This window comes from Carettochelys insculpta, chromosome 14 (assembly GCF_033958435.1).
Source record: "Carettochelys insculpta isolate YL-2023 chromosome 14, ASM3395843v1, whole genome shotgun sequence".
NCBI classification, from domain to species: domain Eukaryota; kingdom Metazoa; phylum Chordata; order Testudines; family Carettochelyidae; genus Carettochelys; species Carettochelys insculpta.
Window position 1 is genome coordinate 7,554,521 of NC_134150.1, and position 144,179 is coordinate 7,698,699.

The 144,179-nt window shown below is 46.6% G+C and overlaps 1 protein-coding gene across 1 annotated transcript; it reads right to left on the reverse strand.

The window, feature by feature from the left end:
- Positions 1-705: 705 nt before the first annotated feature.
- On the reverse strand, positions 706-88,986 carry SMPD3 (sphingomyelin phosphodiesterase 3). The gene is made up of 7 exons (XM_075008829.1): positions 87,643-88,986; positions 45,555-45,630; positions 32,621-32,776; positions 23,514-23,603; positions 21,946-22,009; positions 3,260-3,422; positions 706-1,023 (listed from the first exon to the last, which is right to left on the reverse strand). Exons 1-7 carry the CDS (start codon positions 88,984-88,986, stop codon positions 922-924), a joined length of 1,995 nt encoding a protein of 664 aa, XP_074864930.1. The 3' UTR covers positions 706-921.
- Between the last annotated feature and the right edge of the window lie 55,193 nt (positions 88,987-144,179).

The window sequence follows — 144,179 nt, forward strand, 5'->3', positions numbered from 1 at the left end:
AGGAAGCCCAAGGCATTTAAAAGGAGACCATCTTCTTTCTGAAAGTAAAAATGATATTGTGCTGATAGCAAACTTTAGGCCTTATTCTGGAGCTGTTACTGAGGCAAAAGTCTTGTTGGTTTAAATGGGCGTATAGTTAGAGGAAGGATTGTGGGATGGGTTCTTAAACTGTAATGTCTGATTTTTAATCATAATCCTTAAACAGCGGATTCTAGAAAGATAAGATTCTAACTTGCTAATTGGATACAGATTTTTTTGTTTTAAAGTCCATCAAGTTGATTGTAAAATGTTTAGCCAATCCCAGAATACTTTTCTTGGGTAGTTTCTGATTTTGAATGCCCATTTCTAGTCTTATCTCCCCCATGGCATTTTACTGACTATTTATGTCCAAGTGGCATGCAATGCAGGCGCATGCTACTGAGGCAGGCATGCTACTACAACATTAACAGGCTTGGAAAAAGAAAAGAAAAAAAGCTTTAGCCTAGTTTTACAAAGATATTATGCAAAAATCCATTGAGCAGTACTAACTCACAGACAGATTACAAACTAAATTGTGCTATATATTAGTATAAAAACATATGTTAGTAAGAATGGCACTGGTTCAAAAGGAATAAGGATTTCCATCTTGGTTCCTTTCGGTCCACAGTGAAAGCGATGAGATACAGCCCTGCCCTGTTGACTGACCAATTTGTGACAATGGTTTGTTATTGGTCCCAACCCACACAATTTCTTCCCTTTATATCCTCTGATGCTGGTACATTCTGAGAGGAATTTGAAAGCCAGTTGCATTGTGGCAGGGCAGCCTGGGTCAGGTCTAGTTATCTATCTTAACGTGGCACCGGAAAAGTTCTTTCTTATCCTCTGATATAGGTCATAAATTGAAACTTCCCTCTTCTAATCTTCCGTCTAAGCTGGTCAGTTTTAAGAATCTTCTTCTCCTGTAGATACCATCAGACGCATAGCAACTGGCAGGTGGTCTGTCAAACCTGCTAACTGTGTAATGAAGTTGAACTCTTCCACTTCCTGCAAAGGAGCGAAAGGGGAGAGCAAAAATCAATCAGGTGTATTTGAAATGCAGCAGACTCAGATTTTCTACATCTTCTCCCAGTTTACTTTCTTAAGCCGCATAACCAGTCTCCGCTTCCATAGGTGCAGAGAGCCCAAAAGACAAAAGCTCCACGGTGTGGGGTACTGTGCTGCCACAGAAAGCTCTAAGGGAGAGTGTAATCAATGCTCGGAGGCAGCAGGGGGCTCCGTCTGCTGAAGTGCACAGGTTACACCTGCACTACATACACATATACTGGATAAGGCAGGTATCCTGCCTGGAGGGGACTAGCACATGATCATATAATTAAAGACTGTCCTAATGCATATGCACGAGGAAGCTGAATTTCAGGCTTTAGAGACAATTAATTTTGGTATTCCTAACTCTTAAGTGCTCAGCAACCTCAATGTCCTTCAATGTAATTACATGTCTCCTTAAAAAAAAAAAAAAGCATATTGGAGAAAAACTAATTCCATCACATGGAACCACCCTGATACCAGCAGGGTTAGAACTGCTAATCTATGGGTACATCTCCACTACAGGGAAGACTGACCCTGCTGTGGTTGATCTTCTGGAGTTCGATTTAGTGCGCCTAGTAGGGATGCGCTAAATTGACCTTACAGGGTGCCGGCATCAGCACCGGTACTCCCGCCCCTGTTAGGAGTGCGGGAAGTTGATGGGAGTGCACGCTCCTATCAACCTCCCTTGGCGGAGATGGTGTGGAAGCCCAAATTAAGGTATGTCGGCTCTAGCTATGTAATTAACGCCCTAGAGGGAGATACGCAACATATTTCGCCAACAGTTATCAAAGCTATTTGCTGGTGGAGGAGAAATACCAAGACAGGAATTCTGTTTGCAGTTCTAGGTTTGGAGGGGAGTACACTCCTGTTTATTACACAGCCCTCTGTCCAGGGGCTTTTTTCTGGTAGAATGTGTCAGAAGAGAGTTCTGGCACCGTTTTTCCATTAGAACCCCAGAAAAATTTCCACCACTGGTCCTGCAGCAGTGCAGGAACTGGGGGCATTAAAATGGAACACCCTAGCCCCTATGAGAAATCATCAGAGTTGAGTTCCTGCACCATTTTTTCTAGGAAAAAAGCACTGTGTCTGCCACTTGGCCTCCAATCTGTCCTTGTCCCAGTCCTCATCTCAGGCTCTCCCTCCCATTCTCTCCATCTCCTGACCCCTCTGAATTCAAGTCAAGCAGATTCCCCCTCCTCTTTCATGCTGTCTGGGCCTCAGTAGCAGGAGTAAGGAGTTATTCTATGCATAGGAGATACTGTCTCACAGTTCTGGACCTGTGTCACAATGGTTCCCAGCAACCAGGAAGAACAACAGTAAGGAAAGTCCTGCTCAGGTCTCATAGCCCTTGTGTGGTGCATGCCCAGCGCAGACAGAAACCCTTCAGACATTTTAGCTGGGATGTTTAGGGGCTCATAATTTGGGGATGGCAAAAAGTTCACCACTGACCCTAGGAAAACACTTCTCCTCCCCTCCCTTTTGCTTCAAAGCATGGACGAGCTGGCACTCTTCAACAAAACACTTACGCAAATCTTTAAACCTGGACAAAACAAAGTACTTTAACTGAACTTCAATCTCAGAAAGAGAAGAACCAGTTTTTTCCACCAAAAATTCAATCAGGCTCACATCTAGCACAGAAAATTTCAGCCCAAATTAACAGAAGTTTGGCAAAGTTCTAAGGAACTGAATGACTTTCAATTGATTAATCGGGGCCTTCCATTCGAGCAACGTTAACTGTTGATATCTCCAGGGATGCCCCACTATTTTTTTCCAGGCTATGCTCCATCTATCCCCATGGAGCCAGCTCCAATGCAGCTGCTGATTCCAGTACTTCGTCCGCCCCTGCATGCCACACTCAGCCCCTACCTTGAAGGCCGGCCTGCTTAAATGCAATGTCACTTCCCATCTCTGAGGAGGGACATGGGCTTCTGGAAAAAGGAGGAGGCTCGGCAGGCTCCAGGTGTGGCAGGGAGAGGCGTGAGAAGCATTAGTGCTGTGTAAAATACTGGAATCGAACCCACTTGAACTGAGAGCATTTTTGAGGTCTGGGAGCTTCTGGATGTTTGGAAAACATTCTCTTTGGTTGTTTAAACAAATGAGTAGCTGGCAAACCTCCTCCCTCCACCCCCAGGCCACCTTTCCTCATTGCCACCTGAGCACTTTTCATGCTGAGTTACAGTTCACCCGAACTCACCACTTTCCATTCTAGGTAAATACCCTCTTCTGTGTAGAGCATGTAGTCAATCCTCCTCCCATTGCCTTTTAGCGACGCCTTTCTCCCCTTTTGACTTGAAGAATGGTTCTTGCTGGTGGGGTAAACCAGATATCCTTTCCTCCCTTCTTCATTTTCCAGCACCCTGGTTAACAAACAACACAAGCCAGTTAAATAGCTACCAGCTCTATCCCTACGGATGGAGTAAGTGATCACCAGTTTTTTATTGCAGCAGGACAGGTGCTCTACTAGTACCTACAGACTGTCCTTGTGCAGAGGAGTCTACACCTTAACCAGGAGAGCATTAAATGCATTGTTTTGGGCATGCATTTTACAACATAAGGTTATATTAATCTGCAGCTGGCTAAGGTGACGGTTCCACTTGGAGGTTCTCACAATGGTTCTCAAAATTGGTGTGTGTGTGGGCAGTGGGGGTGGTGGGGGGCAGGGGTGTGTGGCGCTGATGTCAGTAGAGATTTTGCCTTTGGAAGGAAAGAAGAATATTGCCATAAAGATCAACCCTGTGGGTCGGAGTTGTGGATATGGGTCCTGACTTTGTAGTACGTTGGGACTTCCCCTTTTATGATCTCCCCTTTTATTTTCAGAGCTTGTATGCTTGTCAGTGGAGAAAACTAACAGCCTTGTGGGTCACTCTCAAACAGACCTCTGCATTTTGATCACAATGGAAAAATTCATCCCAATGCAGCAACTCTGAGGTCAGGTAAGTTACACCAGGTATGAGTTTGGATTAGAAGTTTTTTCAAGGAAACAGTCTGTGTCTGTGAGGGATGTAAATCATGTTCAGTTAGTTAAGTGGTAAAATGCTCATTTTAATCATTCAGCCAGTTGGGGGTGCAGCTGGGGAGGCCCCTGCACAGACGGGCTGCTCCAGCATGGCTGCAGCCCCCCGTCCATAGTACTGCTACAGGTTGGGGGGAGGCAGTCCAGTGTGGCCAAAGCACTGGTCCTGGTGTGCTGTGACAGGGGGGCTCTGGGCCCCTTTGACATGCCATGGAGCGCCGTGCCACAGCACCACACATGGTGGAGTGGGGCCCAGGGCTGACTGCTGTAGGCCCTACCCCCTTCCACTCCTTGCTGGGACAGGAAGCTAGCCCCCACTTTCCACCTTGCCCCCAGGCCTGTGGTGGCTCTTGGCACCGCTGCCCACCTTTACAGTATAATAATAATTCACCATAACATAGTATGATGGGCTATTAACTATAGGGAAAATAAATTGACTGCATTTGTTTACTTCCCCTAATTAATTTAAACATAAAAATTCTGATAGCTATCTAAGATAGACATTTTTAATAGCCAGAACATACAGGGAGACTTTCTTTAATACATGTAATTAACTGTGCTAAATTAGCTTATTAGAACATTCTGGTCCTTTAACATGGAGAGTCAGACTGTTCACCCTACAGCTTTTTTTCTGACAACTGTGCTCTTTGTGGAAGTCTCATTTAGCTTCAAAAAAAGTGATGTGGCTATAATCAAGCTGACCTCTGATGAAAACCAGCCACCCATGCAGACTTTGTAAGTGCAAATTAAATAACAAAGTTGAGCAAAAGCTGTGCAGAGCTGGACCAATACTGCCCCTCACCCCCATCCCAATTTTCCGCTGTGCAGTCACTTGATTTAAACGATGATTTGATTTACTTGTGCTGCATTGATTACTTGATTCACTTGTGCTGCATTGCACTCCTTTTATATTCACTTCCTGTGACCATTTCAGAGATTGATTCATCTACACAAAAGCTTATGGAAAAGGAATTTTCATCTCAGATATTCTAGGATAATTAACTTTACATTTGCATGCACCTGTATTCTAAATAAAATTCATATCACTTATACCTGAGGGGATGATGTTTGACACAGAAGGTGCAGAAGGATCCTCAATATATGTCACAGCACTGAAGCAGCACATAAAAGACAGTTACTTATCTTCATAACTGGTGTTCTTCAAGATGTATTCTTCATGTTCATTACAACGTAGGTGTGTGCATGCATGCCCAATTGCCAGAAAATATTTCCCCCACCTGGTAGCTGTTGGGTCAGTGCCGCACCCCCTGGAGTGGTGCCAATATAGCATCCAAAACTGGCACTGCCCGCTCCGCCCTCCATTCAGTTCCTTCTCGCTGGCTACTCTGACAGCGGGGAAGGGCAGGATGGTTTTGAAATGGGCATGAACACCACATCTCAAAGAACACCAGTTACAGAGGTAAGTAACCGTCTTTTCTTCAAGTGATTGCTTATGTTAGGAGGTGGGGGTCAGCGCCCCAGAAACACTATAGGTCAGCCCTGCCCACTGCAGAGTCCTCCCCAGCGTGCTGCATGATAGTATAATGGCATAAAAAAGTGTGAATGGAAGGCCAAGTGACTGACCTACAGATTTCGTAAATATGGAGATAAGCTAGGAATGCTATGGAAGAGGCCTGAGCCCTTGTAGAGCGAGCCCTGAGGTGAGGAGGGGAAACCCTACAAGTTTATAGCATTCTTTAATACAAGCCACTAGTCAGAAGGAAATCCCCTGGGACAAAACTGGGAGGCCCTTCATCCTGTTTGCTACAGCCACGAAGAGCCACTGTGAGTTTCTGAACAGGTTGATCCTGTCTATGTAAAAGGCCAAGGCTCTATGGACATCTAGGGTATGTAAACTCTACTCCCTTGGATAAGATTTGGCGGAAAACACGGGTAGTGAAATGTCCTGGTTAACATGGAAAGAGGAGACCACTTTTTGCAGGAAAGCCAGATGTGGTCTCATTCTAACCCAGTCCTGTGGAAAACTGTTAAGGGTGGGTCCATCGTAAGAGCCCGCAACTCAGACTCCCTTCTGGCTGACGTGAATGCCACCAAAAAGGCTGTTTTGTAACTTAGAAGCAGCAGGGAGCAGGAAGCAAAGGGTTCAAAAGGGGTCCCCATGAGCTTGGCCAAAACCAAACTGTGGTCCTAGGAGGGTAAAGTGGTCTAACACTCTCCAAGTCCTCCATGAACCTTTTGACCACAGGATCCAAGAACACTGAGGAAAGGCTTGGACCAAGATGGAAGGCAGAAATAGCTAACAGGAAGACAGCCCCAACTGGCTTTGGTGCCACAGATAATCCAGAATTAAGGGGACTGTGACCTACAAGTGGTTAACCCGTTCTGGGATGCCCAAGTCACAAACCTTTTCCACTTTGCCAAGTTCATGGCCCTCGTGGAACATTTTCTATTATTTAAGATCACCTTCCTCCCAGGGTCTGAGAAGGAAAGTTCCATGGCACTCATCCATGAAGCTTCCATGCTGTGATGTGTAGGGACAGGAGGCTGAGGTGATGAAGCCACCCCTTCCCCTGCATCAACAGGTCCGGGCATAACAGGAGCGTTATCGGATTGCACACCATCAGGTACAACAGAACCAAGTACCAGGCCTGTCTGGCCATCCTGGGGCCACCAAGATTACTGAGGAGAACAAATTTTGAGGAGAACTGTGTGGACAAGGGGTATTGGAGGGAATGCATACAGCAGAGGGGCTGTCCAGGACACGTTGAATACATCTGCCCAGGACTCTGGACTCCGGTTCCAGTAAGAACAAAATGTTTGGCATTTCACATTGCAGCGTGTGGCAAACAGATACCCCTGGGGATAGCCCCAAATGTTGTTTATGATGCTGGCCATAGCCTGAAACCTGCTCTCTGTGAGGGAGGCCCTCGTGAGCACCGAGTCCAGGAGAGCTCCCATGATCTCTACTGCTTAAGTTGGGATAAGTGTCAACTTCGCCTCTGTTACAAGGTGGGGGAGACTGTCAAAGGTTTGGCAAATGAACCTTGTGTTTTGATGAACCTGGCCCTGTGAGCTCCCTTTGACTATCCAATTGTCTAGGTCCAGGAACAACTGAACAGTGAGCCTGCAGAGGAAGACCTCCACCACCACCATGCACAGGAGCTGTTGACAGGCCAAACAGAAGAAAAGTGAACTGATAGTGTCCTCTGTTTACCACAAACCTGAGGTACCTTCTGTGGGGAGGACAGACTGCAATTGGAAAATAGGCGTTCTGGAAGTCAATAGTGGTAAACCAGCCCCCCCAGTCCAGAAACAGGATAATGAGTCCCACAGAGACCATGTGAAACCTGATCCCTTTTACAAACCCTTTCAGGCCTTGCAAGTCCGTGATGGGCTTCATTCCCCCTTTCAATTTTGGGATTAGAAAGTAATGGAAGTAAAACCTCTGGCCCCTGAATTGCAGGAGAACCTCCTCTCTAGTGCCCCAGTTGAGGAGTGACTGAATCTCCTGCCTCAGCAGACTCTTGTGAGAAGGATCCCTGGAGAGGGACAGGGAAGGGGAGTAGAAAGTGGGGTACAAACTGGACTGGATAACATATCTCCTTTCTATCATGCAAAGGACCCACCGGTCTGATGTTATACAGCAACAGGCAGAGCAGAACGGGGATAGGAGGAAGGAAAACATACAGCGTGCTGGATCCATAACGGGGAATAGTGTGGTGCTCCCAACCACACCTTCAAAAATTGGACTTAGCCTCAGTGGGGGCTTCTGTTGCACTTGGCTTTGGCCAGGCTGATGGAAGCGCCTTCTGCTGCTCTGACCTCTATGCCTCTTTTGATCCCTAGGCTGCTGAGGGAACTGCCTAGTGGGAGGGCGGGCTTTAAAATGCCTGCACTGTGTCGCAGGAGTATGGAGACCCAGCTACCTCAGGTTGGCTCTTGAGTCTTTAAAACTGTGCAGCTTCTTATCAGTATATTCTGAAAATAGACTCTGCCCCTCAAAAGGGCAAGTCCTGAATAGTCTGTTGCACTTCGTAGGGGAGACCAGTGGCCTGGAGCCATGAACTCCTTCTCATGGCCACCCACAGTGTCAGGACCCTAGTTGCCACACTGGCAGCATCCAGGTTGGCCTGCAAAGCCACTTGTGAGATCAGCTTGTTCTTCTCCAATACAACTGTAGAGTCAGGTTTGGCATCTGAGGGAATCAGCTCTGTGAATCTGGAGATGGAGGAAGCTGTGTTGTTGAGTTCCTATTCATGAGGGCTTGTTGATTAGCTGTGCACAGCTCTAGCCCTCAAGTCAAACAAGCTTTTTTACCATACAAGTCTCTGTTCTTGGGCAAGGGCTCCTGAAATGCTCGTCTCTCCCTGTGGTTGGCTGCAGCCATGACTAGGGTGTTAGGTGGGGAGGTGGGTGAAGCGGTGCTCATGCCCCATAGTGGGGACAAAGTACCTTCTTTAATTGTTTCTCACTGTGGTCTGGACCAATGCCAGAGTCTGCCACAGGGACTTGGCCATCTGGGTAGTGGTCTCAATGAGAGGCAAGCCATTCTAGTGGGATCCAATGAGGACAAAATATCCATCATCAGGTCGGCCTCATCCTTGACCTCCTCCGCCAGCACCCTCAAGCTCTGGGCCACCCAGTGAAGCAGCTGCTGGAGTACCCTCTAAGACTGGGGAGGCAGAAGAACCATGACCACTTTGTCCGGAGAAGAGGATGAGGAGGCACCCAACTGCAACAGGCAGCCAACGTCCCTGGCTCCCAACGTGTCTAGTGTACCCACCCTCTGACGTGAGGGGAACAGGTCCAATGACTGTCTATTTGATGCTGAACCCACAGAGGGCTCTGCACTGTAAGGAAGTGGAGGAGGAAGAGGAGATATCAATGCTTACATCACCTGGAACCCTCCAGGTCCACAGGTGCCGGCATGGTTGATGCCATGGTAGATGGCACCAATGGGAAAGGCATTGAAACCACTGGAGCCGACAGTGGTAACGGTGCTGAGTGGGTCAGTGCCGAGGAAACTGATGGTGTTGACAAGGGCTGTTCTGTGAGTGGCAGCTGTTCTGGTGAACCATGCCACAGAGGGGCTCCCAGTGAGGCCAATGGTGCTGAATGCAGCACCAGGGACCTCCCGATGCTGACGCCCAGGACAGCAGGCAGATGAACTGCCCCTGGCTCTCATAGAATGCCCACAGGATCCAAAATGGCTATTGTGATGTCAGCTGCCAGTTCAGCAGCCACTGCCCCAGGGCAGAACATCAACTCCAGAGGAAGTCTGAGCACTCCCACATGAAAAAGGAGGAGTCAGACGCTGACTCATATGCCTCTGAAGCCAAAGACCAAGGAGGAGCTGGTCCAAGCAGTGCCTGCATCAGCACTGGTTGGGAGGGTGCCGGCACTGGTGCTGTTGTTGCCACACCATCATGGTGGGCTTGCCCCAGCATAGAGGATGACTTGACACCTGCTTTGGGGGTGTGGTTTTCCTCAGCAGGAAGAAGGGCACCGATATTTGTAGCAGGCGCCGCGCCAACCTGAATGTCCTTGGCATCAATGGTAGCTCCAGGGAGTGGGGACTGGACCTCTGGGCTGGCGTCAACACTCGAGCCTCCGAGTTATGCCCGTGGAACGTCTTCCTGATGCCCAGTGGGAGCTCTCACTGTGTTTCAACACCGTCAGAGAACAGTGCCTGTCATGGCTTTTCTTTTTGTGAGGCTCCAGGGACTGAGATTTATGTCTCCTGGGAGGCTGAGGTGCCAGCCCTTCACCACGGTGCCAGGCTTCCTTCTCCTTTGTTGACGCCATGGCCAAGCTTGTGGCTGGAGCGACTGAGGCTGGAGATGCAGTGCTAAGTGTGCCAGGAGCCGTGGGAGATGGAAGGAGCCAGGTCAGCATGCAGCTCCTCTCCCAGTAGGGACGAATGGGGCAAGAGGTGGGAAGAAAAATGAAGGGCAGAGGACAGGAGAGAAGGCTGGGAAGGTCAGTGCATCATCATATAGTACAACCATTCGGATTTAACGGATTTCAGCATTAATGGACACCCCTCCCCCATTAAAGCAAGGGTTTACTGTATAACTATAAACATTTAAAACTATTTAGACTGTTAACACCGAATTAGAAACTATTTACAGATAAGATCTAAGTGCTACCAGCTAACAGAAGATTGCTTGCATGAGTGAAGGGGAGTCCCAGCAACTGACACCGCGGCAAGAAGGAACTGAGTGCGGGGGCGGATCGGGTGTTGCCTATATTGGGCGCTGTATCAGTGCCACTTCAGGGGGTGCTGCACTGACCCAACGGCTACCAGCAAGAGGAAAAATTTTCCGGCAACTGGGCATGGAGGCTCTCACACCTACATGGAATGCACATGATCATTCAAAGAAGAACTGCTCTATGTGTATATAATAAATTCTTCTTCGAGTGTCCCCGTGGGTGCTCCACAATAGGTGTCGGGCTTGCCCGGCGCCGCAGATCGGATCTTCCAAGCAGTTTCTGCCGGACTGCGCATGCGCCGGCGCACGCCGCTCCCTTGCGCGCTCCTGGCCATGTGCGCGATCCGGTCCCCGCCAGTTCCTCTTAACCGCCGTCGGCTGCAGACGGAATCCGACTAGGCTAAGGCCAAGTAGCGTATTCAATGACTTTAACTGTTTTTCTCTTAAGTTCTTCAAGTACTTAGGCGACTGCAAGTTAGCCGGTTGTTATTTTTAAAAAAAAACAAAAACAAAAACAAAAAAAAAACAAACAAACAAAACTACAAGCGGGACAGCTTCAATCCAGTCCCAGTAACAAGCGCCGGAGGCCAGGAGCATACGGCCATCAGCCCTCCTGCTGAGGCAGGCCATCGGATGGGGAAAACAGCACAGAGAAGGTGCTAAGTACCCGCTTAACAATTGAAAGACTCACCAACAATGTCCTCTTCAGGATTTAAAAAATGTGAGTCCTGCCGAGAGGCGATGCCAGCGTCCGATGGGCACAGTCTATGCATAAGGTGCCTGGGGGAGTCCCATGTGGCACAGAAATGCTCCTTCTGTGCTAAATTAACAACCAGAGCACGGAGAGACAGGGAGATGCGGCTTAAAATGCTGCTTTTTGATAAGGCCCTCCAGCCAGACGTGCCGGAGCAGCCGCAGCAGGAGGGACCCTCCGGGGCCCATAAAAGGAAAGCTGCCTCCCTCACCCCATCAGCGCAAAAACGGAGGAAAGTCTCTCCAGCCCGATCCCTGCCGGCAGCAACAGCGAGCGGGACGGGAGGAGCGAGCAGCCCCCAGCCGCAGCAACAGCTGATCGGCGGCGGCACGGAGAGCCACGTGGAAGCGGCTCAGCCTCCGATAATCAGCCAGCCGCCCCGCACCGCAGGCAGGGCGGCGGCTAAACAAGCGCCGGTACCGGCGGCACCGCAGGCAGCGGCACCGACCCCCGGGGAACCGGCGGTGCAGAGCGTGCAGGCACGTAGCCTGCAGGCGCAGAAGGACACCGCACGTGCGGCACCGCCTTCGAGCGTGCCTAGCATGGTGCCGACGGGGCCGGGATCCCCTGCGCGTCAGGGGGCGGAGTTACCTCCTCCAGGGAGGGGGAAGGCTGCACACAAGAGGAGGCATTGCAGCCCCTCTCCGGACAGGGCTGCGGAGCTGCTTTCTCACAGCCCTCCGCTCATGTTGCAGACTCCAACCAGAAGGCAGGGGTCCCCCCTAGCCTACCCGGAGCCCCCTTCTCCATTTTTACAACCAGCCTCACCCTGGATGGCACCACCTTCACCCTTCCTGGGGTTTGAACCGCTGGACTATTATGCAAAATCGCTCTCTCCAGTGTCTCGACGATCTCCCTCCCCCAGACGCAGAGGGTACGCACCAAGGGAGTGGTCTAGGTCACCTTCCCAAGAACAGTGCCTATGCTGCCATGGTCGCCCCTACCACGCGGGGCATAGACACCATCGGCAATCTACTAGGGAAAGATCCCCGCAGACTATCTCGTACCCCCGAGGGCAATTGCGACCGGGGACAGAGGCTCAAGCATCTCAGGGGGGACTGGTCATGGAACCCTGAGATTTTCCCTCGCAAACCTCTAGTGAGAGGGTGTACCATCACCAGCAGGAACCGGAAGGGTCCAGAGAGACGTACCCCAGCGGTTCCTCGCTCTCCTCCCTGGACGAGGCTACGGCCCCGGGGGACGTCCATCCTACGGACGATCTCAAACAGTTTCAGGAACTGTTTAAGAGGGTGGCCTTCACGCAAGGCATCCAGACAGCAGAGGTGCAAGAGAAACACCATAAGCTCCTCAAAAATTTGAGACCTCCGGCCTCCTCCACAGTAGCAATACCGCTTGATGAAGCAATCTTGGAGTCCGCCACTACGATATGGCAGACCCCTGCAACTATTCCGCCCGTCCAAAAGAGAGCGGATAAGAAATACGTCGTGCCGGCGAAGGGCATGGAGTTCCTGTTTAGCCACCCACAGCCAAATTCCTTGGTGGTGGAGTCCTCGCAACAAAGATCAAAGACATCTCAATTCAAGACAGGGGGAACAGACAAAGATGCCAAGAAGCTAGAGCTGTTCGGCAGAAAGGTCTACTCCTCCTCCACTTTAACGTTGCGAATGGCAAATTACGCAGCGCACTTAGCGAACCATAATTTTGACAACTATTCCAGGTTAACCTCCCTCATGGACTCGCTTCCAGAGGACAAAAAGCCGGTGCTCAAGGCCATAGTGCAAGAAGGCTACGCGGCCGGGAGTTCAGATTGCTCTGGACGTTGCGGACACAGCAGCACGTTCCACAGCAACGGCAGTGGTGATGCGAAGGGAGTCCTGGCTCCAGACTTCGGGTATACCGAGGGATCTGCAGGCGAAGATAGTTGACCTTCCCTTCGACTCGCAGAAGCTGTTTGCTGAATCAACTGACTCGGTCCTTCATTCCAGTAAAGATTCAAGAGCCACACTCAGGACCCTGGGGATTTACACCCCTCCATACACAAAGAAAAGGTACTACCCTCAACAAAGGCGGTACCAGTACCAGCAACAGCGTCCCCAATATCACAGGGGTTACGAGCAAGGGCGACATCAACAGCACCAGCAGTACAGAACTCCCAGGCGACACTCACAACAGAGCCGTGCGTCCTCGGGGCGGGGCCAAAGGCCACAAGTTTGACATACAGATCCAGGGCTGCGCCATCACTACCATCGCACAAGGTCATCCGAAGCGGCTATTCCACCATCGCCTCCGACCATTCTACGACCAGTGGCAAAGGATCACCACAGACAAAAGGGTGTTGGAGATCATACCACGGGGTACGCCATCCCCTTCCAGTCGCTCCCACCGTCGCGACCTCCACCCAAGCCCCACCTCCAGGAGCCCTCCCATGTAGCGAGGCTCAGGCAGGAGGTGGCCCATCTCATGCTCATAGGGGCAGTGGAAAGGGTGCCGGAGCAACTGCAAGGGAAAGGGTTCTACTCCCAGTACTTCCTCACGGAGAAAAAGACAGGAGGCTGGAGGCCCATCTTAGACCTTCGCGGCCCCAACAGGTACCTGCGCAAGCAACGTTTTCGGATGACCACAATCGCCTCCATCCTTACAGCACTGGACGATGGAGACTGGTTCGCAGCCCTCGATTTACAAGACGCGTACTTCCACATAACTATCCATCCGGCTCACCGGCGATTCCTCCGGTTCATGGTAGGCAACGAACACTTCCAATACAAGGTCCTACCGTTTGGCCTCTCCTCGGCCCCCAGAGTCTTCACCAAGACCTTGGCAGTGGTGTCAGCCTACCTGCACAGACGGGGTATTTTTTTCCCGTATCTGGACGACTGCCTGCTTAAAGGGGCCTCGAGAGGGAAGGTTCTGCGCATGATACGCGTCACAGCAAACACGTTCTCTTCACTCGGCCTGGTTATCAATCTGGCAAAATCAAAAATAGACCCCACGCAGGACATAGAGTTCATAGGGGCTCGCATAAACTCAGTTACAGCAAAAGTATATCTACCAGAGGCTCGCTTTCGGGCCATCGGTTCCCTCGTGCAAGTCATCACCTTCAGCCCTACGGTGCCGGTCTTGACGTGCTTGCAGCTGCTGGGCCACATGGCAGCGGCGACGTTCGTAGTACAGAACGCCAGGTTACACATGCGCAGCATGCAGCACTGGCTGGCGAGTGTATACAAACCAGCAGTACACACCGTTCACAGGGTGGTGTCGCCCACAGCCGGGGTGCGCAAATCCCTACAATGGTGGGTAAACCCCAGGAACTTGCTAACAGGGGTACCCTTCCACCAGCCGCAAATATCGGTTTTTCTCACTACAGATGCCTCCCTCATAGGGTGGGGAGCGCACATGGGCAAAAAGGTGACTCAAGGACTGTGGTCACCCACGGAACAGTCACTACACATCAATGTACTGGAGCTCAGAGCAGTGTTCAACGCCTGCAGACACTTTCGAGACCACATACAAGGCAAAGTAGTCGGGATCAGTACAGACAATACCTCCACCATGTTTTATATAAACAGGCAAGGAGGAGCTCGATCCCGTGCCCTATGCGCGGAAGCAATCCGCTTATGGAACTGGTGCATCGCCAACAATATAATCTTGAAAGCCTCATACTTGCCGGGTGCGCACAACGTGAAGGCAGACCAGCTGAGCAGGCGTTTTGCACTCACGCACGAGTGGCAGATCTGTCCCGATCTGCTACGGCTGATTTTCCACGCATGGGGTTTTCCCCAGATAGATCTGTTTGCCACTCAGCACAACAAGAAGTGCCCATGGTTCTGCTCCAGGGCAGGACTGGGATGGGGGTCCCTGGGGGACGCGTTCGCGATCCCGTGGAGGGGCCCCCTGCTTTATGCGTTTCCTCCCACAGTGCTGATCCACAAAGTTTTGCAAAAAGCCAGGAGGGAAAGGGCCCGGATGATCCTGATAGTCCCAACGTGGGATCGACAACAATGGTTCCCCCTACTCCTGCGCATGTCAGACCGTCCACCGATTCCCCTTCCGGTGGCGCCGGATCTGCTCATGCAAGCCCAGGGGTCCATAGTGCATTCGCACCCCCAAAGCCTGCGACTGCAAGCGTGGTTAATCCATGGCTCAGCTCCATAGAGAGCACATGCACAGTGGAAGTACAGCAAGTCCTAGAAAGTAGCAGGAGGACTTCCACCAGGAAGACCTACAAACAAAAGTGGACTCGCTTCACAGCTTGGTGTTCTACCAAACAGCTGGCCCCCCTTTTGGTGCCTATACCTACAATACTAGAGTATTTACTGGACCTCAGGAGAGGAGGACTCTCGCTATCCTCGTTAAAGGTCCACCTTACCGCTATCTCGGCGTTCAGACATGAGGAGGACGGGCACACGGTGTTCGCCCACCCTATGGTTACCAGGTTCCTCAAAGGGTTGGTAAACCTATACCCCCCTCGGAAACCGATTCCACCTTTGTGGAACTTGGACCTGGTGCTTACCACACTAATGGGACCACCGTTCGAGCCCTTGGCCACGGTTCCCCTCCGCCTCCTTACAATAAAGACGACCTTTCTTCTTGCAATTACGTCAGCTCGTAGGGTGAGCGAGCTCGCGGCAGTCATGGCAACGCCACCCTGCACTGTTTTTTCCAAGGAGGCGGTAACCATACGGCTGCATCCAGCCTTTGTTCCCAAAGTTTCTTCCGAGTTTCACATCAATGAACCTATTGTTCTACCCTCGTTTTATCCAAAGCCTCATAATTCCAACGAAGAGGCGCGCCTACACCTCCTGGACGTGAGGAGGGCGCTAGCCTTCTACGTAGACAGGACCAAGTCCTTCCGGAAAACGGATAGACTCCTAGTCTCCCTCGCTCCCAAATCGAAAGGAGAGGGTCTCTCCTCGCAGAGAATCTCAAAGCACATTGTATCCTGCATAAAAATGTGCTACGAGCTCAAAAAGACTCCTTTATCGGCCACTCCCAGGGCTCATTCCACCAGGGCGGTGGCGACATCAACAGCCTTTTTCAAGGGCGTTGCGTTAAAAGACATTTGCAGAGCGGCAACCTGGTCATCCTACGACACCTTCGCCAAACATTACGCCCTTCACAGGGTATTCCAAGAGGATACCTGTCTCTCTGCAGCGGTCCTCTCGGGGACAAGCTGCACATAATCTGATTACCCACCTCCTATCTTGGGTTACTGCTGGGTAGTCACCTATTGTGGAGCACCCACGGGGACACTCAAAGAAGAAAGAGAAGTTACTCACCGTAGTAACAGTGGTTCTTCGAGATGTGTCCCCGTGGGTGCTCCACTACCCGCCCGTCCTCCCCGCTTCGGATCTCTGTTAGTGTTTTACAGGGGCACCCGAGGCGGTTGGTTGAGGAACTGGCGGGGACCGGATCGCGCACATGGCCAGGAGCGCGCAAGGGAGCGGCGCGTGCCAGCGCATGCGTGGTCCGGCAGAAACTGCTTGGAAGATCCGATCTGCGGCGCCGGGCAAGCCCGACACCTATTGTGGAGCACCCACAGGGACACATCTCGAAGAACCACCGTTACTACGGTGAGTAACTTCTCTTTATGCCTGGCCAATGTGATACACCCAATAATCTAAACTTTTTGGGGCTGATGAATCAGATAAAACCCAAGACATAGAAAAGAAAAAGTGTTTCAAACATGCCTTCCTCATCTTTCCCTTTGAAAGATTTAATACTCCCAGGTGGCTTTTTTTAAAGTCTTCCTACTAAAAGTTACGAGTTTTCCAATTACAGCTTGGAAACAATACCATGTGACTACAGTGGCCAATCACAACCAATCAACACAGCTCACTTTTAATACTGACTATCAGATTGTAATGAATCCACACAGTAAAACAACACCTGCAAACAGGCAGGATACATGAGTGAGAGAATGTGCTCTGGAGTCTGACATTCTGGAGTCAGTTTCAATCCACCTGTACAATATCTGGATAAGCCGTACCACAACCCAGGACACAGGGACAGGAAACTATGCAGGCTCCACAGCCCTTCTGCTGTTATCGCAGCAAGTGGAATGGAATGGTGGCCCACACTCTCTCCACACACATTGTTTTGGGGCCACTTCATAACTGTAGGTCAGAATCCCATCTCTTGCCAGGTCCCTAGGGGCACTTCCCATGCTTGACTATGGAGATCTCTTCCCAGTATAGAATCAATGTACTTTTGTACAACCAGTGTACGCTCCATCCCCCATGCTTCCATAAAAAGACATTGGGTGGTACTTAAATTATGCATATGGCCTTCTGCACAAGGGTAAATTTTACCTTCTGTGAGAAGAAATTACTTGCCATGAATTAAAACCTTAGCTTCTCAGATAAGACTCTTTCAGAATGTACTTTTGTTGAGAGGTGGAGTCCATGTTGTGAAAGATCATTATCTACCTTACTAATTTGTCCAAGATTTATAGAAAGATTAGTTAATAAATAGCTTGCTCGCTATTTAAGCTTATTATATTCCGCTAACCACAGGCTGAAGCTTCTTCCACCTCATATAATAGCTCCCATTACTTATGCCTTTAATAACGGACAAGTCCATGCTGTACCTTGACTCTTCTAGGACAATTAATGATATGGACTGTGATTTTATTAATAGATTGCAGGAGACTGGCTTTGACTCTAATTTGCTGAACTATAGCCAGAGTTATCTATGCCAATATAAACAGTTTCTTAAATTGGATGGGCTTATACGGCAACCACATGTTATTCCTGATGGATTTCCACAAGGATATATTTTAAGCCCAATCTGGTTCACCATCTACATGAACAATGTAAGTCTGACATCTGGAAGCTGCTCTCCATCTGTATGCTAATGACACCATTTTAGATCCTCTATGCACTTCATCACTATACCAGTTATGACTGAGCTTTGTAAAAGTTAATTAAAATGCTTTTAAAACCCTAGTAACTCTAAAATCATTAATGTAATGTGGACTCTAAAACTGCAGACAAATGTTATAAATAGTACCTACAAATTGCTTGTCAAGGCTTGAATTCAAGCTCCAGTGCTTCCTTCCTATAAGGGATGGTCTCTCTCTGAAGCCTTAAGTCACTTTCAAAAGAGTTAGAGACGAAAATCCTGTCCTTCTTTAAAGCCTGATTTAAAAGTCCTTTCAAATGAATCAAAAAAGATTCCCAGAGACTTCAGTAAGCTTTGGATCAGGACTTCAGCAAATGAAGGAATTGCCAAGTCTTCCAGAAGAAAAGGAACCATGACGCTGCTCTTGGCAGGCAAGAAGTCTTTCATATAATCTTGTAACAACTTTTTTTAAGTTGTACTTTACATTAGAGTTGCACATAGTCTCTAACAGTTAATAAATAAATAAATGTTTGAATAAAAGGCTAATAAATGAAGAGTTCAATGGGTTGCTTATAACCATCAATACTATTACCTGTCCATGTAGGTAATGTAAGTACAGTAAATCCTTGATTTAACAGACCCCTGACTTAACGGACTTTGGAAATAATGGACGCTGTCCGCCGATCCCCCACTCCCAAATAAATTCCAGCAACTCACCAGTGCCACTGAAGCTGGAGCCTCTGGTGCTGCTAGAGCAGCTGGAGCCAGAGGGGCTGCCAGGGCTGCTGGCGCCCTGGCGTGGCTGGGGCTGCCAGGGCTGGAGGACCACTGGAGAGGCTGAGGCTGAGGCCGCTGGAGCGGCTGTGGTTGCTGGGGATGGAGGAGGCGTTAGGGCCACTGGAGCAGCTGGGGCTGCCAGGGCTGGAGGACCTGCCAGGACCACTACAGTGGTTGTTGCTGTCACAGTCAAAGGAGATGCCATGGCTGGAGGAGCTGCCATGGCTGGAAAAGCCACCATGGCCACTGCTGCTGGAGCCACCATTCACTCCTCCCACCTTGCAAGGCGCCTCCAGTCCTGCAGATTTTGATTTAATGGATTTTCGGCATTAATGGACACCCATTCCCCACCATTAGTCCATTAAATCGAGGGTGTGCTGTATTCACATTTATATACCGATCAATAAAGTTTTAACATTCCACATACTTAATTTCTTATACACACTGAAGAGTTTTTTTTTTTTTTCCCACATGAACATAACCAAAGTTTTCAACCATTTGGATCACATCAGGTTGAGGAACCCCGCTAACTACAGGGACAAAAAGTGGGGCCCAACATAAAATGTTTGCTCACCCTTGGGCTAGGTTACATTCAGATTTTATCCATAAGTTCCTTGCTACTGAATCTTCAGTTGAGTTTCATGACCACCCTTATTTGATATATTTAACCAAGTAGCTATTTAAACCACCTTATCATCTCAGTACAATCCTGTGGAAATAAGTATGTTTTGATACCATGTAGCAGCTGGGTGTAGAACACCCTTTTATACAATCTACCAATGAAGGCAAGAAGTCCAAAGGACAAGCACGTGCTTGTCTGTTAGGCTGACAAAACTGGGTGAGCATCCACATTTCCAGGCATTCTATCAACAGAAACTCGACAGAATGCAGCTGTCCCTGCTCCCCACAAGGAATAACACCTCTGTCAACAGACATCTGTCAACAGAAAGCCAGTCTGGATGTTCTGGGGGGCCCTCTGTCGACAGGCAGGGCTTCCAGGACACTGGGCAACCCTGTTTGCTGTGATTCCAGTTGGCTGTTTTGCCAACAGTGGCCAGGCCATCCGGCTGCTCTCTGTGGACAGAGCGGATCACTCTTGTGATCTGCTTGGCAGTTTGGCTGCAATCTATCAACAGAAGTTTTGTTGGAAAATACCTTCTGACAAAAATTTCTGTCAACAAATCCCTGTAATCTAGACATAGCCCTAGAGGTGTTGCTCAGCAAACTACTAAACTAGCATCAGAATTACTTCAATAGCATAGCATCTATGGTCTTGTATAGTACTTAAAGAAATATTTCCTAGTACCATCCAGCCTTTTGTAAGTAGTCTTCTGTGTTCCCTGCAGCAGCAAGAGGGAACAAGCCCAAAATTTACAGCTAAATCAAAAATATCATGAAAACAACCTGCAAGTACAGAGTAGTGCTTCTGGCTGATGCTCAGTTTTTTCCCCAGGGCATGTTTGATGTGATGACCATTCTCCCATTTCCCCCCGCCACACACACAGTCATGATTTTATAACGAATTATGGGCGCTGTCTTCTACTATAACAATATCTACATTATCTCACAGGATTAGTCTGGCTTAAGTTCTAGTTCTTGAGCCAGTTGTTTTAGTCAGCTGATTCCCTCATTGTTAGTACCAAATCCACTGGATTCATCAGCTTCAGAGAAATGTCCAAATGGGCTGTGATATGCTCAGTCTGGGAGCATTCAGAACTTTGTTTTGTTATCTTGCTCCAAACATTGGACTGTACACATACGTGTGAATTAACTGAATGTTACCCAGCTTTGAGTTTTGTAGTGCAGGCCTCTTTTGATAATGTGGTTAACAGATTCAGGTTTTAGAGTAAGTAACTTCCCCAAACTTCCAGTCTGGTTAGACCCAGAGTTTACTTAGACCCCCTTCCACACTCGCCCCCTCCCATCACAGGTGGCATAGTAATGAGGCAATTTGAAGCAGGCTAGTGAGGCGCTAATGTGCATCTTCAGTGCCTCATTAGCAGAATATCAGCCCTGCCAACAGAGTATGAATTGCAGATTGACAGTGAAGATGGGGGCAGATTCGAAATAAGCGCCCCACTTCGACATTCCCTTACTGCCACAGAACTAGATTGGAGTAAGGGAACGTTGAAGTGGGGCATTTATTTCGAAGCTGCCCCCATCTTCACCGTCAATCTGCAATTCAAAGTCTGCACTTTGAAATTTGTGTGGCCGCCATTATGCTAATGGGGTGCTGAATATGCATGTTAGTGCCTCATTAGCCTGCTTTGAATTGCCTCATTACCATGTGCCCTCCATCAGGAGGGGGGCGAGTGTAGAAGCAGCCTTAGTCCTATATCTATCTCGCCTTCATTTTTAATGATTTGGTGTAAATCTAGTGCTGGTTAAAGCTGTCAGAATGACATCTCTAGAATCTGAAGTCTTCCATTTGGCCATAAACAGAAGAACTTGGTCTAGCTTGGGCACTGATTCTACACTGCTTTGAGCTTCTATCTCCCGTACAGATTTACACTGTGCTAGCATTCAGATTACAGAAGACCCTCACGTTGAGGGGACTCAACTTACGCATTTTCATATTAATGTGAGTTGAGTCTGGGAGGACCCTACTTTATTGTACCCTGCCTCTCCACTTACCCCCACGCTGCTGGCCAGCTCAGGGGCTCTTTAGGAGGGAGCTCCTGCCTTGCAGCTGCCTAGTGCTGCGACGCTGGGGATGGGGAGCAGCAGGCATGGCTGGAGCTGCCCAGGCCAAGATACACTGTGGTTGGAGCTGCCCAGGGCTCCAGCGCTGTGGCTGGAGCAGTCCTGAGACCAAGCCTCACCATGGATGGAGCTGAGCCACTGGAGCAGCCCCAGAACCAAACCACATCACGGCTGGGGGAGCAGCAGGGACGCCATGGCTGCTCCACATGGCTGGCGGCTGGAGCAGGAGATGCCCTGCCCTGCCCCACCCTTAACTGAGCCCCCACCTGCCCGCAGGGGTAGCCAGAGCTGCTGGCTGGAGCAGAGTCCAGCCACACGCTTGCCCCAGCCAAGCAAATTCTGGGGATTTCCCCAAACCCCCCAACAATTTATGCAAAATTTGATTTACACAGAGGTTGCCCAGGACACAAACTCCACGTAAATCGAGGGTTTACTTTATCCCTCTGGGTCAGGCAGGACCACCTGCAGAGATGTCAGTACAGTTTCTATAGCTAATTAAATTCTTAGTACCTTGGCCGTTATTGCCGATTCAAAGGTAAGCAACACGTTTCTCAAAGAAATCAGACAGTGAATTTTAGTCACTAATAATTGCATTAAAATGAGAAAGTAGCTTTTCAATGAAGTGTCTGTAAAGAGCAAAAGAGAGGCTGAGTGCATACTTCTGTAGGTTGTCTGGAGTGCACACTTCTTCTTCATACAATCCCTCAGGATCTAGCAAGGTACCTGTGAACAAAAGAGAACACACGACCAGTTCAGCATACCAATTGTTACTGGTGACTTGAGTAGTTATTTGTAGCTATGCAAAGGGAATGGAATCAGAACATGTCCCTTTCAGATCTGACTGCATTTAATGACCACTTTGCATGCTTTTTTAAGCTCCAGGGACTATATCCTGCTCATGCAGGCTGATATTTTCAATGGAATGGGGCTCTTCCATTTCAGAACTAATGTAAAAACCCTCTAATGATAGTGAGGATGGGGGTGCTTGCACTTAGTTCCTCTATCCTGCCTCCTTCTGATCCCTGAGTGTCTCTTCTCTCTTGCCTCCTGAGCACAACATGCACATACTACCCAAGAGCTTCTTAAACCTTCCTCCCAAACTACTGAGCTATTCCACCCTCCAGTCTGTTGCAGACATTGTCTATTTTTTCTCCCCTTTCTTCTTTGCAGCAGAGCTGTACACTCAAGTGTTCCTCACCTGTTACTATTTCTAGGACCTGTTATGCTGAAAATTGGCTGCAGAGAGTCAGGGTGTAGCATATGCAGACAATCAGGAAAAGTCTTCAACAGCAGGGAGCTGGGGTGAGACACTCTCTCAGCTGCCAGAAACCTTCCTCCAACCTTCTGCATTTGCACTGTCTACCTAATTCTTAAAAGCAGCCAAGTGCCCACCTCTGCAATCCTGTCTGGGTGGACCACTGCCTTAATGGCACCTCAGCTGAAATCTCTGGATCTTGATTATAGGTGTCTACTTCTCTTTAGCTTCCTCCAAGCCCCAGCTTTCCTGAATCTTGCCCTCTACCTTCTCTCACATGTGAATAAATACAGCCACTTCCTCAATCAGTTGAATCAAGGTAGTTAATTAAGTGAAACCTCCACCACTCATGTTTTTGAAGTTTTTCATGGAAGTCCAGTGGGCAAAATCAGCTCTAGTGTACCTTAGTTGAAGTTAGTGGAATTATACCAGGAATTGTTTTTTTCCCTACAGTATGCAGTTTGAACCGGATGTCAAAATGAAAATTGTACCCATGGAAGTGTTTACCTTGTCCCAAACACTGGTTTTTAATAACATCAGCAACTGATGGAGCTGGAAGAGTCAGAGGAGAAGCTGAATGCTTCAATTTATATACAAATAGTTTGGTGCAACAGAGGGACTAAAAGTGAAATACAGAGAAACCGCAATGGTTCGACTGGGTTATAAAAACTAATTTTCAAGCTGCTAAACTAGCTGCCTTCTTAACTAGTCTTATACACTGATGCCATGTTCAGTTTCAGCAGGGTTGCATTTTGGTAGTGGATAAGGTAATCTCTATTTGAGTACAGTTTATAGTATGATAAATTACTCTAAGAGTTGAGGATAATACTCTTAAACAACAGTTTGTAAACATTTAGTGACCACTTGATTGTCACTGCCCCTTACTTATATCATACACTACCTGCAGGTGGAGTCTCAGAGCTATCTATAACAACAGTAGGTTTCTTCTGACAGCTTGAGACAAAATCTTACCAATTGCCCATGGTTTTTCCTCCCCAGGACCAAGACGGCATGGATCCTTGTAGCGTGTAAACAGGGAATGCTGCTGTTCCAGCTTGTCCTCTTTAAGGAGAAAAAGAAGTCCAAGAAAAGGCAAATCAATCACACAAATTTAAAATACAGTACAAAACCTGGTGCCATGCAAAAGGCAAACTCAACTCTTCCATCTGTGTCCTCAGCTCATTCCTCCTGAAGGGAGAGGAGGTTTTCCCCATCACTCTGAAGCAACCTCTCTAGTCAAGACTACAGCAGCACTGTTTTAATTTGAAACCTGATTTCACATTAGTTCTAGAGTGATATTAGCAATAACCTGTAATTAAATAAACACAAACAAAACATCACAATTGTAGCCAAGATCCTTATTAACAATAATCAACATTTTCTTCTCTAAATGTTAGTGCTCAGACTTGATAAAAGTATTTCCCAGATCAGTGCTAGGTTGACAGCTGAAGAATCTAATGTCTCCTATTTATCTTCAAACAGGTTTTATTGCAGGCAATGGCAACGTAGATATCCCATGTTTCCTGGGTAATTTACATCAACCTGGAGGGATCTGTCCTGGTGGACTTCCAACCTCTAGCCTTTACCAGACTGTCAAGAGGGTACTAATTAATGCCAGCTGTGGTAGTGACACATATTTCAGGAATGGAGCTGATATCATCAAGTCATTTCAGCTGGCTGACTGAACATATAGCAATTGATGACTTTTGGTCACTAATTACCTGGGCAAGATTTGAACGGGTGACCTTAGGCCAATAGAGATTACTGACATAACAAATGTTATCTCTGTATTTCAAATCCTTCAGAACTGTAACTCATGAAAAATAAGCCAGTGTCCCTCATCCTCCCCACCTCCAGCTTCACTTCCTTTGTTATACTCCCTTGTTGTATGTTCTCTTAATATGGATCTTAAAACTAACTAGGGCCAGATATTTAAAGGTACTTGGGCATCTAGGGTGTAGAGGGTGGGAGGTAGGTGCACCTAGGTAATTTTGAAATTTTGAAATTTTCCTGCTAGGCACCTATCTGTATTTTTAGGTGTCTAAACCCCTTTAAAATATTTTGCCCTTCCTGTTACTACATATTGGTAAAGCACCCTGCATAAAGGAGCCTGAATGTCACTGGTTGGTGCTAGTCTAATACAATTAGCTAATAATATCTTATTCTCAACTTCCTGAAATCTCCACATAATTGACACCACCAACAAACCACCATTAGAAGATGCATTGCTCATGTCAATTCAGCATACACAGCATTCACACAACATGCACTGGTGCCAGAAGATTTTCCTTTAGCAATATCTGTAGCAGCTCCAGAGCCCCTGGAGTGGTACACACATGCCATGCTATATAGGATGTCACCAGGCCCCCTCCACCCTCCATTCTTTCTTAACGGAAACTCTGACGGTAACAGGGAGGTAGCCATGTTATGCTGTACTCCAACAAAACAAAACAGCAGAAATGTAGCACTTTAAAGACTAACAAAATGGGACAGACCCACTTCATCAGATCAATCTCATTTCCAATACAGACTGACATTTATAAGTACAGAGGACCAAAAAAAAAAGCCAAATTGCAATAAAAGCTGACAAATCAAATACATAGGATGGGGATGAGGGGTGGGGAGATGTTAATTGTCCTGCCTGAGATAATTACTAGCATTAAAGGAAGGGAAGGGAAGCAGTCCTTGTTATGCGTGAGGTAGTTGATGTCTCTATTCATACCACGTGTTCATGTGTCTAATTTGAATATGAATTCCAACTCACAAATTTGTCGCTCTAATCTTTTTAAATTCTGTTTGCTCCAAGACACAAATTCTCAGGTCTTTAACAGAATGGCCCACTGCACTGAAGCATTCACTCACCGCTTTATGTGTTGAGTTTCTTGATGTCTGCTCTGTGTCCATTTATTTTTTAGTGAAGATTTTGCCCTGTCTGTCCAATGTACATAGTGGCAGGGCATTATTGGCACATAATGGCATATATAATGTTGCTGGAAGTGCACGAGAATGTGCCTTTGATCTTGTAACTAACATGGTTAGGTCCAGTGATGGTATCCCCAAAGTAAATATGTGGACAAAGCTGGCAGCAGCGTTTGTTGCAAGGAAAAGTTCTAGGTTTTGTATTACTGTGGTGTAGCCTGCGATTGCTGGTGAGAATCTTTCTTCAGTTAGAAGGCTGTCTAAAGGAAAGGACAGGCCTGTCACCTACGGCCTTCTGGAGTGTAACATCATGATCCAGAATAGGTTGTAGGTTTTTAATGATGTGTTGAAGGGGTTTGAGTTGGGGGCTATACGTGATGACAAGTGGTGTTCTGTTATTGATCTTCTGGGGCCTATCTTGAAGTAGCTGGTTTCTGGATATTCCTCTGGCCCTGTCAATTTGTTTTTCACTTCTCTTGGTGGGTAATTAAGTTTTATGAATGTTTGGTAGAGGTCTTGTAGTTCTTGGTCCCTGTCAGTAGGATCAGAGCAGATGCAATTGTATCTAAGGGCTTAACCATATATGATGGATTGTGTGGTGCGTGCTGCATGGAAGCTGGAGACATGTAGGTAAGTGTAGCAGTCAGTGGGGTTTCCGGTAGAGAGTGGTATCAATGTGGCCATTGATGTGGTCACTTCTACTGTGGTATCCAGAAAATGTATTTCTCGTGTGGAATAGTCAAGGCTGAGATTGATGGTAGGATGCAGATCGTTAAAATCTCTGTGGACTTCTTCCAGAGTCTCTTTACCATAGGTACAAATGATAAAGATATTATTGATGTAGTGTAAATAAAGGTAATGGGACGAGAGCTAAGGAATCGTTGTTCTAAGTTTGCCATAAATATGTTAGCATACTGTGGGGCCATGTGAGTGCTCATAGCAGTGCCACTAATCTGCAGGTATAAATTGTACCCAAATTGGAAATAACTGTGGCTGAGAACAGAGTCACATAGGTCAGCCACCAGATTTGCTGTGGTAACATCAGGAATAGTATTCCTCGAAGCTTGTACTCCATCTTCATGTGGAATATTGATGTACAGAGCCTCTACATCCATGGTGGCAAGGATGGAATTGTCAGGAAGGTTTCCAATGTTTTGTAATTTCCTCAGGAAGTAAGTGGTATTTCAGAGATAGCTAGGAGTGCTGGTGGCATAGGGTTTCAGGAGGGAGTCTGCATAGCTGGACAGCCTGGTAGCAAGGGTGTCAATACCTGAAAGGAGAGGGTGTCCTGGGCTTCCAGGTTTGTGGCTTTTAGGCAGTAAATAGCGACCATGCACAGACTGAAATTACATGCAAACACCAAACGAAATACTGTCTCAACTGTGCTGAAAGTTATGCTCTCCAGAGTCTCAAAAATAACTCGGACATTATAATCAGGCCGGCTAACAAAGGGGGTTCTATCATCATCATGAATACGTCAGACTATGAACAGGAGGCAGCTAGACAACTATCCAACACCACATTTTACAGACCTCTCTCCTCTGATCCTACTTTAGAATTCCAAAAGAAACTAAACCACCTACTTAAAGAACTCCCTGCCTCTACTTGAGACCATGTTCACTCAGACACACTACCTGAGCCCTGACCTGGAAAGACAACACTTTAAAACAGAAGAAAATGTAAACACAGGAGAAGTGATTCACTGCCAAATCCTGCCCATCTGATTTTTGGGAGTAGTCAGTGAGCCAGATACTTCATTGCTTTGCAATATGCAGTGATGTAAATGACTCTACAATATGGATCTTTAATGTTAGACACTGTAGAACTGGACCTACTAGCTTCATATTGACAATGTACAGTAGGGTCTCGACATTCGCAAGTGCCACATTCACAAATTCAATTATTCGCGAATGGCCTCGCTTCCCCGGGGCTCTGAGCAGGGAGCACCAGCAGCTGCCGCAGCTTCCCCAGGACTCCAGGCAGGGAGTGCCGGTGGTTCCCTGGGGCTCCAGGGCTGGGAGTGCTGGCAGCTGCTGTGTGTTCCCCAGGGCTCTGAACACAGAACCATCGTGAATGTTGAGACCCTACTGTACATGATGAGTTTGGTGTGTATGCAGTCTCTGCATTGCATTTGCTGAAGTTAGAAGTCTGTAGTTCGACTGCCTCACAAGATTCCCTGTTCACAAAACACTTATCAGGTTACATAACTGACTAAAAGAAACAGAGAAATGATACATTGTGCTGTGATACTGTTATCCTTTAAAATATTACAGAAGTCCAAAGTACAACAGCATGCATTCTCAATGCGTACCTTCCGTCAAATTGCTACTGATTGTGTTTCGACTAATTCAAACCTAAACAGCAAATATATGCCTCTAGGATTATTTAATGTAATGACATGTAGTATGGGCACTGGACCAAGAACTAGGAGAATTATAATTCAGGATATACTACTTATTAGAGGAAACATCATAGCTAGTAGTATTTGCAGGATCAGACCCTCAAGTTGAAAATACCAACACTGCTGTAACTGTAGTAATTTTTTTTAAATCCTCAACTGACAGTGTCGCTTGACAATTTTCTTCTTTGCAGCCCTTCCTCCATCCTAGAACTTCTGAATTTTTTTTATCATAGAATCATAGGGCTGGAAGGGACCTCAGGAGGTCATCGAGTCCAGCCCCCTGCTTCAAGCAGGATCAACCCCAACTAAATCATCCCAGCCAGGACCTTGTCAAGCTGGGACTTAAAAACCTCTAAGGATGGAGAATCCACCACCTCTCTAGGCAACGCATTCCAGTACTTTACCACCCTCCTGGGACAGTAGTTTTTCCTAATATCTGAACTACTCCTCTCCTGTAACTTCAGATCATTGCTCCTTGTTCTGTCATCTGTCACCACTGAGAACAGTTTCTCTTCATCCTCTTTAGAGATCCCTTTCAGGAAGTTGAAGGCTGCTATTAAATCACCCCTCAGTCTTCTCTTCTGTAAACTAAATAAGTCTAAATCCCTCAGCCGCTCCTCACAGATCATGTGCTCCAGCCCCTTAATCATTTTTGTTGCCCTCCGCCGAACCTGCTCCAGCACATCCATATCTATTTTATACTGGGGGGGGCCCAAAACTGGACACAATATTCCATATGTGGCCTCACCAGTGCCGAAGAGAGGGGAATAACCACTTCTCTAGATCTGCTCGCAATGCTCCTCCTAACGCACCCCAATATGCCGTTAGCCTTCTTGGCCACAAGGGTACACTGTTTAGTTATCTCCAGCCTTTCATCCACCATAACCCCTAGCTCCCTTTCCGCTGTACTGCTGCTTAGCCAGTCAGTTCCCAGCCTATAACAATGGTTGACATTCTTCCGTCCCAAGTGCAGGACTCTACACTTCTCCTTGTTGAACCACATCAGATTTTTTTGGCCCAATTCTCCAATTTATCCAGGTCACTCTGGATCCTATCTCTACCCTCCAATGTATCTACCTCTCCCCCTAGCTTACTGTCTTCTGAAAACTTGCTGAGGGTGCAATCCAGTCCCTCATCCAGGTCATTAATAAAGATGTTGAACAACACCAGCCCCAGAACTGAGCCTTGGGGCACTTCAAGATCCCTTTAGAGATCCTTGGAACATTCACAAATGCCTGCACCTGGAACTAATGATGTCATTTGTCACAGTCTACTGTCAAGGCAACAAAATTCATAAGTGTGTATGAAAATGGACTTTCTCAAAATGGGGGAAGGGAAACTTCTTGAAGTTTGAGCTAGATATATTCCCTGAGGACGGTGTTGTTCTGTATCAACAGGAGTAAACCAGACCTGCTTCTACAGCAGAGCAGTATTCTTGCCAAAAGATGATGCTGTTTGACAATCTCAGTTCCAACTACAAGGGGTCAGAAGAAGAAAGCAATACAAATATTCAGTCTTAAGCCATATCAGTACTAACCTTACATTGCTCCTAAGGCTGTTACAGGCTCTTATATCACTGGCATCTGTTTTTTGCCCCCTAGCTATTGGGTCACACAATCCCATTCTTTCTCATTGTATCTTATAGAGCTGAGAACTGATTCCTCTGTTTCAACTATTGCACCTGCAATGGCTCTGCTTCCTTGAAAGTCGCTATTTTTGGAACCGCAAGATGACTCTGAGGCCGAGGCAATAACTAGTTAGCAGTGTCATCTTGGAGGAATTGCAGAGAAGCAGAAAATTAGCGTATTCAAGATCTGACATGTATGCTTAAACCAAGTCCTTCCTATCGCAACATATTATTGATTTGTTAGGTGCTCTTATTTAAGGACCAAGTGAAATTTATGAATTTTTATTTTCCAGGTTTTGCCCTGTAGCAGGGTTTCATATGCTGCCATACTTCCATCCGAGAAGCCTTGGAACAGAATAAAATTCTATGATGATTAATCTACTACTATACGGCAATCGTTACTATTCATGGCTGAGAAGCACAGTGTAGCCTCTCTCATTGTATCTCATAGCAAAAGGTTTAAAATACATTAGATTTCCATCAGTCAAACTACAGCAGCCTGATGTTAAAGACAGCCTTATAATAAAGATCCTGATAAATGAGTACTCATTGTACTCATGTTAGAAATGTGCTAACTCTGCTAGGGTGCAACTAAATTGCTGTAAATGGCCCTAAACCATGGGATGACCAAGGCACTTGAAAAGTTATACCATTAGCCCAAGAGAGCTGGATTTTCACTGGATCAAACAAACTATTCTGTAATTTTACAGTTGGTAACAAACAATGTAGAAAGCTGGCAAGTCTAAAAATATTCAGTTAATATTTTTTCCTTAAAATCTTCCAGAATCTTTACAGTGCAAAACTGGTAAATATCATGATCTAGAACTTTAAAAATACCTATATTTTCAGATAATTACATTATCTGAACAAGATCTTTGATTTTTTAATTTAAAACATTCCCCCACAGAGCTGTAAAGCAAAACACTGCAGCATTGTTCTTATTTAATGCCTGCAAACCAGAAAGTGAAACTGACTATAGATAGAAAAAGTGGTCAACTTAATTTCACAAGTTCAAAATAGTAAACTGCGTAGACAGCAAAAGTAAATCCGATTTTAAATGCTTTAAATAATCTTTAACTATGTTAGCAACACATGTAAGGATAGTTTTTACTTTTATGGTATCCCCTTCCACATTGGTTAATTTTCAGTAATTTAACCACCTATCCCAATATACCTACAAAAGCACAACCACTGCAGTTCAGCTACACAAATGCAACATTAGGTTGTCAACCAACTTGGCTAAAAGTCATATACTGAGCGTGTCTACACGAGCAAGTACATTCGAAATTGAGGTAGAAAGACGGCCTTCTTTCGAAATAACCCACAGAGCGTCTACACATACTCTGCAGTCTTTCAACATTAACTTTAAAAGAACGGGGCCATTCTGCTGAAGTTGGTCCTCTGTTCCCATGGTTGGAAGAGTGCCCCCTTCTGAAAGATTATTTTGAAAGAGAGCATTTGTAGACACTCCGCGGATGGCTATTTTGAAAGAGGGAGTCCTCCATGGCAGCGACCAGCTGGCAGGTGGTGGCACCGCTCACAGCACAAGCGGAGCCGTATGGCTCTGGCATCCAGCCACGTTTAAGGAAGCAGGATCCCACAAACCCCCAGGCAGGAAGCTGACAGCATGCAGGCAGCAGGGAGCCCATACTGCTCTCCAGCCTGCTGCCAGCTGGGAGGCCCCAGCCAGCCCGCCCTGCTCCCCAGCACCATGGCTAGCAACCTGGACCCCCACCCATGCCAGGGCCCCCACAAGGAGACCATGCAGCTGGTACAGCACCACTGGCCGCTGGCTGTGGAGGGACTGGGGGAGGCACAGAGGGGAGCTCATGCTCACGCTTGTGTCACACATACAGGGAACCCCAGGATGCTGTCCCTGCAGGGCCCCTGGGATGGGGAGGGGAGAGGGGGGTTACAGGGGCCATTGCTCAGGACTAACAGGCCCAGTCCTCTTCCCTCTTCTGTCTCCACAGCCCCACTAGCCAGCAGCCAGCCCAGCCCAGTCAAACAGTTGCTTTTCTGGAAAAGATTCTGGTGTTTGGGCCCACGGTTAAACTCACTGAGCAAACAGTGGGACATGACTAGTAAATAGGCTTTTGTTTTGGAATTTGCTCTCTCTCACAGTCCACCTAAGTCTAAGTTCATTTACTTTTGGAACATAATGCAAGACTTTGTTTTTTCTTGAAAATATTTCTTAATACTAGAATGTAAATAGGGGGATTTGCATTAACAGACAGGAGTGGTAGAAGTTGAAATGAATTTTCTGATTTGTGCCAATTGCCGGTAATAATTGTTCTTTTGAACTTCTGTGCTACAACGAGGTACAGGAATGATGAGCCAGTTGAAATAAATTAACATCCATTTAGGTAACTGCCTACACACACTGTGCAAATATATACAAACACAGACAGCTGATGCCATTAAAAATAACATTTACTGTGTCGTTTGACTTTATGCTAGTGTGTGAGATATTTTTTACTCAGAATTCCATTGTAAATCATCTGCTAGTAAGTCTTTTTTAATGGTGCCCTTGCCCCTCTAAATATAGAATAACTACCAAAAACAAGTTGAGAATATTAAGCTGGCAAGATCAAGCCCTTCAAGTTAGTAAATGTTAGACTCAATGTTGTATTTGGAGCTTTAATTCCTGCCCCCCACCCCCCGTGTACATGCATTATGATACGGTCTTTAATTACAGTTATGTATGATTTTTTCCAAACATATCTAGTGCTTATAAGTCCATTGATATGTCTTGGAAACTAGAAAGAAAGGGTATATAGGTGCCCTGGTGACCATAACAATGCAGCACAGGTAAGAACTATGTGGTTCTTCTTGAGTTAGGTGGAGATTGTCAAAGGTGCAAATGACATGCATGCCCTTTGTGCCTTTAAAAATCTGCCCTTTAATGAAGAGGTTGCTCTTAAACATTGGGTTTGCCCACTCAGATTAACGATTTGAATAATAAGAATAATATAATAATATGAGAATAATTTGAATAATAATAATATAAGGATATAGGAATAATTTGTTTTTGGGCAGTGAGCCCTAATAAGAATAGAGGAAACGTTACAACACCGTAGTAGCTCACTGTGATGTTACTTATTCAAGAGAAGGGAGGAAAGTTTGTCTCACCAGATGAACAGTTGTCAAAGTTGAGATCTCCACAGATCACATCAAAAGCCACCAGCTCCTCTGGATTGGCTGTGCTGGAGGAGGAGGTAGATTTTCGGAAATCAGCCAGCCAATCTTGAAGCAGATCAAGTTGTTCACATCGAACAGTAGTGTCTCCTATGGGAAGCATGTAATGAAAAAGCTGAAGTACCAGGGACTTGCTTAAATCAATATTTAACTTTACAGATAGTTACTTACATTCTGCATGCCTCTTGTGCGGTTAATGGACATTGTCAGGAACATAAAGCAAAATACGCAGGTGGAACACAAAAAGAAGATAAATATCACAAAACCACACCAATCTCTCCTATCCTCCCTCTCCCTAAAACCAGCCCTTCTATCACATATTTTCCTCTACTGCATGGTGAATAGTCACAGGCTACGTCTACACAAGAGGCTTTTCCTGGCAAAACTGGGCTTTTGTCCGGAAAAAATGTGGAGCGGCTGCATGCAACATACACTTTGGCAACAGTCTGTTGACAAAACCCAGCATATCTGTCAGCAGCGTTATACCTCTCCCCGTTCAGGTACAATGCCTCTCTCAACAGCGTTCTGTCAACAAAACAGCCGTGTAGACTTTCTGGGACCCTTTTGTTGACAGACAGGGCTTCTGGTTCACTGGGCAGCCCTGTTTGCAGAGCTTCTGGTCAGCTGTTATGTCAAGAAAGGACCGGGCAGTCTGGCTTCTGTCAACAGAGGGCTTTGCTCTTTTGATCTGCTTTTATGTGCAATCTGTTGACAGACGTTTTGCTGGGAAGTCCCTTCTAACAGTGACTTCTGTTGACAGAGGCGTCTCATGTAGATGTAGCTGCAGAGAGGCAGCCGTGTTAGTCTGTATATTCACAAATCAAAAAAGCAGCCATGGAGCACTTTAAGGATTAACAAAATAATTTATTAGGTAATGAGCTTTTGTGGGACAGACCCACTTCTTCAGATCTGGAAATTCTGACGAAAGTAAACTGGCATGACAAAAATATAAGAGAGAGAGGAAAAAAAATGAAATGAAAATTGACGAATCTGCTACATAAGACAGAAGGAGACGGGGGACAAAGGGTTGGGAAGAGGGGCAAGATAATGACTTACTCTAAGTGACTATTAAGTGACTCGCCTGAGATTACTATGAATATCAAAGATGGGGAAGCTGTCTTTGTAATGCGTAAGGTAATTGTTATCTCTGTTAAGACCAAGCTGGAGCTGCCACCTTTCCATGGCCCCCACCCTGGCTCCATCCAGCTTTCTGACTCTGGAGTTGCTGGTGTTCCCCAAGCCCCAGCTTGGAATCCTGTGTCTTTCTCTCTCCCCGACTGCCTGTGCCTCCCCAGCTGCTTTCTGTTAACCAGCATATTTTCATATCTGGCAACTTCCCGCTCCTGGAGTTGCCTGATATGGAAGAGTTTACTGTAATTTATATGATGTTAAGATTGCAAAGGAATGCATCAATAAGGAAAGAAGTTCTAGAATTAATATTTCATATGCGTTATGATACAATCTTTAATTATATGATAGCAAACTATTTTGTCCACAGGATCTCTGCTCCATTCAGTGCACAGGATGGTCAAGATTTCATTTTATACTTACTGTTTGATATGAGGCTATAGGCCTGTGAACCATTCAAACCTTCCTCAGGCTACAGAATAATTAAGTTCCCCAGGGGCTTTATTATGACATGCACCATTGTAAAATCAGGGGTGCAGAAGAGCTATTTAAACTACGTGATAGTGTTGGCATAAGAACCAATAGGGATGAACTGGTCAGGAAAAAAGTTAGGCTGGAAATTAGAAAAAAAGGATTTCTAGACATCAGAATAACCAGGCTCTGGAATATCCTTCCAGCTGGAAGTGTGTGCAAAAAAACCCCTAATTTGTTTACCCTCATTGTGAGCTCAGCTGTGAAAAGTGAATGAAAATGAATAAAATAACAAATAATAAATGGTGGGAAACGGTGCAAAAAGGAGACAGACTCAATAGCTGCGTCTACACGTGCACGCTACTTCGAAGTAGCGGCACCAACTTCGAAATAGCGCCCGTCGCGTCTACACGCGTCGGGCGCTATTTTGAAGTTAACTTCGACGTTAGGCGGCGAGATGTCGAAGTCGCTAACCTCATGAGGAGATAGGAATAGCGCCCTACTTCGACGTTCAACGTCGAAGTAGGGACCGTGTAGACGATCCGCGTCCCGCAACGTCGAAATTGCTGGGTCCTCCATGGCGGCCATCAGCTGGGGGGTTGAGAGATGCTCTCTCTCCAGCCCCTGAGGGGCTCTATGGTCACCGTGGGCAGCAGCCCTTAGCCCAGGGCTTCTGGCTGCTTCTGCGGCAGCTGGGGATCTATGCTGCAGGCACAGGGTCTGCAACCAGTTGTCAGCTCTGTGGATCTTGTGTTGTTTAGTGCAACTGTGTCTGGGAGGGGCCCTTTAAGGGAGCGGCTGGCTGTTGAGTCCGCCCTGTGACCCTGTCTGCAGCTGTGCCTGGCACCCTTATTTCGATGTGTGCTACTTTGACGTGTAGACGTTCCCTTGCTGCGCCTATTTCGATGTTGGGCTGAGCAACGTCGAAGTTGAACATCGACGTTGCTGGCCCTGGAGGACGTGTAGACGTTATTCATCGAAATAGACTATTTCGATGTCGCAACATCGAAATAAGCTATTTCGATGTTGGCTGCACGTGTAGACGTAGCCAATAAGTCCAAACAAAAAAGCCCAGTGATGTATTTCAAGGATGGTGTTACAAGTATTATAAATAAACAAGAACAACGTGATATCAGAAATCAGGTATCACTTCATCATCCTGATCCCAAGCGCTGTCATTTCCAGGCAGAGCCAAGAGAGGGACTCAAATGACACTGCATTTCCACCAGTTCTGGCTGAATTTTGACTGCCACCAGGAGTGTGAGACTGTCATCCCACATCCCAACCCAGTGTGCCCTTTTCCTTCCCTGCCTTATTTCTTCTCTTTCCTATGCTTTTCCTTTGGTCTTCCAACAAGAATTTCGCTTAGTTGGCCAAGACTGCATACTTTGTAACATTACTATGAGCCTGTGAGCAAAGTGGCAGACAAAAGAGGCAGATAAAAGCAGTCCCCTAAGCTGGCATATTGTGCCCAGCAGTTAAATTTCAATTGAGAGTAAAAAGCAGAAACAGAACTCCATTCTCTTCTTTTTCCCGTCTCACTTAACTTCTTTATTCCCTGAAAGAATGACCTCTTAGAGACTGCCAGAAAGTGGATTTTTCTTCTAAAGAGTAACTTGAGAGAATGGGAAAGGGAACAAAGGGTATTGTTAAAACGAAAGCCACACTTTTCACGCATCTGACGAAGTGGGTCTTTGCCCATGGAAGCTTATGCTCCAAGAAATCTGTTATTCTATAAGGTGCCACAGGACTTCTCGTTGTTTCTGCAGATACAGACTAGCACGGCTGCCCCTCTGGTAGTTTCCATGCATGTCTATTAAAGCCACTGTTTGAACCTGTTGGAGGTTGCTAGGATGGCTTTCTGTAATGTGTTGTGCAGCTGGAGCCCCAGCCCCTTTAAATCGCACCCAAAGCAGCTCTGAGGGCTGCCTAAGGGAGGCTAGCCCCAGCCCTGTCCCTCCACGGATGCAGACCCACACACCCCTCTTCTGCCTTGTTCAGGGGCCCAGAGTGACTGTTGGCCACACTGTCCAGCAGATGGTCAAGACTGACTGATTTTTTCACCTGGAGACAATTTCTTCTTCCTCATAGCCCAACAGATCGAGGAAATATTTCATGGGAGAGGTGCAGTAGGGCTTGTGGAAGAGATCTGTACATCTGCCATAAGGGTCTCCTGGCCCCAGTAGGGCAATTTGAGGACTCATCTGCATCTGGATCTTCTCAACTCCTTGTTAGGACTCATCTGAGAGCAGATGAATGACCAGCTGGAGTATCTGACTCATCCAGGTCAGAGATGGACTCTTGTTCCACTGATCGGAACATGGGTATTGGAAATAAATATGCATGCCTGATGGTAGGCAGGAAGGGGGTTGCTGTATCACCACAGTAGATTTTTCCACTAGTGTGGCAATATGTCTCAGTAGGACCAGGAAAGGAGAGGGGATTGAGGATGACAAAAAAACATATCCTCTGGTGAATAAGTGTTTGCCCATCCTGATGTTAGGTTACGTAAGTGTCTATCGGGGATGGTCAAGACAGTACTTGGTCCTGCCATGAGGGCCGAGGGCTGGACATGATGACCTCTCAAAGTCCCTTCCAGTCCTAGCATTCTATGATTCTATGACGCTATGTTTGGGATGTTCCAAGTGTCAGGACTAACAGTTCCAACATGTCCTGAGATGCTGCACCATTAGAAAGGCAGGCCGTTAGCACTGAAAAAGCAGTTTGAGCGGTCTTTGATGAAACTGCTGGACGCCAGTCTTTATGTTTACATGTTAGTGCTACCAACAGACCTTTTTTCTTTCCACACTTTACCTTTCTGCGTGTGAATCTTAAAAGTTTTGACCCTTTCAGATGCACATGCAACAGTTCTGTGGAAGGGGCAAGGGATGAATCTTTCTTCTTAGGAACAGACCTGTATGGGGATCCCGTCATATGAAGGCCTACACAAAGTGCCCTTGTGCTTAGCTGCTTTAGGCTCCCAAGATTAGTGCTGCTTATTGGTTGGCCAATATACCATGGGGAGGATGCTCAAAAACTTCCTATGTTCACAGGGGAATTTCACATGCTGCACTTTTCAGTTTTCAAACAGCAAAGGCGGTGTCATTCACAGCAAGAGTTTCAAAGCAAGAGAGTGCAATTCTTGAACCCTAGAACTCTGGGTCCAGTCTCAGGTCTAGGGAGGGACTCCATGGAAAAGGGGAAAATAAGTTACACTAATTACACTATATAAAACTCAAACTGTGCTAATATGAATCTATGTATAATGTGTATTCACAGACTGTTGGAAAGAAGCTGGAGAAATCTATGAACACAGAGAACTGTAACTCAGGCTGTCAGGCCTCCTTCCCCACTAGCACTCTCGCTGCAGAAAGTAGAGGCCCACAAAAAAATCAAAAATACTTTGCCTATACATGGCTTTTACTTGAAAACTTCCCAACGTCACAGATCCCCCGGATCCTGGAAGGTAGGCTGCCACCACCTCAGTCCTTGGAGACCCCTTTAGCCCAAGCAGGCACACTGGTGAATGTCCCCTGTGGGGAAAACTCCAGCCCTGCTCTCCCCTCCACAGAGGGCTTGAGAACAGCAATCTGTAACCTGATAGCTATGTGGCCGAAGAGGCGCGTACGCAGAAAGACCCTTCACAGGACACAGGATCAGATCAATTGCTTAAAAACAGTGATTTATTCACAAAAGAACAGAAAATAAATCATGAGGTTGCACGTAAAGAAAACCTATACCCTGGGGAATATACCTTGATGTTCTGAGAGAGCCACTCTCTGATGGCAGGTGGAAATACACTGCGTGATCCACTTAAATTCTTGCCTGCCAAGACTTTGTTGATAGTTCAAATACTCATTACAAGTTGAAATGACAACACAGAGTGGGAGTACTGGTACTGGTGGCACAGCTTCATCAGAAAATGAAGTATGTGAAATAGGACAATGATGATACTCTGGACTCATACCTGGCTCCCTGTGGTGGTCCTGTCTACTGTCAGTGGTCTGGCCCAGGGTGCCACCAGGGACTGCACTCTTTTCTTTTTCCTCTAGTCTAATACAATGGAGATTGGCTCCCAGCAGAACACAAGAGCAGATCGCAGTAATCCCAACAGAGTAACAATGATTTACAGAATGGATATGTATGCTTATCTGATACCATTCTATTTCTGATGGGAAATGGATGAGCCTCATCAGGAGAGCCAGAGAATTTCACCCAGATCTACTGGATGCGTTTATTTTGTTTGCGGTGATTTTTTAATCAATGGATCAGAACAGTTTGGAAGGTTTCAAGAATTTTGAAAAGACTTAGTTGGTGGTAAGAATTAGTTGGTCAGGCACTTATCAGGTTCTGTTTAGCTGCATAGCTGAAGGAGACGTAGGGCACGTGCACAGCACTGTCAGACACTACTGTTCAAGACTCTGCTCTCAAATACATGAGGGGCATATGTACCTATAGTGGAATCCACACTGATCCATACATCAAGAAGAGTAGAGAAATCTGCTGATAAAAAACACTCCCATGTCTTTTTAGAAGAGTTCAAAGATATACAACTTTTATTCTCCCAGCCACTCTCATATTTTAATATATTTTATGCAATTTGTTTTACATGATGCTGAAAAGTATGAGTTAACAAAATATTGTATATAGTATAGCAAACACTATATACGGCAGTAGCTGCAGAACATGCTTTTAAAAAGGGATCAGCAATATTTTCTAAATAGGGCATAAACTTATGAACAATTTATGTTGGAAATGGCAACCAAAATTCAAGCAGAGATTCTGGTATTCTTCCAACTTTCGATTCCTACTTGAACTGCTCTGTGTGATGACTTCTGATAATTCTTAAGCAATGTACAAAAATCCTTCTAGTTTCTCAGTATGAATAGACACATGTTTTTGACATTTTGGTTTATAGATACTTGTGGGTGGCACTAGTTCTGCTGAGTGAGAATTTATTTGCTAACCAATACTGATTATTTTAGTGAAATAAGCAGAAGGAGTGTTCAAGCTCTTCCTATCCTTAGTGATTTTGAGACAGAGAGAACATCTTTATGGTGGAATAAGAGACATGAAAGATATGGAATCCTACAGTAATTTTCCCTCACTCCATCCAGTGAGAATTTAAAACAGTGGTTCTCAAACTTTTTGGCATCACGCCCCCCTTTTGATTTTTGAGAGACCCTCACCCCCCCACACCTCTTCTTTTACCATCATCCAACCCCACTTCAAACAAAAAAATCAATTTTTAATTTAAAATAAACACAAAAACTTGATATCAAAATGTTATTTAAAATTAAAAATAAGCACAAAGAGTTTTTCTTGGCCCAAAAATTTAATAAAAGTGTAATTTAAAATCAGAAACAGCAGAAACAAAATTAATTTAATGTGAAGGATGATGCTGCATTTTCTTCACAAGCTGGGAAATCCTAGGTTTGAAAGATGAAAGTTTGCAATGCAAGTGGTTTTAGACATCCAGTCGATTTCTTGGTTTCATTTTTAATGTGACTAAACTTGAAAAGCTTTTTTCACAGAAGTATGTTGACAAAAATGGAAGAAGAATACGTAGCACTTCTTTTCCAACTTTCAAGCACATTGGGAAATGTTTTATCCAAGCTTGAGTTTTCAAAATTATCTTTCGCATTTGAACCATATTTTATTTCAAGTGCATGTTCTCACAATACTTCTGGCGATGTATCGACATCAACGTTGAATGGATTGTGTACTAATTTAGGAATGGAGTTGCCAGAAGAGTTGTCTGGGAAATAGCGGATAGAAGACTGAGTAGAGCTGAGCTGCCCTGCCCCAAGCTGCGTGCCAACTACTGGAGCCCTAGTGCCTCCCCACTCCCGGAGCCCCTTTACCTCCTGCTGAACCTTGACCCCTGCTGGGCTGGGAAGGCTGGTTCCAGCCCCATGCTGGGCATGCCCTGGTCCCATGGGCACCAGCTCCTCCCTGAATGGGCTGCTGGCATGGCCCCAGAGCTGCAGGCGCACCCTGGGCCCTGCCAAGACCAGCTGCAGTCCTTGCCTAGGTGCCAGACACTGTGCAGGCCCTGTCTCAGCTCTGAGGTCAACTATGGACTGGCCAGGATAATGGCAACAGCCCCCACCTTGTGAGTGCCTGGTGCAGCCCCAGCTGGCCAACTGCCTGAGCCCCATGCCAGCCACCAGAACTACCTGAGCCAGCTGCCCACCCACCCAAGCCCTGTGCTGCCACAGCTGCCCGTCTGCCCACCAGCTGCCAGGGCCAGGTGCCCACTCTCCCACCAGCCACCCGAGCAGCTCATCCAAGCTGCAGGCCAGCCACCTCAGCCCTGTGCTGCCAGAGCCAGCCACCCAAGCCTCATGAGCTTCCTGCCTGAGCCCCTCCCCTCCCCAAAGCCAGGCACCACTAGCTCCCTGTTCTTACCCCATCCCCCTCCCTTTCCCCCAAGCCAGGTCCCCCAACCCCCCATCTAACCCCGTCCTCTTACTCTTCCCTCCCCACAACCCACACTCCTATGCAGGAGGCAGCTAGCTCCATGTGGGTCTTTGCCGGCTGCCTGCTTTTTATAGCGGCTGCGCCGGGTCTCCCAAGTAAAATGGCAGGGGCTGAGAGCTGGAAGCAAAGTCCAGCTCTTCCTTGGGGTGGGAAGAATGACTGGGGGGGTTGCGTTGTCTAGTGCCCCCCCCAGAATTTCTTCATGCCCCCCGGGGGACACACCCCTCAGTTTGGGAAACCCTGGTTTAGAATGACACTTCCCTTACTACACAAGTTTTGTACAAACATCCACATCCAACCTTTCCCTGGAGTGCTCTCTTATTTGCACAAGAAAATTTCCCGACATGGGACTGTGTCTGTTTTGTCAGTTACTGATAAAAGCAAAAGAAAGCTGAAGATGCTTTTAGCAGTGCAGAGTCATAGGACTACATGCAGATTTTCATAAATAAAATGGATTTCATCAGGACAGACTGGCTTGATGTAGCGTGGCTTTTCAGGGTGCAGGCAAATTTCTGGTGTGTTAGAATGAATCTCAGAAAACTGTACCTTTGGATGCTGAGAAATACCTAGGTATAGAACCAGGTCAAATATCATAAACTTGGAATTCTGAAGTATGCTTTTTCGTCCCAAACCTGGGATGAAAGAATAAAGATTTTTCATGCACAGGAGAATTCAGAAAAAATTTGATTTGGGAATGTCAAAATGTTTTGTTGAGACTTGTTTTGACAATAACCTGTGTCATAGAATCATAGAACACTAGAACTGGAAGGGACCTCGAGAGGTCATTGAGTCCAATCCCCTGCCCTCATGGCAGGACCAAGTACTATTTAGACCATCCCTGATAGATGTCTATCTAACCTGCTCTTAAATATCTCAAGTGATGGAGATTCCACAACCTCCCTAGGCAATTTATTCCAATGTTTAACCACCCTGACAGCTAGGAAGTTTTTCGTAATATCCATCCTAAACCTTCCTTGCTGCAATGTAAACTTCTTGTCCTATCCTCAGAAGCTAAAAACAACATTTTTTTTCTCTCTCCTCCTTGTAATGCTCTCTTAGGTACTTGAAAACCACTATCATGCGCCCTCTCAGTCTTCTCTTTTCTAAACTAAACAAGCCCAGTTCTTCTAGTCTTCCCCCACAGATCATGTTCTATAGACTTCTAATCATTCTTATTGCTCTTCTTTGGACCTTCTCTAATTTCTCCACATCTTTCTTGAAATGTGGTGCCCAAAACTGGGCATCTTGAGCTGTTGAATTCAGGAGCCTCAGGCCCATAATTGCCTATAGGGGTCTGGTTTTTTCCTGCTGCAATTGTCCTCTACACTCCAGATTAGAGCGATTTGTCTACAGAAGTTTCTGTCAGAAGATATTTTGCAGCAAAACTTCTGTCAACAGATTTCATCCAGACAGCAAAGCAGATCAAAAGAATGATCTACTCTATGAACTGCCCAGCTGCTCTATGGGGACCCTCAGGATGTGAAGGCAGGGGTGTGAGGGGTGAAGCTGGAGAGGGAAAGCCCCATCCCCGGGGAACTGTGCTGTCCCACCCTCTCACAGCCCTGCTGCTGTGGGGGAGATCCCAGAGAGCTCGGGGGAGATGGAGATTGGGCCCCCCTCGGGCCCAAGGACTCCCTCCCTCAGTCCATGATGTGTGTGTTCAATCCCCTTCCTCTACAGGTCGTGATGGCAATCAACACCATCCTACTACAGAGAATCATCTGTATGGGAGACATGGATGCAGTTGTGGCTGGATTCAGGTTCCCAAACTGCACTGGGGCCATTGACGGGATCCACATCCCGATCCGTGCTGCAGAACATAGTGTGGCCAAGGGATACTTTTTGATGGTGCTGCAGGCCCCGGTTGACCACTGTAGACAGTTCACAGACATTTACATTGGTGGTTGGGCTGGGCACACGATGCCATATGCTCTGCAGCTCCGGGATGTTACAGAGGATGGACGAAGGCACATTCGTCTCCTGCCATGAGCTGCCAGTTGGGGATGTGCAGATGCTACTCTGTATCATTGCCTACCCTCTCATGCTGTAGCTCATGAAGCCTTACATCAGCCAGCTGGAGCCCAGATGGGAACTCTTCAATCCCTGCCTCAGCTGGGCCAGGATGCAGGCTGAGTGTGCCTTCAGCTGCCTCAAGATACACTTTAGGTGCCTGCTCACCCGCCTACATGTGGGGGGAGCACAACGTCCTCCAAGATGTGACGGTGGGGGTGGCAGCCATCAAGTCCCACCAGATACCGGTGATGGACTCAAAGTGGGACATGAGTTGGTCTCAAGCACGCAACCAGCACTTTGTGTCAGCCCACAGCCATAACCTGGGTCATCCTCCAGAGGGTGGCATTGTAGGCTTGCCTTGGTGGTGAGGTGGGGCTGGCTTGGCCCTCGGACAGTGAAAATGCAGCTGAAGGGAAGACAAGAAGGAAAGACGGTGAGTCATTCATGCAATGCAGTCCCTAGGGCCCTGCCCTGCACCATGAGCAGTGACCAACAACTCCTAGGCCAAGGGATGGGAATGTCCAGGGCTTCACAGTGTCTCTGGGAGCCGGCTGACCACAGCAGATCCTCTCCCCAGTGGACTAGTGGCCAAGGAGGGTGTCTGGGTGCAGAGGAATTCCCCATAGGGGGGTGGGTGAACCAGGTGCAGCCTGGCCCTCTGCCCCCAACTCCCCCACCTGCAGCTTACAGCGCTGTCCGTGGGAATGGGTGCTGCCTTGTGCCTGCGGGCATGCCTGCACGCTGGGTGCCACAGTCCGTGGTGTGTCTGGAGTCAGGCCAGCACCCATGTGGCCAGCCCACTTCCATGGGGGGGTTGTCTGTTTGGTCGGGGTGGCCCACATTACCTTGCACATGGGACCATATGCTGGGACTGCAGTGCCAAGCTGGCCACATGATGTTTACAGCATGTCCCATCTGCACCCACCTCCCACATGCTGGAATGTGTGATGTGCATGGTACTCACCGGAGGGACCCTTGTCCAGTTCCAAAGATGCCCGGGAAGGGGTCCGGCTGGTGGAGACCAGCTCCAGCATGATTAAGAGGCTGCTGCTGGCCTCCAACCCCATGTCTGGCTCCAGCTCTGGTGGGGGTTGGGGATTGGAGGCCTCTTGCTCCTCGGAAGGTTCCCACTGCAGTGGGGGGGACCTCGAGTGCTGTGTCCATGCAGTGGCACATCAGGGACGTGTTTCCCTGCTCCCCACCTCCCCCCCCAGGTGGTGTGGACTCATGGTAAGAGGGGTGGGTGGTGGGGCCTGCCCTGGAGTAGTGGGCAGCATCTTGGGCCTGGACATAGCCCTGGCGAAGCTCCTTCACCTTGGCTCACACCAGCTCCATGGTTCGGTGGGAGGGGAGACACGTTCAGCCAGGGCAGTGGCCATTTGGGTGTAGATGGGGGCATTGCAGCACATCCCCTTTGGGCCTCCCCCCCACAGGTCCAGCGGGGCCTTGACCTTGGCCCTGATCCAGAAGAGGCCCACCTCTTGCTGTCCTGGGGTGGCTCCTGAGGCCCCTCAGGCTGGTCCTGTGAGGGCTTGGGTGGTTGCGGGCTGCGTGCTGCGTGCTGCTCAGCCATAGGGCACACTGGCTGTGAGGGCATGGGACACAGCTCTGTGTTGCTGTGCTGTTTGCACCCTCTCAGCTTCCTGCCAAGGGGTTTCCCAGCTCCCTGAGGCTTTAAGAGGGGCTGGAGGTAGGGACCATAGAGTGCTGATTGCTGGGGACAGGATGTCCCTTGGGGTACCTACGTGGTGTCCTGGAGGCCTTTTCTGTCAACAGAAGGCCCCCCGGCACATCCAGACCTGTGTTTTGTTGACAGAGATCTGTCGACAGGTGTTCTTCCTCATGGAGAGCGGGGTACGGCTGTTGACAAAAGTGTTGTATTCTGTCAACTTATTGTCGACAGAACACGCTTGGTAATCTAGATGCTCACAGGGTTTTTGTTGAGAAAACAGCCATTTTGTCAACAAAACCCTCTAGTGTAGACATAGCCCAGGGACCCAGGCCCCATAGGGGATAATGGGGCCATGAGGGAGTGGACCTACAATTACTATGGAGCATGGTGGCATCTCAGTTCAACATTCATGTGTCTGTCTGATCAGAAATGTGTTTTGATTTGGATCACTCTGACCCTAACTAAATATTTTCTTTAGATTTTTCCAATTGCAAATTGAAATGCTTCTATTTTCCCCATGAAAAAGTTTCAATTTTGCAAAAATTGTATTTGCTACCTCAAACATTTTGATGGAAAATTCCTGACTAATTAAGGCATTGTCATCAACATTTTTATAATCCTCAGTGCAGCAGTCTGAATTGCAGCATAATATATGAACAATAGCGACAGTTTTGGCCCACCAAACAGATGTTTCAGAAGAGAAATGGTTTATTCCTCCGTTGCACCTAGTGTTTGGGAGTTACTTTGATACCTCTGAGCTTGATCCAGCATGATGCTGAGCACCTTCAATTTTTAAGCCTACAGCGTGTAACGGTGCTGCATAGATTCAGGTGGACTGTCAACCTCTCACTACAAGCTTTATTGCTTCCAAGGATTTGTTTGTGTTTCAAGACGTGGCAGAAGACTTTACCATGTGTAGCTTTCACAGATATCTTAGTCTCTTTTTCCAGTCCCATTCCACTTGCTTGACATTATTACAAACGCAGGATGGGGAAAGATGTTTAACTCATACGCTGCTCTTTCACTCAAATAGAGAAACTCCTGTCACAGAACTAGAAAAACAATGAGAACAACCTGGAGAAAGGGAAATTTAAACATTACCTGCTAGAGCTTGCAAGTGAGTGCAGGAAATGTATCCCACAATTCTTTGGTCCTGAGGTGTACTTCCCACTTGCACCTGACAGAAAGGAAGAAAGGAGACTGTTAATGGACATGTCACTGGTATGGTCAAGGTCCATCCTGTGCAGACTGCAAGATTTTATTATTCATTTACACCCCTGAAAATATATAAAAACATAAGAACGGCCATACTGGGTCAGACCAAAGGTCTATCCAGCCCAGTATCCTGTCTGCTGACAGTGGCCAATACCAGGTGCCCAAGACAGAGTGGACTGAACTGGTAACGATCAAGTGATCTCTCTCCTGCCATCCATCTCCAGCTTCTGACAAACAGAGCCGCGGAACATCATTCCTTACTCATCCTGGCTAATAGCCATTAATGGACCTACCCACCATGAATTTGTCTAGCTCTTTTTAAAACCCTTTTATAGTCCTGGCCTTCACAGCCTCCTCTGGCAAGGAGTTCCACAGGTTGCCTGTGTGCGGTGTGAAGAAGAATTTCCTTTTATTTGTTTTAAACATCCTGCCCATTAATTTCATTGGTGTCCTCTACTTCTGATATTATGGGAACAAGTAAATAATTTTTCCTTGTTCACTTTTTCCACACCACTCATAATTTTATATACCTCTATCATACCCGCCTTCGACTCCTCTTTTCTAAGCTAAAAAGTCCAAGTCTCTTTACTCTTTCTTCCCATGGGACACATTCCAAACCCGTAATCATTTTAGTTGCCCTTTTCTGAACCTTTTCTAATCCAAATATATCATTTTTGAGATGAGGAGACCACATCTGTATGCAGTATTCAAGATGTGGTTGTACCATTTATATAAGGGCAATAAGATATTCTCCGTTTTATTCCCTGTCCCTTTTTTAATGATTCCTAACATCCAGTTTGCTTTTTTGACAGCTGCTGCACACTGCATGGATGTTTTCAGAGAACTATCCGTGATGACCTCTACATCTCTTTCCTGATAAGCTGTAGCTAAATTAGTCCCCATCATAGGCCACGTCTACATGGCCCTGCTCTTCAGCTCTGCTGCTGGCAGAGCTATGCCAACCAGGTTTCTGGAAATTGCAAATGGCTTTTCATTTGCATACTCATGTGACTAATTAGCATAGCTGCACAAGAGTTTGCTCTTGGCAGAGGGGTCTGCTATCAGTAAAGAGACTGTGTGGATGTGCCTCTGCCAGCTAAACCCCCCTCTGTCACTAGTCTCTTATGCCTGAATTTTCCAAGTACGCCATTTTCCACGTACATATTAATTGAAAGTGTTATGCATTAGGTGAAGCAGCAATACAACATTACTGGGTTGTTAGCTAAAAAAAAAAAATAAACCTCAACCTCGACTCAGACCAGGGCACATTATATATTTTCAAGCCATCTTAACTCAGCCAAGTGAAATGGGATTTTTAACTAGACTTCCAAAAAGGAAATCTACACTGATAGGGCTTCTGGCTAATTACTTATTTTTCCCACATCTGAGGAGAGACAAGCCTCGCACTATACCCTGCAAAGGAAAAACGGAAGTTGTGGAACTGTTGTTTATCTTGGCAAGGCTGTATACTTTACACCTCTGTGTCCAAAACTGGGTGAACCATTTTCACTTTGAGATTGTGACCAAACATGGAAAGTTTTAGTCTGAAAAGTTATCTGCATAAGCTTTATAGCCATAAGAACGGCCATACTAGGTCAGACCATAGGTCCACCAAGCCCAGTCTCCTGTCTTCCGACAGTGGCCATTGCCAGGTGCCCTAGAGGGAATGAACAGAACTGGTAATTATTTAGTGATCAATTCTCTGTCACCCATTTCCAGCCTCTTGCAAACAGACACTAGGGACGCCGTCCATGCCCATCCTGGCTAACAGCCATTGATGGACCTATCCCCCATGAATTGATCTAGTTCTTTTTTAAACTCTGCTATAGTCTTGGTCTTCACAACATTCTCCGGCAAGGAGTTCCACAGGTTAACTGTGTGAAAAAATATTTCCTATTCTTTGTTTTAAACCTGCTGACTATGAATTCCATTTGGTGACCCCTAGTTCTGGTGTTGTGGGAAGGAGTAAATAACAATTCCTTATTTATTTTCTCCACACCAGTCATGATTTGATATACCTCTATGATATCCCCCCATAATTGTCTTTTTTCCAAGCTAAAAAGTCCCAGTCTTATTAATCTCTTCTGATATGGCAGACGTTCCATACCATTAATCATTTTTGTTGCCCTTTTCTGAACCTTTCCCAATATGTCTTTTTTGAGATGGGGTGACCACATCTGTGCCTGGCATTCCAGACGTGGACGTACCATGGATTTATATAAAGGTAATATAACATTTTCTGTCTTACTATCTATTCCTTTCTTAATGATTCCCAACATTTTGTTAGCCAATTGAAAAGGCCTGTTAGAATGGAATCACTTACGCCATGTGACCTTTATAAGTGGTCTGAGAAGCACAGCTATGATTTAGGGGTGTGCTTGTACCTGTATTTACATTATATATCAAACTGCATTTTATTACACATAAACACAAAGTATATGCATAATATGTATGCACTTGATCAGAAATAGAAAAAAACTCTCTAAAGTTTTCAAAGATTCCAGAAAGTGTGCTAAATAACAGCTAGAAAATTAACCTGGCCAATGTTTCTATGGACGTGTGGGTGCTTGCTGCCTGCTGCCATTTTTCCGAACCTATTATTCTGCCACTTTGCAGCAGGAAGTTGATTTTTCTGTGTCACTGAGTGGCATCAATACACTAAACTATTGGGGGTGGGGGTATGCCCCTGTCAGTAGTCATACTGGAAGAAAAGATCCATGGCTACAACGTGAAAAAAAAATCCTTACAGTCCCTATGCCAGTACTGTATGCCAGTAGCTACAACAAAAACACAAAACCAGAAAACTTCCAAACCAGTAAGCAAAACAGTATTAAGGATAATTTGATTAAATATTCTATTTGTTATTCTGCAAATGAAAAAAGCACTAAAGGGTGTTTAGCCAGGATTAACTACTGGACCTCCACAATAACCTAATGCACATCAGCAGTGCATTGTTTTGCTGAATACTGGGACTGCTTTGATAATGCTCCATTTTAATGGCTGTATTATACTATGGGAACTCCATCTGGACAGCTCTGCAGGCAGGACAGTGGGCAAACAACCCAGAACATTCATTGGCCATGTGTTTGTTAGCCTTGAAAGGAGATTCCACCTTCACAGAACTCAAGTCACATGGCCAGTGTTTGACCAGCATATTACTCAAATCGGGGATGTGAAATAAGTGTATGCTTTTGGTTCTTGGTGCAAAACAAAGAAGGTGCTCTTTAATCCACTTTTGTACAGAAAATAGCAATTACATTAGAGCAACTTTACCCAAACTGAATTGTTGGTGCTGGAAGGTCAGTGTCATACTGATAATCTGCAAGAGTGTCCCATGAGGCATTACTGTTAATGGTGTTTTCAAAAAATGTCCCATGGCCCACAGGAGGGCTCCATCTTCCCACCCTACTTTTGAAAATATTGTACCCTATTTAGTGGGATTATTGGCAACGTTAGATATGCTTGTGCCTAAGAATGGAGATGTGAAACCACAAGAACCTAGATCACAAAACAAAGCAGTAGGATCGGCACAGTGTGATTGCACACCAAACAAAAAGGCATCTCAATTGATGTCAGGGGATTGGCATATATTAAGGAATGAAAGACTCACCCAAGAGTTTTTAAAGTGTTTTGGCTTTTTCATGTTGAAGGATCATGTCATATATGACCACTAAAACAACAGGCTTGGTTCTGGAGCCGGTGTTGTTCAACATCTTTATTAATTACCTGGATGAGGGACTGAATTGTACCCTCAGCAAGTTTGCGGATGACACAAAGCTAGGGGCAGAGGTAGATACATTGGAGGGTAGAGATTGGATCCAGAGAAGTGGTTGTTCCCCTCTATTTGGCATTGGTGAGGCCACATCTGGAATAATGTGTTCAGTTTTGGGCCCCCCAGTATAAAAATGATGTGGATGTGCTGGAGCAGGTTCAGCTGAGGGCAACAAAAATGATGAAGGGGCTGGAGCACATGACCTATGAGGAGAGGCTGAGGGATCTGGGCTTGTTTAGTATACGGAAGAGAAGACTGAGGGGTGATTTAATAGCAGCCTTCAACTTCCTCAAGGGGAGCTCTAAAGAGGATGGTGAAAAACTGGTTTCAGTAGTGTCAGATAGCAGAACAAGGAGCAATGGTCTGTAGTTAGAGAGAGAGAGGTGTAGGTTGGATATTAGGAAAAAACTACTTCACTAGGAGGGTGGTGAAGCATTGGAATGCGTTGCCTAGAGAGGTGGTGGATTCTCCATCCCTACAGGTTTTTAAATCCTGGATTGACAAGGTCTTGGCTGGGATGACTTTGTGGGGGTTGATCCTGCTCAAAGCAGGGGGCTGGACTAGATGACCTCCTGAGGTCCCTTCCAGCCCTATGATTCTGTGATTCGATGAAATCAAGCCAACAAAAACATTCATTCTTATCATCATTAACAAAAACAGAACCCCCCTGCCACACACATAGGCTACGTCTACACGTGCAGCCAACATCGAAATAGTCTATTTCGATGAATAACGTCTACACGTCCTCCAGGGCCGGCAACGTCGATGTTCAACTTCGACGTTGCTCAGCCCAACATCGAAATAGGCGCAGCGAGGGAACGTCTACACGTCAAAGCAGCACACATCGAAATAGGGATGCCAGGCACAGCTGCAGACAGGGTCACAGGGCGGACTCAACAGCAAGCCGCTCCCTTAAAGGGCCCCTCCCAGACACAGTTGCACTAAACAACACAAGATCCACAGAGCTGACAACTGGTTGCAGACCCTGTGCCTGCAGCATAGATCCCCAGCTGCCGCAGAAGCAGCCAGAAGCCCTGGGCTAAGGGCTGCTGCCCACGGTGACCATAGAGCCCTGCAGGGGCTGGAGAGAGAGCATCTCTCAACCCCCCAGCTGATGGCCGCCATGGAGGACCCAGCAATTTCGATGTTGCGGGACGCGGATCGTCTACACGGTCCTTACTTCGACGTTGAACGTCGAAGTAGGGCGCTATTCCTATCTCCTCATGAGGTTAGCGACTTCGACATCTCGCCGCCTAACGTTGAAGTTAACTTCGAAATACCGCCCGACGCATGTAGACGCGACGGGCGCTATTTCGAAGTTGGTGCCGCTACTTCGAAGTAGCGTGCACGTGTAGACGCAACTATACACACAATACTTGCTAACACCAGCTGTTCCAAACCATGTGGAATTTGAGCACCAGAGCTAAGGGAGTCTCTTTAATTTAATCACAAGAGGTCATAGGGAGATTTTTCTGAAATGTTCCATGATCTAGTGTCACTTGGAGTGACCATATCCTGGCATGACTGTCATAGGCTACGTCTACACGTGAAGCCTACATCGAAATAGCTTATTTCGATGTTGCGACATTGAAATAGGCTATTTCGATGAATAACGTCTACACATCCTCCAGGGCCGGCAACGTCGATGTTCAACTTCAAAGTTGCTCAGCCCAACGTCGAAATAGGCGCAGCGAGGGAACGTCTACACGTCAAAGTAGCACACATCGAAATAGGGATGCCAGGCACAGGTGCAGACAGGGTGAACGGGCGGACTAGCGCTTCCGGGGCAACAGCTAGCTGCTCCCTTAAAGGGCCCCTCCCACATACACTCAGCCTGCACAGCACGCGGTCTGAGGAGCCATAGGCACACAGACCCCGGGCGACGCAGGCATGGACCCCCAGCAGCAGCAGCAGCAGCAGCAGCTAGAGGTCCACCCAGCCCTCCCGGCAGGAGCAGGGCTTGCCCTGGCCCATGCCATGTGGGAGGCAGCTGACTACCTTCTTGCCCCAGGGGAGGAGATGCCCCCAGGGCAGCAGGGCTCAACCCCTACCCCTTCAGCATCCCGCTCCACCCCCTGCCTCACACGCCGGCGGCTGTGGAGCTACCCCACCAGCACCGACTGGTGGGAGCGGCTGGTGCCTGGGGAGTGGGACGACGACCACTGGCTCAAGAACTTCAGGATGACCCGGCAGACATTCCTGGAGCTGTGCCAGTGGCTCACCCCCGCACTCAGGCACCGGGACACCGCCATGCGGCGTGCCCTCCCTGTGGAGAAACGGGTCGGCATCGCTGTCTCGAAGCTGGCCACTCCTGACAGCTACCGATCCGTGGGGCAGCAGTTTGGTGTCGGAAAGGCCACCGTTGGGGCTGTCTTCATGGAGGTAAGAGAACCCACAGGGGGAGGCCAGGGCAGGGCAGGGGGGCCAGAGCAGGGCAGGGGGGCCAGGGCAGGGCAGGGGGGCCAGAGCAGGGCAGGGGGGCCAGGGCAGAGCAAGGGGGCCAGGGCAGGGCAGGCCAGGGTAGGGGGGCCAGGGCAGAGCAGGGGGGCCAGGGCAGGGCAGGGCCACGCACACCCTGCTCACCCCTCATTGGGGCTGTCCCATGTGCTTTCTCTGCAGGTCGTGCGTGCCATCAACGCCATGCTCCTGCACAGGCTCGTGAGGCTGGGGGACCCACATGCCACTGTCGCCGCCTTTGCCACCCTGGGCTTCCCCAACTGCTTCGGGGCTCTGGATGGGACTCACATCCCCATCCGCGCCCCGCAGCACAGTGGAGGACGATACCTCAATAGGAAGGGCTACCGTTTTGTCGTCCTCCAGGCCTTGGTGGACAGCCGGGGATGTTTCCAGGACATTTACGTGGGCTGGCCTGGCAGCACCCACGATGCCCGGGTTTTTCGGAACTCGGGCCTGTGCCGCCGGCTGGAGGCGGGGACCTACATCCCCCAGCGGGAGATCCCTCTGGGGGACACCACCATGCCCTTCTGCGTCATCGCACATGCGGCCTACCCCCTCCAGCCGTGGCTCATGCACCCCTACACGGGCCATCTCTCTGCTAGCCAGGAGCGCTTCAACGAGCGCCTGAACCGTGCGCGCCAGGTGGTGGAGAGCTCATTTGGCCGCCTCAAGGGACGCTGGCGATGTCTCCTGACCCGCCTGGATGCGGGCCCCAACAACATCCCCCAGATTGTGGGTGCCTGCTGCGCCCTGCACAACCTCGTGGAGAGCAAGGGGGAGACCTTTCTGCAGGGCTGGGCCGCGGAGGCCGGCAGGGCACACATGCAGCCACCTGCTGCCCCCAGTCGGCAGGTGGACCCCGAGGGGACCCGGGTCCGGGAGGCCCTGCGGGCCCACTTCGACCAACAGGCTGCGGGGTGAACTCTGCCCAGGCCCCCTACTGCCTGCCCCTTCCTCCCCCACACTCCTGCCCCAACGCCCACACCATGGAGCACCCCACCGCCCCCCCCCCACTTGTCCTGGACAAATGACAGCATGAACTTGTGGCTGAACGTAAACTTATTTTTTGTCTTTCAGAAACTTTTTTTTTTTTTGGTCAATAAATATGTCAAACACAAACCAAAAAGTAGGGACAAACATTCCACAAAAGCAATATGTGCACAAATAAAACAATACAACAAAGCAAACAACTGTGCATCATCAAAAAAGAAAACCAGGGAGGAGAACAGGGAGAACTATTTACATGGGGGGGACGGGGCAAACGGGGGCACCAAAAAAAAGAGTCCAACTATATACAACAAGGGGGGGGCCACGTCCCGGGCCCCTCGCCCCTATAGCCCAGCACTGGGCGTGCCCGGCCAGGAGCCCCGCCGTGCCTGCAGTCTGGTTCGTGGCTGGGTGGGAGCGGGCTGGACCGGAAGGTATCGGTGCCGGCGAGTCTCAGGTGGCTCCAGAGGTCCCTTGGCGCTCTGGCCCTCGCGGGTGGGTGGTGGGGCGACGGCGGACGGCCCGGCGACGGCCGGAGCAGCTGGTGGTGGGGCTGCAGGAGCAGGCAGGGCGGGCGATGGGTCGGCCGGCGCGGCATGGGGGGCCAGGTAGTCGACAAGCCGGTTAAATGTCTGCATATAGGCCCCCCATGCCTCCTGGCGCCAGGCCAGCGCCCGCTCCTGCAGCTGGAGGTGCTGCTCCGAGACCTCCAGCTGCCGGCGGAGGATGGCCAGCAGCTGGGGGTCCGTCGCCATCGCCGGTAGTAGGCGCGGGGTCCGCCGTCTAGCCCTCCGCGGGGCCGGTCGTTCCTCGGCCGAGGGGCTGCCCTGGAGTGATGGTCCCGGAGGGCTCTCCGGGACAACTGAGGCCTCGCCGGCGCTCTCTTCCGGTCCTTCGGATGGTGCAGGTGCAGGTGCAGGTGCAGGACACAGGAGAGGAGGGGGGAAAGAAGAATGGAGACAGGTGTTAGTGTGGGCCCCGAGCCGTGGCCTCTGTCCCCCCCGCCCTGTGCTGCAGGTTCCCCATCCCCGTCCCCGGAAGATGCTGCTGTGATGGATGGGGTTCAGGGGTCCCCCTGCCCTGCACCCCATCCCCTGGTGGGAGCGACTCTCACTTCACCCCGCAGGGTCTGAGAGCAGGAGACCTTTCTTAGCCCACAGATGGCCAGTTTCTGGCAGGAGTGACAGCACCAGCTGTCGGAAGAGACAGTCCTTCCAACCCGTCGTGGGGAGAAGACCCCAAGGGGGGTCCCTCTGGGATGCAGCTTTCCCCCTCCTCTGGCTGGCTGCCTACCAGCTCTCCCTTCCCCTAGCCTCTACCTGTGGCCCCCGCCCTCGCCCCCCAATTCCAAGCCAGCTCGGCTCCTCCCTCCTGTTTGTTCAGGGCAGAGGTGTCACCTGCCAGCTGTAGCGCCAGGATCCTCCTTTGGCCCTGGGAGCTCTTCGGCTCTTGTGGCTCATATGTAGCCTGAGTTTCCCTTTGGCACTCCCCCCACTCCATCACATGCTGCTGCTGCGGGGTGTCCCACCCCCTCCGCCCGGGGGCCCCTCGAGGTTCCACTCCCCCCTGGCCCGGGGATGGGGCATGGCACTGTCATGCAGGGTGGGGGGGGCAGGGGCTGATGGCTGCAGTGCTGTGAGGGCCATGGCCCTGGTGTCCTTGGGGCCATGGCCATGTGAGCGTGCGGGGGGCCCTGGACACATCTCTGTTACCCCCGCCCCTCAAGCCCAGGCGTGTCCACCAGAGAGGGGTACCTACCTGTGGGTCCGCTCCCACGGTCCGGAGATCCCCAGGGGTCGGAGGCCCTGCTGCTGCTCTGGGATGGCAGGAGGAGGATCTGCAGGCTGGAATCCGCGGAGGAGGAGCCCCCCTCCTCCTCCTCCTGCCGCGATGTCCCGGGGATGGCCTCCGGGGGGGGCCCCCGGGGTGCGGGGCTTGCCTCCGGGGCGGACTCCGGCTGCAGGGCCTGCTGGGCCTCGTCAGCCGAGGTGTCAAGGGTGGCCGGAGGGGAGGAGGTGTGCCGGGAGCCCAGGATGTCCCTGAGCTCCCTGTAAAAGGGGCAAGTGATGGGGGCGGCCCCAGATCGGCTGGCCGCATCCCGGGCCCGGGCATAACCCTGCCGCAGCTCCTTCACCTTACTCCTCACATGATCCGGAGTGCGGGCAGGGTGACCCCGGGCAGCCAGGCCGTCGGCCAGCCGAGCGAACGCATCCGCGTTCCGCCTCTTGCTCCTCATTACCTGGAGCACCTCCTCCTCGCTCCAGAGCCCCAGCAGGTCCTGCAGCTCGGCCTCCGTCCAGGAGGGACCCCGCTGCCGCTTCCCAGACTGCCTGGCCCTCTGGCTGGGCTGGCTACCCTGGCTCCCCTTGGGGGGGGGTCCCCTGGGGGCGCTGGGGGGGCTGCTGGCTTGCCATCGCCGCTGGCTGGGCGGCTGAGGGCTGTGCAGGCTCGCCGCGTGTGCAGGCTGCAGCCTTCACGTTGCCTCAGCTTCCTGCAGAGTCAGGGAGGGGGAGGGGACCTTTAAGGGGCCGCTCCACGCGGCCACCAGTGAGCTGAGGGGCTGGAGAGAGCGTCTCTCAACCCCCCAGCTGATGGCCGCCATGGAGGACCCGGCAATTTCGACGTTGTGGGATGCGGATCGTCTACACTGTCCCTACTTCAACGTTGAACGTCGAAGTAGGGCGCTATTCCTATCTCCTCATGAGGTTAGTGACTTCGACGTCTCGCCGCCTAATGTCGAAGTTAGTGCCGCTACTTCGAAGTAGCGTGCATGTGTAGACACAGCTATAGTGAGCTAGAGAACAGAACTTTGATAGCCTGCCTCCCGGGGGGAGACTACTGTTTCCAAGATACTACTTGCAAAATAATAGTAAGATTCTACCATGTATCTGTTATTAAATTAACATAAATCTTTCATGATAGCACTTGCAAATAAAAACTGATTTCTGAGGAGACCCACTTTGGAAAAGAAAAGAAAACAATGCAAATATCTACCTCTAACTGATATCAGTTACCAAAAACAGTGCGGTAAGACTAGTTCAAACTCACAAGAACAGAATGAGATTACAGCAAAACTATTTTCTCCTTAATGACGCAAATTGAGTTCAGGACAACTGCTGTTCAAACAAACTGTTCAAACAGGAGCTTACCATTCTGATACAGAAATAAAACAAATAGCATTATGATGATAAAAAAGAAATCATATAAAAATGGGAACAAGGACAAATTACAAAGGATGAATATAGGCAAACAACACAAGAATGCAGGAGCAAGGTTAGAAAGACTAAGGCAAAAAATGAGCTCAAACTAGCTACAGGCATAAAGGGAAACAAGAAGGCTTTTTATAAATACATTAGAAACAAGAGGAAGACCAGGGAGAGGGTAGGGCCATTGCTCAGTGAGGAGGGAGACACAGTAACAGGGAACTTGGAAATGGGAGAGATGCTTAATGACTTCTTTGTTTCGGTCTTCACTGAGAAGTCTGAAGAAGGAATGCCTAACGTAGTGAATGTTAGTGGGAAAGGAGTAGGGTTAGAAGTTTAAATAAAAAAAGAACAAGTTAAAAATCACTTAGAAAAATTAGATGTCTGCAAGTCACCAGGGCCTGATGTAATGCATACTAGAATACTCAAGGAGCTGATAGAGGAGGTATCTGAGCATTTAGCTATCATCTTTGGAAAATCATGGGAGACAGGAGAGATTCCAGAAGACCGGAAAAGGGCAAATATAGTGCCCATCTATAAAAAGGGGAACAAGAATATCCCAGGAAACTACAAGCCAGTCAGCTTAACTTCTGTGCCAGGAAAGATAATGTAGCAGGTAATTAAAGAAATCATCTGCAAGCATTTGGAAGGTAGTAAGGTGATAGGGAACAGCCAGCATGGATTTGTAAAGAACAAATCATGTCAAACCTATCTGATAGCTTTCTTTGATAGGATAACAAGCCTTGTGGATAGGGGAGAAGCGGTAGATATGGTATACCTATACTTTAGTAAAGCATTTGATACGGTCTCGCATGATATTCTTTTAAAAAAAACTAGGCAAATACAATTTAGATGAGGCTACTATAAGGTGGGTGCATAACTGGCTGGATAACCATACTCAGAGAGTAGTTCTTAACGGTTCTCAATCCTGATGGAAAAGTATAAGAAGTGGGGTTCTGCAGGGGTCTATTTTAGGACTGGTTCTGTTCAATATCTTCCTCAACGATTTAGATATTGGCATAGAAAGTACGCTTATTATGTTTGCAGATGATACCAAGCTCGGAGGGGTTACAACTGCTTTGGAGAATAGGGTCATAATTCAAAATGATCTGGATAAATTGGAGAAATGGTATGAGGTAAACAGGATGAAGTTTAATAAGGACAAATGCAAAGTGCTCCACTTGGGAAGGAACAATCAGTTTCACACATAAAGAATGGGGAGAGACTGTCTAGGAATGACTACAGCAGAAAGGGATCTAGGGGTTATAGTGGACCACAAGCTAAATATGAGTCAACAGTGTGATGCTGTTGCAAAAAAACCAAACATGATTCTGGGATGCATTAACAGGTGTGTTTTGAACAAGACACGAGAAGTCATTCTTCCGCTCTACTCTGTGCTGGTTAGGCCTCAGCTGGAGTATTGTGTCCAGTTCTGGGCACCGCAGTTCAAGAAAGACGTGAAGACATTGGAGAGGGTCCAGAAAAAAGCAACAAGAATGATTAAAGGTCTACAGAACGTGATCTATGAAGAAAGGCTGAAAGAATTGGCCTTGTTTAGTTTGGAAAAGAGAAGATTGAGGGGAGACATGATAGCGGTTTTCAGGTATCTAAAAAGGTGTCATAAGGAGGAGGGAGAAAACTTGTTCTTTTTGGACTCTGAGGATAGAACAAGAGGCAATGGACTTAAACTGCAGCAAGGAGGTTTAGGTTGGACATTGGGAAAAAGTTCCTAACTGTCAGGGTGGTCAAATAGGGGAATAAATTGCCAAGGGAGATTGTGGAATCTCCATTGCTGGAGATATTTAAGAACAGGTTAGATAGATGTCTATCAGGGATGGTTTAGACAGTACTTGGTCCTGCCATTAGGGCAGGGGGCTGGACTCGATGGCCTCTCGAGGTCCCTTCCAGTCCCAGTATTCTATGATTCTATGTTCCATGGAAGTAAAGAGACATATTAAGAAGAGAAGCATGACACAAAAATATGACTTTATACAGCACATTGGTCTGTCGCTACAAGAAAATCCTTCCAATTAGGTTCTGTCAACATAACTCAAATGCAAGGAAATGCTGAGAAACCTTGAGAAGAATAGAGTTTGGGTCTCAACTCTGAGTTATAAACAGAGCTAGTGAGTGAAGGAGAGAGTATATAAAAGTCAACAGTGATAGATACATACTGAGAGAAAACACACATAAGCTGTGTCTACACGTGCACGCTACTTCGAAGTAGCGGCACCAACTTCGAAATAGCGCCCATCACGGCTACACGTGTAGGGCGCTATTTCGATGTTAACATAGACGTTAGGCGGCGAGACATCGAAGCGGCTAACCCCATGAGGGGATAGGAATAGCGCCCTACTTCGACGTTCAACGTCGAAGTAGGGACCGTGTAGTCGTTGCACGTCCCGCAACATCAAAATTGCGGGGTCCTCCATGGCGGCCATCAGCTGAGGGGTTGAGAGACGCTCTCTCCAGCCCCTCAGCTCAATGGTGGCCACGTGGAGCGGCCCCTTAAAGGTCCCCGCCCCCTCCCTTTCTGTGCAGGAAGCTGAGAGAGCGTGCAGGCAGCAGCAATAACATGCGGCCAGCCTGCACGCTCTTCAGCAGCCCCAAAAACCCCCCAGAGCACTGATGGCCACCCGGCAGCCCCCCCAGCGCCCCCAGGGGACCCCCCCCCAAGGGGAGCCAGGGCAGCCAGGCCAGCAAGCGGCAGCGGGGCCCCTCCTGGACGGAGGCCGAGCTTCGGGACCTGCTGGGGCTCTGGAACAAGGAGGAGGTGCTCCAGGTAATGGGGAGCAAGAGGTGGAACGCGGATGCGTTCACTCGGCTGGCCGAGGGCCTGGCCACCCGGGGTCACCCTGTCCGCACTCCAGACCATGTCCGGAGTAAAGTGAAGGAGCTGCGGCAGGGTTACGCCTGGGCCCAGGATGCGGCCGGCCGATCTGGGGCCGCCCCCGTCACTTGCCCCTTTTACAGGGAGCTCAGGGACATCCTGGGCCCCCGGCACACCTCCTTCCCTCCAGCCACTCTTGACACCTTGGCTGAGGAGCCCCAGCAGGCCCCGGAGCCAGAGTCCGCCAGGGAGGTAAGCCCCACACCCCGGGGCATTGCAGCAGGAGGAGGAGGAGGAGGGGGACTCCTCCTCCGCTGAGATGGGGCTGCACATCCTCCTCCCATCCCGGAGCAGCAGCCGGGCGTCCGCCCCACGGGTGTCCCCGGACCGTGGGAGTGGACCTACAGGTATGTACCCCCCCGGTGTACATACCGCGGTTGAGGGGCGGGGGTAATAGATATGTGGCCAGGGCCCTCCACATGCCCAGATGGCCATGGCCCCAAGGACAGCAGTGCCATGTCCCTCACAGGAGTGCATCAGCCCCTGCCCCCCCCCCCAGCACGACAGTGCCATGCCCCATCCCCGGGGCAGGGGGGAGCGGAACCTCAAGGGTGCCCCGGGAGGAGGGGGTGGGACACCCTGCAGCAGCAGCAGCATGTGATGGAGTGGGGGGAGTGCAAATGTGAGACTCAGGCTAGATATGAGCAACAAGCTGAATAGCTCCCAGAGGCAAAGGATGATCCTGGGGCTACAACTGGCAGGTGACACCTCTGCCCTGAACAAAGAGGAGGGAGGAGCCGAGCTGGCTTTGAATTGGGGGGGGCCGCAGGTAGAGGCTAGGGGAAGGGAGAGCTGGAAGGCAGCCAGCCTGAGGAGGGGGAAAGCTACACCCCAGAGGGGCACCCCTCGGGGTCTTCTCCCCAGGACGGGTTGGAAGGACTGTCTCTGACTGCTGTACTGTCACTCCTGGGAGAAACTGGGCATCTGTGGCCTAAGAAACCTCTCCTGTCAGACCCTGCTGAGTGTAGTGAGAGTCACTCCCGCCAGGGGACGGGGTGCAGTGCAGGGGGACCCCTGAACCCCATCACAGCAGCATCTCCTGGGGACGGGGATGGGGAACCTGCAGCACAGCGGTGGGGGGACAAGGGCCACGGCTCGGGGCCCACACTAACGCCTGTCTCCACTCTTCTTCCCCCCGCCCGTGTTCCACAGCTGCACCATCGGAAGGACCAGAGAGCACCAGTGAGGCTTCAGTGGTCCCGGAACCCCTCCGGGGCCATCGCTCCAGGCAAGCCCCTCGGCGGAGGACCAACCGGCCCCACGGCGGGCAAGACGGCGGACCCAGCAACACCACACGCCGGCGACGTACCCCCAGCTGCTGGCCATCCATCATCGGCAGCTGGAGGTCGCGGAGCAGTGTCTGCGGGTGGAGCAACGCCGCTTCCACCTCCAGGAGCGGGCGCTGGCCTGAAGCCAAGAGGCATGGGGGGCCTACATGGATACGTTCAACTGCCTCGTGGACTACCTGGCCCCCCATGCTGCGCCGGCCGCCGCTGCACCCGCCCTGAGTGCTCCACCAGCCACGCCACCTGCTGCTCCGCTCGTTGCCGCGCCGTCCGCCATCGCCCTGCCACCTGCCACCGAGGGCCGGACCGCCGAGGGACACCTGGGGACAGCTGAGACTTGCCGGACGTATCTTCCGGTCTGCCCAGCCCCCAGCCAGCCCCGGACAGGGCTGCGGCCGAGGCGGGGCTCCCGGCCGCCCACCCCCAGTGCCGGACTATAGGGGCGTGGGGCCCAGAACGTGGCCCCCCCCCATATATAGTTTTGGGACTTATTTATTTATGCCCCCCGTTTGCCCCGCCCCCATGTAAATAGTTCTCCCTTTCCTTGTAATCCCTGGTTTTCTGTTTTTGTACATATAATATATGCAAACTTCTTTTTATTCACTTATATAATAGTTTAGTTAGAAGGTCTTGTATATAGTTTGTTGTTATTCGTTAAAAAAACAGTTCAAAGAAAACCAGTTTCATTTTACCAACAAGTGCGTGCTTTTATTTGTCCAGGAAAAGTGTGGGGGGGGTGCTGTTGGGTGCTCCGTAGTGTGGCAGTAGGGGCAGGGAGTGTTGTGGAGGAAGGGGCGGGGCAGTGGGGGGCCTGGCAGAGTTCACCCCCTGGCCTCATCGAAGTGGGCCCGCAGGGCCTCCCGGACCCGGGTCCCTTCGGGGTCCACCTGGCGACTGGGGGCAGCAGGTGGCTGCATGTCGGCCCTGCCGGCCTCCACAGCCCAGCCCTGAAAAAAGGCCTCCCCCTTGCTCTCCACCAGATTGTGTAGGGCGCAGCAGGCACCCACAATCTGGGGGATGTTGTTGGGGCCCGCATCCAAGCGGGTCAGGAGACATCTCCAGCACCCTTTGAGGTGGCCAAATGAGCGCTCCACCTCCTGGAACGCGTGGTTCAGGCGCTGGTTGAAGCACTCCTGGCGGGCAGAGAGATGGCCCGTGTACGGGTGCATGAGCCAGGGCCGGAGGGGGTATGCCGCATCTGCGATGACGCAGAGGGGCATGGTGGTGCCCCCCACAGGCATCTCCCACTGGGGGATGTAGGTCCCCGCCTCCAGCCAGCGGCACAGGCCCAAGTTCCGGAAAACCTGGGCGTTGTGGGTGCTGCCAGGCCAGCCCACATAAACGTCCTGGAAACAGCCCCAGCTGTCCACCAAGGCCTGGAGGACCACTGAGTGGTAGCCCTTGCGATTTATGTAGCGTCGTCCACTGTGTTGCGGGGTGTGGATGGGGATGTGAGTCCCATCCAGAGGCCCGAAGCAATTGGGGAAGCCCAGTGTGGCAAAGCCCGCAATGGTGGCATCTGGGTACCCCAGCCTCACGAGCCATGTGGAGGAGCATGGCGTTGATGGCATGCACGACCTGCAGGGAAAGCACATGGGAGAGCACCAATGAGGGGTGAGCAGGGTGTGCATGGCCCTGCCCTGTCCGGGCCCCCCTGCCCTCCCCTCCCCTGCCCTGCCAGGGCCCCCCTACCCTCCCCCCGCCCCCCGTGGGTCCTCTTACCTCCATGAGGAAAAGCCCTGACGGTGGCCTTGCTGACGCCAAACTGCTGTCCCACGGATCAGTAGCTGTCTGGAGTGGCCAGCTTCCAGACAGCGATGCCGACCCGTTTCTTCACTGGCAGGGCACGCCACATGGCGGTGTCCTGGTGCCTGAGTGCGGGGGTGAGCCACTGGCACAGCTCCATAAATGTCTGCTGGCTCATCCTAAAGTTCCTGAGCCAGCGGTCGTCGTACCACTCCTCAAGCACCAGCCGCTCCCACCAATCGGTGCTGGTGGGTTAGCTCCACAGGCGGCGGCATGTGAGGCGGGGGCGGGGGCGGGGTGCTGCACGGTTGGGGGTTGAGTCCAGCTCCCCTGCAGGCCGCTCCTCCTCTGGTGTGGCAAGGAGGTGCTCAGCTGCCTCCCGCATGGCATGGATCAGGGCAAGCCCTGCTCCTGCAGGGAGGGCTGGGTGGATGTCTGGCTGCTGCTGCTGCTGCTGCTGCTGCTGGGGGTCCATGACTGCGTCGCCCGAGGTCTGCGTGCCTATGGCTCTTCAGACCGCGTGCTGTGCAAGCTGAAGCAGTGTCTGCACGTGCACGCTACTTCGAAGTAGCGGCACTAACTTCGAAATAGCACCCGTCACGGCTACACGTGTTGGGCGCTATTTTGATGTTAACATCGACGTTAGGCGGCGAGACGTCGAAGCCGCTAACCCCATGAGGAGATGGGAATAGCGCCCTACTTCGAAGTTGAAAGTCGAAGTAGGGCACATGTAGACGATCCGCGTCCCGCAACATCGAAATAGCGGGGTCCGCCATGGTGGCCATCAGCTGAGGGGTTGAGAGACGCTCTCTCTCCAGCCCCTGCGGGGCTCTATGGTCACCGTGTGCAGCAGCCCTTAGCCCAGGGCTTCTGGCTGCTTCTGCGGCAGCTGGGGATCCATGCTGCATGCACAGGGTCTGCAACCAGTTGTCGGCTCTGTGGATCTTGTGTTGGTTATTGCAACTGTGTCTGGGAGGGGCCCTTTAAGGGAGCGGCTTGCTGTTGAGTCCGCCCTGTGACCTTGTCTGCAGCTGTGCCTGGCACCCTTATTTCGATGTGTGCTACTTTGGCGAGAAGACGTTCCCTCGCTGCGCCTATTTCGATGTGGTGCTGCGCAACGTCGAAGTTGAACATCGACATTGCCAGCCCTGGAGGACGTGTAGACATTATTCATCGAAATAGGCTATTTTGATGTCGCTACATTGAAATAGGCTACTTCGAAGTAGGCTTAACGTGTAGACGTAGCCATAGTAAAGGGAACAAATGGTATATTAATTTATCTCGGTGACTGGAATAAGAATATTCTATTATGGTAATCTGTCAAATTGTTTCAACAACCCTCCTAATGAACATTTCTAGCAATAGTCTCAGAGCCATGTTATCTGTAGCTTCATAAATAACAAGTAGTCCTGTAGCAGCTTAGAGACTAACAAATTGATTAGGTCATCAGCTTTTATGGGTAAGACCCCATGAAATCTGGGGTCTTCCTTCCTTCTGAGGAAGTGGGTATTACCCATGAAAGCTTATGACCTAATAAATGTGTTAATCTCTAAGGCTATGCCTACACTAGAACGATCTGTCAACAGACTTTACAGTCGGAAGATATCTTCCAACAACACTTGCCAACAGACTGCAGCCAAGCACGAAAGCGATCGCTCTTTGAATCTGCTCTGTCGACCAAGGGTGGCCAGACTGCCCAGCCACTCTCTCTTGACAGAATGGCTCCCGGAACCACGCAGACAGGGATTACAGACAGGCCAATCCCTTCCAGGAGCCCTTGTGAGACGCACCCTTAAAGGCCCCCACTCCCCCCTCAACGCCCATTCCCTGCCCATGCTGTGGCTTGCTTACCTCCACAAGGGACAGCACAGCTGCTACAGCAGGACTCACATGCTTTCTGAGAGAGACACAGTGGTTTCCAGATAGCCATGTTGTCAGAGCAGCCCCCAAGCTTGGACTGGCCCCACCCAGAGATGCTTCAGTTTCTGCTGACCCTCACAACAGTCATCCTCCTCTTCCTCCCCAGGGAGGCCAACCCAGACACCACCTTTGAGGAGTACACCTTTGCTTCCACAGGGGTCCCCCTGCACTTGCCCCCCTGGGTGCACAGGCAGGTCTGGAGGAACAGTACCAGTTCTGACTGGTGGGACTGGCTCATCACAGGGCAGTGGGAAAACCAGCAGTGAGTGGCTCCAGAACTTCTGCATGCAGCAGGACACCTTCTTGGAGCTCTGCACCTGGCTCACTCCCACCCTACGGAGATGGGACAACCAGCAGCAGCGCACCATCCCTGTGGAGAAGCGGGTTGCCATTGCCCTATGGAAGCTCGCCACCCCCAACAGCTACTGCTCCCTCAGGAACCAATTCGGTATGGGGAAGTCCACATTTGGGGGCATCCTCATGCACATAGGGCACTCTCAGACTGCAGACCCTGCATGGATGGAGAGGAGCATGTATTTCCCAAAGGGGACCTTTGGGGAGTGGGGTTGGGGGTGTGAGGGATGGGGTGGGGGAAGCCCCGTACTTGAGGAACCATGCCATCCCACAGCCCTGCTGCCAGGGAGACGGCCTCACGCAGGGAGCTTCCAGAGATCTCAAGGGGAAGGGGATGGGGAGGAGGCAGGGGAACTCCCGCGGCCCAGGGACTCCCTCCATCATGTGTGTGTTTGATCCGTTCCCCTTGCAGGTTGTGAAGGCCATCAACTTGCTCCTGCTGTGGAGGTCATCCGTCTGGCAAACATGGACACAGTTGTGGCTGGATTTGCTGCCTTGGATTTCCCCAGCTGCTTTGGGTCTACCAACAGGACTCACATCTCCATCTGTGCCCTGGACAACAGCACAGCCAACTATATTAATCCCAAGGGATATTTCTCCATCATGCTACAGGCCCTAGTTGATCACTGTGGACAGTTTCTCAACATGTACACTAGGTGGTTGGGTCAGGCACATAACACGTGGGTGTTCTGCAACTCTAGCCTGTGCTGGAGGATGGAGGCAGGCACCTTCGTCCCCTGCCAGAGGCTGGCAGTTGGGGACGTGCACATGCCAGTGTGCACTGTGGGGGATGCCACCTACCCCCTCATACATTGGTTTATGAAACCCTATACTGGGCAGCTGGACCCAAGCCAAGAACTGTTTAATGTGTGACTCAACCAGGCACAGATGCAGGCTGAGTGCACCTTCAGCTACCTGAAGGCACACTTCAGGTGCCTGCTCATGCACCTGGACCTGGGAGAGAACAGCATCCCCCAAGTAGTGACCACGTGTCGTGTCCTACACAACATAATGGAGGGGGAGGGGGAAGATTTCCTCCTGGGGTGGAGGGCAGATGCTGACTGTGGTTATGAGCAGCTGGGTGCACCTACCACCTTCCAAGCCCACAGGGATGGACTGCAGATCTGCGAGGCCCTAAGAGAGAACTTCACTTGTGGCCACCTATGACCCCCCTTAGACACCCCCAGCAGGGGCCTCAGTCCCACAGCCCTACCCCACCCCCACCACAACCCCTCCCATCACCTCCTAACCCCTCCCCAACCCCAGCACAATGAAGAGGAACACAGGGATGGTGTTCAAATAAGTTTTTTACTTAAACATAAATAAACAGTTTGAAAATAAATGTTGTAATAAAAACAATTTACAAGGTGCAAAACCAGTGAACTATGCACAGTTGGGATGGGGGGTATCAATCCATGGAGGAGGTGGGGGATCATGACCCCATGGGGGAGAGGGACCCTGAGTGGCGTTGACCTTGGGATCCCCTCCTGCTGTGGGTTCAGGGTCCCCACTGGGTCAGGGTTGGGGACAGGAGCATGCGGACGTATGGAAGTGGTGAGGCTGCAGTGGGGTCTGGGTCAGCAGGGGGAGCAGTGGGGGTCTGGGGAGCAGAAAGGTGAGGATGGTGGGGGTGTGGGGATGGCCCTCATCCATTGCCAAAAATCAGGGAGGGCTTGGGGGATGGCCAGCAGGAGCAGGGGGCAGGGAGTAAGTGGCAGAGGCAGGTGGAGTGGGGATGGTAGCCACGGGTATCTGGGTCAACAGGTCCCACCAGATACTGATGACGGCATCAAAGTGAGACACCAATTGGTCCCATGCTGCAACTGGTACTCCTGGTCCTGCAACCATTTTTGCTTGAGGAGGTTGGTCAGCTTCCAGAGGGCAGCAGTGTGGGCCCTCTGGAGGTTGTCGTTGGCCCAGCAACGTTCCCTCCAGCTGTGGGGCTGCCCGCTTGGTTGGTGGTGGTGCGGGGGTGCTGGCTCACTCCCGTGCTGGGGTGAGGTTGGCTGGACATGGCAGGGATGGGGGGCTGGCTCAGCCCTCGCTCAATGCAGGTCCAGCTGTAAGAAAGACAAGGAAGGGAGATGGTGAGTCATTCACACAATGCAGCCTCCAAAACCCTGCCTCCCACTGTGAGCAGCTACCAACACCCCCCAGGCCATGGGATGGGGATGCCCCGGGGAGCACAGACATGTCTGGTTTGCACAACAGACCCTGCTGCTCAGGGACTCCGCGGTGCCTAGGGGACTGGGCTGACCGTTGTGGGCTCCTGCCCCTGCTTGCTGGACTAGCGGCCAAAGGTGGGTGTCTGGCCATTACAGGGTCGCTGCATGGGTGGCGGGTGAGCTGGGCATAGCCTGGCCCTCCTTGGGGTCCCCACACACACATGCAGCTCACAATGCTGTCCATGAGAGCAGGTGCTGCCTTGTGCCTGCAGACACGCCCATGTGCTACGCTATTCAGTGTGTCGGGAGTCAGGATGGTGCCCGTGTGGCTAGCCTACTTCCAGCCATGGCAGGGGCTGGTGGGCCCCCTCCTCCCCTGTGGCCTGGGGCTCATCTGGCCTCCCGTGATCCTGGCAGTCAGGCTGGCACCCATCCCTGGGGGCTCTTTGCTGGGTCCGGGTGGGGCATACGGCCTTGCATATGGTTCCACTTGTTTGGCTGCAGCTGGCCTTGCAGGGCTTGCAACACTACTCTTCTGTGCCCACCCCCAATGCCCTGGGGTATGTGATGCATGGGGTACTTACTGGAGGGTCCCTCGATCAACTCTGAGTACACCTTGGATGCGGCCTGGCTGGAGGGGACCATGTCCAGGGTGACGATCAGGGTGCTGCCACTAGCCTCAGACCTGTATCCACCTCTGGCAGGGGTCGGGTTCTAGGCTGTTCCTCATCCTCCTTGGTCTCTGTAGGTGCATAGGAGGGGCCTCCTCTACGGAGTCCATGGGGGCAGGCCGAGGGGAGGTGTTGTCATGCCCCAGGAGGTGATGGAGCTCGCCTGCCCCTATAGGAGGGGTGCCTTGTGTTATGGCCTGGGTGTAGCCCCTTCTCTCCACTTGAAAACTCTTGCAAATCATGTTTCCCCTTGCAGTTATTTCACCATCATGTTGTCCCCCAGGTTCAGTGTGATGTCAGCGGCTATGACATGAACTAAGAGCAGTAGCTGGTAGGATGGGTAGGTACCAAAGAGATTTTTGAGCCACTGACATTTGAGTCACTGACATTTTAACTTATATTTCATAATGAGTTATTAATATAACATAACTTATTTATCTCCCTTAAAAACAACTGATCCCTGAAGGCAAGAGAGACAGAAAACTACCAATTTAAGCTACTCAAGAGATACTACTGGCAGATAGTAACAGAGAGATAGCTGTGCTAGTCTATATACTACGAAAACAAAAATGCAGTCAAGTAGCACTTTAAAGACTTACAAAATAATTTATTACGTGATGAGCTTTTGCGGGACAGACCCACTTCTTCAGACCATAGCCATACCAGAACAGACTCAATATTTAAGGCACAGAGAACCAAAAATAGTAATCAAGGTTGACAAATCAGAAACATTATTATCAAGATGAGCAAATCAGAGAGCAGAGGGGCAGAAGGGGCGGGGGGAGTCAAGAATTAGATGAAGCAAAGTATGTAAAAGAGCCCCTATAATGAGCTAGAAAATTGTCATCCTGGTTCAAACCACGTTAATGTGTCGAATTTGAATATAAAAGAGAGTTCAGCAGCCTCCCTTTCCAAACGTCTGTGAAAATTCCTTTTCAGTAAAAAACAGACTTTCAGGTCATTAACAGAATGGCCCACTCCATTAAAGTGCTGGCTGACAGGTTTGTGAATCAGAAGTGTTTTTATGTCTGTTTTATGCCCATTAAGTCTAGATCCATTATTTACAGTCAAGTCCTTAGGTCAATCACATTTGCTCTGACATTACTGACAGAGACTGAAAACTACAAGACCGTTATCAAATATCCATTAACCTGAATTACCCACCAGGAGAAATAAAAAAACAAATCGACAGGGTCAGATAAATACCCAGAGACCAGCTACTCCAAGATAGGCCCAAAAAAGCCAATAACAGAACACCACTGGTCATTACCTACTGCCCCCAACTCAAACCACTGCAATGCATTATTAAAGACCTACAACCTGTCCTTAATAAGGATGCCACACTCCAGAAGGCCCTGGGTGACATGCTTGTTCTCTCCTAAAAACAACCTCCCAACCTTATGAGGATTCTTACCAACAGCCACAGTCTATACTGCAGGAACACCAGTCCTGGAACTTTTCCTTGCAACGAGGCCCGTTGCCAACTTTGTCCACATACCTATTCTGGAGATACCATCACTGGACCTAACCAGGTTATTCACAGAAACATGGGCACATTCTCATGTTCCTCAACTAACCTCATATATGCCATCATGTGCTAACAATGCCCACATGCTTTGTATATCGGACAGACTTCAAACTCTTTTAGACAAAGAGTTAATGGGCATAAAACAAGAAAAGGAGAAAATGAAGGGAGAAGATTCACCACAGGCAAGTCGGGCCTGACCAATCTGATTAGCTTCTGTGATGAGGCAACAGGCTCTGCGGACATACAGAAGCCAGTGGATTGATATACCTTGTGTTAGGTGGAGCACAGACACCTACTGCCTGGTGGGTACATATTATACTAGGACAATTAAATACAATTGAATTAATTAAGACAATTAGATTAATTAGGATAAGGCATGCAGGGGACCCCTAAATAAAGTCCTCTGGCCTGGTAGCGGGATGGCAGTGTCTGTCACCTGGTTAACTGTCAATAGATAAAAGAGAGAAAGATCAAGTGTGTAAACTGAACAGACAGGTTTAAGTATTTTGTCTGTTTTTAGTCACACCAGCCTCACCCTTTTTTATTTTGCCCTGAGGAAAAGTTAAAATGCTACAAGGACAGGGCATGGGTGGAGAAATAATTGAGCAATGGTTCTGTCCTTTCCATAGCCAGTAAATGCCAGTTAATCTGGAGTGAAGGGGGAAAGTGAAACTATTTGGGTACAAGCAATTCCGCTGCATCTCTGTGTACAGGGCAGGGGCTGGGAGCTCTGAGGCAACCCGCTCTGGAGAAGCTGTCAGCATTCTGCTCCTTTTCCCACTGCCCCTCCCAGTGGACAGAGCTCCCAGCCTGAACCCCATGAAGGCCTGGCAGCTCCAGGGAGGGGCAGCATTTGGGAGCGGTAGTGGAGAACGCAAAACTGCTTGCAGCTCCTGCAGCTGCCATACACCTGCCAGTCCCCAGTCCTTCAGGGGAAGGGAGAAAAGGGGAGTGGAAGAACATGAGAGTCCCAGGCTGGGACAGGGAGGAGTCCCATGGAGAGGTCATGTGCTTCCCCCCACCATAGTTAGTGTGCCCTCCTCCCCCAAACCAGTAAGAAATTTTATTTACTTGAACCTGAATCACATTACGACTTACTGTTTCACAAAACATCCATATTTGCTGAAAGTGCTGTTGAGAGAGGGATTTACCTTACTTTATCTTAAACTGCAGATATTTACTGTTTCCTACAACGCTATGTAAACATAGTTTTTGTCCGGGAACTATGTATGTATTCTGGTAAATTGCTAAGTAGTGATCATATTTGTAGCTGAACCCTGCAATCCATCATGACTGGTTTAGTGTAGTGGCTATCTGGGTACAGACACATTATTAGGAAGGAATCCAACAAATTATATGTTTATTAAGGAATGCTACTACAGAATCAAGAATCACAGGGTCACCAAGCTTCAGTCACATGATAGTACTGGACAGAGTCAACAGGCCTAAACAGAGTCAACGTCCCTAAACAGAGTCAGCATTCCTAACAGAGATAACTTTCCAAATATATGTTAGAAAGCTAATATGGCAAAATACAAAATATCCATTTAGTTCTTGCACTGGACTGGGAATAACTTGTAGGTTCAGCAGGTGGGGCAAGTAATCAGGCAGTAAGAAGGGGTTCTAAAACTACATTCAGAGCAAGAGAAAGATGAAGAAAAGTATAGGCCCACTATTTTGTGGGGAAAAGGAGCTAATAAAGTACGACAACAAGAAGGCTTATATGTTAATGCCTATTTTAACACTAAACTTGACACTAAAAAAGTTCATCATGGCCAGATAATTAAAACATTTAATATTAACAAGCTGTGTCTACATGTGCATGCTACTTCGAAGTAGCAGCACTAACTTCGAAATAGCGCCCGTCGTGGCTACACGCATCGGGCACTATTTCGAAGTTAACTTCGACGTTAGGCGGCGAGACGTCGAAGTCGCTAACCTCATGAGGGGATCGGAATAGCGCCCTACTTCGACGTTCAATGTTGAAGTAGGGACCGTGTAGACGATCCGCGTCCCGCAACGTCGAAATTGTGGGGTCCTCCATGGCAGCCATCAGCTGGGGGGTTGAGAGACGCTGTCTCCCCAGCCCGTGCGGGGCTCTATGGTCACCGTGTGCAGCAGCCCTTAGCCCAGGGCTTCTGGCTGCTGCTGCTGCAGCAGGGGATTCATGCTGCATGCACAGGGTCTGCAACTCGTTGTCGGCTCTGTGGATCTTGTGGTGTTTAGTGCAAGTGTGTCTGGGAGGGGCCCTTTAAGGGAGTAGCTGGCTGTTGAGTCCGCCGTGTGACCCTGTCTGCAGCTGTGCCTGGCACCCTTATTTTGATGTGTGCTACTGTGGTGTGTAGACGTTCCCTCGCTGCGCCTATTTCGATGTGGTGCTGCGCAACGTCGATGTTGAACATCGACGTTGCCAGCCCTGGAGGATGTGTAGATGTTATTCATCGAAATAGCCTATTTCGATGTCGCCACATCGAAATAGGCTACTTCGATGTAGGCTTCACGTGTAGACGTAGCCACAGAAAGGTGAAAGAACACAGGCCAGGATAAGGAAACAAGAGGCTGCAGAATATTTAGTCATGTTAGATGTATTTAAGTCACAGAGTCTGAGAAAATTTGTATGAGAATAGTTAAGGAACTGGCTGAAAAAATGTTGGAAATATTAGTGATTATCTTTGAGAGTTTATGGAAGACAGATGATGTACTGTACGTAATTCTCTGTAAAAATGGGAGGACATTCCCAGTGAGATCCTGGAGGGGTCAGTACCATTCAACATTTTAATTAATTAATTTCACTAATGGAGTGAAGGTTACACTTATAAAACTTGCAGATGACACCAAGCAGGCATTAGGAAAAATTTAATTATTCCAACCTATGAAGTAACACTGCTTTTTGTAAATATCCATGAAATAGAAACAAACACATAGATAATGAGCATATACTGTATTCTGTAGCACATTGTGTGTAAGTAAAGATGTTTCTATACCACGACACCTTATTGTCCTATCCTTTACTCAGAAAAGAAGCAAGGTAGGATGTTAACATTAGCCAGTACGTATCATAGTGAGATGGGGATCTAACAGCCTGTTAGGATTCTCAACATGTTCCTAGCTGTGGTCACAGGGTACAAAATGACACCACTATACACACACGAAAAAATATCAAAAATGAGAACCCAGGTTGAAGGAGCATTGAAATTTTAGTGGCAGAGAAGTGGAGAAATGGTATGGCATATACACTAGTGTGGAACAAGTGGATGAGACAAAGTCCAAGTTTGAGAGAGGTTGTGGGGAAGACCTCGTGTTCTAACAAATACAGTGCACTGTTTGACTTTTCCCCCTAAACCCATGGAGATAAATATAGTCTTTTAAAAATAAATGTATAAATTATTGTTCAGATGAGTTTGGTACAAAAAAAGCAAAGTTTGGGACTACCATGTACGCACAGAAGGTGCCACTTGTATTTACTTTCATCCACTCATTAGGCAATCTGGCTTACCAGACAGCATCATGAACACAGAAAAGCATGGGTGCCAGTCATACTTTCCACAGATCTCTCTCCACTTTTTGGAGAAAAAAAAAACAACTTTAAAAACTAATACAGGAAATGTAAAATCTGCAAAACAAATTTCAAGGTTGTTTCCCAAGGGAGCTATAAACAAATGGGGATCACTATGTAAACACATCCCCAACTTCAAGGATGGGCCCAAGTTGTCAAAGTATGAAAACGGATTGTTTTTTTTCCCATTTGGTAACTTTTCTCACTAGCTTCCAGTGGCAGCAGACACTAGTTAATTTAATGCATTAAATATGAAATTGTCTCTTAGATGTGTGCAGAATTTTTTGTCCATCAATCTCGTTTACTGTGCACCAATGGGACCATTGGGTTTGAGATGGGAAATGCCACTGGAACTTCAAGGGAACAAAGTGCTGGGTTCACAGTCCTGAAGTCTTACATTTTCCAGTTTTCTATAGAACAGGTAGAAGTCATGGAGCAACAGCTCCTCACAGTCTTGGTAATATGTATGCTTCCAAGGATTCTATTTAAATTGGAAAATGTCAGTAAACATTGATTTCAGCTCATAAACTGAAATCAATGGAAAAAATTCCACAGTAAATGTTGGTGCAACATCTGTTGCCTACAGTGTTTGGATGTCACTGACCATTCAGCAGCACTGAGAATCCTCTGCATCACTGTGGCTATGGGGGTGAGAAAGTAAGCAGGATTGTGACCCTGAAACTGCAGAAACCTCCTTGCACAACTACAGAGCCAGAGACTCTGCATTCCTACAGCAACAGGGTGTGTGAAGGCTTCAGCCTAAGCAGCGCAGACACCCGCCAAGGCAGGGACATGAGGAGAAGGACAAACCCCCACTTTGAGGTCATCTCATTGCTGAACGGTTCCTGCTCAGGGACAGAGCCATTCAAAACTCGAGCCGTCTCACCAGCGGTTTCATCTTCCTCCTCCTCCTCCTCACAATACTGGCCAATGGCTTCTGCTGTACCCTACCAGGACTTCAGACTTGCCTACACTTTGCACCTGATGGGATTGAGCATCACCAGCCCTGCCACAGAGCAGGGAGCCCTCCGTTTTGCTGTCATGATCCTGCTCACTTACTCAGCAGCCAGAAGTGTTGGATTCCACCCTGGGCAGGAGCTGTTCAGAAGTTGGGTGGCCTCCCCAACAGCCCTGGTCTTATGCTCCTCTTTGTACCCTGGCTGAGGGTCTCTGCTCTGCCTGTCAGGACAACAGCTTCCCCTGCACATTCCACCCAGGTGTTTTCAGCCCCTCTGCCTCACAGGGACTCCCCTGCACCTCTGCTGTCAGAGCGTCCCTAGCTCTAGTCCCAAACTTACCCACCTTTCATTTCTCACAACAGTAATAATAATTTAAAATCAGTATCCCATTTTCAAAATTTGAAAAATAATAAAAGTGAGTTCAGCCAAGCTTATTAATAAGGTTGGAGATATCATCCTTTAGGAAAGAGAAATTAATTCAGTTTTCTAGGGCAAATCAGTCCATGGTCTAGTGCATGAAATTAACAGCCAAAGTGCCAAAAATGAGCATGACTTCTGTGATGGACCCCTATCCACAGAAACTGGATGAAGAAGTTGGGTCCAATGGGCAGTGATCAGAGGCTTGATGTCTGGCTGGCAGTTGGTTTCAGGTGGAGTGCAAGTATTGTTCAGCATCTTTATTAATGACCTTGAAGAGGGGATGGCTTGCACCCTCAGTAAATTTGCAGATGACAATAAGCTAGAGAGTGAGGTAGATACATTGGAGGGTAGGGTAGGGTCCAGAGTGACCTAGACAAATTAGAGGATTGGGCAAAAAGAAATCTAATGATATTCAACAAGGGTAGGTGCAGGGTCCTGAATTTGGGACGGAAGACTCACAAGCTTTGTTACAGGCTGGGGACCAAGTGACTATGTAGTAGTGCAGCAAAAAAAGACCTGGGGATTACAATGGATGAGAAGCTGGACATGAGTCAACAGTGTGCCCTTGTAGCCAAGAAGGCTAATGGAATATTGGGGTGCATTATAAGGAGCATTTCCAGCAGATCTATTTGGCAGTAGTGAGGTCACATCTGGAGAACTGCATCCTGTTCTGGGCCCCCCAGTATAAGAAGGATGTGGATGCATTGAAGAAGGTCTATCAGAGGGCAAAGAAAATGATTAGGAGGCTGGAGCACATGACCTATGAGGAGCGGCTGAGGGATTTGGACTTATTTAGTTTGCAGAAAAGAAGAGTGAGGGGAGATTTGATAGTAGCCCTCAACTTCCTGAAGGGGAGTCCTAAAGAGGATGGAGGAAGCTTTTCTGAGTACTGACAGATGGCAGAACAAGGAGCAATGGTATCAAGTTACAGTGGGGGTGGCCTAATTTGGATTTTAGGAAAAACTATTTCACTAGGAGGGTGGTGAAGCACCACAATGGATTACCTAGAGAAGTGGTGGAATCTCCAACCCTAGGGGTTTTTAAGTCCCAGTTTGACAAAGTCCTGGCTGGGATAATTTAGGCTGCATCTACAGTACGAGACAAAATCAATTTTAAGTCAGTTAGCCTGATTTTTCCAAGCGCTTTCCCTCACTGTAAATTCCATTAGCTCGATTTATGGAGCACTAAAATTTACATAATATTGAAATTCTAAAATCATAGTAACCTGACGGGCGAAGAGTTCAGTTCGAATTTAAAATTCCCAGTGAAGGGTAGTGAGGATGCACAATGTCTTTAAATCGAATTTATTAGCCTCCACAGATGTCCCATATGTGCCCCACAATGCACCACAGTTGTCTGCTCCAGCCTCTTCCATCTCTACTGCTCTCAGGTGCGAAGGAATTAGGCAACAGGAAGACCATTACGATTTGGCACCTGGAAGCCCATGGCTGTAGGGTCATGAGAGGCTGAAAAATCTTATTTCTTTTTCTTTGCTAATAGTGCAGCTGGGAGGCCTGTGGTTCTGTGTATACCCCGATAGCTGCCTTTTTTTCTGCGCTGCCCGGTGCCAGCTGCTGGCCCCACCCCCCGTACCATGTGTCAGCTCGGCTGTGGGTAGAGTCATGTTTGTCTGGTAGGATGAGAAACTTCTTTTCAGCCATTTACTTGTTGTTCTGACATCCGCATCCCCTCCCTTCCCTCCCCCGGGAGGTGCCACACAGTCTTGAACATTCCTGCGCTCAGCTGCATCTCATGGCTTGATCCCAAACCAATAAAAGGATGTGCTGCACAAGGTGCCAGGCAGCTTGCATGCAGTGAGGGTCACGATTTTCGGGGACTGGCTGTAGCTGGGGGTCTTGTAGCCGCCTGAGGGAAGTTTCCCTCAGCAGTCATGATTTTCAGTGCTGGCTGTAGCCGGGGGTCTTTTATTCACCCTGGGAAGTCTCCCTTGGTGGTCATGATTTTTGGGATCTGGCTGTAACCAGGATTCTTTTATCCACCGAGGGGAAGTCTGCCTTGGCCATCATAGTTTTTGGGGCTGGCTGTAACTGAGGGTCTTTTATCTGCCCCAAGCCGTAACTGTTTCAATGAATCATTTGAGTTTCAGTGTAGAAACCATGTCTACTTAAATGTAAGGGTCTTCTTTTGTAGGAGGCATAAATCCAAATTCAAGTTCCTGAAACAGCCTCTGTGAGCGGTCACGATTTTCATGGCTGTAAAAAGTCAAATGTCTTTTAGCCGGCCTGATGATTGATTGGAGTTTCAGTGTAGCAACCGTGTCTACTTAGAGTCCTCTTTCCCAGGAGGCCTAAATCAATATCTGAGCCCAAAATAAAGCCAAGGCATGGTATTCATAGGGGCAGGTGGTGGGTCTCCCTGGGCAGTCACGGTTTTTGGGGCTGTCTATATCATGATTTTTGGGTGCTGGCTGTAGCGGGGAGTCTTTTAGCTGCTCCAAGACATACTTGTTTAAATGAAGGCAATGTAGTACCTATACAATTACCACAGTTCTTGAAGTAAGGCTGCAGCAGGGAATATTCTTGTCCTAAGGGTCTTTTTTTACAGGTCCAAACTTCGCTATAGTCTGGGGACTTTTAGCCACCCCAAGCCATAACTGTGAATGATTCATTCGAGTTTCAGTGTTGCACCCGTGTCTACTTAGACACACTTAACATGCAGAGGAAAGAGGGGAATGAAATGTGGGAAGATGTCTTCCTATACCCACATTTACTTGTGGAGCGAGAATGCAACAGGGCTCAGGGCACTGTGGGATATAGCCCCACAATACACTGCTGCAGCACTTGATTTTAGCTCAATTTAAGCTACTTGTGTGTGGTAGCAATAAGTCGATTTTGTGGGGAGCATGTGGGAAGGTGAAGAGGCTCAATAAATAACGCTTTAATAAAATCAATTTTATCTCATAGTGTAGATACAGCCTTAGTTAGGGTCGGTCCTGTTTTGGGGAGGGGGCTGGAATTGATGACCTCCTGCGGTTCCTTCCAGCCCTAGGATTCTATGATAATTCCCTTTATACAGGTCCATGAAAAGTTGTTGGCTGGCATCAAGGCTAGGTTTGAACCAATTTTAAAAGGTTCTATATTCCATTCCTCTTTCTAGTCCTGGCTCTGCAACTCACCTGCTATGTTACCTTGAGTATGTCATGTCAGCTTTTTGTGCCTAATTTTTTCTTTTGACGTAGATACAAGGATTTTTCTTGGTAAAGTGATTTGAGGTTCATGGATAAGAAGTACTAACTAGGTAAGAGCAGTTAGTACAGATATTACTATTGACACTTCAGCTATCTATAGACTCAGACATCACATTGTATCACTGCACAAATCCCTCAAAATCCAGAACTTCACAATCAGGGCAGAATAAACCCTAATTTATAAAAGCCCCGTTTTCACTAGAAAGGGGCCCATATCAAAGATGAAATATATGTGCCCCATGTGTGAAATATAGGGAGTTTTTGAGTGAAATATTCTCATTTGTTAATAAAAAAGTCCTCAAATTTCAAATAGTTTTAAATTTAATTTTAATGTACTTTAGCTTCTTGCTGTACTTGCTTTATAGCAGGAGACAGGTGGTACAAATAAAATAAAACACACACCCACACCCTTCCCTCCCATCAATGTTCTGATTCATCCTCTGCCTTCTTCCCCACAGTGTGGAGGGCATTCCTCTTTCATCCTGAAAGCTGAATCCGTGGTAGAGGAAAAGTAATGAGAAGACTAAAGAACTCTTCTATTTCTGAAAGAGATAGCTTCCCCTTCCTATAATGTTCTGCTTTCCACATGAGGCAGCCAAAACATAATCATACAGTCCGACAATAGTCTGCCTGCATGGAAAGTAATGACATTAGAAAGAGGAGCAGCTAGGCTCTTCCTCAACAAGACTGCATGGACACACTCTGAGATATATCCTTAATTTAAATTAGACTAGGTTGGACATGGTCCAAAGCAAAGTGGGAGTAACTACCAACAAATGAAAATCTTAATCTGGAAACTAGTGATATCCAGTTCTAATCACTGGCTCTGAAATTAGTATGGATCATTAAAACATGCTCTAAGAATGTATTTTGTGAGAAGGTAGATGAGGATGGCTTGGGAATATATTTGCAAAATGAACATGTGGGGGAACAGCAAGTTGGAGAGGGGTTGCAGAGAGCATTTGGAGAACAAGTGTGAAGAATGAGAAGAGATTAAGAAGCACCAGATGGTGAAGCCTGTAAAATTAGTGGAGAATAGGCCTGCCAGACACCTTGCATTATGTCAGGGACATTTTTCACATTATAACCCTTACAAGACACACAGTGTTCCAGCCTGGAGGAAATACACAGCTGATTACTTTACGGCTTTGCCATGGTCAAGGGGGAAGCTCAGATGCTGCTCCTCTGTATTATTCTAAGCCTGGTCACCTTGTTATATGTGAAATAGTTAATTTAAAAAAGACATATTTTAGATGTGGCAAAACCAGCATCTTACAAATATGTTTTATGCCAATGAAGTGATGATTTAATTTAGCGCTCCCTTAGTTGAACACACTGGCTCTTGGATGATTTTAGGAACAGAAGTTGCATGGCCCAGGGTCCAGTTTTCAAACTGAAAACCTGGTTGAAAAGGAATGTTGGTAGCGCTGGTCAGCACCACCGACCAAGCTTTTAAAAGTCCAGCTGGCGGTGCAGTGGGGCTAATGCAGGCTCCCTACTTGCCCTGCCTGAGCAGGGGCTCCAAGGAAACAACCAGCAAGTCCCTGTGGCTCCTCAGGAAATGGGAGGCCAAGGAGGCTCCATGTGGTGCCCTTGGTCCGAGCACCAGAACTGCAGCTTCCATTGTCCAGGAACTGCAGTGAAGGGAGTTGCAGGGAGTGGTGCTGTGCACTCGAAGCAGCACATTGTTCCTCCCCTGTCCTCTGTACGTCTAGACACACATAAGCTTACATATAAGCAAGACTGTGAAGGCTGCTGTTCCGTATCTTCTGCCTGTTCTGTAGATAAACGGAAAACTTAAGTCTTCAGGACTGTCAACCCTCAGAACCAGTTGGCTATCTCCTAGGAGCCACTTTAGGCAAGTGATGCCTGGACCTTGAATATTCTCCTGTCCCACAACCCCTATCCCAGCCACGAGTGCCTTCCCACACCAAGCCCCTTGGCCCTAGTCTGAAGCCCTTCCTCCACCTGAAATCTTCCTCCTTAGACCCATCTCCAGCCCGCATGTGAACCTTCTCCCACAGCCCTGACTCTGTTCCTGCACCCAAGCTCCCTCCTATGGCTCACACCACCTCCTGCATCTCAAATCCGTTGGCCCCGCCCCAGAGCCTGCACCCCCAGATGGAGTCCTAACACACCCTTGGCATCTCAGCTCCCTGCCACAGCCCAGTAAAAATGAGAGACTGGATGGAGTTAGGGGGACAGAGCCTCAGGAAAGGGTAGGGAAAAGTGTATGATTTTGTGCCATTAGAAGGGTGACAACCCTAAACAGAGCTATACAAAAATCACCAAGAATGCCCTCTCATCATAGAATCACAGGGCTGGAAGAGACCTCCAGAGGTCATCGAGTCCAGCCCCCTGCTTCAAGCAGGATCAACTCCAATTAAGTCATTCCAGCCAGGACTTTGTCAAGCCGGGACTTAAAAACCTCTACGGATGGAGATTCCACCATGTCTCTAGGCAACGCATTCCAGTGCTTTACCACCCTCCTGGTGAAGTAGTTTTTCCTAATATCCAAGCTACTCCTCTCCTTCTGCACCTTCAGACCATTGCTCCTGGTTCTGCCATCTGTCATCACTCAGAACAGTTTCTCTCCATCCTCTTTAGAGTTCCTCTTTAGGAAGTTGAGAAGACTGAGGGGTGATTTAATAGCAGCCTTCTTCTGCAAACTAAATGAGCCCAAAACTAAATGAGCCCAAATCTCTCAGCCTCTCCTAATCGGTCATGTGCTCCAGCCCCTTAATAATTTTTGTAACCCTCCTCTGAACCTGCTCCAGCATATCCACATCCTTTCTATACTGGGAGGCCCAAAACTGGATGCAGTACTCCAGATGTGGCCTCACCCAGTGCTGAATGAAGAGGAACAACTTCTCTAGATCAGCTTAAAATGCTCCTCCTAATGCACCCCAATATGCCATTAATCTTCTGGGCTACAAGGGCACAGCGTTTACTCATATCCAGCCTTTCATCCACCATAATCCGTAGGCCCCTTTCTTCTGTACTGCTGCTTAGCCAGTCTGTCCTTAGCCTATAAAAATGCTTTGGATTCTTCTGTCCCAAGTGCAGGACTCGACACTTCTCCTTGTTGAACCTCATCAGATTTTTTTTTGACGCAATCCTCCAATTTATCTCGGTCACACTGGATCTCACCTCTACCCCCAATGCTCTTGATTAATCCATGTTGACCACTCTTGATCACCTTTCTGTCTTCCAAGTGCTCCAAAATAGATTCCTTGAGGATGACCTCCATTATTTTCCAAGCGAGTGACTGAATGGTCAAAAATTACCTTGATTGTCCTTCTTTCCTTTTTTTAAAGATGGGTGCTACATTTGCCTTTTTCCATTCATATAGGATCTCTCCTGATCTCAAAGTCTTCAAAGATAATGAAGATAATGGCCAAAGGCAATAACGTCTGCCAATTCCCTCAGTACCCTTGGGTGCATTAAATGCAGACCCATGGATTTGTGTACATCTAGTTTTTCTAAGTAACTCTTGTTCCTTCCCCACTGAGGGCTGCCCTCCACCTTCCCATACTGCATTGTCTAGCACGGTAGTGTGGGAGGTGACCTTGTCTGTGAAGACTGAGGCAAAAAAAGCACTGAGCTTTGCTTACATCATCTGTCACTAGGTTACCACTCTCATCCAGTAACACTCCCAAACCTTCCCTGATAACCCTCTTATTGTTAACGTGTGTAGAAACCCTTCTTGTTACCCTTCACATTCCTCACCAGCTGCAGTTCCAAATGTACTTTTGCTTTCCTGATTACTGCCTGGCATTCTCCAGCCATGTATTTATACTCCTCTATCATCTGTCCATGTGTCAACTTCTTACATGCGTCCTTTTTGAGTTTAAGCTGACCAATGATTTCCCTGTTTAGCCAAGCTGGTTGCCTACCATATTTGCCTCTCTAAATATACAGCAGGATGGTTTGATTCTGTGACTTCAGTAAGACTTCTTTAAAATGCTGCCAGTTCTCCTGAAATCTTTTCCCCTTCATCTTCATTTCCCAAAGGATCCTGCCCATCAGTTCTCTCAGGCAGTTGAAGTCTGCTCTTTTGAAATCAAGGGTCTGTATTTTACTGTTCACCTTTCTTCCTTTTGCCAGAATCCTGAAATCTACCATCTTGTGGTTGCTTCAGCCCAGGTTTCCACCCACTTCTATTTCTCCTATTCGTTCTTCCCTGTTTGTTAATGGCAGGTCAAGTTGTGCATGGCCCTGGTCAGTTCCATCAGCTCTTGTACCAAGAAATTATCCCCAACATTCTCCAAAACCTTCCTGGATTGTCTGTGTCCTGCTGTATTGGTCTCCCAACAAATGTCTGGGTGATTAAACTCTCCCATGAGAACCAGAACCTGTGATTTGAAAGCTTCTCTTAGCTGTCTGAAGAAATACTCATCTACCTCATCTCCTGATCTGGCAGTCTATAGCAGGCTCCAACTACAACATCACCTCTGTTGCTTAACCCAAAGACACTCAACTGGATTTTCTCCCTCCTTATACTGTAGCTCTGCTGCTCCCTCACACAGAGTGCAACTTGTCCTCTTTTCTCCCCTGCCTGTCCTTCCTGAACTGTTTATACCCTTCCATGACCATGCTCCAGTTATGCGAATCATCCCACCAAGTCTCCGTTATTCCAATCACTTCATACTTCTTTGACTGTGCCAGGGCTTCTAATACTTCCTGTTTGTTCCCCAGGCTTTTTGCATTTGTGTACAGGCACCTTAGAGAAGTGGCTGATTGGCCCTCTTTCTCCTCTTCACCCAGGAATCTTACTTTGTTGTTCCTTACTCCTACCCCACTTACCTCAGGGCTTGCGTCACTGTCCCCTGAGGAACCTCGTTTAAAGCCCTCCTCACCAGGTTTGCAAGCCTGCTTGCAAAGATGCTCTTTTCTGTCTTTGTTAGGGGGATACTAAATCCTTCTCTGTGACACCACTTATGCAATCATCCATCTACTTCAGCGATTCGATGATTCCTACCTGGATCCCTTCCTTCCACAGGGAAGATGGACCAGAACACCACTCATGCTCCAGATTCCTTGATCTTTCTTCCTAGAGTTACATAATCTACAGCAATCTCATCAAGGCCACTCTTGGCTTTACTATTAGTTCCTACATAGAGAAGTAGGAAGGGGTAATAGTCTGCAGTTTTGATCACTTTTGGAAGAGATTCTGTAATATTCCAGATTCTAGCTCCCAGGAAGCAGCAAACTTGCCAGGATTCTACATCTGGACAGCAGATGGATGGCTCCATCCCTCTTCTGAGGGAGTCCCTGACCACCACCACCCATCTTCTTCTCTTAGGGGTGGTGGTCATAGAACCCCTGTCCTTTGGGCTGCATATCCCAGGCCTTACAATACATGAGGGTCTTCTTCTGATCCATTACCTGTGAGGTATCTGCCCCAGTTATCTCCACTGTGTCACCTGTGCAGAGAGGCTGAAAGCGGTTACTTAGCTCCACCGGAATTGGGGTGACTTGAATTGGTTTTCTTCTCCTGGAGGTAGCATGCTTCCAGTTCTCTTTCTTGTTTTGAACAGCCTGCTGTTCCTGCAGTACTGAATGGAGCCTTCTACCCAGAAAGTCTTCACCTTCTCTGATGGACCTGAGGGTTGATATTTGCACCTCAAGTCCTCTAACCTTCTCTTCCAAAATGGCAACCAGTTTGCACTTGGCACATATAAAATTCTTTAAGTGCTCTTCAAGGTGGCACTAGAAACATCTAGGGGAACTCTGAAGAAAGGGGAAAAATGGATGGTGACATGTCTACTGAGAAGTCTGCTGTTGTGACCTGCACGGCATGTCATCCGGGAGGATGACAAACATGGCACATGCCATGCAGGTCACAACAGCAGACTTCTCAGTAGACATGACACCATCCATTTTTCCCCTTTCTTCAGAGAGTTCCCCTAGATGTTTCTAGTGCCACCTTGAAGAGCACAACAGAAACAAACCTATAAGAAAGGAACAACTGGTGTGGGGTTCCCCCGCAAGGTGAACCCCCAGGCAAACTCCCTGTTCGCTGCTAACAGCGTTTGCTGTGGCTGCCTTCTATTAAGGTTGCTGGCTGGCTAGGCCTGGCTCAGAGCCTTGCCTCCAATCTAATCAGCCCTGGAAGGCCCACCTGGAAAAAAGAACTGCCAATCCACACCTTGCAAACTTATCAAACTGCCAAACATGCTTTCAGACTGCCCCCTTTGCAAAACAAATGCTCAGATACACAAATATTCAACCCACCAGCTCACAATGCAGCCCCCCAAAAGCCACACTCACTGGAGCTCCTTTTGTAGTAGTTAAGCTCTTATTAGAAACACAGTTGTCTGTCAAGTATGCAGACGAGCCCCTATAGTGACTCAGAAAGTTCCCATCACAATTTAAACCATGTGTTAATGTTCCGAATGGTTTAAATCATGATGGGAACTTTCTGAGTCACTATAGGGGCTCGTCTGCATACTTGACTCAATCTAATTCTTGATCTTCCCCCACACCCCTCCACTCTTTGATTTGCCCACCTTGATTATCTTTTTCTGATTTGTCCTCCTTGCTTACTGTTTTTGGTTCTCCGTGTCTTAAATATTGAGTCTGTTCTGGTCTGGATATGGTCTGAAGAAGTGGGTCTGTCCCACGAAAGCTCACCTAATAAACTATTTTGCTAGTCTTTAAAGTGCTACTTGACTGCTTTTTGTTTTGATAGTGTATAGACTAGCACGGCTTCCTCTCTGTTACTAGTTGTCTGTCCTATAAAATCTCATTACAATTGTTCCAAATACAACAAAATGAATTATGTTATTCTGTGATAAGAGCTTTAGAGCTTTAGAGTACCAATGGATGTGTTGTACTGAATTGGTTTTGCTTCCTGCAGGAAATATACTTCCCAGCTGCAGAGATGTCTGCAGCTATTCTGATATTCTGTGCAGTTGCAGACATCTCCGTGTGAAGCATTATCTAAAGTCCACTGAAATCAGTGGTGTGTGGAGCAGGCTCATAATACCCAAGTTCATCGTTTTTTGTATGTTATTGTTTCATTAATACATAAACCTTGCAGTTTGCAAACATTTGTATTAATAAATGCATCATGCCAAAGGTATACTACATAGATCACTGCATTGTCTCTTTAAAGAAATAACCAGTGACCACTTAATGTACGAATAAAATAGAATATGCTGGAATCACACAGGTATGAAACAAAAGTTGTTTTCTAGCTGGGTCTAGCATCTGTACCAGTTTAAGTGATTTTGGCCCTTCTGGAGTCCTTATACATAAATTGTCCTCCTATCTCCTCCTAAGCTGTGACTTTAAGAAGCTGAATGAATGATTAAATCTATCACCCCAATGGTATCTGGAAAACAATCTTAATTTTCTGCAGGGATAATGGAAACACTGCTGTCTTCCTAGCAGGGTAACAAATCAATGACACAGTGATGGGCTGTTGAAAGCCGACTGTTTTAACTTTCTTAATTCTTAATATATGCACATATTCAAGTGGAATAATTGTGACTTGAGTTATTTCCATATTATAGAGTGTCTATGCTCTTTTTATGTATGAGCTCTGAATAATGAGAGGATAAATTTTACTATATTTATCCATAAAAAAGATAACAGACTGCAACAATCAGATCAAAAATATGAGCCTCATTAGTTCACAGTGTACAGACTTAGGATTTCGGTTCTGTCCCACATATAAATTATATTGGAATGGCAAGTGATTACAAACTACATATGTATGTGTATGTTTTATCATCTTCTAATTACCATATTTAAACATTCTGATTTGATTGTTATTAAGGTTTACCAATACAGTCTGTCAGCTGTCCATCCAAATGTACACCTTATGGACAAAACTACAGGAGCTCACATTGTTTACCACATGCATTGAAATTTATTAAGCTGTACTTCCAATCTGTTATTCTTGATGACTATTTCAGCAATGGATTTTGTGCAAGCTAAGCAGCACTCTTGCAAAAAAATATTTATTTGAGCACCTGAAACATTCTATTATTTGTAAATGAAACCTTGGACTTAAATTGTTGGAGAAACAATTCTTTAATTGAAGCTATGTGTGGCACTCTACACCTCAAAGTAGCACTCTAGGACCGCCATATTCACCACTTTCAAATAATGTTTTGTGCAAAATATGGTTTGTACGGCATCATTTAAAAAACCTCTGTTGAGCATTATTATCCTGTTGGATTGTATGTGAAGTCAGGAAGTTTTGCTATGTGGGGGTTATTAAAATATACTGTGAGGTTGGGAACTCCCACAGCCAGCCTTTCAGGTACAACAGGGGATTAGCCAGATGTCTTCATGGTCCATTAAGGGGAATCCACACTCTTAACACCTATCCCAGAAAACTTCTCAGAAAGAGCATACAGACAATGAAGGCTGCTTGCCCAAAGGGGTAGCCTGCCATGCCAAGCCTGCAGATGGAGGGGGTGTAGGGGCAGGAATTGCCCGCAAGGCCCAGTGTTTCAAAGAGAACCAGAGTTCTGGTCACTATTGCTGATACGTTGGTAGTGGACGTGGATGGAATTCTGGGCTCCTTTGAATTGTCACGGCAGTGCTGCTGGTTGTGGCTGTGGGAGTTCAGTGCCATGGGCCAGGCAGTACTCAGGGCTGAATGCCTTAGGGCCCCACCCATTCCTATGTTGTCCGCATCCCTTCAGAGGCATGGAGTCGACCCCCGCTTCGCACCTTGCTCTCAGCGCTGTTGTCCACGTCACAAGCACAGATCTTTCCAAAAGCCAGAAGAAACTATCAAGGGCAGAAGTGACATTATGACCTGCTCTCACTCTCTTTATAAGTCAAAGAACTGGAAACACATCTGGAGGACAAAGACTTTGAACTGGGGAGGGTTGTCCTGGGTTGGAGGAGAGCTCCAGACTCTGTTTATACTATAAGGGTTAGACACTGCTTGATTCAAATCCTGTTTAGTTTATAGAACTCAGATACCCAATTTACCTCTATTTCTTAGGTAACCAACTTTGATCCCTATGCTTACTACTTACAATCACTCAAAATCTATCTTTCTGTAGTTAATACATCTGTTTTGTATTTGATCTACAATGTGTTTTGGTTGAAGTGCTTGTGAAATCTCAGCTCAGTTTACAAAGTCCAGTACGTATCCCTCACATGGGGATGAGTGGTAGGGTAATGAACTTTTCACTGGTCAAGCTTCTGATCCGCATCAGATGGTACAGTTATGGGCACAAGGCTGGTGTGGGTGTTGCCGGAGCCTGCCTGTTGTCGTGTCATGAGCGGCTAGGAGAAACACTCATGTAACTAACTTGGGCATGTCCGTGCCTGGATGTCTGCATAAGTGCATTACCTGCCAGAAGTTTGTAGCTTTCCAATAGCATCACAGTGTAAGAGGGAGTCCAGGTTGGATGGACGGAGAAATCTGTGGTCCTACAGTCCAGGCTGCACCCTGGAATAACCCCTCACGCTATCCTAAAGGCAAGAACCTGAAATCCAGTATTCCTGTGGATTTTTGGAAAGGTTTAGATTTGAAACCCTGGCTTTGAGTGTAGTTCTACAGTTTTGGTTCTTGGTCAAATCCAAAACCAGAAGCTCTTTAGTTTCCAGTGAGCTATACAACCAATTTCATTATAATTCAAACCAAGACGTTGCCAGTGTCTCAAAACCAACTCATTGCATGGAGATATCTAGTATCTGCCACCTCTGACCTTTCCGAGCATAGAATCACAGAGCTGGAAGGGACCTCAAGAGGTCATCGAGTCCAGCCCCCAGCATGATCAACCCCAACTAAGTCATCTCAGCCATGACCATGTCAAGCTGGGACTTAAAAGCTTCTAGGGATGGAGATTCCACCACCTCTCTAGGCAACACATTCCAGTGCTTCACCACCCTTGTGGTGAAGTAGTTTTTTCCTTATATCCAACCTACTCCTCTCCTTCTGTAACTTCAGACCATTACCTATTGTTCTGCTGTCTGTCACCACTGAGAACAATTTCTCTCCATCCTTTTTAGAGCTCCCCTTTGGGAAGTTGAAGGCTGCTATAACTCCATATTTTGAAACATATGTTCTTACAATCATAATCTTATTTAAATGAATTGCATGAAGAAAGTGAAAACATGTGCCCAAAGTTCTGAAGTGGAAAACAGACTTGGCATCTGTAGTTCCTGAGTAGAAAACAGCCCTACCGAAGAGATGCACCTCAGACCTGGGAAATTTTATAACACAGCCTTCTTGAATGAGCACTGCATGAAACAGGTTCCCCAGACTTTTTGGTGCATTTGTTCTGCACTTGGTTCTCTTCACTGTCCTTTACCACATCTTTTCCTCTGTGTAGTCTACTATTATAATTTCTGGTGCCAAACATTTTCCTTTGGTTTTGCTTATTTCTTTATTAACTATCACAACAAACAATGGAAGAGGCATCATTACTTGCTAAAAGACAGTTAACATTTCTCTTGGAATAAGTTTAGATTTTGTTTTATTTTGATGTTTGCCTGTCCCTCAACTATCTCCAGTTTCTTTTGTAAGCATACTGATTGAATAAATTTGTTAGTCATTGTGCTTGAGGCTTATTTAAAGCACATTAATTAAAAAAGGGTATTGTGCAAAGTGAGCAAAATCCAGTGAGAACAACTTGATACTTTGGCACCCTTAAATTTGAGCTCAAATCCTAGTTCCAAATCTTCAATGTTTCATGCATGTGTATCACCTTAGTATACAGTCCCTAAGTCACAGATTCTAGCCTAAATGTAATCCAGATCCGAACATGCCATCTCTAGTCCATCTCTAACAGAGTTGATTAGTCAGCAATAGAATTGATTTCTAATCAAGCATATATTAGAGTCAGTTATGGGTTTCATAAAGAAAGGGCCTTACCTTGAGAAATAAGGCTCCCTTGGAAGCCAAGGAGTCTGTTCCTTTTCCATTGGGGTAACAGTGATAGGCAGCATCCATAACTGGGTAGCGGCTGGCAAAAAGCAGGCCACTGTTAACAAACTTAAAGCTACAGCAGCCATGGCACCCATAGACCCCAACATCATAAAGAATATATTCAAAATAATGATGCAGCTGCTGTTTCAACTTCTCTGCTGCTCTTTTGTCAAACACTTCCTGCAAGCACAGGAAGTCCAAGTTGGCAGGGAAGAAAGCAGAGATCTCATGGTCAAAGATTTCATCCATATGCTTCTTTTTTCTCACAGAGGTCTTCTTCATAACTGAGGCTTTATAGAGGAGCTTATTGTTAATGCTGCTTTGGTCCACTGTGCCATCTCCAATGCGAACCTTAACCAGGGATTCTCGTGAGGCAGCGTAACTGTCTAAACTCCCAGAATCTCCTTCTTTCTGTTTATGGTTGGGTACTTGACCCTTTGTGCTCTCTCTTTCACCTTCCAATGAGTGTTCTGCTGGGCCACTGGGATTAGCCTGGGCACTAATGGCATCCACTTCTGGGTCTGAAACATGGCCATTATCCTCCCCATTTATTCGCACAATACAGGTATTGTTGTCCTCTCCCTCATTTAGGTCCTCCCCATGTTTAACATCTTTGCTATCCTCACTATTACTTGAGCCAGAATTGTCTCCCTTGTATTCCAGAGATGATGTCCTTTTGATGCTTACATTGACAGCACGGTTATTACTATCTCCACTTTGGGGAGAGACTAAGCTGCTGAAACTTGCTGCACTGATGGATGTGTTTGTGGGAGAATCTATATATATTTTTATCTGTGGTCTGCTTGCCCCATTTCTGATTCTCCGTCCAATTTCTCTAGCCCGGGCCTGTGTGTTGAACACATTGTTAAACCGTGCCAGAGAGTCTGGTAGTAGACAAACATTGGCGCTGCCAAAGCAGAAGCTTTTCCCATTGCCTGTTGCTTTCCATTCAGTCAGTAGTGTAGCTCCATTGGCCTGGTTCCGGTCTTTTAGCCTAGAGTAGATATATGGTCTTCTAGCTGACTGGAGAGGTGACCATAACAAGAAGCCAATCAGGGCAAAAGGAAGAGATGCCACCAGCAGTGCCAAGTAGATGGGAGTAGTAATAATGATGCAGAGTGCTTGAAAGTAGCATGGATCATCTGCCCTTTGACGTTTCTCATAGGTGGTAGGAACAAAAGAGGCTACAAGCCTGTCTGCAAACCAATAACATGGGAAAATCAGCCCCCAGGAAAAGGAATGCAGAACTGACAGAAAGCTGTTGGGAAATGGGGAAGTGTATAAAACCATTGCAACTCAGTTATGACTACACTTCAGGGACTACTACATGATGTCACCGTCAACCATCCATCAGAACACTGAGGTGGAGGTCCTGGAAAAATCGTCCAGCCACAGTTTGGCTTTCCAAGTGTAGTAAACACTTATCTTTTTAAAAGCACCATTTCACTCTGTCAAGTCAGAGGGAAACAAGACCACTGTCTCTCTGTCTTTCTGGCACCGATATTCTTCAGAGGAAGTCATTGCTCACTGCAAGGTACCATAATGAATCTCACGATAGGGCAGATGAAAGTCCTGTAAAGACAAAAGAGTAAATATATATTTAATGCTTATTCAGGATCTGAGACATCTTTTCCCTCACTCACACCAGTTTTTCTTCCAAGTCAATAGCTATTTTTCTTATGGTTCCTGTCATATCATTTTAAATGGCAATATGCCTGTCTGCCAAACACCGTGTAATGTCTTCTTCAAATTATTTGACATAATCTTCAGTAACTCCATTCACTTCTCTATCTGATTCTGACTCATTCAATGCAAATGAATTTAAGGTTGCCATGAAAATTGTAACATTGAATTCTCTGCTGCTGCAAAGTCTTAACTTCAGTATGGGATTAGCAGGGTATTTTTTTTAAACATAATTTCTTGCTCCTTAATGCTGCATTGTTATTTAAATCAAACACATCTTAATCTTATCAAATTCCATTTCCCAGCTATCTGTAGATTGTTTAAAACAGTATTATATTTAGCATCTTTCTGCTGTAGTTAATCAATATTGGAGTGACATAAAAGTCCTTTGATGAACAAGAAAAGATTTATGCAACATAGGTTTGAAGGCAAAGATACCTTATGATCCAGGACTCAGAACAATTAGTGTTTGTTTACCAAACCAAAAAGAAACTATAGTTATGCTGTGCTCTAAAATCTGCTTTAGGATAGCAACAGTTACTGATCAATCAATAGGTGGAGAGCAGAAAAGACAGGAAAATCAAGGTAATTAGGACAGCCATGATAAAGGAGCATGAAATAAGAGAGTAGGTGTGGATAAAATAATTTTATATTATGCACCTTAGGCTAAACAAATTCAAATCAGTGTCTTTGTCATGGCTGTAGGAGAGGGAGCCTAAACATGAGCCTGGTGTAAGGCCTGAAGCCTGAACCAAATGACCAAGAGTTATACTATGAATAACAGGCAGGCCCTGACATAAGCAGATATTTTCCTGCAACTCAGTGTCCAGGCCATGAAATTGGCCTCAGTACTTCTAGCACTGCTAAAACATATGGAGCATGTAAATAAATATGTTCCATCAGGACAATACAAGGACACCCCACCCTAGTACATCATAAAAAAGTTTGACAAAAGTAACAAATAGTGGTATTTGGTATGAAACATCAGGAGTGAAAGAACAATGCCAGGTTATGTGTACAGGAATGCTTTGTCTGATGTATCAGAAGGAAAGTAGAAGGGGAAGTAACAAACATGTCATAAACACATAAGAGCTGCGTCTACACGTGCACGCTACTTCGAAGTAGCGGCACTAACTTCGAAATAGCGCCCGTCACGTCTACACGCGTCGGGCGCTATTTCGAAGTTGAAATCGACGTTAGGTGGCGAGACGTCGAAGTCGCTAACCCCATGAGGGGATGGGAATAGCGCCCTACTTCGACGTTCAACATCGAAGTAGGGACGTGTAGACGATCCGCGTCCCGCAACATCGAAATAGCGGGGTCCTCCATGGCGGCCATCAGCTGGGGGGTTGAGAGATACTCTCTCTCCAGCCCTTGCGGGGCTCTGTGGTCACCGTGGGCAGCAGCCCTTAGCCCAGGGCTTCTGGCTGCTGCTGCTGCAGCTGGGGGTCCGTGCTGCATATACAGGGTCTGCAACTAGTTGTTGGCTCTGTGTATCTTGCACTGTTTAATGAAAGTGTGTCTGGGAGGGGCCCTTTAAGGGAGCGACTTGCTGTTGAGTCCGCCCCGTGACCCTGTCTGCAGCTGTGCCTGGCTCCCTTATTTCGATGTGTGCTACTTTGGCGTGTAGACGTTCCCTCGCTGTGCCTATTTCGATGTTGGGCTGAGCAACGTCGAAGTTGAACATCGACGTTGCCAGCCCTGGAGGACGTGTAGACGTTATTCATCGAAATAGCCTATTTCGATGTCGCAACATCGAAATAAGCTATTTCGAAGTTGGGTGCACGTGTAGACGTAGCCAAGATGATACACAGAAGTGTATTACAGATTGTTTGTCTCAGTCTATAAATGTTGGAATATCTTACCTTAACTCTTTGTCCAGCCTGCAAAGCAGTGGCAAATCCCATGCTACTGATTGAGGTGTCTTTTGTCACAGGTACACACTGTTAGTCTAACTGTAGGCACTGGCTCCAGGGAAGTTATAATTGTGCTTTGTTCACAATAAACCTGGTTGGCGCCTTCCATCTATGTCTGATTTTGTGGTGTTTAGTGGCTCTCTGAGAGTCTGTGACTATCTGCTCAGAACCAATACAAGGTACATGCAACTGAATGATTATCATCACTAGACTGAGCAAGATATCTTTCATGACAGCACACTGATGACTCATGATACCCACAAAGGCTAATAAGAGTGTGGAGTGATAAGTGTATATAAACTTCTGGAATAAAATTCCCTTTTATAATTTAAAACAAAAAAGCAGTCATGTAGCACTGTAAAGACTAACAAGATAATTTATTAGGTGAGCTTTTGTGGGACAGACCCACTTCTTCAGACCATAGTCATACCAGAACAGACTCAATATTTAAGGCACATAGAATCAAAAACAATAATCAAGATGGACAAATCAGAAAAAAAAGTATCAAGGTGAGCAAATCAGAGAGTGGAGGGGCAGAAGGGGGGCGGAGTCAAGAATTAGATTAAGCCAAATATGCAAACGAGCCCCTATAGTGACCCAGAAAATTCCAATCTCGGTTCATACCACGTGTTAATGTGTCGAATTTGAATATGAAAGAGAGTTCAGCAGCCTCTCTTTGAAGATTGTTGTGAAAATTTTTCTTCAGTAATATGCAAACTCTTAAGTCATTAACAGAATGGCCCACTCTATTAAAATGCCGACTAACAGGTTTGTGGATCAGGAGTGTTTTTATGTCTGTTTTGTGCCCATTAACTCTTTGTCTAAGAGAGTTTGAAGTCTGTCCAATATACAAAGCATCTGGGCATTGTTGGCACATGATGGCATATATGATGTTAGTTGAGGAACATGAGAATGTGCCTGTGATTCTGTGAATAACCTGGTAATGGAGTGGGCCATTTTGTTAATGACTTAAGAGCTTGCGTGTTACTGAAGAAGAATTTTCACAACACTCTTCAAAGAGAGGCTGTTGAACTCTCTTTCATATTCAAATTCGACACATTAACACGGGGTTTGAACCGAGACTGGAATTTTCTGGGTCACTATATGGGCTCGCCTGCATACTTGGCTTAATCTAATTCCTGACTTCCCCCCGTCCTTCTGCTCCTCTACTCTCTTATTTGTTCACCTTGATAATTTTTTTTCTGATTTGTCCACCTTGATTACCGTTTTTGGTTCTCTGTGCCTTAAACATTGAGTCTGTTCTGGTCTGGCTATGGTCAGAAGAAGTGGGTCTGTCCCACGAAAGCTCACCTAATAAATTATTTTGTCAGTCTTTAAAGTGCTACTTGACTGCTTTTTTGTTTTGATAGTATATAGACTAGCACGGCTTTCTCTCTGTTACATTTTATAATTTGTTTCAGTTATAAAATCTAGAATTTCTACAGCATTAAGCCACGTTGTCTAAAATAGGTATCAAGTATGAAAGAGAGAGGGCATGCTATAGGCTAAGCCAGAGGTTCTCAACCCCTTTTTGTTGCTGTTCTAGTTGTTGTTCTAAGTTTGCCTGCAACATGCTATTAAAACTCCAAGGCCCGCCTGTTTCACAACTCTTTTTCTGAATATTCAGTATGGTAAAAGCCAGGACTAGCATTTAAGGGGCAGCAAACAGATCAACTGCCCCAGGCTGCACACAACACAGGCAAAGCTCAGTTGTTTCACCCCAGGGCAGTGGGGCTTTGGCTTCAGCTTCAGCCCCAGGTCCTAGTGAGTCTAACAATAGTCTTGCTCTCTTGTCGATTTTAGCAGAACCCCTGAGACCTGCTTGTGGCCCTTTGGTGCGCCCTGTACCCCTGGATGAGAACCACTGACCTATGCTTGAATGGTCATCTCTTTGCTTTGGTACTTGGAAAGGGGTCATTGGCTTTAGGGACCAGGACTACTGGACTGCACCAAGGGCTTTCAGACTGTTAAATAACCCCAAGTCTAACATGTCACAAACCTCTTGTTCTAGAGCCTCTCGGAGTTTTTCGGGGCCCCGTATGTCTTGTGGCTTATCTGTTGGGGAGGTTCAGATGTGGTTTGCCACCAGGTAGGTTCGGCCTGGTCATGAGGAAGAGCTCACTGAAATGCTCCAGCAGGTTCCTGGCTTGCCACTGCAATCGTGGAGATAAACAGTCAGCAACTGGTACATCCACTGGTACTGCTGGAGGTTGCAGTTCGGGGCCTAAGACCTCTGGTACTTCCTGGGGCTCTATGAACAGAGCCTCTTGCACTTTCCAGGGCTTTAGCACATTGTCATGAAAGATTTGTTTCTCCTTTTTCTTATCAGAACAACAGATTTCATAGTCCACCTTTCCCACCTGTCATGTAACTTGACAGGGGCCATGCTATGTGGCCAAGAGTTTACTCTCGGAGCTGGGTAACAGCAGCAAGACTCGGCCTCCTGGCTGATAGACCCTTTGCCATGCTTCTTTATTATAATGGTAGGCCTGGGTATGCTGGGCTTTCTCCAAGTTTTCTCAGGCAAACCTGGCCACCTGGCTCAGTTGTTCACATATCTGTATTACATACTGGATTATGTTTGGAGATGGGGAGGCTTGCTCTTCCCAGGTTTTCTTCAGCAGGTCCAGTATCCCTTGGGACTGTTGGCCATATAACAACTCAAAGGGTGAAAAGACTGTTGAGGCCTGGGGTATCTCCTGCACCAGAAACAACAGGTAAGGCAGCAGCTGGTCTGAATTATGAGAATCCATATTCACAAATTTTCTTAACATATTCTTTAGCGTCCTATTAAACATCCCCACCAGGCCATCCATTTGAGGATGGTAAACCAAGGTCCGAAGAGGTTTTACTTGAAGGAGGGTCTGAACCTCTTTTAGCAGTCATGACATAAAATTTGTCCCCTGGTCTGTCAATATTTCTGTATGGAGGCCAACCTGAGAGAAGAAGTGTACCAGCTCGGTGGCTACAGTTTGTGCCCTTACTGAGCGCAAGGAGATTGCTTCTGGGTAGTGCGTGGCATCATCTACAATAACCAATATGTGCTGGTGGACCTAGGTATTTTTTTCCAGAGGAGCCACACAATCAATGCCTGTCCTCTTAAAGCATGTACGTACAAATGGCAAGGGTATCAGGGGAGTCCACCCTGAACCTTTAGGTGTTATGCCAACTCTTGGGGCTGGGCACCAGCAGGAAAAGGCTCAGTGTAGAAATGGTGTCCATATGTCTCTGGACATAATCCGAGGCAATCCAGTATGGCTGCTTTCACAGTCCCATAGTCAGCCACAGCCCCCTCATCCAGCGCTTGATAAGCTGCCCGAGCTTCTCCAGAGAGGAATGGAGCCAAGCAAGAGGCCCAGCTGGTTAGGTCCTAGCCAGCAGCTATGGCTATGCATTCAAAGGTTATAAGGTAGGCTTCTGGAATATCATGTGGTCTGAGCTTGGTGAGCGGTATCCTAGGTCCTGAGTTTACCAGATTAGCAAGAACTGGGGTCACAAGTCATTCAAGTAGTGCCTTCTGGAACTGGAGCTCTTGTTGTTGCCTCTGTTGTGGAGCTGGAGCATCTCCAGGAGTATATTTTGTTGCTGGAGGGCCGCTCACTGAGTCTCTTTCTGCAGGGTCCTTTGTGCCTCTGTGGTGTTATGCTGCTGCTGGGCCAGCAGTCTCACCAGCTCCTGTATTACACCTTGGATACAAGAGTGGCTTGATACCTTACTCCTGCTACCAGTGGAATAGGGTCCACCAGCTTTTGAGAGCCCCTCTGTTGCCAAGGGTACTGCTTACGGTCATGTCTGTTGTCTTCCAGTTTCTAAGGGTGGGATCTGACTCGCCCTACCCAGGGTGCTATCAGTTCCTCTAGCAGGTACGTGGCCAGTCTCTGGCCACAGGGCCTGGGCCTTACTCAGGTCTAAGCTCAGCTCACACTCAGAGCTGTCTAAGTGCTGCTGGTGTCCCTGGCAGCATAGGGATCTGTCTAGGTGAAGCTCCTGAAGGGAACTGCCTGGTCCTAGCCCAGTAGTTTCTTTTACATTGGTCTGCTGGGCCCTGATTGGCAGCAACAGAGACAGCTGATCTTTCTTCCTTGGAAGACCTCTTGTCTGCTCCTTTTGCTGGGATGGGTGTGGCAAGACCACCGACATCCTGTAGAGGGCACTGGGGCTAAGTCGACCCCATTACACAGTGCACTGAAATACACCTTGAGAAAGTTCACACAGTCTTCTGAACTGGCAAATGATAGAAGTAAGACTCCGTAACATTTTTTCTGCAAAGCATAGAAAATAGCAGGCATACAACTAGTGTGTTTCAAGAGGACTTTTTATTGAGCAGGACTTGGAAAAACCTCTGTGATGTTGCACCTTCATATTTTTATGGAATTATGTTTTTGAATACGAAGATACCTAACTCAGATACTCTTTAAGTGAAATATCAGAGGGGTAGCCGTGTTAGTCTGGATCTGTAGCGGCAACGAAGGGTCCTGGGGCACCTTATAGACTAACAGAAAAGTTTAGAGCATGAGCTTTCGTGAGTTAAGTTTTCAGGGCATCTGAAGAAGTGAGTTAACTCACGAAAGCTCATGCTCTAAACTTTTCTGTTAGTCTTTAAGTGAAATGTGGCAGTAACCTCTCACTGGAGAGCTTGTAATCCTCTGAATGTGTATGACTCTATGATTCTATTTGTGTGCCTATATCGTTCCTGTATTGGAAGTTAGAAATATGAACTACAAATCTATTTAGCACATCTAGATATATAGTGAAGGCCATTTGTAATATTCAAGGAACTTATTGGCCCCATACTTAAAACAATTAGCTTTGAATAATATCAGAGAGGTAGCGGAGTTAGTCTGTATCTTCAAAAACAACAAGAAGTCCTGTTGCACCTTATAGACTAATAGATATTTCGGAGCATAAGTTTTGTGGGATAAGACCTGCTTTGTCAAACAAAATCTTATCCTTCAAAATATCTGCTAGTCTATAAGGTGCCACAGGACTTCCTGTTGGTTTAGTTTTGAATAGTTTTTTTCTTTCTGTAAGCCAGGACTATGGTTGCTTCTCCCAAGACATATGACCAAATCACCTGATGCTGGAACCCAATTTTGGATATGGACTGGATTATAAGCAGGAAAACAGATGGCTATATAGGGGCATTCAGGCGACACTTTTCAAATAGTAAAAGGACAGGGTAGATGGTGGCCAGGGAGACCATACAAAACTTGAACCTTCTTCTGAACACACTGAGGTTTTGTAGGATTTGGGGATAATGAAGTATTGGGAATAGAAACCGCTGCCCCTGGACTCCTGAGGAACCTCATCTATCACGTCCAGTGTGAGCAGTGATTGTACCTCCTGAATGAGGAGCTGTTCATGAGAAGCATCCCTGAAGAAGGGGTTAGGGTGAGACGGCAGAGAATTGTCTAGACTATTCCATCTCTGCCACACCAGAACCCATTGATCTGTGACAATGTGGGACCAGGCATAGTAGAAGTGGGATAGACAGTCCCAAAAAGGGGGCAAATATGCAGGATTTGGGCTTGTGCTCCATCCTGGGATGCATATTCGAAAGTTCACCTTAGGACCTGGGGGCTGTTTTGAAGAATGTGAGGGCTACAGTTGCTGGTTGTTTCTGCCCCACCTGTGAATACAGTGCTGCTTATGGGGATCAGGGAAGAAATGTGCAGAGGTTGTGGCTTAAAGGGTTTCCTCTGAATCATAGGCGTATGAATATTGAATGCCTTGAGAGCTACCAGGGAGACTTTCAAACTGTGCAGTCTGGCGTCCACCTTCTACAAGAACGTCACACACAATCAAAAGAAAAGTCTTGACTCATGTTCTGGACTTCTAGGGGGAAGCCCAGTAACCTGAAGCTAGGTGCTATGCTGCATAGTGATAGCTGTGGCCATGGTTCTTGTTGCTTAATCAGTTGACTACAATACTGTACAAAAAGATACAAGTCACTATTCTGCCCTCTTCCGGGACCAGAGCAAACTCTTGATGAGAGTCCACAGGCAGGAGCTCTTGGAGTTCCAACAGTGTGTTCTAGAAGTTATACACTTTGGCCACATCTAGACCAGCAACTTCTTTCAGAAAATCTGGCCCTTTTTCAACAGAACACATGGAGCATCCACAAACAAAATGCACTGTTTTGAAAGATAGCTGTAGTGTAGATGCAGCCATACTGACTCAATACTGACTGTTGATTCGATACACAGCGCCCTCCAGTTGAGCGAACCTTAAGGCTGAAGAGATCCAGCTTCTTAGACTCCTTATTTTTCAAGGCTGGTCCTGCCTGTCCCTGCCTTTCCAACTGCAAGAGACCTGGCGTGTGTGTGTGTGTGTGTGTGTAAATAAATGCTCATACTTCTGCAGCAGGATGAAATATTACCTCTCTATCCCTCTTGCCATTTGAGATATTGTAGCCGGAATCTGCCACAGTACTTTTGGAGAAGACTGAATCATCTTAATACATAGCAACACTACTCTGGATGGACCTTCTGGGGACAGGATGTCCCTCATAGGATCCAACTCTTCCATGAGCACATTGAGACTGTGGGCCATCTATCTCATGAGGTCCTGGATGCACCTTAGCATGCAGGTTGGGCAGAGATGAAGAAGTGCCAGGTACTGCCTTATTCAGCAAGGAAGAGTCTCTGGGAACCAGGTCTTCCTGACCCTCAGGTTCCTTAGTGTCCTTGGAGACACTAGCCCAGCGAGTCACCAGTGGCAAGGGAGCTGTTGCCACAGGTGCAGCTGGGTGCTCTATCAATGGCTGCACTACATCAATTTTGGGCCTCTTTTGGTGGTCCAGGGCAACCAATGTGGAGGAGATCATTGATGCCACATTTGACATCAGGCCTCAACCCTGATGGTAGGCTCAAGGTGTCCAGAAGGACCATTGCACTAGAGCCTGCCATTGTGGGGGCCAGGACATCTGTTGTATTGGGAGAGCGGGAAAGTTCATACTGTCAGTGTCATGAGTGGTGCCATGATCGAGGCTGGTCCCAGACACCAAGTGATACTGATGATTCTGCTTCAGACTTTGAAGTGTATTCAAACCCTGAGAAAGGTGGGACAGTTCTCAGTTGTGCCAGTTATAAGTGCTGGGGCAATGGGGCAGGTTTACATCTCTGTCGCAGGAGTCAGTGCAGACATTAATTCAGGTGCCAATGCTGACAATGTTGATGTTGCTGAAGATGCCTGTTCTGAGGCTGGTACTTCAGAGAAGGCTGTCATCAGTGCCTGTGTCGGTGCCTCTGCAGCACATGACATGGCAGTGTGGCTGGTGGCCAGCAAATACACCATCATAGTGATCATGTCCCTGACTGCTTCAAAAGTGTCTGGGGTGGAGGGAAAAATCTAAGTCCACCACCAGCACTTGACATACAGGTGAGTCCTTGGAGCCCGGACTCACAGATCCCACTCTCAGGGCTGTAGCTGATGGTGCCAGGACTGCAGCGCTTTCCTTGTAGTGTCCCAACATGGGACACTGTTCTGGGGTGGCTGCTGGTCTCCTTGGTGTGACTTATTCTTCTTGCGTAGCACTGAGGATTATGAATGGTGCTGCACCAAAGAGGTGTCCCTGTGCACCAAGGAGAAGTGCCAGTGCTCATTGTGTCCCTCCTTTCTCATAGAACTATAGGACTGGGAGGGACCTCAGGAGGTTAACGAATCCAGCCCCCTGCTTCAAGGAGGATCAACCCCAACCAAGTCATCCCAGCCAGGACTTTGTCAAGCGGGGACTTAAAAACCTCTAGGGATGGAGATTCCACCACTTCTCTAGGCAATCCATTTCAGTGCTTCACCACCCTCCTGGTAAAGTAGTTTTTCCTAATATCTAACCTACTCCTCTCCTGCAACTTCAGACCATTGCTCCTTGTTCTGCCATCTGTCACCACAGAGAACAGTTTCTCTTTAGATTTGCTGGAAATGCTCCTCCTAATGCACCCCAGTATGCCATTAGCCTTCTTGGCTACAAGGGCACACTGTTTACTCATAGTAACAGAGAGAAAGCTGTCTTAGTCTATATAGTATCAAAACAAAAAAGCAGTAAAGTAGTACTTTAAAGACTAACAAAGTAATTTATTAGGTGAGCTTTCGTGGGACAGACCCACTTCTTCAGACCGTAGCCATACCAGAACAGACTCAATATTGACTCTGTTCTGGTATGACTATGGTCTGAAGAAGTGGGTCTGTCCCACGAAAGCTCACCTAATAAATTACTTTGTTAGTCTCTAAAGTACTACTTTACTGCTTTTTTGTTTTGTTTGCTCATATTGAGCCTTTCAGCCACCATAATCCCTAGGTCCCTTTCTGCTGTACTGCTGCTTAGCCAGTCAGTTACCAGCCTATAACAATGCTTGGGATTCTTCCATCCAAAGTGCAGGACTCTACACTTCTCCTTGTTGAACCTCATCAGATTTCTTTTAGCCCGATCCTCCAATTTATCCAGGTCACTTCGGATCCTATCTCTACCCTCCAACATATCTACCTCTCCCCCTGGCTTAGTGAATGCTTCTCAATGCTGACAAGGCTTGAATGGAAGCCAGTGCACTGTGTACCAAAGAGGTCAGGGCTGGCTCCTGCAGCAAAAAGTCTGAATGCTGAATCCATAAACAGGAGATTCAAATGTTGGTCCCTTTCTCTGTTGGTCCCAGGTTTGAAACTCCTCCAGATGCTGCACTTACTGGAGAAGGTAAGCAGCATACAGGTCCACTTTGGGTAGGTTTGCCCCAGGTGTGGGAGTGCTGAAACCCCTGGAGTCCCTGCATGCACCAGGGAAAAAACAGAGAAAAGGAAAAGAAAGGGGAAACCTTCCAAAGAAAATTTTTTATCTATGAAGACTAACTCACTTTGAAGGAACTGATGCTAAAAAGAACTGTGTACAAAATGACAAAGAGCTAGGTCTATCTTACTGAGCAAGAGAACATATGCTCCAATGCCTGTAACTTATGGTAAGAAGGAACTGAAGGGATGGGGGTCAGCTGAGACCTATGTATCACGAAGACGCCACTCCATGGGTCTCCATAGCTGACCCAATAGGTACCGCTAGAAAAACCATCCAACAATAATTTACACAGCATGCATGCACACCTATTGGAATGCACATAATCACTCAAAGAAGAACACAAAAGATCCTATCTTGGGTAAAATATATTCATAGACTGGAAGCCAAACAATGGGGCAGTTGCTGGACACCAAGACACCCTTGCTTACCACCGAGATAACTGCTGGAATCATCAAAAATTGAACAGGGGGAAGGATCATGCCCAAACTAGGAGGTTTCCTGGCTTGTGAGAAAAGATGTTTAGAACTGTTGTTAGGGTAAGAAATTGCATGTAACAAATTCCTTAGAGTTTTAAGCTTAGCTGGTGTGTTTTGTTTTATTTAACTTAGTAACTTACTTTGATCTGTCTGTTATCACTTGCAACCACTTAAATCTTTTTTATACTTAATAAACTCACTTTTGTTCTTTATTAAACCCATTATAAATACAGGTTGAGCCTCTGTAATCAGGAACTCTTGTGTCCTGCAGCATGCATAATGCAGAATGATTTTAGTTGGCTGGATGACTAATTATGGGTGTGGACAAATTTTCCATATTCCCATAAAGTTTGCTTCCAGGCACCAGTCTTGGATCTCAGTGTTTTGTGTTGTTATTTAGCTGTAATTTACCCCTAAATGTCTTCTAAGAGTCCAGTAAGCAGTTAAAGTGTTGATAATACTGCTATACAACATTGACCTCCCATGGTCTGGCAAATTCTCTTGTCTGGCACCGGTGAGGACTGGAGGGTGCCAGATTAGAAAGGTACAACCTATAATTATTATCTGGAGGGACAACATAGAAGCACTTGGAAGAGGGAAAAGGAATAGTTAACATGAGTTCACCTGATTAGCTCCTATGATGAGGTAACTGGCTCTGTGGATATGGGAAAGACAATGGATGTGATATACTTTGACCTTAGAAAAGCTTTTCATACAATCTCTCACAATATTCATGCCTGCAAATTGAGGAAGTATGGACTGGATAAATGGACTGTAATGGGGATAGAAAACTGGCTAGGTGATTGGGCCCAACAGGTAACATCTATGTCTCACTGGCAGTCAGTTTCAAGTGGAGCGCCCCAAGGATTGGTTCTAGGGCACGTATTGTTCAACATCTTTATTAATGACCTCAATGAGGGAATGGATTGCATACTCAACAGCTTTGCAGATGACACTAAGCTAGGAGGACAGGTAAATATGTTGGAAGGTAGGGAAAAGTCAAAAGTGACCTAAACAATTTGGAAGATTGGGCAAAAAGAAATCTGATGAGGTTCAACAAGGACAAGTATAAAGTCCTTCACTTGGGATGGAAGAATCCCAAGCATTGTTACAGGCTGGGGACTGACTGGCTAAGTAGCAGTACAACAGAAAAGGACCTGGGGATTACAGTGAATGAGAAGCTGGATACGAGTTAACAGTGTGCTCTTGTAGCCAAGAAGCCAAATAGGATATTGGGGTGCATTAGGAAGAGCATTTCCAGCAGATCTAAATAAGATATTATTTATTTTTATTCAGCTCTGGTGAGGCCTTATCTGGAGTATTGTGTCCTGTTCTGGGCCCTCCCAGTATAGAAAGGATGCGGATGCATTGAAGAAGGTCCAGGGGATGGCAATAAAAATGACTGCAGGGCTGAGGCACATAACCTATGAGGAGAGGCTGAGGGACTTGAGTGGATTTAGTTTACAGAAGAGAAGAGTGAAGGGTGATTTGATAGCAGCCTTCAACTTTCTGAAGGGAGGCCCTAAAAAGGATGGAAAGAGGCTGTTCTCTGTAATGATGGATAGCAGAACAAGGAGCAATGGTCTCAAGTTACAGAGCAGGAGGTATAGGTTGGATATTAGGAAAAACTGTTTTACCAGGAGAGTGGTGAAGCACTGGAATAGGTTACCTAGAGAGATGGTGGAATTGCCATCCCTAGAGGTTTTTAAATCCCAGCTTGACAAAGTCCTATCTACGATGATTTATTTTGGGTTGATCTTGCTTTGGGCAGGGGGCCGAACTTGATTACCTTCTGAGGTCCCTTCCAGCCCTAGGAATCTATGAATCTATTCTAAGAATAAACATCAGTGTATTTCTCCTTCCTCCATTGATAAAGAAGGAGAACAAATCATTATTTCACTTTGTATAAACTTTATGAAAGGTGTAGGGGTGAGCAGTAATTTTTGATGTGTGGGGCACTCCAAGATTTTGGTAAGTGGTCAAGAGATGCGCACTTTCCTATGGAAGGGGAGAAGGGTCTGGGACAGAGGTTGGGTGCAGAAGGGAGCTCAGCATAGCAGACTGGTATGCAGGAGAGGGTGCGAGGTTTGAAAGAGAGTATGAGTGAAGGAGGCGTGTATGACCTGGGACAGGGGATTGGCCTGTATTGTCAGGGAGAGGGTATGGGTGAAGGAGAGGATTCTGGCCTGTGGGACAGGTGTAGGAAGGGGTACAGGGTCTAAGAGGGAATTGTGACTTGGAGGAGGAGGGTTCGGGGGTTTAAGTGGGGACCTGAGTCAGGGGATTGGGGTGCACAGTCCAGGAGGGGGCATGGGTGCAGAAGAGGATTCTGGCTTAGGAGAAATGTGTAGGTAGGAGTGCAAGGTCTGCAAGGGAGTTGCAACATACAGCAGAGGGGAAAGGAGTGCATAGGGTTTGGGTAGTGACCTGGGACAGGGAGTTGTGGGGGAAGGAGGGGATGAGATGTCAGAGACAGGATGTAGCCAGTAGGCACTTACCTAGGTAGCTCCTGGTCAGCAGCTCACCAGGACCCTAAGGCAGCCTACCTGCCTGCTGCAGCCCCAAAATGGCTGGAGGCTCCCTTCATGTGCCTCTGCGCTGCATGCCAGTTGAACGGGGACAGGGAGATAGGGGTGGGGAACTTTGCGTGCTGTCCCCATCCTCAGGTAGGTGGGCTCAGGGATATTTTCAGCAAACCAAGTGACCATATCAAGGGCATGTCTGTGACTGAACCTGTCACAACCTCACCCACACACTTGCTGATCTCATTAAATGCCTGAAAAGCAGAATGATCTTCACTTCATGTCCTTATTTGGTGTAGAGTGGTATAGGTCAATCACAGTACGCAAGTGTGTGAATCTGTGCTATTAAGCCCTGTTTATACAATAGAACTGGAATGGGCTCTATTTACAAAATCATATTTGGTCTGGTTTAACCTCCTATTTCACAGGAACTGGTGCAACTCAGTAACGGCCACATAAATCTGATCTTTGTAGACTGGTTGTTTAATTAATCTTAGTGAGGGAAAACAATATAAACATTGGCTGCCAGAGCCAGAATTTGAGAGAAAACTTTTCCTATTCATACATCATGATCTCTGCTAAAACGGACAGAGACAAGAATGCATTTGCTGCATACATTGTGTGGTGGCTTCCCGTTAAGCAGCGAGGCTGTACATTCTCATGCGACACCTGTGGCTTTCAAGCTTCTTGACAGCCAGCTGTGGTTCAGTTAGTGATCATTCTCCATAACACTTGTCTCTTTAGACTACTCAACTGTTCTTTTTTCTACCTGATAAGATATTGAAATCTACAATAAACATATCAGTTCCTGCTAATAAAAAATAGTACTTCTAAAAAATTCTCATCCACCTCTCTCAACGTACGTAATATAAATTAATTACAATTATTCACATATGGAAAAGTTGAAAAGAAGACAGCTTGTGACTCGATCAAGGTGCACAAAGTCTGAGAAGTCCTGTGGCACCTTACAGACTAACATATATATTGGAGCATAATTAGGAGTTTGTTAGGAACAAAAGAATTCTAACACTAGTAACAGTCTATTGTTAGCTGGATATGGTAGAAGTATCAATAATTATGCAGAAAAGACAAACACGTTCAATAAATACTTCAAAAACAATGAGAATTCCCATGGCACCTGTGATAGACCACAGCAGACTATAATAGCCTTGTGGAAGGCAAGTTTGTGGACAGTTGGGTCTGTGCCTTTATGTCTCCCAAGGACTGAGTCTCATCAAGGATTAGCCTGCAGCAGCTGGCTAATTCACCATCTGGGGCTAATCAAGCACCTGTAGCCAATTAAGGCCTATGGAACCCTTTTAAAAGGCTTCCCCTCAGGCAAGAAAGGCATTGGGGAGGGAAGGAAAAAGGGAATGGACCAGAAAGGAGAGCCTGCAAGAGAAAAGGCTTGCTGGAGCAACTAAAGAGAGGGTACTGGGGGAACTGTCTGGGGAAATGGTGCAGGGAGGAAGCTGTTGCCCTTCAGGCTGAGGGAGACAGCCTCTCCAGCAGCAGCTACCTGGGCTGGAACCTGGATCAAGTGGGAGGGGACTGGGTTCCCCCCAGATTGCCCCACACTCTCTGGGAAAGCTTGGAAGGAGCAGGAGACAACCCAAGGCTCATGTGGGATCTCCCTCCATTTATGACTTTTTGCTGATGATGAGAATGGCTCAACAGGCTGTGCCCCACCGCTGGGAAAACTAGGAGGCAGAGCAAAAGGGATGCAGTGAGCCTCTGAGGCATTTCTTTAACTGCCACAAAGAGCAGGACCCACAAGGAGTTGCTCAGGACTTTGTCACACAACTTACAGATTAATAGATATATTGGAGCATACACATTTGTGGGAAAAAGTGGGTCTTTGGCCCATGAGAGCTTACGCTTCAATATATCTGTTAGTCCATAAGGTGCCACAGGACTTCTTTGTTTTTTTGCAGATACAGACTAACATGGCCTGAAGAAAGTCAGAGTGTGCTGGTAATGGAAATCAGGTTTCCTGACTCCAACTCCCATAGTCTATCCAGACCACAATGCTTCTGAGCAGACAGAATAGAGGTTGCAGCTCTTTGGTCCAGCATGGTCGGGACCTAACCAGTCCTAAACAAGAGACTTTGCTGGACTAGGGAAAGTTCCCAGCCCCTGGCTCCCAAGCCACCACCACTCCTCCCACTGGGTTGCTCCCCTACCTGCTACTGGGCTGGGCCTGCACTGCTGCCAGGCTTCTGCCCATGCTGCCCTACCCAAGAGCTGCCAGGGGAAGCTGCCTCTAGCCCACACTGGGGATGCAGCTCCAGCCCTGTGCATCTGCCCCGGCCCTGCAGGGCTGCTGTGGGAAGCTGGTTCCGGCCCCATGGGGCTGCTGGGGGAAGTTGGCTCTGACCCAGTGGGGCTGCCGGGTGAAGCTGCCTCCAGCCCTGTGTGGCTGCTCCTGGCCCTGTGGGCTGCTGGAGGAAGTTGGCCCTGGCCCCGAGGGGGCTGCCGCCCATGGGGTTGTTTTGGAGACACGGGCTCTCCCACAGCTGTCCCCCTGTGGGGCTGTGGGGGACATTGGCTGCAGCCCCCCTAGGGGTGCCAGTAGACATGGGCCGCACCCTCCTGCCTGGCTCTCTGGTCCAGTGACATCCCTGGTCCTGCTGGAATAGGGATATGAGGGGTCCCTGGTCCTGGTGGGTGAGGGCTGGACTGGAGAGTGCCAATTTTAAGAGTTCCAACCTGTACTGTAGTGTGGTCCTCGTGGGAGAGTTCCACAGAAATATCCAACCATGGACATTTCCATGTAAAATGATTTTTTTTTATATTCACCCAACACAGCTTATTGCATTCCAAACCAGTTTAATCTGACCTTTCATGACTCAGGAATTTGAGCAAGATTAGAGCACTTCTGCTTGCATCATGTTTCAAATTTGTTCCAGTTTCTATCAGAAATATTTTTGTTTTGACTTTCTTTAAGCCCACATCATCATTGTAACATTGTTAAACTGGATTGTTTTAATTCTTTTATATCTGTATGTTCAAAAGAGAAGATATAAAAAGATTTATTCAGTCTAGTTAACTTATACTTTGGCTGGGGAACAGGAAGAATTTCTTGACATCTTTAATAAATGATGGCTGGATTTTGCTCAGATTTAAAAAAAATATTTTTCTCTTAAGTACTGGTACCTATAGTACTTAATAGTTTCTTCTAGCTAAGTTTGATCATGAGAAACTGGAAACACAAAGCTTGGAATCCAGGCCTAAACTTTCCTAAAGGTATCAGGATTATAGAGCCAGACTTAACAGGAAATGGCCTAGTGTAGTGATGAAGCCCTGATAGAGTTTGGAACAGGAAATGGACCACATGATGTGTGACATTTACATGGGTTCATATCCAAGGTTTTGATAAAGACCCATTTCTAGTCTTTCATACATATAAAGGCAATAATTAGCATTTCCCTTTGCAGCTGCCCTTTTAACTCTCCACCATAATAAAATTCTTTAACATGCAATGTGCCATTAGCCTTGCTCTCAATTATTTGCTTTCTATTCATGCTCCCAAAAGAGCATCCTTGGCCAATCCTTCCACACTTTCACATTACTTGGAAAAGACTGTTGATCACAGTATATTCCTTTTCCTCTTAAATTTAAACTTCTTTTTCTGCTTTAAGTCTAACAACTTTACGGTATTTCAAAGGAGAGAACTCTTTCCTTTCTTTTTTTGGGAATCCTGACAAATTATAAAATATATGTAACCAGATGATCTGAAGACCTTAGTGCTTTAGTACACGAAGAATTGCTCAATAACAAAGCATCCTTGGAAATGTATCAACACTGATTGAAAAGAGCCACGATTCTGGCACTTTCCACTAAATAGCCTATAACTCTCCTGTTCTTATTGCTTGCTAACAGATACTGGCTCATGTCAGAATGCCTCTAATTGCATCACAGTGATGCCCTTCAGTCTCAAATTTCTAAAAGTTCCTAGTCTACATGCCTTATTGTGTTTATATGTATGAATGGGTGGGTGAATTTAGCACAACCAAGATAGTAGTGAAACCATAGAAACATTTTTCTCATTTATAGTTGCTGGTGCCAGCCAGTCAAAATATTTCAGATCTTTGTGTAAGAAAAAAAATTACAAGAACAATCTCGCTACTGCTCACTTTGGTTGTTTGAACAGTGATTCTTGTTTGAAAGAAAACAGGCAAGCACAACAGTATCAGGCAGCCTAGTCATGACACCACACTATAAAATACGAAATAGTACATCCGTAACAGATGTATACTGACATCTTAAATATAATAAAAAGATTAATGAACAAGTAAACAATAAACAACTATTTTGATAATTTGGTGTTGTATGTCAGAGCACAGGAAATATAGCTCAGTATTGTCATCTGCTGGAAATTAGAGGTTTCAACGTTTCTAGCTTCCGTCCTGCACATACGGCACGATCCATTGTTTACAGTCAAGCCTTGAGATACAATCACATCTGTTCTGATCCTACTGACAGAGACTGAAAACTACAAGATCTTTACCAAACATTCATAAACCTGATTTACCCACCAGGAGAAGTAAAAAATCCAGACAGACAGTCCAGACAAATACCCAGAAACCAACTACTCCTAGATAAACCCAAAAAACCCAATAACAGAACACCACTTGTCATAATCTATAGTCCCCAACTCAAACCATTGCAACGCATCATTAAAGACCTACAACCTATCCTAAATCATGATGTCACACTCAAGACGGCCCTAGGTGACAAGCCTTTTCTTTCCCATAGACTATCTGTCAACCTTATGAGGATTTTCACTAGCAACCACAGGCTATACTACAATAATACTAATCCTGGAACTTTTCCTTGCAACAAGCCCCATTGCTAACTTTGTTCACATATCTATTCTGAAGATGCCATCACTGGACCTGACCACATTAATTACAGAATCACAGGCACATTTTCCTGTTCCTCAACTGACAACATATATGCCATCACATACCAACAATGCCCACACACCATGTATATAGGACAGACTGCAAGCACTCTTCAACAAAGAATGAGTGGACATAGAGCTGACATAAAAAATCTCCAAATATACAAACCTGTCAGCCAACACTTTACTGGAGTGGGCCATTCTCTTAAAGACTTGAGAGTTTGTGTTCTACTGAAAAGGGACTTTAACAGCCGCCTACAGAGGGAATGCTCAGAACTAACATTCATGTTCAAATTCGACATATTAACACATGCTTTGAACAGGGACAGCAATTATCTGACCCATTATAAGGACTCTTTTACATACTTTCATGTTTTATCTAACTCTTAACTTCCCCCCAGCACACACACACACCACCATCTCTCTGATCTTCTGATTTGCCAACCTTGATAACAATTTTTGGACCTCCATGCTTTATTTATTGAGTCTGTTCTGGTATGGCTTTGATATGAAGAAGTGGGTCTGCCTCACGAAAGCTCATCGCCTAATAAACTATTTTGTTAGTCTTTAAAGTGCTACATGACTGCTTTTTTGTTTTGATAGAATACAGACTAACATGGCTATCTCTCTGTCACTATTCAACTCTGCCACAAGTTACCTTAGTCATAAAACTAAGTGGTAATCAAACTTCCATTCCGTTATGAGTAGGCTTGAAAATTATATTTGCATTGTAAATGTTAATAAACATTGATACTACTGTACACACAAACAGAAGACAAAATATTTCCATAGAAGATAATCTACATGTAGAGATAAGGAAAATAAGGGAAAATATCTGAATACTTAGAGTTTGAATTCAGGAAATCTAATTTGTATATTTTGACACCTGATGTTGGCTCTCCCAACCCATAATTTCATGCAACTGTGCAACTTTTCATCAACTTAAATCTAGAAAAATGTTTAAAAATAAATTTGTGTATTCACCGGTAAAATTATATTTTAAAAAATCTGATTCTGACAAACCTAATTTGCTGGGATCCCGTTTATTTAGTATCAAAGTGGTTATAATTAAAAAAGTCTGTCTTTACTCCCTAGTGGTGATCTGAGTGTTTTACTGTATGTTGAATATGTTAAAATTATAATGACCAAGTGGTACCTGCTGGCTTTTTAGTGGCAGTCCCAGTTCTCTCTATTATTTGTGACTGGTTGTATACATTGCCTTTGCTGGGAACACCCACTTCCTGTGCTACATTTTGCAGCTCCTATCAGGTATGCCGATATAAATGCTGAATGTAAAGTAGCCTTTTGTTGGTCATGTCCAGGTCTCCTACACAGCCTTTATAGGGATTATTTCCAAAGATAAATTTGCATTCATAAAGCAAATGAATGCTGAGAAAGTATCAGAGCACAGAACACTGATTATTATGCATTTTAGGTTCTGTACAATTTTAAGCGAAGTCAAGGGAACTTATTCTTAACATGTCAAATAATAGATCTTGATAATTTAAACACTTTCTTAAAACAGCATCCCCTGGATTCCTAATTTTTTAAGTGTTTAACAAGATATACATAAAGAGGATAGTAATTATAATAGGGTTCTAATGACCTTCACTATCAGTGGGAGTCAAACACAGTAGATCTGAGATAATTATTAGTGGTTTCACTAAGTAATACCAGTAAGGCTAAAAAAAGACCCACAACAAATCCTGAGCAAACACAAAAGCAAACCTGCTAAAGATGAATCCTGATTTAATTTTATTCTTAATATGTCATGTGAATTTAACGTCTGAGAAGCACTAGATTTTCAGCACTAGGAACTGAAGTGTATCCACAGAGAACTGCACACTACAAGAAGTAGTCAAAAGTCCATTGTGCCAGGTCCACACACACACAGGAAACCATTACCTAAAGAAATAACTGCCTCAACTGTACGTAGCAGGCTGTTGAAATCTTTGGGTCCAGCCACTAAAAGACATAACCCAAGTCTATACTATGTAAGTATCTCTATTCCATGACCCGTGGAGCCCTTTTGAGGATGAGAATGTAGTTATTTCCATGCTCCCCCATTAGCAAGCAATGCAAAGTAGTTTTGTGATAAGACTATCTTTTGGGGACTGTAGTAAGAAACTATAAATTCACATGGGGTGTGAAACATCCTTCAGTTGTTCAGATTTTGGCTATAACTTCCTGAGCTGGGCTGAACATATGGCCTAGAGTTAAAGGCTATAAGGGATAAAACCCATTAGCAACTGCCCAAGAATAACAGAATCAAAATACAGTAGACCTCTGACTTACATGAAGGTTGCGTTCCTGGGCAACTACACATAAGTCAAATTTTGCATAAGTTGGGACCTGGTGGGGGAGGGCCCTGACACCTTCTGGTCCCTCTGGTCCTGGCTATATCTGGCTCCCTGCTACATGAGTGGTGGGCAGCTCTGAGCCAGGTGCAGCAGTGCTGGTCAGTTTCCTGCCTTCTGCAAGTGGAGGGGAGCTAGCAGCCAGGCTGCCCTCTGGTTCCTGACTCCCTGCCACTCCCTGGAGCTGGGAAACTGACCAGCATGTAAGTTAGGGGTCTACTGCACTAAAACTGGAAGAAACCTCAAGAGGTCATCAGGTCCAGTTACCTGCACTCATTTTGACCATCCTTCACAGATGTTTGTCTTAACTGCTCTTAACATCTCTAATGATGGAGATTACCTTGCTAAATAATCCATCACCTCGCTAGATAATTTATTCCAGTGATTAGTCACCCTGATAGGAAGCTTTCCCTAGGCTACGTCTACACTAGCCCCAAACTTCGAAATGGCCATTCAAATGGCCATTTCGAAGTTCACTAATGAAGAGCTGAAATGCATATTCAGCGCTTCATTAGCACATGGGCAGCTGTGGCACTTCGAAATTGACGTGGCTCGCCGCCGCGCGGCTCATCCCGATGGGGCTCCTTTTCAAAAGGACCCCACCTACTTCGAAGTCCCCTTATTCCTATCCGCTCATGGGAATAAGGGGACTTCAAAGTAGGCGGGGTCCTTTCGAAAAGGAGCCCCGTCGGGAGGAGCTGTGCGGCGGTGAGCCGCGTCAATTTCGAAGTGCTGCAGCCGCCCGCATGCTAATGAAGCACTGAATATGCATTTCAGCGCTTCATTAGTAAACTTCGAAATGGCGATTTGCATGGCCATTTTGAAGTTTGGGGCTAGTGTAGACACAGCCCTAATGTCCAACCTAAACCTATCTTGCTGCAACTTAATTTCTTGTCATATCATCAGAGGTTAAGAACAACAATTTTTCTACCTCCTTCTTGTAACACCTTTCTAGGTACTTGAAAGCTGTTTGCAAGTTCCCTCTAAATCTTCTCTTTTCCAGACTAAACAAACCCTGTTCTCTCAATCTTTCCCCATAAGTCATGCTTCCTGGACCTTTAATCATTTTTGTTGCTGCTCTCTGGACCAATGTGTCCACATCTTTGCTGAAATGTGGTACCCAGCACTGAACACAGTTCATTCAATTGAGCCTAATCAGTGCAGAGTAGAGGAGATGATCTACTTCTCCTGTCTTGCTTACAGCTCTCCTGTTAACACATCCCAGAATGATGATTGAGGTTTTTACAACACTGTCACACTGCTTACTCATATTTAGCTTGTAGTCCATTATAACCCCTGAATTCCTTCTGCAGTACTCATTCCAAGACAGTCCGTGCTCCTTCTGTATTTGTGAAACTGATTGTTCCTTCCAAAGTGGAGTACTTTGCATTTGTCCTTATTAAATTTTATCCTATTTATCTCAGATAATTGCTCCAGTATGTCCAGATCTTTTTGAATTATAATCCTTTCCTCCTAAGTACTTGAAACCCCTCCCAGCTTGATGTCATCTGCAAACTTTGTAAGTGTTACTCCCCAAACTGATCCTTGTTGAACCCCATGATGACTATGAACCACTGATAACTACTCTCTGGGAATAGTTATGCAAGTAATTATGCACTCACCTTATAGTAGCCCCATCTCTGTTGCATTTTCCTGGTTTATTTATAACAAAGTCATGTGTGACTATATCAAATGCTTTACTAAATTCCAGATATACCACATCTACCACTTTCCCCTTATCCACAAGGCTTGTTACCCTATCAAAGACTATTACTACATTGGTTTCACATGATTTGTTCTTTACAAATTCATGCTGACTGTTACTTACCGCCTTATTAACCTCCAGATGTTTGCAGGTGGATTCCTTAATTATTTGCTCCATTATCTTTCCTGCCACAGAGGTTAAACTGACTGCCTTTTAAGTTTCCAAGGTTGTCCTTGTTTCCCTTGTTACAGGTGGGCACCAGGATTGCTCTTTTCCAGTCTTCTGGAATATCTCCCATCTCCCATGACTGTTCAGAGATGATATGTAGTGGCTCAGATATCTCTTCAATCAGATCCGTGCATAGTGTGGGATGCAATTCTTCAAGCCCTGGTGACTTGAAAACATGTAACTCGTGGAAGTAATTTTAACTTGTTCTTTTCCTATTAACTACTGAACCTATCTCATGTTCTCCAGCATTCACTATGCTAGGTATCCAATCACCAACAATCTTCTTGGTAAAAACCAAAACAAAGAAGTCATTAAGCACCCCTGCCATTTTCATATTTTCTATTAGGCTACGTCTACAGTACAGCAATCTTCCCAAAGAAGTCCTTCTGGGAGATCTCTTCTGAAAGACATACAAAAAAGTGGATCAAAAGAGTGATCTGCTCTTTCAAAAGAGAGCATCCACAGAGCCCCTGCTCTTTTGAAAGAATGGGCCAGAGATCAAGAAATCAGGTGCCATGAGGACTGCTCTTTCCACAAAAAGGTCCGGGGAGTATCTACACACATTTTCTTTCAAAAGTAGCTTTTGAAAGAAAGCACTCTTCCTAAAATGGGAGTGGAAGAGCGCTTTTGAAAAGAGCATTGCATTCTTTCATTTTGCTTTCGAAAAACACTTTTGGAAAGAACTTGCTAATATAGATATGGCCTTATTGGTTTTTTCCTTTTCACTGACTAAGGAGTCTACCCTGATCTTGGTCTTCTTCTTGCTTCTAACTTATTTCTAGACTGTTACCTTGTTACCCTTTGGCCATGTCTATATGGCCCTTTAGCACAACATTGCTGCCAGCAGTGCTATTTCATAGAGCTAGAAGGGACCACAGGAGGTCATTGAGTTCAGCCCCCTGCCCTCCTAAAAGGATCAAGCACCACCCCCTCCTTTTTTTCCCTTCTCCCTCTTTTAATCTATTTGCTCCAGATCCCTAAATGGCCCCCTCAAGGGCTGAACTCACAAACCATTGAGCAATCCCTCCCTCTACTAATGCTAATGATGGTTCTAGAAACTGCAAATGAAGGTCTGTTTGCAAACTCACATGGCTAATTAGCACTGCTGCATGAGATTTCACTATCAGCAGAGGGGATTGCCGGCAGTACAAAGACCACGTGGACATGCCTCTGCTGGCTAAACTCTCCTCTGTCACCAGCCCCTTATCCCTTAAAAAACAAGCCTAAATCCCTGAGACTCTCCTGATAAGTCATGTGCTCAAGCCATGTTGCCCTTTCCTGGACTTTCTCCAAAGCATCCACATCCTTCTTGCAATGGGAAGGGGCCCCCAGAATTGGGCACAATATTGCAGACGTGGCCACACTAGTATTCAATAAAGGGGAATACGCACTTCTCTGTATCTGTCGGTAATGTTCCTATTAATACAGCCCAATATGCTATTTGCCTTCTTGGCTACAAGGGCATATTGTTGAATCATGTCCAGCTTCTCATCCATTGTAATGCCAAGGTCCTCTTCTGCAGACCTGCTGCTTAGCTTGTAGCAGTGTTTGGGATTCTTACGTCCTAAGAGCAGGAGTCTGCACTTATCCTTGTTAAAGCTCATCAGATTTCTCTTGGCCCAATCTTCCAATTTGTCTTGGTCACTCTATCCTTTCCCTCTAGCATATTTACCTCTCTCTCTATCTTAGTGTCATCCAGGAACTTGCTGAAGGTGCAATCTATCTTCTCATCTAGGTCCTTAAAAACCATCCACAGGACTGATCGTTGGAGGACTCTGCTTGATAATAATTGCCAATCAGATGTTGAGCCACTGATCACAACCCATTGAGCCCGAAGATCTAACCAGCTTTCTATCCACCTTTCAGTCCTTTTATCCAATCCATACTTCTTTAACTTGCTGACAAGCATACTGTGAGATACTGTATCAAAAACTTTTTATAGGATTCCTGTTTGAATTTTTAGATCACTCGTGATCTCCCAGCTAAGCCAGGGTGGTCTCTAGCTATACCCCCGTCTTTCCTACAAAGTGGAATAATTTGCTCTTGCACACTGAATCATGTCTCTTTGAAAAACTGCCAAGTGTCTTCAGTTGATTTTCCTCTTAAGAATCGTTTTCCAAGGCACCTGATCTACCAACTTACTAAGTTTGATCATGTCTGCTCCTTGAAATCCATTGTTTTTATTTTGGTGTTCTCCCTTCTACCTTTCCTTAGAATCATGAACTCTGTAATTTCATGACGACTTTTACACAAGCTTCCACTTATAAATTCTCAACCGTTCTTTCCTGTTTGTCATAATCAAATCTAGAACAGCCTTTCCCCCCGCCCCCAGTAGCTTTCTCCACCTTCTGAAATTAAAAACACACACAAACAAAACAAAACAAAACAAAAAATCTCCAATACATTTCAAGAACTTGTTGGATAAGCTGCGCCCTGCTGTGTTATTTTCCCAACAGAGGTAAGGATAGTTGAAGTCTCCCATCACCACAAGTCGTGTGCATTTCAATAAATTTGTCTGTAGTAAAAAAAAAAAAAAAAAAGCTTCATCCATCTCTTTTTCCTGGTTCAGTGGTCTGCAGCAGGCCCATATAATTCTATCTCCCCTGTTTTCACCCCTTTTATCCTTATCCTTACCCAAAGACTCTCAAGATATCTGTCTCCTATGCCCATCTCTACTTCAATCTGAGTGTATGTCTATACCAATATTCCAGTTATGTGTATGATTCCACCAAGCCTCTGTGATAACAACTGTCATAGTTGTATTTATTTACCACCATTTCAAGTTCTTCCTGCTAACTCCCCATACCTCTTGCATTAATATACCAACAACTAAGATACTGATCTTATTTTTGCTCCCTAGTTCTGCCTTGTTTCTTCTTTCTTTGTGCTACTACAGCTCCAGTTTCTGACCCATCTCCATGTTTATGATTTACCCATGGGTGTTGATCAGCTGTCCCCATCAATCCTAGTTTAAAGCCCTCATCACTAGGTTAGCTGGTCTGTGTCCAAAATTTTTCTTCCCCTTCCTTGATAGGTGGACTCCATCTCTGCTTAGCAGTTCTTCTTCCTAGAACAGCATCCCATGGCCCAGGAAGCCAAAGCCCTCCTGGCAACACCATATTTGCAGTCAGTCATTCACCTCTAGGATGTATCTGTCTCTGCCTGGGCCCCTATCTTTGACTGGAAGGGTCAAAAAGACCAACACCTGCACTCCAAACTCCCTCACCAATATTCCCAGAGGCCTGTAGTCACTTTTGCCAGCTTAAGGCATACCTTGCCATACCATTAGTGTCCCCATAGCATGAAGGAGTAGCCAAAAGATCCAGATGATCCTCAACAATCTCTCCATAAGTCTTGGATACAAGTCCCTGGCAGGCAGCACTCTCCTGGGATGTCACATCAGGGCATTAGATGGGTGCCTCCAGCTCACTCAGAAGAGAGTCTCCAACTATAACTACGCTATGTTTTATCCTGGGAATGGTGGCTACAGATGTTCCAGCCTTGGGGGTTATACAGTGTCTCTTCCTCCAACTTAGGGGGTGATTCCTCTTCTCTAGTAGTCAGGGCAGCATAATGGTTCTCCATAACTACAGTGGAAGGGTTGTGAAGCAGGGGTGGAGCACTTCCTTCTGCCAGAATTAACCAGCTGCCAATGTTGTCCCTGAGATAGAGTCATCTCCTCTTCCTCTAGTGGTGTTCCTGCAGTCCCTTGTAGCTGGATAACTTTCTCAGCCTTGGATGTATCCACACGTATACTTTTGAGGAATTCTTCCTGGGCATGGATGCTCCTCAACAGCCATCTCCCTCTGTAGCTCTCCTACATGTTTCCTGAGACATTCCATCAGCAGGCACCTTTCACATTGGATGGTACCCCCAGCCTAGAATTCTGCAAGTGGGAATTACTGGCCACAAGGTTTACAAAACCACACCAGGAACTCAGTAGAGGCATGTATGGCCCATGTCAGTCTGGCTAAGGGCACAGGTGGAGGAAATGGCAGTGATGGTACAGGCAATGCATCACTCCCTAGACATACTGGTTATATCAGGACTCCTTCTCAAATTCCCGTTTGTGGTCCTCTGGTTGCTAACTCCCCTGGCTGCTTAGCTTCTGACTTTTCAGGCCCTATGTCCTAGGTCAGGCCTACCTACCCCTATTAAACACACAAAGGGAGGGAGATCACAAGGCTGACTCAGGCTGACCAAAGATAATCAAGGGACAAGACTCAGACACACAATCCCATTGACACAGTAACTGAAATAACTGAAATCACCTGACAGGAAAAAAAACAAACAAACCACAAACAGTCAAACAAATTCACTCACCCCAAAATTAGTACTCACACCGTGTTTGGTCAGTGGGGAATCACCTTCTCTCCCTCTCAAACTTCCTTGCTTGCAGTCCCCTGTTCGCTAGCTATGAATCTAGTCCCCCAAAGCTATGTACCATCATAGTAAAGGACAATTTACTTAATAAGCATTCTCAGTTGTTCCCTTTGGTACTACTATCCAAGACATATTCTCTTGAGGTTTCTCTTCCTTATAGCACGTCTGGCCTTGAGCATGCAATCAACTTGGGTTTTAAGATCACAGCCAATCACTTTGGAAATAACTGTTTTGTCATACGACGAGCACTGTGACGTCACTGAAGCAAAGAGGGACAGACAGTGAATAGTAAAGGCAGTAGCAAGGGCTCTTACACTTAATTCTATGTGTACAATTATCTACAGCCTCTCCATGAGTTTTTATGTACACGTAAAATTACACACACACATATGTACTTACAAACATACATTTTATATATACGGAGAGAGACATGCATATATGGATATATATACACCATTAAAATTAACAAGAAAGAGAGAAAAGAAAGCATAGACACGTGCAAGTGCTATGGACTAGTATTTAAATTTGGTATGGTCTGAAAACTTTGTCCCAGAATTAAATCTTCTCTTTAAAGTTAGCCACTGATTATGAGGTCAAATACGGCCACATTGAATATTCTCTGCAGCATGCAGAACTTTCTTTACTGTGACATTATCTTTACAGAAGACACCGGGAGATCAGATACTTCCTAGTTGTGTCTTTATGATACAACATGAGACACAAGGCTGGTTAAATATTTTTTTTTAAAAACCCAAAGTTTGTGAACCTCTGTTTGGATTCCAAATGGCTATTTTATTTGCTAATGGTTGTATCTCTTATTTGTCTTTGCAAAAAATAACATTCTCAGAAGCAGGTTTTGTTTGCTCACATGTTTAGTGAATAGTTGTCTTTAATACCAACACTCTTTTTCCACAGGCCAAAAAAATTAAAAAAAAAAAAAGGTTTTGGCTGTTCATAGGTAATGACTGCAACAAACAATCTCAATCAACTAGTTTAAGCAGTCTTACCAGAGGTGGGTCTCTTCAAGAATGCCATTCAGCCCACTCAATACCATTCTACGTATTATCTTTACCAAGTATAGAAATCTATCTGGTAGTGCTGTGAAATGTTGATTGGTGCAGAGAAGTGTGAGGAACTTCATGCTTAACATTCCTGTCCCAGTACTTTAGACACTGATTATCTAACAGTGTACAATTCAGATCAAATGTGCCTACATTATATTGCTCTCAATAGTACATTACAAAGGTTAAAACAACAAAGAGGTTTATGGGTTTTCCGGAGGAAAAATAACTTTAATAATAATCAGCTTTGAATTGCCTTCCTACATACACACATACTTCAAGCTGTACCCCGGACCCCCCGGATCATAACAAAGCATACTTTCATAATCAAGGGGTAAATTATGTTCAAAAAGCAATATGATTAAAAAGGCTAGTTTACTGCCAGTGCTATATTTTTAAATAAATTACAGGTTTTGAGACTTTAATGACCCTGGTTGTACAACACTCATTTGTTCTTTTATTACTGAAAACACATTCGGATATTTCCTGTAAATTCTTGAAACAACACAGCAGCCAAGTACCACCTTCTGCTGTAGAAATATAGGGGAGTTTCATTCGACATTGAGGTTGGGAAAAATGTGGCAACCCCTCCAAAGGCCATTGTGTCTCCAGTCTTCTATAAACTGCAATTAGACATTTTTAAAATAGCCTTCTATCTATACTGCTTGTATGGCTCCCATCAGCATAGCACACGAGTGCCTCACTATCCTTAATGTATTTATTTTTCTCACAACACCTCTAAACAGCAGGGTATTGCTAGTACTCCCATTTTACAGAGGAGAAACTGAGGCACAAAGAGGCTCAGTGCCTTACCTGAGATCTCATAGGAACATCTGTGGTGAAGCTGGGAATAGAACCTATGTCTCCTAAATCAGTGTTTCTTAAACTATGTTCCATGGAACACTAGTGTTTCATGAAAAACTCGCAGGTGTGCTGCGAGCAGCTGACAGTTTTTTGATATACACTGATAGTATGTATTTTCTGTTATTAAAACCAGATCCAATGTTACTTTTTCATTGCTATGACACCTGATTAAATTACTTGATTTTGGTTTTGCTGCATCTCTTGTGGCCATCAGCAATTTGTACTGTGGTGTCCAGGAAATGTAAGTCTCATGTGGAATAGTCAAGGCTGAGATTGATGGTAGGGTTCAGGTTGTTAAAATCCACCAGGAGAAGCGCAGACAACCTCCTAACCTAAGAAAGATTCTCACTAGCAATCACAAACTGTACCACAGTAATACTAATCCTGAAACTTTTCCTTGCAACAAACGCCGCTGCCAACTTCGTTCACATATTTATTCTGGGGATGCCATCACTGGACCTAACCATGTTAGTTACAAGATCAAGGGCTCATTCTCATGTACTTCACCCAATATTATATATGCCGTTATGTGCAAACAATGGCCACTATGTACATTGGATAGACCAGGCAAACTCTTAGTGAAAGAATGAATGGACACAGAGCAGACATCAGGAATCTCAATATACATATACCAGCCAGTGAACACTTTAATGGAGTGGGCTATTCTGTTAAAGACCTGAGAATTTGTGTCTTCAAACAAACAGACTTTAAAAACAGATTACAAAGAAAAAATTGTGAATTGGAGTTCATATTCACATTCGACACATTAACACTTGGTGTGAACAAAGACAACAATTACCTCACTCATTACAAGAGCTACTTCCCTTACTTTGATGCTTGTAATTATCTCAGGCAAGACTTAACATCCTCCACCCCTTATCTCCCTCCTTCACTCCTTTGTACTTGACTTAATAGTTTTTATTGCAATTTTTTTGGACCTCTGTACTTACAGATGTCAGTCTGTACTGGAAGTACTATTGGTCTGATGAAGTGGGTCTGTTCCATGAAAATTCATCACTGAATAAATCATTTGGTTAGCCTAGTCTTTAAAGTGCTACATTTCTGCCGTTTTGTTTTGTTAGCATACAGAATAACACGGCTAACTCTCTATTACTATTCAACAATGTTTTAAAAAATGTTTATAGGTGTTCTACATAAAAATTATTATTATTTGACGTTCCATGGTCTCAAAAAGTTTAAGAAACACTTTCCTAAATCATAGGCTAGTGCTCTAACTGCAGAATCATGCATCTTAAAAAGGTGCCTTGTATAAAGTAAGAGAAGTCAAGAAAATCACATAAAATTTCAGAAAAGGAAGCACAGCTGAGAAAGCGTGCCTGACTCAGCTCTTACTCTAATAACATTTTGGAGTTCAGATCACATTGCTCACATTAATTAATGCAAAATTAGACTTAAAGAAATCACAATGGTCATTCAGATTTCTATGTTCAAAGATGACTAGTGACTTTGGGTGCCTCAGTTTAATTTGAGATATATTAAAGGAAAAATGGTTATTCACATACTTGTAATTTTTCTTCAAAAAGTGCTGTATATGTCAATTACATTATAGGTGAGTGCACAGTCTTTGCACTTGTGCCAGAGAGTTTTCCCTAGCTGCATCTGCTTGAGGGGCCCACAAGTGTCAATTAGTTCCTTAAGTATTCTACAACGAAGTTCATCAAGTCCTTGTGACTTGAATTCATCTAACTCAGTTAGATATTCTTTAACCTCTTATTTCGCTGTTTTGGCTTGCATTCCTTACCCCTTGTTGTTAATACTATCTGGTCCTCAGGTTCGCTAACAGTTCACCCCTGTTGGTCAGCAACAAATCTAAAATGGCTGTTTCCCTGCTTATTTCCTCCATGTTCTGAAGGGTTGGGGGGGAGGAAAAAAATATAGTTGTCTCCAGAATGGGCAACAGAGGATGGATCACTTGATAATTACCTGTTTTGTTTTCACCCTCTTTGGCACCTGACATTGGCCACTCTCTAAAGACAGGATATTGGGGTGGATGACCTTTTGGTCTGAGCCAGTACAGCCTTCCTTATGTTCTGTACATAGTGTGTTCTGGTCTGGCTATGGTCTGAAGAAGTGGGTCTGTCCCACAAAAGCTCACCTAATAAACTACTTTGCTAGTCTTTAAAGTGCTACTTGACTGCTTTTTGTTTTGGAAAATTTGTGTTTTGCCTCATTACTTTTGCAACAGATGTCTAGGTAATTAAAAAGTCCCTCCATACTACCAGGCCTTGTGCCTGGGATATTACTGGTATGTGTTCAAGAAATGCATCATCCATCTTCTTTTCCTCATTTGTCTGTCTCTAATAGGCCACTATCATGACATCACCACTACTTTTATCCCCTTTACCCAGAAAATTTCAACTGTTCTGCCTCCCACTTCCTTCAGGACCTAAGAACAAGTACATGTATTCTTGATGTACAACGGAACATGGTCTTCCTTTTCATGCTCTTGTCCTTCCTGAGCAAACTATATCCTACTATTCAAATGTTCCAGTTCTGAGATTTACCCATGAAGTTTCTGTGATGACAGTGAAGTCAAGATTTAGATTATGTACTAATACTTCCAGAGCTACCTGTTTATTCCTTACACTCCTTGAATTTGTGTATCCTTGAACCCTACTGTAATGTTCTATGTCCCCACCACACAACGAGATCTCTGTTCAGGTCTCCTTTTTATACTTCATTGTGGGTTTTTCCTTACCCAGCCTCTTAAAACTTAGTTTAAAGCCCTCCTGTCTACGTGGGTTTGTCAGTGCGCAAAGATTCTTTTCCCCATCTTAGCCAGGTGGTCCCCATCTCTTCCTAGGTGATGTTACAGAACACCATTCCACGGCTGAGGAAGCTATAGCCCTGACTTCACTTGCACAACTATACATAATGCCCTGACATCATTAGCACAAGTATACATTCATATCCACGACACAGGTATCCTTGCCTGGGTCCCTACCCTCCACCAGGAGGATAGATAAGAACACAGACCCCTTCACCCTAACTCCCCGAGTCATGTAGATACTGTTGATCAAGTCAAGGTTGACCTGGCAGTATCATTAGAGCCCACATGGATAAGAAGCCAAGTATGGTGATCAGAGGGACTGATGACTCTCATCACTTTCTATAACACCTTGGACTCCAGGCAGAGAGCACGCCTCCTGGGACAACACATAAGATTAGCAGACAGATGCCTCCACACCTCTCCAGAAGGAGTCACTGACTATGAGCACCCAATGCCTCCATCTCTTGGGTGCAGTGACTGAGTGCCTCCTCTACTCATCACCTCTTGTTCCAAGTACAATATATTAGTTCTTCACCTTGATGTACAGGGGACCTGAGCAGGAGGTGGAGCACAATCCACTGCCCAAGGTGGCCAGCAGCCAATGTTCTCCCATACAGTAGCCAGTTTTCCTTCCTCCTCTGGAGGTGGTGACCTAGGAGTAGAAGGCAATTCCTCTCAGTGACTCAAGGATGACATGCAGTTTACAAGCTGGGAAGAAACTGAAGACTCTGACAGCTCTGTCCTTTATACACTTACTAGAAGATTTACGTGATGTTGCTCAGTTTCCTCATTTAAAGCCTTGTTCTGTTGTGGGTCTGGGATGAAGGATTCAGTATGCAGGATGCTCGTGGAAGAGAGAACAATCCCAACCCTCTCTCACCACAGCAGCTTTGGGCCAGATGAAAAGCACCTGTCCACGGCTACTGTAGTGGCAACAGCCAGGGGGAGGGGTGCATGTTCCCTGCCCAGGGGACAGACACATACACAAACAAATTCTCTGAAATATCTAGTAAATAGCTATCCCCTTCTCCACCGCTATCCCGTTGGCCTAATAGGGTTATAGCTGTCTCAGTACCCATCCGGTCCCTTGCTGCCACCCTGTGTTCTTTCTGCAGTATAACCGTCCCTTCTATCAGACCCCTCCCTTTCCATTTTACGAGAAACAATTGAATTCCAGGCATATCTCATTTTCTTGGCATAACCAAACCCTTTGCCTGTTTTAAGTTATCATAAGAGTAAGCTGCATAACAAATTTAGCAGTCCTAGCTCATAGGTCTGCAACCAAAATAGCGAGAAGAGCCATTTTTTCAAATTCAGTTAAAAGAACAATACTTCAAGAGCCGCAATGCACATGAATACAAGATAGTCCTTAATAAGTAACATCAAACCATACTTTTTCTAACCCCTATTTTAAGAACAGCACACACAATGATTTGTACTAGTTAGAACATTTAAGTTACTTTCTCCCCAGATTGGACAGCAAATGAGGACAAGGAAAATGCTATGCCTGGGGATAGGCTGTTAAGCAGGAAGTAGCAGTGTTCACATCAACCCTCCATACCACCCCCACCCCTGATTTCCAGGCTCTGTTCTTCTTGGCCCACCAACCTGCCCCCTTTCTCCAGTCTTTACAGGCCTCAACCCCTAAATCCACCCCAACCCCAAGTTTAAACCCCATCCCCAGGCTTAGCACCTCCTCAGCCCCAAACTGCCCCCCATCCCCAGGATTAACCCGGCTCAGTCAACCAGCTTCTCCAGCTGCACATGCTGCTGCTGCTGTTCTGCAGCTGCTGCCTCCTTCTCAGTGGGGCTGCAAGGCTCGAGCAGGGGTAGACTCGGCTGCCCCTTCCCCCAAGTCTCCTGCAGGCTTAGAACTTCCCCAACCGCTAATGTGGGCTGCTCCCTACCCTACCACTGCTGAAATAATGGAACTAAATTTAATTCATGTAACAGCTGGATCCCTCCTGCTGCCCTTCTGGCTGTTAAACCAATTAAATTTAGTTCCATTATTTCAGCGGTGAAAGGGCAGGGAGCCACAGGTGGAATCAGCAGCAGCAGCAACCGGAGGTGCTACTGATTCCTTAAATAGTTGCATGCTGCCAACCCCATCACACTCACAGACAGATGGACAGACACAAAAAGTGTCTAAAATATGTAGAAGACTTTATAGGCTGCATCTACTCTACGAAATAAATTCAAATTTAAGGCAGTTAACGTGATACTACTACTTGACAGTCTTCATTGTGAATACCATTAGCTCGATATAGGGAACGCTAATACTGATATTACTACATCATCAGTACCTGATGGGTACAGCATCAAACTCGAATTCAGAAGTTCAATTAAAGGTCAGTGTGGAAGTGCTATGTCTTAAAATCAAATTTATCAGTGTCCAGAGGCACCGCCTATGTAACCACGATGCCCCTCAGTGCTCCACTCTGGCCACTGCTCTCCAGGTGTGGACGAATTAGGTCATAGGAAGACTGTGAATTTCAAATCAGGACCAGGAAGCCTGTGGCTGTGGGCTCATGTTTGTAAGGGAGGCTGAGAAATGTCTCTGTCTCTTTGCTATTAGTGCTGTGAGCGCATCTACCCATTACAGATAGCCCCTTCACAAAGTTCATGGCTGTGTCTGTACACTTGTTATTTTTATCTGTGCTGCCTCATGCCAGCCAATGCCCCACCACACCATGTGGCAGCAAGGCTGTTGTGGGGGTTGTGCTTGCACAGAAGGCCAAGAAACTTCTCAGCAGTTTACATTTGTGTGCATACTCCCACCCCTCCCCCACAGGAACCACACAGGTAGGGTCTTGCCCACGCTCAGCCACATCATGTGGGCACCCCCAATCCAACAAAAGGATGTGCCTGCTGTTCAGTGCTGACCATGCTGCCTGGCAGCACCATGTCCTGACTTGCACACAGTTAGGGCTCCAAGGTCAGGAAAGATATTCATGGGCTTGCTTGCTGCCCGTCTCCCCCAGTGGCTAAGATACTCGGGGGCCTAATTCAACTGCCCCCCCTCCATGCCCCTAGCAAGGGAACAGTGGGGCTTGCTGCTGCCGGGGGGGAGTCTCCCCAGGGGCTAAGATATTCACTGGGACTAATTCAACTGGTTCCCCACTGAAACTCGCCCATGCCCTTAGCAAGAGATCTGTGGGGCTTCCTGCTGCTGAGGAGAAGTCTCCCTCATTGGCTAAGATACTCAGGGACTGCTGCCACCAGAGAGAAGTCTCCCCCCGCGGCGGGGGAACTACTTTAATTACTTTAACATTTCAATGAGATCTGCAGCTGCAGGCCACAACCCCCCACCTGACCAAAAATACTTTGGGGTTTTGCAGTCCATTGCAGACACCTGCTGCTTTGTTATTTCTGTTATAAAATCTCTTTCCTAATATTTCCTATCTTTCTCCATGCTTTGACCACCCCCACCCCCCCGCACCAAAAAACACAGCATGGATGGCCACTTGAGATTCCTGTTTCCATTACATGCTCAGTGTATGAGACTTCACTGCCATCCCCATTGTTGGCAATGTCTGTGTAGTGAAGAGGAAAGACAAAGATTTTTTTTTCCTTAGATTTTTCTACCCTCCTTCTTCTAACTTTGAGAATACAGTCTGTCCCTGTGTTATTTTCAGGGACTGGATGCAGTCACAGGAGTGGGAACAGCAGTGGACGGCCAGTTGAGAACACAGTGTCCGTTTCTACGCATGCCACTTAAATGGCCCAAAATATGCTAATGAGGCATGGATGTAAATCCCCAATGCCTCATTAGCATAAGGTCACACGATCTGGAGTCTGGAAGACACTCTTCCAGACTCCAAAACAGCATGTAGAAGCGCGGCCTCAAGGGGATCTTCCAGAAGGAAGTCCTCCTTCCGGAGGCCCCTTCTTCCCGAAAATTTTTGGGAAGAAGGGGCCTCCAGAAGGAGGACTTCCTTCCAGAAGATTCCCTGGGACCATGCTTCTCCACACTGTTTTGGAGTCCAGAAGAGCGTCTTCCGGACTCAAAATCATGTGACCTTATGCTAATGAGACAGCAGGAATTTACATCTGCATCTTATTAGCATATTTTTGGCTGTTTGTTAGCATGCCACTTTCTGCATAACGGCCAGTCTGTGCACAGAAGCCTTATAGTGCACTGGAAAGCTCAAGTCCCTCTCCTCAGCAGCTCTCTTTTTTCAACAATTTTCCTATCAGCCCTTTCTTCAAGCTTTTCAGGATCTCTGTATTATTTTCAGGGATCGGGTGCAATCACAGGAGGGGGGACAGTCAATGGATAGTCAGTTGAGAATTCAGTTAAAGAAGGAAGAGATTTCTGGTAATTTTTTGTCATCTGTGTGAACAAATGTTTGCTTAGCATGGGAGGAGAATGAGGAAAATGCAGTGTGGGAAGATGACGTCAAAGACCAGCGAGCATACCCAGAATGCTACGGGGATGAGAGAATTGTGGGATAGGTTCCCACAATGCACTACTGCAACAGTTGATGTTTGCCAACTGAGTGTGGCAGCAATAAGTCAACTTTGTGAGGAGCACATGGGGAGGTGAGGATAGTCAAAAATCAACTTTATAAATTCCAGAGTTATAAAATCAATATGAATAGATTTGATTTTATCTCGTAGTGTAGACGCAGCTTTTGATGCTCAAGGACTGCTGTGGGCAGAGCTGCTGCTAGGAAACTTCTCTGTGATCTATGCACAGGACACATACACACTTGCAGTACAAAGAGTACATGGATGCACTTGAACACCTTGCCCTTGTTTTTTTTTAAAGTTATATTTTCTTACTCGCTATCTCATAAAGTTTTAGAAATTCACAGTGAGATTCCTGATCACATTAGTGCTAAATAAACAGGTATTTAATATTAATAAGCTCCCTTATTGAGGTGCATGAATTGTCTACTAAGTATAAACTGTCAGTGTCTCTAGGCAAATCTGTGTTTTGTACCACTGCTGATGTTTTAAAACATGCACTTGTTTTTCAGTCACCCTTAGGTTGAACTCTCTAGTTGTTTATGAAAGAGATGCTCTCTGCCAGAGACAATATGCTTGAGCTTTCCCAGAAATCACAACATACCAGGCAGATCATACTTTGTAACTGTGACAACCACAGGGAAAACTCTCTGGGAGCATCATTAGGTTTTGAAGGCTGGGTCTGAAATGAAGATGCTGAGAGGTCCTGAGAGTTTAACTGGTTTCTTTATTTCAGACAGTGGTACTGGTATTGAGTTGATGCTTTAATATGAAAATATCAGCCAGAGATTTTATGTGTGGACTGGAGACATTTCTCCTGAGCGTTTTTTTAAAAGTAACAGAAGATGTGTGGCTGTACCTTCCACACTACTATGAAAATTCCAGCCTGTATAGTGTGAGATAAGTCCAGTGCTTTTTTAGTAAAAAAAACAGGAGCTGGTACTGAGGTTGGTACTCTTGTTCCCCACCCCACTCCCACAACCAGTCCCATAGCTGGGGCTGCCGAGGTGCCAGTACTGAGTCCTGGCAAGTACTGGCACACAAAAAAAAGCACTGGATAAGTCAGTTATGTAACAGTGGGGTGACTAGTTTATTGACCAACCACTTATTGTACATTATCCCAACAAATCTTAAATCTTGTTTTCCTTCGACTGTTGTCTCTTGCCTAGAAATGTCTGTTGTATACATCAAACATATTGCACTTCCATCCCATAAAGGTTGACGATAATTTAACCTGCTTCAGTTACTGAAATTAAAATGTGATGCAGTAACACACATATCATCTGGATACTGTGGTATGTGCCCTATGTGTCCCAGCCTCAGTTTGGACCTCTGTTCCTTGGCTGAAGGAGGGCTGGAGTAGGTACCTCCTGGTCTGCCTGGCTTCGGTAAGCAGCCACTAGCTGAGCCCAGTGGTCACTTCGAGGGAGGGAAATCCCAAACTTCCTGTGAGAACTCTTCACCTCCTCTGCTGTCACTGGCAATACTGGCACTCTTCTCAGCTTTCCAACTCTCTCTCTCAGTTCCACGTTATCTGTTGTTGTCTCCTCAGTTTGCTCCAACTTCCTCTTTTGCTCTTCTCTCCTTCCATCAGGGAAGGCTTTTTAAATGGTCCTGTGGCAGCCTCAAGGGAGATAAGGGGCCCAGGCTGATTCACAGAAACCCTTTCTTTGCTGTTTCCACAGGTCAGCTGCTCCTCACTGCCCTGCAGTAGTCTTCTGCTAATTAGCCAAGTCATCTCTGCTTTGCCTAGAGATGCTTCTCTCCCCTTCTAAGCTAGCCCTCTGGCCTGACCCTGTTCAATATGCACTTGAGGAAAAAAACATAGCTGAACAGTCAAAGGTCTTTGCTTGAATGTTAATTTAAATATCTGAACATTTAGTATAAATGTTTCTTGGTTATCTACAATATATTTTAGAGTTTGCCTGTTTGATCAAGAAGTCATCCTAAATTATAAGACAAGGAGAACCACCAAAGTTGGTATACAGCTTCCTCCTATTATAACTAAAGCAACAAAGAGGTTTGGTTGTGCCAGGAAAAGGGGATGTGTCTTGAATGGGATTACTTCTCATAAAAGCAAACAGAAAAGAGACAGATTTACCAAATCAGCTACAGTCCTGTTGACACAGCTGAGCAAATGTTGACAGAAACTGAAGCAAGATGAGCCAGAAAAATAGGATGAACTCGGAATAGGACTGCTTCTCAATACAGATCACAGAAAAAACAGATAAAATGGAGAAATTTGGAGTCATGGACTCCAAATCAATGCTTAAGATGTGAAAACTAGTAGAGAATGTTATTGGAAATCAAATTGACTATAGCCCTTTTTTGTTATAACACAGAGAAAATGATGAGCATATAGTGATGAAGAAAAATGCACCTGACGGATTTCCCATTTTTAAAAATGTACTAATAATTAGAAAAAAATTAACAATCCCTTTTTAAAAGAAATTCAAAATAAAAATTAACAGACAGCTGGAACTGACCCTGGGATCACTGGAGCTTAATGCATGAGCCTCTACCAATTGAGCTAAAAGCCAGCGGACTCTCAACTAAGCCTGATTCATTCTTCTTCTCTGTAAGTGCTCTAAGTACCACAAATGAACAGTGAACACCCACAGAGTAGGTGTGGGGGTTATATGTCATAAAAACAACACTGCATTTTTGAAAAAGCACAATTATTTAAATATAGCATGTACATTTTCTTTATATTTTCTAAAAACAAAACAAAAACAAAAAAACCCAATGTTAATTGAGTTAAAGACCTGAGCAAATGTAGTTATGAATAAATGCTTATTCCTGTCATGATCATTTATGTATGTCGCTGACATTGTTTTATAGAGTTGATTTCTTGACTGTGTTGTTACCAAGGAGATTCATGGGATAAATGAATATGCTAATTATATGTCATGACAAATCTATCCTTTATTTATTCACTCCATGTGCAGAATCATTATGTGTGAACACAGATGTAGAACTCATGAGCTACATTGTGCCCTCAGTCTGCATGTGCAGTTCCCACCAACATCAGTGGAAGTTCAGTGGCAGATTAGTGCATGATCTCAAACAGGCAGATTACAAATCATCTGAAGAGCTTTCTCTCCTTTTTAGCTATTGGGCAATAGAAGACTTTCAGTTACTCTCAAGCCTTCTATCCAAGCATTAGTGGGGAACTGGAATGACTGGAGGAAGAGAAGTATCCTCTCTTTAAACTCCACACAAACACAATTTTTGCCCAGTTTACTTTAAAAAAATTAAAATAAAATCCGTTTCTCTTTATTGGACTCTCACAAGCTCCCCCAAAAGCCTGTTCACCAGTCATTTAGACTGGAGATACAGCCTACATTTAAATATTTTAACTGTACTGTCCAATTTCACAGACACCAATTGATCACCCTCAGCTCTCACCCCTCACTCCAGATAAGTACATTAGAAAAGAAATCTCTCTATTACCACAATGCTATCACCCCACTCAAACGAAAATAATCCATGATACTAGGCTGGGCAAAAACATCAATGCTAGGGAGTTAGGCTTCATATGTGAATTTTGGTTAAGCATTTTCAGCACTGTATGGTATTCTTACTTTAACAGCAATTCCCATGCAAAGTGAGCTAATAGAATACTGAAATTTACAGGAATCCTCATCTTTTTGTGTTAGAATATTGTCTGTGTCTATACCCTATTGGCTTCCAACTGAAATCTATGAGGATTCTGTGTTTACGGGTAGGATTGTTGTCCATTTCAATACTCTGCAGGCCCATAACGACAGAGCCGGAAGGAAGAACAGAGAAGAAATGGTTTGCCTTCGTCTACTGCGTGCGTGCTTATGCTGTAATCTTGAAACAGAGCTAGAAGGCCCACCTACTCTCATGCCTGCTAGTATTCAAAATGTCTGAAAATCCATATTCTCTTGGAGAGTTTTCCAACTGAATTCTGCTCTACCTCACCTTCTTCAACAGTGAATTAATGTCTCAAAGTGGGGACTGGAGCACTCATTGATTTTGCTTCAAGCTACAGTGTAAGACGAACTCTGGAGCGTAACTTCCGAAGGGGGTTAATGTGCCATATTGGGTCCCCAAACCCAAGTGCTTATAAAATACCTCTTTGCTAATACAGGGATTGTAGAATTAGGCCCCAAGTGAATAGGTCCAAGTGGATTTCCAGTGATTCATTGTTTTCTCTGCATTTCTTTTCCTTTCTTCTTTTCCCATCAGCACAGAATTTAAGCCTCAAGTCACTCACAAGACACACTTTCGAAAAGATCAAGGTAATAGGACATTTTGAAAAGAACAAGGAATAAATCTACAGTATGTATGTTCCTGTTTCAAGTCAGAAGCAGCAACCCCTGTATGATGATACAATACACTGTTGTTGAGTTGTCTGTATTCACTGGCATGAAATGCCCCACTAGGTTGTCCCGAAACACCTTGCACACCAATCTGATTGCCCTGGGCTCTCTCACATTGATGTGAAGCTTGAGGTCTGATGTGCCCCATAGAGCCTGAGTATGATGGTACACCAGATGTGCCTTGTAGCCTAACTCTGACACGTTGGTTACCAGGGACAGGGGAGGATGGCAGGGGGCAGGGGGATGCCTCAACAGTACCCCTGCACACATGGTCTGAGCGTCCAGCTACCACTTTAGGGTATGCAACACCTGCTGCGGCAACATCCCTAATTTGTCTATATCATCTCTCACAAGGTGGTACACAGAAGCAAGCCACAACTGGAGGGGACATAGTCAAAGTCTGCCATGTTGCACCAGAAATATACAAGCTGCCATGCGCTCCAGGAGGTTCATGCAACACCTGGCCATTGTGGTGGGGAAATTGATCATCTTATGTGTGGTGTGCTCTCTGGCAGGGAGGCCCTGGCAAGCACTGCATCCAGGAGAGACCCCACAACCTCTGTTCTTTGAGTGGAGACAGGCATCAACTTTGCCTTGTTCACCAGGAGGCCAAGACTGCAGAGTTTTGGCAAATGAACCTTATGTGTTGACAGACCTGGGCCTGTAAGCTCCCTTTCACTAACCAGTTGTCCACATATGGGAACAAATGGAAACCATGCCTGCAGAGGAAGGCTGTGACCACCATCATGCACTTGATGAAAATCCTTGGAGTTGTCGACAGGCCAAATGGAAGGACAGCGAACTGATAGTGACCCCGTTCACCACAAACCTTAGGAACCTCCTGCAGAGAGGATAGATCGCTATGTGAAAATATGCTTCCTGTGTGTCGAAAGCAGCAAATCATTCCCCGGATCCAGCAATGGGACAATAAGTCCCAGAGAGACCATGAAAAACCTGATCTTTTTGTATGAACTTGTTCAGGCCATGCAAGTCCATGATGGACCTCATTCCCCCTTTCAAATTTGGAATTAGGAAATAATGGGAGTAAAACCCCTGGCCCCTGAATTGAGGGGGAACCTCCTCTATCGCCCCCCCAAATGAGGAGCGATTGAACTCCTGCCTGAGCAGACTCTCGTGAGAGGGTCCCTGAAGACGGACAGGAAAGGAGGTTGAAATGGTGTTAAGAACTGAACTGAATAGCATATCCCCTTTCTACTGTGTGACGGACCCACCAGTCCAATGTTATATGGCACCAGGCAGGGTATAAAGGGCATAAGGAGAACAAAAAGAAAGGGCATGCTGGATCCATAAAAGGGAGTATGGCATTCTCAACGGCACCGTCAAAAGTTGGGTTAATGCCTCAGTAGGGGCTTCTGCTGCCCCTGGCCTTGGCTAGGCTGATGGGAGTGCCTTCTGTTGCTCTGGTCTCTCTGCCTATTTTGATCTCTAAGCTGCTGCAGGAACTCCCTAGGGGCAGGGCAGGGGTTTAAAATGCCTGTGCTGTGTTTCAGGAGTATGGAGGCCCAGTGACCTCAGAGTGGCTCTAGAATCCTTAAGACTGTGCAGCCTCTCATCAGTTTTTTTCTGAAAACAGAATCACCCCTTGAAGGGCAAGTCCTGAATAGTCTGCTGCACTTCACAGGGGAGGCGAGAGACCTGGAACGGCGAACCCCTTCTCACGGCCACCCCAGCGTGAAGACCCTTGTTGCCGCATCAGCAGCATCCAAGGTGGCCTGCAAAGCCACACATGATATCAGCTTGCTTTCCACTGAAGCTGTAAACTCAGGTTTGGCATCTGGAGGAACGAGCCCCATAAATTTTAAGAGGGAAGAGGCTGTGTTTTATGAGTGTCTGCTCACGAGGGCTTGCTGATCAGCTATGCACAGATGTAGCCCTCCAGTTGAATAAACTTCTCTACCATACAAGTCTAACCATTTCACCTCTCTGTTTTTGGGTGAGGGCCTCTGAAACCCCTGTCTCTCCCTATGACTGGCTGCATCTACGGCCAAGGAGGTGGGTTGGTGAAGATGTGGTCATGTCCCTTAGAGGGGACAAAGTATTGTCTTTCATTCTTCCTTGCCATGGCTTGGGCCGATGCCAGGGTCAGCCACACAATCTTAGCAGTCTGGGCAATAGTCTTTATGAGAAGCAATGCCACTCTAGTGGGACCTGATGAGGATAGACTATCCATCAATGGGTTGGCCTCATCGTTCACCTCTTCCACCTGCACTCCCAATCTCTGGGCCACCCAGCTGCTAGAGGGCCTGGCTGTCCTCCAAGACTGGGGAGGCAGAAGAACTGGCAACTGCTTCATCTGGGGACGAGGGTGCCCACCTGAAATGTGCAGCCCACGTCCATGGCTGCCAACAGGTTTAGTGCACCCATCCTCTGTTGTGGAGGGAACAGCTGTGATGTCTGCTCATGCAATGCCAAACACACAGAGGGTGATGCTGAGCCCCACACTGTGGGAGGAGGAACTGTGGATGTTGACATGACCTGGAACCCGTCCAGACTCCACAGATGCCAGCATGATCGGCACCATAGTGTGTAGCACTGAAGGAAAAGGTGACAAAACCACTGGAGCCGAACGCAGTACCAGAGGAGCTCCTGGTGCTGAGACCAGCAAAGGGGCACAGGACTGCAGCTGGATGAAGTGCCCAACTCTCATGAAATGCTAACAGGGTCCAAAATGGACATTGCGGTGCCAGCTGCCAGTTTGGTGGCCACTGCCCCAGCACGGAGCATCGACTGTGCCGAGAGGAAGAGCAAGCACTCCTACTCCTGCTTTAGCTGCAAAAATAGGAGTTGGACTCTGACTCAGATGCCTCCAATGCTGAAGACCAAGGAGGCACGTGTCCCAAAGGTGCCTGCATTGGCACTGGCACCAGCAGGGCCAGCAGGTGGTCACGCTATCATGGCAGGCTTGCCCCACGATGGAGGATGACTCAACGTCTGCCTCAGGGATATGGTTCTCCTCAGCAATGAGAAGGGCACTGTGATTTGGAAAAGGCTCTGTGCTGCTCTGAACACCTCCAGTGCCGATGGTAACTCCAGGGAACGGGGACTGCATCTCCTGAGTGGCATCGATGCCAAGGCCTCCAAGGTATGCCTGTGATGCGTCTCCCACAGTGGTGCCTAGGGGTTCTCCCTGCACTTCGACATCATGGGGGAACAGCCCATTGTACCTTTTCTTTTTGTGAGGCACTAGAAAGTGAGAGTTATGTCTCCTGGGAGGCTGAGTTGCTGGCCCTTCACCGTGGCACCAGGCTTCCTTCTCCTTTGTCAACGCCGTGGCCTAGCTCATTGCCAGTGCACTCCACCCTGAAGATGATGTGCTAGACCCAGTGGCTGGGGAATTCTTGGGCAGAGAGCTGCTTCCATCAACAAGACCTCAAGGTGTTGAGCCCTGTCCTTCAAGGTCCTGGCTTTAAAAGGCTACGTCTACACGTGCAGCCAACATCGAAATAGTCTATTTCGATGAATAACGTCTACACGTCCTCCAGGGCCGGCAACGTCGATGTTCAACTTCGACGTTGCTCAGCCCAACATCGAAATAGGCGCAGCGAGGGAACGTCTACACATCAAAGTAGCACACATCGAAATAGGGATGCCAGGCACAGCTGCAGACAGGGTCACAGGGCAGACTCAACAGCCAGCCGCTCCCTTAAAGGGCCCCTCCCAGACACAGTTGCACTAAACAACACAAGATACACAGAGCTGACAACTGGTTGCAGACCCTGTGCCTGCAGCATAGATCCCCCGCTGCCGCAGAAGCAGCCAGAAGCCCTGTGCTAAGGGCTGCTGCCCACGGTGACCATAGAGCCCCGCAGGGGCTGGAGAGAGAGCGTCTCTCAACCCCCCAGCTGATGGCCGCCATGGAGGACCCAGCAATTTCAACGTTGCGGGACGCGGATCGTCTACACGGTCCCTACCGTCGAAGTAGGGCGCTATTCCTATCTCCTCATGAGGTTAGCGACTTCAACGTCTCGCCGCCTAACGTCGAAGTTAACTTCGAAATAGCGCCTGACGCGTGTAGACGCGACGGGCGCTATTTCGAAGTTGGTGCCGCTACTCTGAAGTAGCGTGCACGTGTAGACGCAGCTAAAGTCTTACAAACTGGACAGCAGACCCTCTGGTTACTCTCACCCAAACACTTCAAGCAAGCAGAGTGTGGATTATCTTTGGCAAGAGCTTCCCATAGTGAATACAGACTTCGAAGCTTGGCAACCTCAATATGCCCTGGCACAGAGGCCTTGAGGAGCTGGAGCGACCTATCTACTAGGGCCCCACGAATTACTCTGTTAAAAACAATAGAACTAAAACTATTAACTACTATTTGAACTCTTAACACCTAATTAGGAACTATTTACAGATAAGATCTAAGTGCTACCTGCTAACTGATAAGATTGCCTGCACAAGGGAAGGGGTGTTCCAGCAACCCAACACTGTGACAAGAAACAATGGGGTGTCGGGGGTGGGGATGAGTGGTATCTATATCGGTGCCACTCCAGGGGGCACCGCACTGACCCAATGGCTACCACTTAGGGGAAACACTTTCTGGCAACTAAGCATGCATGCCTACATCGGAATGCACATGAACAATCACTCAGAGAAGTCTCACTTATGCTTCAACACATTCACCTGCACTTCTGGTTGCCCGTGTGTGGGACAAGGCTCTTCAGCAGCTTATCTGACACACTCTGGCTGTGTCTACATGTGCCCCAAACTTCGAAATGGCCATGCAAATGGCCATTTCGAAGTTTACTAATGAAGCGCTGAAATGCATATTCAGCGCTTCATTAGCATGCGGGCGGCAGCGGCGCTTCGAAATTGACGAGCTTTGCCGCCGCGCGGCGCGTCCAGACAGGGCTCCTTTTCGAAAGGACGGCACCTTCTTCGAAGTCCCCTTATTCCCATGAGCTCATGGGAATAAGGGGACTTCGAAGTAGGCGGGGCCCTTTCGAAAAGGAGCCCCGTCTGGACGTGCCGCGCGGCTGCAAGGCTCGTCAATTTCGAAGCGCCGCTGCCGCCTGCATGCTAATGAAGCGCTGAATATGCATTTCAGCGCTTCATTAGTAAACTTCGAAATGGCCATTTGCATGGCCATTTCGAAGTTTGGGGCACGTGTAGACACAGCCTCTGTGTCTACACTTACAAAAACTTCGAAATGGCCATGTTAATGGTCAAATCGAAGAATACTAATGAGGTGCTGAAATGAATATTCAGCACCTCATTAGCATGCCATGGTTCACTTGCCAGAGGCTTGTCTACATGGAGGGGGTCAGCTGATAGGAATAAGGGGATTTTGACGTTGGCAGGGTCCTTTCGAAAAGGACCCCCATGTAAATGAGCCGCAAGTTAGCAAACTGTGGCACTTTTGAAGTGCTGCGGCTGGCGGCATACTAAAGAGGTGCTGAATATTCATTTCAGTGCCTCATTAGTACTCTTCAATTTGGCCATTAGCATGGCCATTTTGAAGTTTTTTGCAAGTGTAGACGTAGCCAATGGGAAAAGCTCTGAGTCAGTTCAGCCATTCCTTGAGTGGGTTTCATTACCAGGTAGTACAGAGACAGGAAAGCACTACAGGTTTGTTAATACTTGAGGTCCCACCATTACTATTCCAATGAAGCTGTACCAGTGGTAGTAGCCATCAGAATTTTGCTTATATTTCCTAGTGAAGGGCACAGACTTTCAAGCACCTCAGACAGAAGTTTCCCATTGTCAGACATAGTGATGGAACTGATCAGGCATAGAGATTGGCACCATCGTTGTCAGGCCCAGCAGTCAGAGCCAGAATCAGGAGTCCACAGTGGGGACAGAGCAAGACTGGAATGAGAGCAAGGCTAGAGGAGGACTAAAACCAGAGTGGAAACAAGAGCAAAGCTGGAGCAGGCTTAGGCTTGCAGAGTCTGTTACTATTCTAAGTGGGAGAGAGATCCAGTCCCTGGACTGAGCTTGAATAGACTGAGCTACTGTCCCTCCTGAGGGGCTTATATACCTGCCTTGTGAGTCACCATTCCAGTTCCTGGCTTGTGGATTAGCTAAAGCCCAGGAGAGTAGTAACACATCACCTTACATGCCATTTTCTTTGAAGTATTTTGAAAGAGAGTATGAATGAAAACCAATCATATATACATATTTGCATGAAGATTCATTGATGCTAATGCTGCTAAAAATTTTCAGCTAAAAGGGTAGTTTCAAAAAAACTTAAAATGAAAAAGAAAAGTGAGAGAACAAGAACCACTTTCCTTTTATCCAGCAGTATATAGATAAAACTTGGAAGAAATGGTACTGAACATCATTCTTCCCTTACATTATTGCTGGCATCTATCCTTCTTTACAAAGAGCAATGTACCTTATTCTGATTTCACTTACACTTGTTTCAACTGATGCAACTCCAAAGGCATCAGTGAACCTTCAGATGACTCTCTGATCTTTTTCCTTCACTTCCCCTTTCCATTCTTCCCAATTCACCTTTCAGATATTAGAATGAATTCTATACTACTTATATCTCTGGTATACTTAGTGGAACTCCTCCTGATTTACTATTTACTAGCAGTGTGGGGTCAGATTTGACCTATGCTATTTTCTTGTGTTCCCAGTTTGGATGTTGCAAAGATCATATTTCCATTTCCTTTAAACCCTGTCAAAATCTGAGGATGTAGCATGCTGAAGGCAGGGATGGTTATGTTCACAGGTATCCCTTCTAAACTAGTGACGGTTTGTCTTTAGGGGATGGGTGACTAGATCATAGTAAGGATCCCTAATGCATGACTAATTTATGACTTTGAAGAAAAATAATGACACAAAATGCTCTTGCAGTAATTCATCTGTTTTTGTTTTGTTTTTTTGAGGGTGGGGGGAATAAAAATACAAGTTCTACTGACACATCCTTTGTGACTTAAAAGTAAATATTTAGAAGTCAGAAGAGAACATCAATCTTCAATACCACAATCAGTTTCTTCTAAAGCCCACAGAACTTCTCTCAAACCATCTCCTTTTCTCCTTTCTGAATCTAGTCTGTTTTGCAAATGAAAAAGCAAGAACATATGAGAATTTACCCTTTCAAATACTCTTACTGAAAGCTTTTATAGTCTCCTGAAATTCCATTCACTCAGGCTATGTTTAGATTATGGTTGCTATTTCAAGATACAAATGTATTCCAAAATAGCAACTCTGTGGCTACTCCCAGCACTATTTTGAATGCAGTATTTTGGTTCCACTGTCCCTCATCATGAGAGAAGTAGTGGAAATTTCAAATTGGTGCTTATTTCAAACTTAGGTTGCCAGCTTTGTCCACATATCTATTCTGGAGATACCATCACTGGACCTAACCAGATTATTCACAGAATGACAGGCACATTCTTATGTTCCTCAACTAACATCATATATGCCATCACGTGCCAACAATGCCCAGATGCTTTGTATATTGAACAAACTTCAAACTCTCTTAGACAAAGAATTAATGGGCACAAAACAGACATAAAACTACTCCTGATCCACAAACCGGTCAACCAGATTTTTAATGGAGAGGGCCATTCTGTTAATTACCTGAAAGTTTGTGTCTTACTGAAGAGGAATTTTCACAACAGGTTGGAAAGAGAGGCTGCTGAACTCTCTTTTATATTCAAATTTGACATATTAACATGTGGTTTGAACCAGAATGGGAATTTTTTAAGCCATTATAGTGGCTCTTTTGCATACTTGGCTTAATCTAATTCTTGACTCCCTGCTGACTTTCTGCCCCTCTACTCTCTGATTTGCTCACCTTGATAATACTTTTCTGATTTGTCAACCTTGGTTACTATTTTTGGTTCTCTGTGCCTTAAATATTGAGTCTGTTCTGGTCTGGCTATTGTCTGAAGAAGTAGGTCTGTCCCATGAAAGCTCATCACCTAATAAATTATTTTGTTAGTTTTTAAAGTGCTACTGGACTGCTTTTTTGTTTTGATATGGACTATATAGATATAGAGAGAGACTAGCATGGCTTTCTCTCTGTTACTGACTGATGAGAATGGAGTAAAACTGAGCTCTTAGGAAGCTGAGTAGAAAGAAGCCTTGGATGAAATCCTGACAACATGAGCACTCAGTAAACTGCAAAGGCCACAGGGACATAACTGATGTCTTTCCAAGAGATATAGCATAGCTACCGTGTAACAGAGTAGGAGGTGTAGTGGAAAGAAAGAGCCTGAAGCATAGACCTGTCTCATAAGGCTTGAGGTCCAAACCAGAGTCAGCAAAAGTAATAATCAGGCCCAGTCAAAAGCAGATGTTTTCCTGTCAGTCAGCGTCTGGGACACGAACTCAGCAAACAGAACATATTGGCTACGTCTACACGTGAACGCTACATCGAAATAGCTTATTTCGATGTAGTGATATCGAAATAGGCTATTTCAATGAATAACGTCTACACGTCCTCCAGAGCTGGCAACGTCAACGTTCAACATCGACGTTGCGCAGCACCACATCGAAATAGGTGCAGCGAGGGAACATCTACACGCCACAGTAGCACACATCGAAATAAGGGTGCCAGGCACAGCTGCAGACAGGGTCACAGGGTGGACTCAACAGCAAGCCGCTCCCTTAAAGGGCCCCTCCCAGACACAGCTGCACTAAACAACACAAGATCCACAGAGCCGACAACTGGTTGCAGACCCTGTGCATGCAGCATGGATCCCCAGCTGAAGCAGCAGCAGCCAGAAGCCCTGGGCTAAGGGCTGCTGCACACGGTGACCATAGAGCCCCGCAGGGGCTCGAGAGAGAGCGTCTCTCAACCCCTCAGCTGATGGCCGCCATGGAGGACCCCGCAATTTCGATGTTGCGGGACGCGCAATGACTACACGGTCCCTACTTCGACGTTGAACATTGAAGTAGGGCGCTATTCCTATCCCCTCATGGGGTTAGCGGCTTCGACGTCTCGCCGCTTAACGTCGATGTTAACATCGAAATAGCGCCCAACACGTGTAGCCATGACGGGCGCTATTTTGAAGTTAGTGCCGCTACTTCGAAGTAGCGTGCACATGTAGACACGGCTATTAACACACTCTGTCAGGACAGTGCAAGGACACTCCAACACAGTACTTAATAAAACAGTTTCACAAAAGTGAAGAAAAGTGATACTTGGTCTCAAACATCGAGGCTATGGCTACATGGTGCTCCGCCCAGCGCTGCTGCCAGCAGAGCTATGCAAAATGAGCTTTTCGGGATTGCAAATAGTGTGCCCTTGCATTCTTCCAAAGCTCATTACTTTAGCTCTGTGAGAGTTCAAACACTTGAGGCATACAGGATGGGTGACAGAGGGGGGGTTAGCCAGCAGAGGCACGTCTACATGGCCTCTGCAGTGCCGCACCCCCTTCTGCCAACGCCAAACTCTCATGGGGCTATGGTAATGAGCTTCGGGAGTATGCAAGTGGCACGCCATTTGCAATCCTGAGAAGTTCATTTTGCATAGCTCTGCTGGCAGCGGTGCTGGGCGGAGCACCGTTTAGACCCAGCCCAAGAGTAAAAGAACAATGACAAGTGGGGAATAGGAATTTTTCTGAAATGCCAGGAAGAAAGTACAAGGGGAGGCAACAAATGTGTCATGAAATATGTAGGATGATATACAAAGTGTGTATCCCAGATTGTTTGCCTTAGTTTGCAAGTGTTGGAACACCTTGCCTAACTCTTTGTCTGTTCTAAGGGGCAGTGGAAAGTCTTGCCACTGACCAAGCTGGCCCCTTGTCAGGGGACACAAATGCACAGTAATCTGGGAAAGTTTACTGGCAACTATTACTGTTCTTTGTTTGGCAATAAATCCGGCCAGGTGCCTTTGTCCCTTATCTGATTCTGTGGTTCTCTTGGAGTAAGTTATGCTGGCTATCTGCCCAGAGATGAGGCAGCACAAAGAGGGAGAACACAAGCCTATATTGACATCTGGCAGGACATCATATTGGTAATAACCATCAACACCCAAACTACTTCTGATGACAGAAATAGGAGGGCTAGAGGGAAGAGGGACAGAAAATTAACAGTCTCAAATTCAGTTCAATTTTACCTATCTCAACTCACTGAAATATGATCATAGTTTGCTTTCCTCTTCTCTCCACATTCATATTTGTTATTCAGAGACTGGATTTCACAGATATTTATTTTTATCTTTGTTTTTTCTTTTGTGAAAATCCTCTGTCCTCTTACCTCTGTGCATCTCAATAGGCATTAAAATGATCTTTAATATCAGTGTGTTCAAAATACAGTTGTCATGTACCATGCTTGTACAGACAGCAACATGCTGAAAAAATTTTTGTGTAGCTAGAGATAGGCCAGGACCATTTATCCAACTTCTTACTAGATGAACTTTGCATGTCTGGGTAAGTAAAATCTGGATCATCTATGATTTGTTTTTTACAGAACCAAGACCCATCTGACACATGTTTTACAAAATAAGAACTACTTTCAGTTTTCCCTATAAAATAATGTGAGGAGCAGTCAGCCAAGATGTCGGTGGGGTTCCACGACTGAACAGCCCACAGCCCACATTACAATTGATAGTGCTGTATTTTTCCTATGAACCAGATTCCTCCTTCAGATTAGAGAAAAATAGACTCAATGGGAACCAAATGTATCTTAGAGCAGAATTTGTCTACAGATACCAATCTTACAAGTGCGTGGCACACGGGCAGACCACTTTACCCGTGCCCAGCCCTGATAAAATTAGCAGGGTTTAGCACAGGCTTTGGGAACCTGCCCAGACAAAAACACTTGGAGGACCAGGGTATTAGTTTTTATATGAGTTCATTTGTACTGCACATGCTTGCTTGATTTTGTCTGTGTGAATTAATGAAAGTGTAGCAGCTTGTACACTTTAAATTGCACATTTACATATATTAATATTGGCTGGTAAAGCTGTTCTGTGATTGCAAAGCAGCTTAATAATGGCAGGGGAGAACTGGGGCTTTTTCTTGGTTCTGGTCTGCCTATCTAACACTGCTTGTCCTCCCTCTGTCTGGTGCTAATGCATGGCAAATGCTTCGTTCATGCAAGTGCAGAATATTTTATTTTTACACACACATATGCACACACACACACACACACATACACACACCCACAATTGACCATGAAAATAGTAGCTGAGACAGAGAAGATAAAAATAAAAGACTGCAAAAGTGCTCTCTTCATCCTCTGTTTTCTCTCTACTGCACAGAATGTCATGGTTGAATATTCATCACAGCAGCTTTGGAATCAGCAGGGGGAATTCTACTATGCTCGATGACCCAAGGGGAATGAAAGGGAAATTTCTCACAGACCTGGAAATAGATACACTCTGGATCCTTCTAAAACAGTATGTAAAGAAACTTCGAGAGATTCTATTATACCTTTTCACCTGACAGTTTGTAAAAGGTGTGGGGGTATCATTTTCAAAGGCATCTTATTTTCTTTATGCAGGAATTGGGCATTTAACTATTCTTCGTGCCACTGAAAATCTCCCCCTGAAAGACCAGCTACTCAAAGATTATACCTACACTAGACAGTTTTGTTGACAAAACTGGGGTTTTATGGATAAAACCTGCAGAGCATCTACACACAAAATGCGTTTTGTTGACTGTCTGTCGACAAAACTCAGCACTTTCGCCGACAGAGATCTGCCTCTCTGCGATGAGGAATAATGCCTGTGTGGACCGTTTCTGTCACCAACTATCTGTTTAGATGCTCTAGTGGGCCATCTGTCTACAGACAGGGCTCTTGGTTCACCAGGCAGCCCTGTTTACTGAGCTCCAGGTTGGCCATTCTGTTGAGAGAGGGCTGGGGAGTCAGGCCACTCTCTGTCAACAGAGAGGACTGCTCTTTCAATCTTCTTTTGTGTGTGAACATGATCTGTTAACAGCAGTTTTGTCATAATATCTTTTCCGACAGTAACTTCTGTCGACAGATCGCTGCAGTGTAGACATAACCTAAGGGTATGTCTGTGCTGCAAGTGAGAGTGGGACTTTTAATATGGATAATAATCTCAGTACGTACCCAGGGTCTGCAGCCATCTTTTATCTAGGTAGCTAGCTCATGCTGAAGCCCATACCAGCTCATCTACACTGCTTAGTTACTGATGCTCACTAATTAAAGCTAGTACCTGTGCTCCAATCATACCTTCACTTGTAAGTACAGACATACTATTATACACAATGGCTACGTCTACACTAGCCCCAAACTTCGAAATGGCCACGCAAATGGCCATTTCAAAGTTTACTAATGAAGCACTGAAATGCACATTCAGTTCTTCATTAGCATGCGGGCGGCCACAGCACTTCGAAATTGACGCGCCTCGCTGCCGCGCGGCTCGTCCCAACAGGGCTCCTTTTCGAAAGGACCCCGCCTACTTCGAAGTCCCCTTATTCCTATCTGCTCATGGGAATAAGGGGACTTCGAAGTAGGCGGGGTCCTTTCGAAAAGGACCCCCATCTGGACAAGCCGCGCGGCGGTGAGCCATGTCAATTTCGAAGTGCCATGGCCACCCGCATGCTAATGCAGCGCTGAATATGCATTTCAGTGCTTCATTAGTAAACTTTGAAATGGCCATTTGCGTGGCCATTTCGAAGTTTTTGGCTAGTGTAGACATGGCCAATATGATGCAGATCAGTGCCTAACACGGCATGAAGTGCCCTTCCCAGAGCAAAAGATGCTGCTGGCACTCAATCCATTGAAAAGAAAACCTCAGATATAATGCGTGGTTTTTTTATATTCCTAGAACATCTGACTGTAAGTGTAAATCTCTCTCTCTCTCTCTCTCTGTAAGAGGATAAGGTAATTTATATGCTGAAATGAGAGGTCCCTTCTAGTTTGCAATGGCAAGGAGAGGTGTGCTTTTGAACAGTTACGCAACAATAATCCATCAATCCTCTCTAAATTGGCAGAGGCTTCTAATCAGCCAACATGCCAGCTCATGGCTCATTTTTGCTTTCTGAAGCAGATGGCAGTTGCAAACAAGTAAATTGCAAGAAACACTCAAAGTGTGCAAAAGCCAGCCTTCTAAATCATGTTCTTTCTCATTTGTACTAGCCTTCTATCTTCTTGTAATTTGGAAAGAAAAAAAGCACACAGTTCATTACAATTCATCGATAGGGGCGGGGAGCTGGAAGGAAAACAAATACTACAGGCTGTTGCTAAATGTGTACTTTGTGTTAATGATAAGCAAATTTCAGCTACACCAATAGGGTTTTGCTTTGGCAAGAAAACAGAAGATGGTTACGTACCTTCTCATAACATTTGTTCTTGGAGATGTGTTGCTTATGACTATTCCAATTATGTGTACCTGTGCACGTGTGCACTGTGGCCAGAAGTTTTTTTTCCATAGCCGTGCCGTTAGGGTTGGTCTGAGTGCCCCCCTCGAGTGGCACCTTTATGGCATCCAGTACAGCACCCTGGTGATTCCCCTCCTCTTCATTTCCTTCTTGCTGGCTACTCTCACAGAGGGGCAGAAGGGTGGCTCTTGGTATAGACATGAACCACACATCTTGAAGAATAACAGTTATGAAAAAACAAGAAGTCTTGTGGCACCTTATAAACTAAAAGATATTTTGGAGCATAAGCTTTCATAGGCAAAGACCCACTTCATCAGATGCACGAGTGGGGGTGGTGGTTTCAGAGGGGTATTTAAAGAGTGGGGTCCCAGTCAAAGGGAGGACCAGAGCTGACAAGGTCTATTCAGCAAGGTGGAAATGGCCCAGTATCAACACTAGTTATCAAAGGAGGAAAAAGCAAGTCAGATCAGACAGTGGGATGTGAGCCTTTGTCAGTGTCTAATGGGGAGATACTAACACCCAGAGCAGAGAAGCTGTCTTTGTAAGCCGCTTTACCCACGAAAGTTAATGCTCCAAAATATCTATTAGTCTATAAGGTGCTACAAGACTTGTTGTTCTCAAAGCTACAGACTAACATGGCTACCTCTCTGATCGTTATGAAAAAGTATGTAACCATTTTTTCTTCTAGTGTTTCTTTCATGTGTACTCCAGTTAGGTGATTC

Coding starts and splice junctions, on each gene's coding strand:
- SMPD3 (XM_075008829.1), bottom strand. CDS start 88,986: ATGGTTTTATACACTTCCCCATTTCCCAACAGCTTTCTGTCAGTTCTG. Junction 23,604..32,620: donor CTTTGACAACTGTTCATCTG/GTGAGACAAACT, acceptor TTCTCCTTAAAG/AGGACAAGCTGGAACAGCAG. Junction 1,024..3,259: donor TTTACCTAGAATGGAAAGTG/GTGAGTTCGGGT, acceptor GCTCCTTTGCAG/GAAGTGGAAGAGTTCAACTT.